This window comes from Equus przewalskii, chromosome 22 (genome assembly GCF_037783145.1).
Source record: "Equus przewalskii isolate Varuska chromosome 22, EquPr2, whole genome shotgun sequence".
NCBI lineage: Eukaryota > Metazoa > Chordata > Mammalia > Perissodactyla > Equidae > Equus > Equus przewalskii.
The window spans coordinates 9,089,902-9,234,080 of NC_091852.1; the positions used below are offsets into that span (position 1 = coordinate 9,089,902).

The 144,179-nt window shown below is 43.3% G+C and overlaps 1 protein-coding gene across 5 annotated transcripts; it reads left to right on the top strand.

Annotated features, from left to right (window-relative positions):
* The first annotated feature begins 5,958 nt into the window (after positions 1–5,958).
* On the top strand, positions 5,959–89,414 carry LOC103555370 (transducin-like enhancer protein 1). Of its 5 annotated transcripts, none has more exons than XM_070590872.1 (20): positions 5,959–7,432; positions 8,216–8,316; positions 9,774–9,837; positions 9,949–9,993; positions 33,635–33,697; positions 35,282–35,356; positions 47,547–47,751; positions 48,486–48,502; positions 60,509–60,625; positions 64,202–64,255; positions 64,696–64,848; positions 66,208–66,352; positions 67,391–67,581; positions 68,918–68,994; positions 80,802–81,051; positions 82,747–82,994; positions 86,054–86,201; positions 87,560–87,710; positions 88,590–88,666; positions 88,808–89,414. In XM_070590872.1, exons 1-20 carry the CDS (start codon positions 7,409–7,411, stop codon positions 88,913–88,915), a joined length of 2,313 nt encoding a protein of 770 aa, XP_070446973.1. In that variant the 5' UTR covers positions 5,959–7,408; the 3' UTR covers positions 88,916–89,414. The 5 variants fall into 5 exon arrangements, with proteins under 5 accessions (XP_070446973.1, XP_070446971.1, XP_070446972.1 ...); XM_070590870.1 differs by having other exon boundaries at positions 6,028–7,432; positions 35,282–35,386; XM_070590871.1 differs by having other exon boundaries at positions 6,061–7,432; positions 35,282–35,386; positions 47,550–47,751.
* Positions 89,415–144,179: the final 54,765 nt, after the last annotated feature.

Sequence of the window (144,179 nt, forward strand, 5' to 3'; positions counted from 1 at the left end):
ACTATGAAGGGAATTTCCATTTAACATCTGAAGAAAAAGATGTAGAAATGAACCTAAAATTGTTGTCCCAGATTTATCATGGAAAATTTCAAACATCCAGAAAAGTTGTAAGTAAACTTTATAATAAAATGCATAGCTGCAAACTCTACCCCTAAATTCTATAACTGTAGACTTTTTTGCCAAATTTGCTTTCTCTTTCTCCACACACGCTCTTTATTCTCAGCTGCGGACATCATTTGAAGGTGCATGCTTCACCACACCTCTTCTCAGAAGAACATCCTCCTAGACAACCACAATATTCTTACAGCAAAAACATTAACCATAATTCCCTATTACCTAACATCCAGTCCCCATTAAAACGGCCCAGGAGTGTCTTTCATAGTGCTTGGTTTTTCTGAACGAGGAGCTCATAAAGATTCACATGGTTCTTTGTTTTCAGGGAATGGCCCTCGTCATGTTTTGTCCCCCTCTCATGACACTGACTTTTTAAAGAGCCTAGGCCAGTCAGCTGCAGAAGTTCCCAACATTCTGTATCTGCGTCATTGAACGTGTTCATCTAGGCCTAGACTTCCAATCCAGAGCCCCTGAAGGTACCTAGAATATACTCTTCCCTTCTTGCCCCTTTCCCATCCCCAGCTCACCTGTCTTCAACCATGTAGAACACCCAGAGATCACAGATAAGCTCAACTCAAGCTTTAGCCCTTCAAAGAAATTGCCAGCTTCAGGAAGAAAAGTTATTTAAATGATACTGTCGAAGCAAAAGCTGTTAAGGTCAAAGGAAAGGTGTCTCGGTTTCATGTTGATTTCCTAGCAAGCCCAGGGCCTGCAGCAAGGTGGGTGTGCTCTTGTTATTCCAATATGTACCAAGAGCATCAAAGGGGCTTCCTTTAACCGCTTTTTTCTTTTGTCTACCAAATGTCCTTCAGCTTCTGTTGAGCTAAATGCTAAACTGAAAGAATCTGAAAAAGCATATTATCCCAACTTTTATCAGACTTTAGAATGGGTTAAAAAGCGGGGGAAGTGGCTAACTTCATTGAGACCCATTCTTGTGGTGTGAGCTCGGGGCAGTATTATCTGATCTTGCCCGAAAACACTGTCCTTGCTTTTCAAGGGCATCTCCCTAGTGGACTTGGAAAGTTCTGACAGAAGGCCCCATTCTTGAACTATTTCAAGGAAAACTAATCATGAATCTATTCTATTGGCATGAAAATCTCAAATTAATCAGTCTCCAAGAACACATGGGAGTGTGCCATACGTGTGCACAAGATGGACACAGCCCTAGAAGGGGCACTAATGTGCAGAAGAACATGCTACCATGGCATTTATGTCTGCCCTTCTATGATGGCTTATAAACACAGGCTATTTTGGACTGATACTTCTCTAGAAATACAGACTTAAATAAACACAAGTTCGCCCCAGCTGAGGCAGTGTTCTTCTGCAGGCCGAGTGTTTTTAAAAACGTGATTGGCCAGCTAAGAAGTTTATCCGCCTGGTGCCTCAAATTCTCAAACAGTTTATTTGAATACCGTGTGAATGGCTAATCTCCTACAAGTTTTGGGGCTTTAACAAGGTAAACAAATGGGTAGGCTGTGAAAGTAAACACTGCATTTCCTCCCAGGCTCATCCTCCTCTCCAAAATTCCGCTCCTGGCTCCTCTCACTAGTCCCAGCCTTTCCCTTCCCAAGCATGGTCTCCTGTATCCTGCAAAAGTACTGAAATTGCAAAGGAGACATTTTTAATTATAAGTACTACAGTAATGAATTCAAGTACACTCGTTTATCATAAAGGGCTTTCCCATCTGTCTCTAAAGTATACTTAAAAAGGCTGTGTATTTGATAACATTAGCACCAAGCATCTTCCCACATGTTAATGTTCAGTGTTTTAGATGTTCACTCCCCCTACCCCCAAGGACAGCACGGTGGTGGTTCCAGAAAAAGCACATTTATCTCTGTGTTTGGGAGTGCCTGTGTGGTCTCTTCCTCATTTATTTGCACTCCAGTCCTCAGGGACAGCATCGCAATCCCCGTAGGCAAAGGGAGATTAAGGAACGGGGCTGTCTGCTTCTCCCCACCCCGATGGAGAAGGGAAAACAACTTCTCTGAGTCCCACAAGTTCTTCTGGCCACTGTACAAATTGTTCTTGAGCATGGAGGGTTTCCAAAAGCCCTAATTAGCAACTCACAGCAAACATTTCTTTGCATTAGCTAATGATCCGGCTACACGTGTAAGCAAACAGAACCAACATATCTAATCAATGCTGAAAAACCAACCAAATGCCTATTAAACATCTGGATGTAATTTTCTAGTTAGAACAAAATGAAAACATATGCAGGTTCCTTTGATCTGCATCTTAACAAAGAAATTGTTGATAAAAAAGCATACTGGTCAGTCAATGTGTCATTTTCATAAAGTCTGCTCGTTTCTCTTCAAATGCTCCCAGTTTAATTTAGTTGGTTTCCTGCAATCTCTAATTTTACCATGTTGTGTGAAACCGCAAGAGATTCTTTGGATGTGATTTTATTTGAGGTTTTACTGCTGCATGGATCTGCTACTGACTTTTTTTTCCTTTTCTGCTTTCTCCCTCCCACCCCCTACACCCATCCTGCCCTTTTCTTTGGTAAAGGGATGGAGAAAAAAGGTTATAAAGCAATGCTAGGAAAATTTCTCCTGGAGTCTACATTCTTAGGTTGAAGAAAACTCCCAGGTTAAAAAAAAAAAAAGTCAAGTGAGGAAATGTATAAGCAAGATCTCACAGCTAAAAGGAAAAGAAAATGACAAAAGTGATCTTCTAAAAATTAACCTTATTATTTCAAATAAAAAGTAACAGATTTGAAAGAAGATGCATAACTTCCATGACCAACATCCATAATTTTTCCTATTGTGTCTTGTACCTATATTACTTAAGATCTAGTTTTTGTAATTACTTTTGCTACTGCTGATTGAAAATCTGATAGTCAGCAAGAAAGGAATGGAAATATACCCACATACGCATCAATGATAAAATAAACAATCTGGCAATCTTTTTCGTCTCTTTTGCAGAAGATAAAAAGGGAACTTTTTTTCAGAGACAATTTCCTATGGAAGCAGAGTACTTAATATTATTTCATGTAAAAACATCATCAACATATGAATATGTTAAAGGTAAAGAAGATTATGGTTAACAGACTTTAAATAGAAGACCAAAATTATAGATTTCATGAGTAGGACTATTTTCTTTTAAACAGGCTGTAGGCAATCTGCACATATATTATTTATTTAAAACATAAGATTAAAGCTACTTGATTGTTTAAACACCATCATTTGTAATGCAGTTTGATGAGAGTTTTGTAGTATAATTATTACAGCATGACAATCACAGAGAAAATATGACCTTGAAAAGGGGCCCAGCCTTCTCCCTGTCTCAAGGAGGATGCACTGCACGAGAAAGGAGCCGTCGAAAACCAACTTGTCTTTATACACACAATTAAAGGGCTTCCAATTTTAAAGTCATTACTCTTTCTTTTCTCCAGATACTTCGCTATACGGAAATCGGAAGGCCTGGTGTTTCAAACTCTACTGGTAAGAAAGCACTAGTTAAAAGAGGATTTCCAATTTTTATCCATGGCAAATTGGGAAATACAGTGAGCAGACATGTTAGCTGTGAAAAGCTGGGTTAGACAATTTTTAAAGACAATGTATTAGAACTGATTTTGAAGAGGACGAGGAGGGAAGAGAAGAAGGGAAGCAGCAATACTTTTGCTCCTGTCTCAGAATACACCAGTTTAATTTCTCCGTTTAAACCTAATTACCAGTGTGTGCCCGTAAATCAAAGCAAAGCCTGGGTAATCCAGGGAGAAGTCTCAGTTGCCCTAGCCGTCCTGGCACACACAGGCATTATTTGTGGCATGCAAGCACTTTCTACACAGTCCTGGAGCTGATTATGGGATGAAATGACCACGGACTGGCATACGAGGCCCAACCACTAGATGAAGATTTCAAGGAACAAAGCCCACCAAAGGACAAAGCTGAGCTGCCCATGGATCACACGGATTTCAAAAAAGTCCTGTATGTGGAGGAGCAAGCCTGCTCTTGTCACAAACAGATTTAACCAAGGACAGAGGGGCAGTGCCTCGTTCCTTTTCATTCTCCATGTCAGCAAAAGGAGTAACAAAACCCCTTCCCCAACCCCACTTAATGAGCACAGTGCAAAGCCACAACACCAAACTTGTTTAAGAATTTACTACGGCCTTATACAGACTGGCTAAAATTGCCCCTTTAACTTTTCATTTATAAATTGATATTTGGGATTGATGCAATTATAGACAAATCAATATCATACATATTTAAAAATGACTCCAACAGTAAAATATATGATCTAAAATGATTATTTTAATATTTCAAGAAAAAGATCTCTGTAAAAACAAATCTTTGAATAGAATGTATTTCTATTTAAATAAGTGCCTTTCCGTTAGTCTCTTGAAAGCAAAATAACGGGATAAGCGGAGGTTAATACCAAAATCTTAAGTAGGTTCCAACACAAGATGAAAGCTTGTCAAAGATGTGTCCTCTCATGGAAGAATTCACCACCATTTGGCTAAAATAGCATTATTCACTCACCAATCATGTGGAAATAGCTCAACCGAACTGTTCTTTAAACAAAAGTATGAGTGCGGCAATATTAAAGTTTTTCTGCTGTGTAGTGTATTTAAAGAAACATGCAAAAACTGGAGACTTACACAGTATGCCCTGTTTGTTTAAAATCTCAAAATCCCTTTTAAGTCAAGGTCTGCCTCCTAAGAATGTTAGCCATGTCATTCACCCATCGCTTCCCATTTAGCTCTTTACGCAGCTCAGCCTGGGGTACCACCCCAGCTATGGGGGTGGGGTGGGCAGGACAGGTTTTTCAGGTCTTGATAATGGCTTATCCCATTGTCTCCCTTTGTTTCCAGGAACTGGAAACAGACTCTTGGTCATGTTGCTGAGAGGCCCCTAAGACTCTCAGTTGCCCCCTACCCCCTAATACAGCGAAATCCGGACTTTTAAGACAAGAACCTGAAATTTCGCGCCACGGGCGAAGCATCGCATCTGCTATTGGGACACGCGTGCTTGACCCTGGCAGCACTTTGGGTATCCTTCCCGCCAAACGAAGGCGGGCCGACTTTTTTGCAAAGTGGTTTGAAATCCTCCAATAAAACCCCAATCCTATTTCCTTGGGTGCAAAGCGGGTGAGAGCCTTAAAAGCCTAGTCTGACGCGACTGGTATACGTACACCAGTCAATGCGCTGCCCCTTTATGCATTTTCCACCAAGTGCACAGTCCACTCCTTCTTGTGCATACGCGAAAAGGTAGCTCAAGGAAAAACAAACCTCTGAGAAATTTTAGAATGTGACCTCACTTTCAGAATAGTAGCATCAAACAAGGGGCCAGCACCAAAAGACGCGTTTGGCTTGAACTACCAAAAAGCTCCCCCCTCAAGAAACTCCTCGGTTAGTCTATGCGTTACTTTCACTGAGATCTGAGGATTTTCACTAAAGGGAAAAGTGAACGAGTAGCAGGATTTTTGCAAACTCGAACCCCCAGCTGCCGCGGCTCCACGCTCGCCGGTCCCTCCCGCTCGCGCGCACCCGCGCGCTCCCTCGCCAGCCCACGTTACTTTGATTGACAGCCCGGCCCCGCCGCTCTCCTTCCCACCGACCTTCCCATCCACGGTGCCAATCTCCGCGCCTCGCCGCTTCCCATTGGCTGGTTTCGGCGTCCCGCGGCTCCTCCAGGAACAGTTCCTCACCGAGCCCGGGAGGACGCGGCTTGCGGAGGAGGGGTGGGGGTGGGGTGGGAGGGGAGACGAGGGAGACGGCGGAGATGGAAGCGAGTGGGGCGCGAGAGGCGGTGGGAGGGAGAACGGCCCGTCCGGTGCTGCGCTGCCATAGGCTCCAGGGATGCGTTACGTCACCACCCCACGTTGGGCGCGGCGCCCTCGATTGGCTGACGCGGGCCGCCCCTGGCCCCCTCCCAGCGGCTGGCTCACGTCCCCTGCCGGCTCCGCTCGCGCCCCCGCCCGCGCCGGGCTGGGCGGGGCCCGCGCTGGTTAGCTCTGGAGTGTGAAACCGCGTGTTAATGTAACCGGCGCGAGAGGCGCGGGCGGCGGCGGCGGGAGCGGCGGCTGCAGGCGCAGCAGCGGCGGCGGATACCCTGTGCTCCGCGTCCCCGAGGCAGCCGATTGCGCCACCCCCACCCTCTCACGGCCGGGCGGGACCCGCGCCACCAGCCGGGACCTCTGTCGGCCCGCGGCGACTTAACCCCCCCCGGTTGCCGCCGCCGCGACTACTCTGGACTCGCCCGCCGAGTTTGCCCGCCGGGGAGGGAGGCCGAGCGGCGGAGCGCACTCCTGCTCCTCTCCCCACCGTCTCGTGGATGTCGTCCCCCGGGTCGTGAGAGAACTTTGCAGCGGGCTGGAGCGCCCTTCGCGGAGAGGCAGACGAAGGGGAGGAAAGAAAGGACCGAGGAAGGGGCTCGCAGAAAGGGGCCGGGCCGGTCGTGCGGGGCGAGTGCGCGCGGGCGCGGCGCCCTGATGCGCCCCTGGCTGGCGGAGCAGCGGGCGGCTGCGGGACTGCCCTCCGCCGATTAGCCCCGTCGGGCCGGGCGGGTTTGTGCGAGCGCGGAGAACAGCGAGTGCCGGCGGCGCGGGGCGTGCCGAGCCGCCTCCCGGCGCGCCCTCCGCACTTTCCCCGCCTCGGCGTCATCCCGCGCTCCTCGGCTCGGGCTGAGGCTGCGGAGCGCCGGGCGCGGAGCCTCCACCGCGGCCCGGCCCCCGCTCCCCGCCGCCTCCCGGGGGCCCACGAGCGCCCTGCCAAAGGCGCTGCCCGGCCCCGCGGGGGTCGGCCTCGAACGGCCTCAGGTTTGTTTGTGTGGGGTTAGCCGGGGGCCTCGCGCCACCTGCACCTCGCCCGCCGCCGGCGCCGCGGGAAAAACTCGGAGAGGAGGCGGACCGGAGCAGAGCGGAGGAAGGCGGCCCGCCTGGATCTGTTTGCCCGGGACGGTGCCGCGCGCGCGGATCTCCGAGGGGAGAGCGGCCGGAGTCACCTCACCCCACCTCCCCGCCCGGGCGGCCGAGGCCCGCGGTTTGGAGCGCAGCCCCCGCGCCGTCTTCCTGGGCGCCGGCGTCGCCGCGCCGGTCCTTGGTGCAGCCGGGCCCGGGCTGCCCCGCGATGTGGCCCTGAGCGCGGGAGCCCGCAGCGGCGGGAGCAGCGGCAGCCGGGCGCCGAGTGGCCGGTGCGCCCCGCCGAGCGCGCCTGCGTGCGTGGCCAGCGCGCCCCCCGCGCTCCCCGTTTCTGCCTGGCTTCTCGGCTTAATTTTCCTCGGCGGGATTAAAGTTGGAAATTGAGCGGAGAATTGAGTTGCCCGGGAACAGAGCCGCGGCCGCCGCCAGAGCGATGTTCCCGCAGAGCCGGCACCCGGTGAGGCGCGGCCCGGTGGCTGATGGGGGCAGGGTAGTGATGTGGGGGGGGGCACGCTCCCTTTGACGTAGGGGGACGGGTGGCTACTACATTCTGGAGGACCCTCTTGCCCCCAGGGGTGCAAGGGTGGGGAGGCCCCGGGCCCTCTCCTCGTGGGGTGGGGAGTGGGCTGAAACTCAATTTCCATCCTTTCCTCCGGGCTCCCTCCTACTTGACGTCTAGACAGGGCGGGCGGGCGCGCCCGGGGAGGCTGGGGTTTCTCTCCCGCAGCCACATTCTCCCCCTTCCTCGAGGCGGGTAGGGCGCCCCCCCCCTTTGCCTTTCGTCTCGCCGATTTGCATGTCAATGCGGCCCCCGTTCCGGCGCGCCTGGAGGTGGCCCCGGCGACTCTGGGAACGGGGATCGTAAGGGAGTTGTTTTTCTCCTCCGGTCTCCGGGGTCATTATCGCCCCCATGGGGGGAGGGAGCGGCGACAGCGATGATAGTCTGACCTGGTCCTCCCGGGCTGCCCGGGAGCCCTTTTACCTCCAGCCAGGTGACCGGGGCGCACTTACCGCGACCTGCCCAGGATGCCAGAAGAGGCTCCAAGCCCCTTTAGGGGTCGGGGCAGGATCCAGTTTACCTCTCCCCAAAGTGAAGCGCAAACTCGAGTTCCGGGCTGCGTTTTCCTCCATTTCTAACTTTATTTTTTGTTTGTCCCACCCACTCTTGCGTCCTCGGACTTATTGCTTTATCCATCCGCCCGCATCCCCGTCCCTTGTGCCCCTCGCCGGTCACCCCCAGACGCCGCACCAGGCTGCAGGCCAGCCCTTCAAGTTTACTATCCCGGAGTCCCTGGACCGGATTAAAGAGGAATTCCAGTTCCTGCAGGCGCAGTATCACAGGTGCGTGTCCGGCCGCGCCGGGCCAGTGGTCGCCCGGGCAGCCTCGTGGCCCTCTTCGCCCAGCCTGGTGGCGGCGGCGGTGGCTGTACTTAGTGCTTGCGTCCAGGCGGTGGCGTGTGGAGTCGCAGTTAAGACCTGTCATTCACGTTACCCCCTCTCCTGGCTCTTCCCGGGCCGCCTCTTCTCTTGTCTCCTCCTTCTCCCATTGTTTCCTTTTGCGCGTTTGCTGCTGTCCCAGGGAGTCTATTTTCGTGTATTTGGAGTTGCATGAGAACCGTCAATATTTGCACTTCATTTATTTATTTTGCAACAGGCTGAGCTGAAACCTTGGTTCAATCGATGCCCCAGCCCTGGAGTGCGGGTTCAGGGAGGCAAAGCCAGTGTTGAAATCGCTGTTTGCCATACTAGAGAATTGGGTTGTCTGAGGCAAAGTCCATTATGGAAGGCTCCATGCTTTTAGCGGTGCCCTTCATTGGTGGTGATGAGGGGAGTGGATAGTGTGTAGGGGAAAGCTACCTGCTTTGGCGTCATTCTGGATTGGTTTGGGTAGAACAAGAGACTTAAGTCACATTTACATTCATCTCAGCTTTAGTTTTTTCATCTAATGACACCTACTTAAAAAGATTTATAAATGAAAACTATGTGAAAAGTACCCACTGCAGTGGACTTTCCAGAAACGTTAGTTTTTTCCTTTGCTCTTTTGAAATCTTAGCTGATTAGAGCTAAGAAATAACTGTGTAATGACGGTTTTTATTTTTGTCATGCTTGAGAAAAAGCACGGATATTTGAGTGTGAATGTTCTTATTTTGGCAGAGGCTTTCTGATTGTTGACTTTTTGTCTACTTGAGGATGATACGCTCTAAGCTTGAGGCGTACCTGCCCACACCCCATTTACCAGGCAGGGAGGACTTCAGCCCACTTAATTGCAGTAGCTACTTGCCATGTTTTGGCAGGAATTTAAAAACCAACAATTTAAAATGTCCTAAGAGGGACCAAGAACTGTGGAAGTAACTTTACAGGTACAATTTTCAAACCCACAGACTTGAGTTGGCAAAGATAGAATAGCGTATGTCTGCGACTGCAGATTGTGCAAAGGCCAGATTTTGGTGGAGTCCAGAGAAGTGAACTTCTGTGCAGGGAAGTAGGAGTGAGCAGATCACCAGGAGGAGGAATCAGTCTTCTGGGGACATCAGAGGGTTTGACACATTTCTCATTCTTGGCATCTGACCAGGTGTGCACCAAGAAGAAAGAGAACAGGAGCTGAATGGATACCCAGTAGTGTCCACCTTATTCCTTTTTCCTCTTAAATCCAAGGACAAAGCTTTTGGGTGTTTACCTCGATAGTTTATGACTTTTCCAAATTGGTCTGTGTTTTTACTTGAAGTGCAAATATGTGAGGCAGATGTTAAAACAAGTGACATAATGTTTACATTAAGTTGCCTGTTTTGTTTTCGTAGCCTTAAATTGGAATGTGAGAAACTGGCAAGTGAAAAGACAGAAATGCAGAGGCACTATGTGATGGTAGGTATCAAAGATTAGACTTTTTCCCTTTTCATGTAACATTAGCAAATATGTGTTGTTAGCATTACAAAATGTGAGCTAATGAAATGCCTGATTCTCTTCTTTTTACAGTATTATGAAATGTCATATGGATTAAACATAGAAATGCATAAACAGGTAAGCTTTAGTTAAATCTTAAGCTAAAATGAGAAATCAGTCATTAAAATTGTGTAATACTGGCTTTGTCCTCAGTAGTGGGGGGAACGTATGCCATTTTCCTGCCTCGGTTTCTCTTTCTCTGTGTTGGTGGTAGTGTTCTGCAGCAAAAGTCGCTTCTTGACAATTACAGAATGTTTCAGTGACTAGGTGAGAGGTGCTTTGGAAATGTAAACCAGCCTGTTTACAGGCAGATAGGAATTGAGACTCTGAGTTTACTTTTCCACCTGGATGGGTTTATTCTCCTCTTGAAAGATCTGGGTGTCCTGTAGAGTTGCTGAAGTTCTGAAGAGCTAATGTTTTGTTCTGGTTTGAAAAGAAGTGGGGACCTGTAGGGGAAAGAAAGGTATTTGGGTGTGTCTTTAAATCAGGTTAAACAAGGTATATAACTACAGAGTTTTCTTTATGCTTTGGGGCTGCATAAAATGACACTCAGGATTAGTGGCCTATTAGCAAACACGTTTTAAAAAAAATTTCTCAGTTGATGCAGGTTTGGAGGTGAAAAAAGCATTCTTTTATGGCCACAGCATATGTCAGGAGTTGCTTCAGTCCTAGTGGTTTTAAAAGCATGAAAAGATTAGTGACTGGAAACCTCTAGCTATGACTATGAGTTTGCAAGTTCCCATAAAATTCACACTTATGGCTACTATAATGGTGTATAAAAAGAGTATTGAGCTGGAACAAGGCACTAAGGACCTCATAAGAGAAGAAAAGCTAAATGATTGCTCAGCCCAAAGGACCCTCAATTGAGTAGTCATTGTCTGCCAAAGAAAGCATTAATGGCAGGGTGTAAGTATGCTGGAGATATGCTGACATTCACTTTTTCATCAAGACGCTGGTACAATAAGTCTTTTAGAAATCGATTGCCTCTTAAAAAATTATCATCAGATGAGGTTGCACAGTTGGACACATTTCAAAGTGCAACAATACAATTCTTACTTGATGTATATGTGCTATTTCATCTCAAACTCTTGTTTCATTAAATTAAAGAGCATGGCTGACCGGCTGGGGCACAGTGGAGAAATTGATTAGTTCAGCCTTCAGATCTTCCTTATATTCAAAGACTTTCATTAAGCAAGTGTGTTTCAGAGTTGAATTCTGCTTTTGTAACTCTGCACTCTTTGATTTTTAATTCATCATAGATTTCATAATGTTAAGTTATCATCGTGTACATTAGATCTGTCCTCAGATTTGTGTTTGGAAAGAGAGAGTGAAGTTCAAGGCCTTTCATTAATAATATAATCGGGCCTTTAAAAATACTGATTTTATTCAGATCTGCAAAGCTGGTAGCCTAGTTTATGTTGAGTTTGTGCCTTTGTTTTTGTGTGTTTAAATGGCTAGTGCCTGATTGAGGCAGTTGTAACTTGTTGATAGTAATTGGGCCAGAAGATCTATGGTCATGTGAATGAATTATGCAAATAAACTTTTCAAGGAGTTCTAACCTGCCACTTTTTTTTTTTAAGTTAACCCTAAAGGCACATACTTTTTGCTAACAAGTATTCTGGAAGAGTAAGAGAAGACTGAGCTTTTTCTTAAACTCGTAAACTCAAAGGATTTGCTAACCTCACCGACTCTTTTTTTTACAAGGGAACTCCACCTCTGTGTGATGTTGGATGCTGGTGCTGGATTTACTGGGGGGCCTAAGGAGGTGTGTAATTCTTCTGGGTTCCTGTAGGTTACATGGCAGAGTGACCTCTTCTTTATTGTTTAGGAAGAAAGGGCAAAAATGGTCAGGAACCCCCACGGTGTGAAAATAGTTTTCAGATGAGTTTCTGTACTCCATCGGGTGTTTGTGGGTATATGTTGTCTGGCCATGAGGCAGTATGCATTAATAATATGCTGTGTATAATTGGCTCAGTAATTTAAAAAATGCAAAAAGCTGGGAGATGCCATGTTTTTCATAGGAGCGTATTAAGCCCCCTGAAATTTAGTTTATATTGTAAATGCTGACAGACCCTTAACTAGAGTGGTGTGGAAAGCAGTGCTATAATTCAGTTTAAAGTGGCCTTACATTTGAAAAACATCCTTCTGAATGTCACACATTAATAATAAGTTCTGAGGAGGCTTTTGGTTCAGCAAGTAATCATAATTCTTATTAAAACTGGTGACGTCTGGCCCCCAGGGTGTAGCCAGGCTCAAATTGATGCTTTTTGCCGCCTGATCACCAGCATGGCCTAAGTGCTCATTATATTGTAGAGAGGGCCTTTGGAGCTCTCATTAGATTTGACAGGAATTCTCTCTAGGGGGAACCTGGGCATTAGCAAGACTCCTGACAGGCTGAAATTAGTCCTGCTTTATGGCGTATAACCAAATGCTAGCAAGGCATCATCAGGGGACACAAAAAATTGTCATTTCTGACAACATCTTTGTTACTGAAAAAATGCCGTGATGGGGAAACTTTCTGCGGAGAGAGCTTTAATGTTGTTAAGGTTTGTCTCCAGTGTGACGACCGCTCTCCCTTCCACCTTTCAGCGGCTTTGTCGGTGGAGTGAGTTTGAGAGCTTTCTTGTCATATCTCACCGCTGACTTTTCCGTCTGGAAGTCTTAAAGTGGAAGTACATCCAAATCGAGAATGGTATAATTGTGGTTTCCTTACTTGGTGTGGTGCCTGCAGTCCGTGTTTATGTTGTGTCAACACTTCCTGATAAGCCTTCCTCTGACTTGCTCTGCTCCCAGTTGTGGCTGGTTACCGAAAAGTCCGCGGAACAGGAATGTCATGGATACTTACATCTTTTATTCTAGCATTAACACACTTTTTTTTTTCTTTCCCCTTTGAGCCTTTTATAGATCTCTGCCTGTCCATCTCTCTGGGTAGATCTTAAATTCTAGATGTCTCTATGGAAGAGAGGTGGAGATTTCTCGTGAAAAATGGAGGCAATTCTGATACCACTGAAGTGTTAGGATGCAGTAAAAATAGCAGGTTAATGTGAATCTGGTTTGAGGTCTGTGCCTAGCATGTTTGGCAGTGTGATCTTGAAATTTTTTTTTCGTCATGTGGCAAGGTTTGACCTCATTTGATATTTTTGGGAACAAGATGCACTGTAAATACATACCTAAGCCTTATTCATTCCACTTGTGTGTCTTTTCAACATGCTGATGAAGCCATGCCATAAGTTGTCATTAGTGGCTTGAATTTGTACAGCACTTAACAGTTTTCAAAAGTGATTTGCCTCATCCTCTGAAGTAGACTGGGGAGGTGTTTTGTCTGCCTACAGCTGTGGGCATGTGTCACAGAGTCTGGGACTTACCAAGCTGAGCATCTCTTGAAGCTTGAGTTTGGGTCACCTGGTCCCCAATTCATTGTTTCTTCCCTGTACCCACCTTGCTGCCATCGGATGGTGAGGCCAGTAGTGGAATCACCCTTGGGCTTCTGTGTAGTGACCCGAGTCTGCCGAGCTCCCTGTCTCTCCTGTTCTTTTTTTCCGTCTGTGCTGACCAACTTCACGATTTACAAGACATGTCAGGGCTAGGTGCACGTTCTAGAAGTTAGGAAAATCAGCAGAACTGAGTGGTCTGTAGGGGCCACAGCCATGGGTAGGTAGAAAGTTGTAAACAACCGAGCAACACTCCTGCAGGTTAAAATAGATCTAAGAACATAAGACAATTTAAAACATGTTGTCAGGATTCCTGGTTGAGACCCAGAGATGCAGTGGGTTTGATCAGTCGCTTTATCCCTCTGCGCCTCTGTTCTGAAGAATTTAAAAATAAATGAAAGGACTAGCTCTGGCAGGAAAGACAGTCTGCAGTCCTGGTTGTGGGATAGAGGAGGAGAGGAGAAAGAGAAAAAAGCAGATGAGAGTTCCACCTTCCCAAGTTCCATGCACTGTTTCAGCGAACACAGTGTCTCTCAGACCATGTAAATTTTAGAGTGAAACTGCGTTCACAATTTTGATGTATGCTTTCTCTTAAAGTCTCTCTTAAAAAACTAAATTGTTCCTTAGTAGTGTTTAGGTAGAACTGTTAGGGATTCATTTGTGGGTTGATTGCTTAGATGTGACTCTTTCACTATTTGTCTGCAAGTTTTACCTTTCTTCCTATTTTTCAACCGTGTGTGTTTTCTGTCTGCAGTTTCTGACTTTGAGATGTTTTTTTCAAAGTCGATGTCTCAGGATGGGAAATAACCAACTGGAGTATAGGCACTTAGAGTTAAGCTCCACCAGGTGTTAATAACCCTGTACTACAAAGAGGGTAGCTGTCATCAGGATTGGAGTGGTCCCTGACTTCATTTTGATCAGCCAGGCCTGTTCTTCACAAGCCAAAGTTACAAGAGATAAAGCTCCTTGTGTTTTGAGAGCCCAGATTCCGAGGTGCAAGATTAGCCTTTGTTTTTATCGGCAAGCAGGGCGGATTCCTCACTACTTAACTGGCATTTCCCCGACCCCTTCTGACAGTTGAGCTAGTTGCTGGTTTCTGTCCAGGACCTGGACTAGGGTGAGGCTGGTAAGGCACTTGCCTCAGGCGCAGAATTTAAGGGAGATGTCAAAAAGCTTAGTCCTCAAGATAAATAATATTTTTAACATTGAAAATGAATGCCAAAAAACTCCACAAAGAACAAAATACCAAAATTTTATATGAAGTCAGGATTCAGCGGGGTGGGGAATAGAGTGAGGTGAGGGAGGCAAGTGTAGGGTCAGAGAGCAGACAAGAGGTGGAATGTCCCATTGGGAGCTGCTGTGGTCTGTAGGATCTGCCTTGGTGTAAGATGAGGTCCCTTCGTTACTAGGGACTTTGATTAGTGACTGGGCTGCACTTTTCCTCTCTAACATGAGGGGGGTGGGACTGGACAGGTTGTAAAGTCTGGTGCATCTCATGGTATGGGAGTCACCCCTCACACCATAGCCCTGAGGTGTTCCGAATGCAGCACCTCGCGTGTGTCAGATGAGCAGCATCTTTGGCCAGAGGGCTTAGGATGTTCCTCCAAATAGTGTTTATTAAGAAACACAGAAAGAAAATCTATTCTTTTAGCAGATATTTACATAAATAATCTTGTGTTAAACTAAAGATGTATTTGGTTACTGGCTCATGAACCATTTGATGGTTCTACAGATCTGAGTATCTGCTCTTACATGATTTAAACTTTTGTGGTCTCCAAAAGTGGATTAAATTGGAGGAAACTCAGAAACTGACCAGGCTCTCTTTAAGACTTTGATGGACTCAGTCAACTCCACTCCCCTCCCCGCAACTAGTACCTTTAATGCAGTGTGCTTGGTATGGTTGGTTTCAGTTAAATTTTAAACAGCCATTTTGTTGTGTGGCTTATTTGACAAGATTAGGCATTTATATCTTTAAAGTAGTCCTCACTGATGGGATTGGTGAGTTCTGTAGTAAGAAATGTGTCCTAGGATTGTTGCAAGAATATGGTCTGTGTTTCAAGTAGAGTGTGTGTGTGTGTGTGTAGGTGGGTGTGAGCACACAGGTGTGAGAGAAATTTCCTGATTATTTTCTGAAGCATGGTTTGATCTGAGAAATGGGAAAGATTTACACTGAAAATTTAACATAAATGAAGATATTCATGTATCCCCTGTCACTTGGTTAATGACTACAGAATCGCTCTGTTTGGAGACCACCCAGTCGCCATAATGCTTTTTATGAAACTCCAAGAAATATTGGCACAAAGTTTTGTCAAATATTTTTGTGGTTTTATACAAATCTTTATTTTATTTTACATTTCATTTTTTTTTTTTAAAGATTTTATTTTTTCTTTTTCTCCCCAAAGCCCCCCGGTACATAGTTGTATATTCTTTGTTGTGGGTCCTTCTAGTTGTGGCATGTGGGACGCTGCCTCAGTGTGGTTTGATGAGCAGTGCCATGTGCGCACCCAGCATTCGAACCAAGGAAACACTGAGCCTCCTGGAGCGGAGCGCGCGAACTTAACCACTCAGCGACGGGGCCAGCCCTTTACATTTCAATTTTTAATAATTACTAATAAACTCAGTAGTTCTGTTCGCCTGCTTTGAATTAACATGAAATCCTAACCATGAGCACGTTGTTTAGCCTCTTTCCCCACACGTTCTCCCACTAGGTATAACAAACACAGTTTTTAGGCTTTTTTGTACTATTATTTGCTACTTAGTCATTCTTTCACCACTAATACGTTAGCTGAAAGAGGGTGGGGTAAGGGTCATTTTGGGTATAAGGAAAAAACTGGGAGGAAAAAAGGAAATGGAGAATTCTGTCCATTGAATTAGTTTCTTTATCTGCCAAGTAGAGAAAAACTCCTGTTAAGGGTGATGGATGTACGTCACTGTGCACACCGGGAGGGGTAGAGTTGTATATGCAGCCGTTCCCAGTGTACTGGTACATATTCATTGGGTATTCATGTTTCACTTGATGAAGTGGAATCAGTTATTTTTGAGAATGGAGGTGCATTTGAACTTGCGTGTCCTAATCATGCAACTTGTTAAACTGCGGAAATAAGTGCAGTACTAGACTGGGTTCGATATTAGTGGCATTGCTGATCTAACTGGATTATTAGTCTGTGGTGTTTTGTGCAGCCTGTCAGTAAAAAGTTTGAAAATATATTACCAGACTTGTTTACTTATAAATTTATAAGTTATATAAATATATTATGGCACTAATGTATTGTTTACTTTTATAATAAGTGGAAATTTTAATCAGAGGGATTAGAATAAAAGTTCTCATGTTCTCAGTGCACCCGATTGGCTTGCCCTCTGTGGCCCCTAGGGTAGGCCCACTCACTCTTACTTTGGAGACCACTACCCTGCGTTTCAAACGCCCTTGGAACTCGAGGGCTGGAAAGGGAGCATCTTTAAGATGGTGAGTGTAAAACACTTTTAGGGACTTGGGTCTTTGGCCTCCTCGGTATGTCTGTTCTTCCTAATTTTGACTACCCACTCCGTAATTGCTTCTTTGCTGTCACTTGCAGGCTTCAGCATCGACTCCTGGTTACTGTCCCCTCCAGTCTTACTTGGCCACCTCCTCCCTCTTCCCTCCAGCCAAATGGACCTCCTCTTCGTCCCTAAAATATGTTTTGTGTTTTTCTGTTTTCTTTACAAAAGGTCTGGACCTTCTTGTCAAACTTCACAAGGCCTTCCTCAGTTTCCTTCAAGGTCCCGTTCAAATAACAGCGCTGCCTGTTTACTTCAAGCCCTTCTGGGACTGCTCCAGCAGGAGCTGTCACTCCACTTACTCCTGCTGTTTTCTGTAATAGTGTTTTTTCCTGTGACTCTTGTTGCTCCGGCTAGGTTGCAGTGTGCTTGAAGCTTGAGTTTGAGTCTTACACCTGCCCTTCTCAGTGAGTAGTACAGAGTGGGCACTTGTTAAGTAGCATGTTTAATATGCTGCTTATGTAGAGTGGGGGCTGTAGCCATTTGGGATCCTGAAGCCCTTTGAAAATCAGGTGAAAGCTACTTAGCAAAAACTCATTGTACGCATTTTTATACACAAGATAGCCTTGCCAACCAACTTTGGCTGTGCATGTTAGGATTCTTCAGTAAGTCCACAAAACCCAGATTAAGAACTTGAATTGAGAGTAGCAGGGTGGGTCCTTCTGCTGAAACTAAGAATGAAAGCTGTTTGATTTCACTAGGTGTTTTCTAGGACCTGAGTTCTGATAATCTCACCTAACCACTTTTGCCCATTTGTTTTGCTTTTGGAAAAGTGATTTATAGTCAGAATACCCATTGAGGCTTCCTAATGGGGAGTTTAATTATAGTAATATGTTTGAGTTTGTACTAAAAAAAAAGAGAGAGAGAAAACAGAAGTAGTGTGTTGCTGAGGCCTGGGTTTCAGCGTGCATTGAGTGTGTGCATGCACCCCCGCCCCTGGAATCACTGCTGATCCTAAGGACGACCATCTAGCCAGTAATAGAGTTGTGGATAAGTTGCATTACAAGCTTCTCCCACGGCATTAAACTTGACTTACTCATGCACTCATTGGTTATTTACTTATAGTCTTTACATGGCTTCTTTGTTCTCCAAACATTTTTTTTTTTTAAGATTTTATTTTTCCTTTTTCTCTCAAAGCCCCCTGGTACATAGTTGTGTATTTTTAGTTGTGGGTCCTTCTAGTTGTGGCATGTGGGATGCTGCCTCAGCATGGCTTGACGAGCAGTTCCATGTCCGCACCCAGGATTCGAACTGGTGAAACCCTGGGCCGCCAAAGCAGAGCATGTGAACCCAACCACTCTGCCACGGGGCCAGCCCCTCTCCAAACATTTTGTTATGAATAATTTCAAATATATGGAAAAGGAGAAAGAAATATATGGTGAACACCCATTTTATATCCACCTATATGATACAAGGAGTCTACGAATTAACATTTTGTAGTAACTGCCTGTCACCTGCCTTACATTGAGCTTTTGCAGCCCTCCCCCCCCCATTAGCTAAATAAGTAAATAATTCTGGAAAACTTGAAAAGGTTTGCTGTAGGGCCAGGCCTTCCTTGAGCTACCTTCCCCGTTTTAGACTGACACATGAAGGAGGGATTTTCCCCAAGTATGTTTTAAGAATTCCATCTTAGCAGGTGCTTATAACATAACGTTTTCCTGCTGGTCTTGCCCTTTGTGTTTTTGGCATGGCTCGGTTAGGTGGTCCAGCAATATGTGGTGTCAGGGTGCTTTCTTCATCACCTGTCGCCTGAAAGCCAGGAGTTGTACTTCCCACATGCCACAGCAGAAAAGCCAGACTCCCCTTCCCAGGCCTCCTACCTTTTGGCCCTTTAGAATGCCCCTTTAAGACGCCAGCAGCGTATTCACTGGGGGAAATAGTTTTAGTGTTGATAGGCAGGAACCCAGGAAATAATTGTGCAAAAGGACTTTGATTTTGAACTTTATGTGGATGGAAGCTGTCCTCATGAAGAATTTAAGTAGGCCTCAGAGGCTGTGGGTGGTACAGGGGAGTGAAGTGCCAGAAACAAAACCTCTTTGAGGACCCCAGCATGTGGAGGAGGCTCTCCAGGGCTGGGGCCTCCAGGAGCACAGCCTTTGTCCCTCCTCTGCGCTCTCTTGATGCCTTGAGCAAACAGCTGGTCAGAGCCTCTTACAAGTAAGGTGACCAGCCAGTGTATTGACACGCACAGACACAATAGAAAACTGCATTAGGGGGCGAGCCATTGGGATTTGCAGTAAATATATTACAGAACACAAGTGACTTGCCGATACTGCTTGTTTAGCAGTTTGCAAGGGCAATGGCAGTATGGATTTTTGAATTAGAAGGGAAGGGCTGTTCTTTCTCTGTGCGGGAACATCTAGTTGATGGCTGGGGAGAAAATTGATTTAGAGAACAAAATGCAGCCGCCTTTATTTGTGCCCTTTGAAAGGCTTCTGTGGATTAGTGAGTGAAAATACAAAGGTCGCTTTTGGTTTAGGGAAGGGGGTCTTAACATTGGTCTGCATCTTGGTCTGGTCTGGAGAGAATAAAGGATGGGCCACCCAGATGAAGGAAGGGTGTCGGGTCCCTGTGCAGCATGTGGCAACAGGTGCCACTCGGTTGTCTTCTTCAGCTCTTTGGCTTTCAGAAGTCCGTGTCTTGGGTTTATTATTGTAGAGGAAGCTTATTTGAGACGTTGGAGTGAACAGTCATGGCCCCCATCCATGGAGCTCCCACGTGCCCTAGGAATTGTGCTGTAGGAGCTCTCTGTAAGTCTTTCCAGCCTCCCTTTGTGTGGATATTAATTATTCCTTCTTAAAAAAGAGAAACAGGATAGTAGGTTGGGGATGACAGTAGCACCTACCTCATGGGGTAGTCTTCTGGATTAAGTGAGTTTCCACGTGAGGAAGAGTTACATTGGTGCCTGGCACTTGGGCACTCTGAAGGATAACTATTCTCAAAATCTATTATCTAAATCTGTTATTGATCCTTTAAAACTGTACCCTGCTGTTGGAATTCTAGGCCATGCTCCCCCATCTTGTTTTTCTAAGCCCAGCTTCCTTATTTCCCGCATCTGAGTTACTCACTTTTCATTGTTCCTCCTCAATTACAAAACTTTTTATTGGTTTCCTTCTGAGCTCAGAAACATGTATCTTCAGGCTCAAAAGGAAACATTTTTTTTTCTTTTTTTAAATAAAGCGCCTATTGGCAGCCTCTGTTGTCTAAGGAATCTAGAGGAATTAAAATGCCTTATTTAAGCCAAACAGCAAAAATGTGCCCTTGGAAGGCAGCAGTAGCCTTAAGTAGTTAATACAACTACCAGTGAGAATAAAGTTGTGTTGAGTTTTTTTTATTTAAGAGGATGGATGAGCAACAAAGAGGATTTGGTTCATTTTACTGAAATGAGTTTTGGCAAAATAAAGGATGGGAGGTGCGTTTTCAATTTTTTTCTTTTTAACGTAACATGGAAAATCCAACTCTTAGTTTGAAGAGAGGATTTGTCGTCCTGGAAAAAAAGGCAGGGGTGCAGAATTACAAGGTCAAGTTGTTGTTTGGTTAAGAGGAAGAAAGAATCATCAGTCTTGATGAGGTATATACGAATACATAGTTCTTTATTTTTGCTATGGAAACTTGTGCAATGCAGAAGCTTGAGTAAATAGTTGTGTTGTTATATTCTCTAAGCACTCCATGGGCTTCAGATTTTTGTAGATGGTCACATTCACAGCTCCTACTTATGTGCTAATATTTGGGGAAGCAGAAAAAAATCACACACACAAAGGAGAAAAGGGCCTTTGGGATTGGACCTATGGGAAGTTGAGGCTGTCGATTCTTATTGCCATGCACAATGCAATAGAAACTTTTTGGGTGTCCCTCTAAGTGTTTGAGATAAAGGAGGGCACAACTCAGAGAAGTTGTGTTAAAATTGTGCCAATACCTGCTCTCACACTTGCTTAAAAGCTCGGTGGCCTGCCGACATCAGTGTGCTGAGATGCTCCACGTTGCTGACTCCTTGTGTTTAGCTTGAGAAGTGGTCCTCAATTCCTGAGTGTTGAGGGAAGAAGGAGGTTCTTGACAACCCCGTCAGCCTGCCAGTTGGCCTGGGTTCTGGAGCCTTTTCCATTTGTAAGCCGGCTGGCTCTTTTACAGTGCCTGGGCCTTGAGCTCCTGCCGAGCGAATCTCCTTGCACAGCTACTGAGAAGATTGGAATTGGACCATTGAAATGTATCCAACTTCTGTACTTTTGAGCTGACCAAAGGCCAAAATCATACCACTAACTCAAGAGGGGAACTGCTGACTTTGGAATCTTATAAGAAAGCTGTATTTCATAATTGACTACTCTGGATGCTGTGATATTCATGGATTAAATGAAGTAGAAGGAGCTGTCGCATTTTGACTACATGGATTTCTCTAACGATACAGAGATTTTTGAACTGGTTGTTAAATCTATATTCATTCTTATTTCTTGACTAATGTATCAAATATGGGTTACCCATCTAAAGAGCCCCAGACAAATCAATGTCAGTGCACTACGATAATAATCTTGGGCAGCCATTGTTTTGGGATTTATTTTATCACGAGGTCAAATACTCCAAAAAAGCTGTGATTTTTATTTTATTTTTCTGATCAGCTTGTGGAATTATTGGTCAGTTTCCTTCAAAGTACTGGAATTGTTCAAGATTTATATGGAATGAGTACCAATTGTTGCTTCTCAAATTAAAACAATATAAAAGGGAAGGGGCTTTTGACTAGACTTTGCACTGTGAGGGTATTGGTATTGACACCATTTACAATTTGGAGTATAGTTTGAAGACCAGATTCTACTGTTTGTCGCATCCTGGTTAATATGGCTGTAAAGAGGAGATGAATGTGGCTACTTTTCCAAGTCTATTACTCAGGAGGACTGTAAATTTGATTGGCTGTTACAATTCTAGCAGAATCATTCGATTTGAGAGCAATAGAAAGATAAGATATCCAATTACCCAAATGATTTGCAGGGTTAGCCAACGTTGTCATGGAGACACGAGTTGGAACAAATTAAATTTTAAGCAATAAAATAATCTTAAAGCCCGTCTGGGAACAAGAAAATTTGGCAGTGGCACTTACCTGAATTGAATCTTAGCTTGACACGATGTTGTTTGACATTGATATACTGTGGGGGCCTAAACTTATATATGGCACAACATTACCTTACAAAAGTGGCTCTGCCAAACCCGTGGAGGGAGTGTTAGGATAAAGTTGGGATATTAACATTTATTCCATGGCTTAAATGATAATTAGGCTTTGGGTTCCCAGAAATATTTTGTATTTAAGGATTGAAATGCCTTAATAATGATTAAGCAGCATTAATTGGACACACAAAAAAACAGATTTATTTCACATCAGCGTGCAATTTTGGGAGCTGCTCTTCTTTGTGTGTGTGTGTGTGTGTGTTAGCAGACGTAATAGAAATTGTGTGGATGTCTTTTGGTGGGGGTGGAGGTGTAAGTATGCATATATTTGCATGTACAAATAAGGAGGTTTTGGCACATGGCCCTGCACTGCAGATAATTTTACGTATTTGTTAAAATTTCTACTTTGCAGTACTGCTTGCAGACAGGAAAATTACATTCCAAACTTTAGCTGATGACCTAAACCTGAGGAAGCGTCAGGCTGGAGCTCAGGAGGTTATTTCCCCTTATTAATGTGTTGTTTAACTGGCTCCTGGCTTGTGCTGTGGATTTGAAAACAGCCGAGTGGCCCAGGAGGAGGGAGGGCTTTTTATCCACATGTCTATTAGACAGATGGAGATGAAAATTGGTCCGAGGTCAAGCCATTTGCCGCGTTCTCGCAGCCTTCGATTTTCCTCTCATCCTCACCACAGATCATCTCAAATGATTCAGTAATGACCAAAAGTGCAACATTGACCTTTATTCCCTGGTGGATTACTGTGTTTCACAGTCCAAATGGCAGGAAGTCTATTCTGTTCTTCCAGAAGGAGCTCAGCATTATTGAACCAGCCCAGCCCTGTGGGAACCATGCGAGTGCAGACCCGTGTAACAGACTGTGTGGGTTAAATTTGGTTTCTGGTGCTCTGGGAAACAAGAATTGACATGTCCCGAACCCACATAATTAATGGAAGAATATCTAGGATGCTTTCTAAAAACACACACGAGCACATAAATTGATTTGTCCACTTGTAAAATGACTGGTGAGTTAGAGGAGTGGTAGCTTGTGGTGGCCCCTGGTTTATCAATTGTTCTCACTTCCGTGACCCTCAGTTGTTCTCCTTGTCTTGCTTAATGCTTCCCCCTGGTATATCTTGCACAACACACTCATGTCATAACACTGCATCATTTTAAAATTATCAGTTGACATGAGTGGGCAAAGGGGACTTGGGACTTTTCTTTGAGATACTTTTAGTTATATGTATTTTTGGTCAATCCATGTAACCTTGGATAGATTCTCATGCAGCACTCTCTTTTTTTCTGAAAGTAGCTTGATTGTTATCTTGGAGAAATGGCTATTATTTGTCCCTTGCTTAGATTTCTCGGTGGATTGTATTGTGATGCAATGGTCAGGGGTTTTTTTGAGGCTTTTTAAAAAAATTTTCTTTTTCTTTTCCCCAAAGCCCAAGTGCATGGTTGTATATCTTCGTTATAAGTTCTTCTAGTTCTTCTACGTGAGCTGCCACCACAGCATGGCAGCTGAGAGACGGGTGGTGTGGTTCCATGACTGGAAAGTGAACCCCAGCTGCCGAGGTGGAGAGTGTGGAACTTTACCCACTAGACAGACCATCAGGGCTGGCCCGGTTTTGTTTTTTTTTTTTTAAATTAATTCGTATTTGAAATAATAATCTTGTTCTTGTTTGCCTCTGCCTGCATAGCTGAGTTAACATTATGTGAATCCTTAACACACCAGTGAAGTCTGTCATCTAACATCCTTGTACTTACCATCTTGTGAATACTTGAAAGCTTTTACAAAAGGTTGTGCTTTGAAAATTTTGCCAGCATCTCAGGATTTCATTTTAATCATGATCTAAAATGCTTTGAGGAAATAATTTTTTTCTCAACTGATGACTTCACTGTGTGTGTGCAAGTTCCTTTTCTGTCTCAGCGGCTCCACACCCTTGATGCCCCAGCACTTGGTGGGTACGGCAGGGCACCATCCCTAAGGCAGAGGTAGGCCTCCACACCAATTTGCCACAGAGCCCCCTCCCTTCCTACAAATCCATCTTCTGGCTGCGCTGAGGGTAAATTGCTTTCTGGAGCTTTGCAAGTTTCTTGGCTACGTGATGCTGATTGAAAAGAGAATCCCATGGGGCTGGCCTGGTGGCACAGCGGCTAAGTTTGCATGTTCCGCTTTGGCAGCCTGGAGTTCGCCGGGTCAGATCCTGGGTGCGGACATGGCGCCACTTGGCAAGCCATGCTGTAGTAGGCATCCCACATGTAAAGTGGAGGAAGATGGGCATGGATGTTAGCTCAGGGCCAGTCTTCCTCAGCAAAAAGAGGAGGATTGGCAGCAGTTAGCTCAGGGCTCATCTTCCTCAAAAAAAATGAAAAGAGAATCCCAGGTTCCAACTGGGAAGGGCGGGAACCTTGTCTTCCTTCCTGAAGGACCACTCTCCAGCAGCTCAGCCTGGGGGGAGTAAGTAAGGCCCAGGGGAGAGACTGAGTTTGGGACTTGGCTGGCTTTGCCCTGAGGCCTTACCAACGCATTTTATAGGTAACTTGCAGCCGTTCTGCTGCCATGCCACATAGTTCTTCTGGTGAAATGGCTGCTTTCCCTAGGAAGTTGCTCTGGAAGAAGAGTGGCAACCGTCACTCTTATGTGGAGGTCATTCCTGTGTAGAGGTCACTCCTATGTGTGGGTCATTCCGTTGTGGCATTCTTTTAAAGTTAGAAAACCACTATTCTGTGTTCTCCTCCGGCAGTAAATTGCTCTCCAGTTATCTGGATTGGCTAAAGATTCCAACCTCTTAGGGAAACATTGACACCAAACTGCTTATGCAGCCATCTCCAAACAAGAAGAGGGGAGGGGGCTGATGGCAAATGGGAAAGCTGATGATAGACAGTGCTTCATAGTCGTGTGCCCTGGGTGTTTGCCTTGTCCTGATGGAAGGCTTGGAGATAGTGATGGGGGACTGTTGGCAGTCAGTACTAACCAAAGACAGGTTACACAGGCCCAAAAGTTAGCAATAACTAAAAAGAAGTGTTTAAAATTTTATTACAAGGAAAACAATGTTACTCATTTTGGAAAAAGAACAGTCTCATAAACCCAGTTTTCAGAGGTAACTTGACTTTTGCACATTCCCATGCAGTCTTTGTCTTTACAGAGGTATATTTTGTTTTCGTAATCGTAATTTTAGCCTTCATGCCACGATGATGTGGTGGGCTTTTCCTTCCACGAATCCCGCTATTGTGTCATATTGCATAAGTTCTCATGAGCCCCCTGGTGACTAAGACCTGGGAAGAGGGCGAAAGGTGTAGGCTTGCTGTCTTTCCGTGCCCTGGACAAAGTGGTGTGCTTGGGATTCACCCTACAGAGTTTGGCTTGAAAACCTTCTGTGGCTTAACAGAGTGCATTTTCCTTGAGGGCCACCAAAAGCTGTCTTTTTTCCATCATGGGACAAGTCAGTACAATTTCATGTGAACAGCACTTTCTGAACTCCAGAACAAGGGTTTCTGAATAATGGAAATGTGTTCTTTAGGCACCCAGACAGCTGTGATGCTTTTGTCGAGGATGCATCTTTACCAAAATGACAAATTAAAGCCCAAATGCTCTGCTTGGCAACAGTTGGGTCAAAACATTTAAGTCATTAATTAGAAGGAACTGAAGGGGGAAAAATTTACACACATACACAGCATTGCAGACTCAATTTCATCTTGGAAAATGCAACTGAATTCTTAAAAAAAGAAACCCCACGCAACAACAGCGAGGGCAGCCCTCAAGTAGGGCCTGCCAAGCTCATCATTTGCAAATAAATCAAAAGACCATCATTGCAGGACGGAGAACCAATGAATAGAGTTGCTTTGTCATTCTTTGATGGGCCCCACACTCAAGCCTGCTATTAAAAATGAATGCATTCAAGAGGCTCTGCATTAAGAACATAAACAATTAAGGGCACTTGAGTTGCTCTGCTGAGAGCTGCTGCGAAGACACGAGAGCTTTCTCCGGAGATGCAGGCCCCTGCAATCTGCCTCGTGAGGAGCCAGAGAATGGGAGCAATTAGTGTTGCTCTCTCCGCCCCGGCAGCCTTCAGCAGGTTTTTCTCCCCCTTTCTTTGAACTCCTCCATGTTTTCAGAGAAGCTGCAAGTGTGAAAGATGAGCAGTGAAAGGATAGAGTCTGTGCTGGTTGGAAAGGGCTCAGATTTAGAATGCTGTAGGAGCTGCCAAATGAGGGGGAGATGGAACACCAAAGTTATTATTTGCCAGTAATTGGTGACTTATGTTCTGATTAATTGAGCCACTAAAGGGTTCTGTCATCTGGTACTCTTTGTTTTGTTTTAATCATAAGGTTTAAGAAGGGGCGAGATTATATTGCCGTGGGTGCAATCAGTTAAATGAATATTGTTGAGGTTTTCCACAGGAGGCAGTGTGTTCCTACACCCCCAGATTGTGTTCTTACTTTGTAAAAATGAGTGGAGAATGGGGCCATTGCATTGTGGCAAGGCTTGGAGAGAGGCAGGCCTGATCTGGCCTGCTTGTTTCTGACCCTGGGCAAGTTAGTGTAACCTTTTAGCCCATTCTCACAGGGGACCTGCGCAGATTGAAGATTAGAGACTAGATGTAAGAGACGTGTGCTAAGCGTAGATGCTGCCACTGAATCAGTGGTAGTGGTTCGCAAAGTGTGGGCCCAACAGCCACAGATCACCTGGGAACCTGTTAGAAAGGCAGATGCTCAGGCCCTGCACCTGCTAACTCAGAAGCTTTGGGTGGGGGGCCCAGCCGTCTTTTCTCGCAAGCCTTCCACGTGATCCTGATGCACTCTTGAGTTTGACAACCACTGATAACCTCATTAACCATTAACAACCTCAACTTAGAGATCCCAAGTCCTTTGGATTTCCCCAAAATGTGGCCAGTTGTTTATGGATTTAATTATATTTTAAGCAGAAAGTTACTCTGATGCGTTAGAATTGAATATAAAATTTCCTTTTTGTGAGTGTACTGGTGAAGCCAGGTGCTGTGATGGGAGATAGTCGAGTGATAGCCAGTGTTCTGAAGGAGGTCCTTAGGCCGAGGAACCTTTCTCCTGCTATTAAAGGGAAGGGGAGCATCGGAAGATTATTTGCAGGGTTTTGCATATATTATTTTGGGTATGCAATTTTTATTTGATCTTGAATTTTCTTTAAGTATATCAGATGTCATCTTCAGGAAATAGAGATGTATTTGTGGATGTGTTTTTGTGGATTTTGCTCTATTAGTGGGCCAGATCATCTGATAGTAGGGCTGATGCATTAATTCTCTGCAATGACTGTCGCTGACAGACTGGGGGCCACTTCTTGTGGTGCCATATTTGGCTGAGGGATGACATGGCCATGGCCTTGTGCTGCTGTGGTCCTGTTTGGGCTGTATTGCTTTGCAAACAAGGCTGGCTTTATCAGCTTTGTTTCTGGTCTTGAGTATGTTCTAGTTTCCCACTTCTTCCTGGAGAAAGGACTGGGCAGAGAATGGGGCTTCTAATCTTCCCTTATGATCCTGGGCAGATCATTTCTTTTAGGCATTGATTTCTCCACGTGCGATATGAGGATTGTACGGGGGCCGGGCACCCAAAGGGTTTCAGGGTTTTCCAGCAGTGTTGTGACTCAGTGCTGCTGTCGATCACAGGCGTGGTGGGCCTAACGGCCCTTTTCTCTCTTCCCAGTTTAATCATACATTTAAACAGTAAATGACGGGCTGTATTCACAGGTCTCTGGAGGGGAAAAAAAAGTTACTGATAACCCTGCCACCCCAGCATAATCACTGTTTTTATTTTGGGTATCAAATTACAGCACTTGGCCACATGCATATGTTTTAAAAAACAGAGGCACACTGACACCACATCTTTATTCTTCCCCTCCTGCTTCGTCTAGTAAATGTGTTGCCCATTTAAGCGTCATTATCATAAATATGACTTTAATGATGACTTGCCGTGCCTTTGGGTTGATGGAGTGTATTTAACTGTTCTGCTAGTATTAGACAACTGATTTATCAGGAGGGCAAATGTTAAGTTTTTCAAACACTCTGGACAGTTGTGGTGGGTTGAACTGCCGTTCTGTCTTTACTTGGCCTTTTCTCTTTTGCTTTGAAACTCGTGCTACAGTGAACAGCTTCATGCATGGCATGCTTTTCATCTGAACTATTTCCTTAGGATAAATTCTTAGCCGTAGGAAGCCTTACCAAAGGGTTTGAATAATTTCATGCTCTTGAAACACATTGCCCAGTTGCCTTCCAAGATGACTGCACCAATTTACTCTGTCATCAGTAACGTACGATTGTTCCAGTTTCCCAGAGGACTCGTCATCGTTAGATTTTATTAATTTTTTTTTATAAACTAAACTGGTGCAGAATGACCCATCTTACTTAGAACAAAATTTGCATTTTATTTGGTTGCTGGTGAGGTTGAACATTTTTTTCTGTATTTAAGGCTGTCATTTCACAGACTCAGAAACTTCAAGTCAGAAGGGATTTAGAGATTACCTATTTATTTCCTTTTGTGTGCTTTGTTTTCATGTTCTTGCCCGTTTATCTGTTGCCAGACACTTCTTACCAGCACTCCACTGTGTTTTTCTCTTGGCTTCCGGCTTGGTTCACGGAAACCAAAAGATTAGTTTGCCAGCCCTCAGCATAAGTAGCGCTTTTTATGATCCATCAATTTGCAATTTAATGGTGGTGGAGTTTCCCCTCCCTAAGCCGACTTTGGGCAAGGTGCCATTGGATTGCTTTGAGACGGTGGGCAATTACTCGTAAGCCGTCCTCGCCCTGTTTTGAGCTTCAAACAACACTCATTATATATTACTCTGTGTGTAGTGGAAAAGTGGGCAGACACTGGGGAGTGGGCTGTTCAGTCTAGTAATTAGACAAGGTGTAAGGAGTATGAAAAGATGGGGAGTCGTGCTTTTCAGAATCATGAAATTCTGAAACTTAAGTTCTGATGCCTAGAGGAACGTCTTCAGTTTAAGAGCCCTGCAGAATACAGCGGGGTTTGGCTCGTTGCTGGCCTTTGAGGTATTTGACCATATTTTACTTGGTTAAAATATACCTGTACATGAATCTTAAACCTACTAAGATATGATTTCTCACTAAACAGAGCCGTATTCTAACACTTTTAGTAGCCATGTGTCTGGCTGCGTCTTGGTCATCGAGTTAAGGGTGTGCAGGGTTACCATTTTAGTTCAGTGAAGCATTCCTTTGCAAGTGTGACGACTGTGTCCCCTGTGGTCACTTTCATTGGGGGAAGTCAGTTTCTTTGGCAAGGAGCTGTGTGCAAGGGGTTAGCGAGAGTCTGGCTCTCATGCTTCCTGTCTTGTTTTGTTGAAGACTCCTGTGCTGGAAGCTGTTAGGAAACTGTGCAGCAGCTTCATGTAAGATGTGATTTTAAACGTATAGGTTTAGTTTACCAAATGACAGGAGATGCTTTGGAGGATCTTGGAGGGCCTAGAGGAGCGTTTGTCTATTGGAGTTACAGGGAAGGGCAGCTTCTAAGTGGATTTGAGGCAGGCCTCGAAGCACTGGGAGGAGAGTATGGCACTTTGCAATACTATAGCTGTAGTTGACATGTTGGCTTACTTGAATGTGATGAACACTGAAGTTGATTGGTGATAGCAGACTTGGGCCCCAGCAGTTGAAGTGACTTAACTAAGAACCCCTAGTACCACTTTGCTGAGATGCAAACCTATGTTTTTGGATTATGAGTGCCAACTCTGTTATCATAAGCAGATCAGTGAGAGGAGTTGGCATTGACAAGGAGAATGAAAAGATGGTCTGGACAGTTAATTTGGACTCCTGCTTCCTGTTGCCTCAGTCAGTGGTGGCTATCCGTGAAGTCAGGCCTGATACTGGGGCTTTTACCCAGCTAGTTAAGTTTCTGGGCACGAATGTTCCGTGCTCATCTGGTTTGGGGAGCGCTGACTGTTGTTGCCTTCTCTGGTGTCAGAAATAAGGGCACAGGAAAAGTTTATTTATAAATATTAAGGCTATTAGCAGGTACCAAATATGTCTTTATTTGGGGAAGTAAAATGATTTCTAAGCAGAAAATACAGTGAGCCTGAAGTTTTTTTTTTTTTTGGAGTTGTCTAGCCTTCGGAAGAGGAAGAAGGTAGTCTGAAAAGGTTCCAGAACTTTCTTAATAGCTACTTAAGCAGGGTAAAATATCCAGTGTAACCTGCTTGTAAACTCTGGTCTGTAACAGAAGGACAGTGGAAAACATTGCGATTTGTTAATTTGTGCTCGATTAAAGGTCTTATCACAATTTTGAAAGAGAGACGTGATACTAAAGAATGATTGTAGGTTTTTATGCTGCCATCTAGACGACTTTCAAGGCTGAGGACAACTGTTTAGGAAGTCTTCCTGGGGGGTGGCGATGTTTTGGAATTCACACAGCGCTCCCGGGGAAACCAGTTGCATGCCCACACTGCCAGGAGGTACTTGTCATTGAGAAGCCAGAGCAACGTGGAGACTTTCATGGTAAACCAGAGGTGAGACTTGAATTTAGGCTTCCTGGCTCAAAGCCAAGCTCACTTGTCAGAGGATAGCTTAAGATTAGGGTTTAGAGACCTGGCTGAGGTAGGAGACAGCGGGAACAAGATCCTCCTCTGTTTTCTTACTTCCGTTTCTTCAGACCAGTGACTTAGAATTCCCAGGACAAATGGGAGGGCTTTTGATGCTCCTTCTTCAGCTTGAGCTTTGATCTTTAACTTTCTTCCTGTTCCAGTGTTACCTACTCTAACCTGATTTATGTTGTCTGTACTTCTTTTATTTTGTTTTTAATAATTTTAATGTTATTAAAGGTTTACGAGTTCATTCCATTCACACTGGGTCTTAACTGTCCCCTGACAGCTAAGTTCAGTTCTGCCTTGAAGTCGTTCTATGTACTAACACATACAATTATTATTAATAATTAAAGAGGAGATCATCTTGTCTTCTTAAACCAAAATAAATTCCCTCCAGGTCAAGTAATTAAGTATAGAAAGTACAGCCATAGCAGCACTAGAAGAAAATTAAGAACGGCTTCTGTAGTTTTGGGGTGTTCTAATCCTGACCCAAAGGCCAGGAACATAAGAAGAATGTTCTTTAGTTTGACCACATAAAAGTTACTCACAGCAAAAAATCCATAGTAAGCAAAGTTGAAAGGCAGGTGGCAAGCTGGAAAAACTATGGGGAAAAAAATCAATGTTTGTCATGGAAAGAACTGCTACAAAAAGACAATGATGAATAAATACTCAAAGAAAAATAAAAGAAAAAATACGGTGGGCCAATAAATATATGAAAAGATGTTTAACTTCAGGAAGAATCCAAGCAATGCAAATAAAAGGTCATTTTTTAATCTGTTAGATGGATAAAGATTACAAAAAAGGTCAAGAAAACCTAATATTGACACTGGGTGGGAGAGCAGCCACCCTCATAGACTGGGGCTCGAGTAAAGTGGTGAGCTTCTCTGCTGGGCAGTTAATGGCATGCGTTACAATATAGAATATGCATATATTTTGACCTGGCCATTTCACTCTAGGGATTGCTTTTAGAGATCTATGAAGAGGGCTATTCGACACAGTTTGTTATTGTGGAAAATTAGATGAAAAGTATCCACAGGTATGGGGAGTGCTTAAACACCAGTATGCCTGGGTAGTGGAATATATTGATGATGTTCTTATTCATATCTATTTCTTGAGTGGGAGGGTGCCCATGACACATTTTTTGAGTGGAAATAACAAATTATAGGAAAAGCGGTATATGTAATGGGACCCCTTGGTATTAAAAGTGTCTTTCTCCACTCTGGGTTTCTGCATACATACGTTAGGAGAGCCTAGAATGATGTTTCCCAGAATCACCAAAATGTTACTCATGGTTATCCCTGGATGATGGACTTAGGGTTATTTTAACTTGCTTTTATATTTTTATATATACATCTCTGTGTCTGCTTGTGGTGTGCTGAAAATAAGCAGATATTTTCAAAAGTGGAAAACCTTAAGTGTGAATTTTGGAGAAAGAGAAAGGTCAGAATGCTGTTGGAATGTATCGTGTGTAGAGAGTGGGAAACAAGGACCAAAAGAGTCCATAAAGGGCATCCCTGCTCCTGTACCCAAATGTATAATGCAGAATCCTGTTGCAAAGGAGAGGGAAGCCTGCTTTCGAGGAGAGCCATGACCTTGAGTTAGCTTGAGTGGGTGGCTGTGATCAAATGAACTGGGTGGGGCTGACCCAGTTCTGGTTTTGCACCTGGTACAGCTGCACCCTTTTTGCATGTATCTTCTTGCCCCACTGGTTAAAGCAAGGTCATGGGTTTGCTCTCTTATACCAGTCATTTCCTTCTACTCTACTACATTTCTTCCAGGTCATGACTGTAACCCATTGGTGGTCAGGGAGAATCGAGTTGGGTTGGCCTAAATCCAATCCCATAAAACCAAAGGCCTTGTTTCTCAGTTAACTGGAGTCATCTCAGAGGACAAAAGGCAGCTTTTTAAATGCACGTGATTATACACTTCCTGAAGTTTCTGCTTTATCTTACTTATATTCTCTATTTCTCAAGGCTGTGGGCTGTGCACTTCATAATTTTCTTCTCATGATCCCTTTCATTGCCTAATTCAGTAATAGAGGTGGCATTAGTAAGCATTGACAGAAAATGATGAAATAAATAAGGTCAATGCTGGGACTCTTTTCAGATGACTTCCTTTTTTCTTTTAAAGCAGAACTGGTTCTTCGGAGTTAGAGGAATGCAGAGCTGTTTTGCATTGCTGTAGGGTGTTGGAAGTGGGGCGGGTGGTGGGGAGGGCCGGCAGGTGGCTCCTACTCAGGCTGGAGGCAGAGCAGCCTTTATTCCCTCCTTACCAGTTTGCCCCTTGTAGCAGAGGGACTGCTGTGGATCTGGAGCTGAGCAGGGACTTCGCTTCCTTTCTTTAGAGCAGCGTGTGCCGCACACACTCAGCACATGTCTTGTGTTCAACTGAACCTTCAGTGAGGTCTTCCCGTTTGATGCTGAATTGTGGTGAAACTTTACAAATACCCAGCACATCTCGACTTGACCGTCGCTCTGGACCTGGGTTCTGTTTCCTCAGTGTTTTCTTGGTGTGTGTGAAATTTTGAAGCTTACTGAAGGCTACTAACATTAAAGTCCTGTTTGAATTTTGTAAGGGGACACATGGGAAGGAGGTCCATGGGCTCCTTTCTTCTGCTCTCACTGTAGACCTTATCTTGAAAGTTAGACTGCTCCACTGGTTTCTGACACCAGTTTGAATGAACTTGCTGTAACTACGTAAATGTGCCGTGGTACACCATAATTGAATAACTATATGAAAGGGTTTGCAATCACCAGGTTAGATGGTCATATAGCCTTAAACCACGTAGATTTTCCAACTCAGTTAAATTACCCATTATCTCTTAATTTAAGTGACCAATAAAGAATGTGATTATGTCTTACTTTGCAAGTGGGATTAATATCTACTGTTTATCTCAAGATAAATATTAGTAACATAGCCTGGGAAAGCGATTTTATGCTCTCCAGATTGAAGTAGTGGAAGGCTGAAGTGTCGGGCATGAAGTTTTATCTTTCTGAACTGATTATGAAGTATGCTAAACATTTATATGGCTTTGTCTTTATAGACTGAAATCGCCAAGAGATTGAATACAATTTGTGCACAAGTCATCCCATTTCTGTCTCAGGAAGTAAGTAAAACTGTTCAGCTGTTAAAGTGCAATTATGTTGCTTCTCTGTTTGCAAATTAGCTAGTTTTAAGATGTTAATTTTATCACAAGGAACAAGTGTGAAGAACATCTGTTACAGCTGAAGTGTGTAAACCCCCTGTGATTCCATCTAACAGATCCGAGGGCACGCTGTAGAAGTGGTGACAGGAGCTCAACCTCAAATTAATTTTTTTCTGAGGAAACCTGCAAAATGACTATCAAGCATAAAGCTTTTCTTTTCTTTGAGGAATAGTATAGGCTTAATAGTTGCTGGTGATTCCAGTGTCCTTTCTCTAGAGAGCTTTTCTTATACTGCATTTTAAAAATGGTTCCATCAGGGTTTTGACTTGACCATGGCAGCAGCTGTTCATTTGTTCATGCACGTCTAGTCAGGTTGACTTGACACTGTCCATGGACGGAGTGGATGCTACTAATTCTTAAGGATGAAAAAAGTGTTCGTTACCCTAACTTATGGAGTCATTTACATCTATAATTTATTAAGTTACAAAATCATAGAGGTTTAACCTTCATATTTTGAGAGGGAAAAGCTCTTTATATGAGTAATCTATGAAATTGACTCAAATCCAATGTACTTTAGTTTTCACTTAAAGTTTATCTTGCTTTTGGATACAAGCGAATGGATGCTCAGCTGTGTTTTAAGTGTGTACAGGAAGCATATATCTTGAGGCAGAGTGAAAAGCTCATTGCCCTGGGAGCTGGAGTACTGAGTGTCTGTTCTAGTTGGCACCGACTGGTCCATGCTGGATAGCACCATCTCTACCTTTATTACCAACCATATCTGGCATAACATTTGTTTGATGTCCCAATTTAGAGTTGTTGGCCTTTTGAAATTGTGGTGTTTGTTAAACTTCAGTAATCCTGGTCTCTGCTATAGACTCACGCCTCCCAAAGCAAAGGTGTGGTTTAGTTTTTATTGTGAGTGGAATTGGGAGCTGTGCAGTCAGTTTACAGCCTTTGAACTCAGTGTGTGTATGTGTCTCTTGGGGGGGCTCCTTCCTTTCTTTCCCCTGTGAAGGGTGAAAAATCTAAAGGCCAAAGGAGAGGAATTCCTAGAGTTTCCAAAAACTACTGGTGCATGGAGATTTGTTGACCAGAGAAGTCATCACAGATTTAATATTTACATTTTAAGTATCAAAATGGGGGTTTTAAAATGGCTGTCAACTTTTACCTGCCCTCAGACTTACCACAGCGAACCCCTCCTGCGAACCAGAGTGACTTTCCAGATTCCGTACTATTTATTTTCTAAGGCCTCAGCTTACCATTTTTAGTGTCCTTTTTGACATTTGACATTTGACAAGCCAAGCATCCCCATCAGAGTTCAGTGTCGGCTGGGCTTGGTTAGAAACGAGGGGAGCACCGCGGTGTTTTCCTTTTCCCGTCGTGCATGTGTTCTATGAAATAACGTGTGCTCCAGAAACTTCGCGTTTAAATCCATGTTATACTTCAGTCTGCACTGCATGTGGCATTTGTCTTTTTGTTGTTGTTGGAAGGTACAGTGAGGTTCTTAGCCATCTTGCTAACACTTTTTTCTTCTTGTTTTCAAAGCATCAACAACAGGTGGCCCAGGCTGTCGAACGTGCCAAACAGGTGACCATGGCAGAGTTGAATGCCATCATCGGGGTACGTGGCCTACCAGGTCTACCTCCTACAGTGTGTATAACCAGCTTTCATTTCTTATTAATGTGATGGCTAATCTCTATTCTCTATAATGTTGTGTAGTTTCACACTGACTTTTTTGATAAGGGTGGGCGGAGGGGGTGTCGGGTATGCTGAGGTGTTTAGGGGAAGAGAAATTAGCATAAAGAAGATGATAGGAAACATTTTTAGGAGGGGAAGAAAAATCTACTTTTTAATGGGAAAATAAATGTCATTTGTCTGGTGAGACTTAAACGTCCCTTGCTCCATTAGTCAGGTAAAAGCTTTGGGTTAGAGTTTTAAATACTTTCCTTACTCCTGCCTTGTAACTTTAGATCACAGTGAGGTCAAGGCAGGTCTCCGAATGTTCATTGCATTTAGTTATCTTTGCTTTTGCCTTTTGCTTTCTAGAGTTTTAGAACCGATATAACTGCTCTTTCTCTTTCTTGGGCCTCTTGCTTGAATTTTTAAATGGCACACCAGTGAAAAGCATGCTCTCTTGCTGTGGAAGGAGTGATGGTTGTCTGCCCTGCTGCCCCCTCCAGCCTTTCACCAGGTTTCTGCCCTCTTGTGTCAAATTCAGTTAGTGCTCTTTGCTAGCAACTGGTTGTCAATCACAAGTCATTTGCTTTGCATTAATGAGGCTGGTGAACCGTGCGGTCCCTCCGCTGTGTGAGTTCATCCCCCCGCTGCAGGTTCCGGGACGTTTCTCATGTTTTCTGTCCTTCCACACTGAGCAAAAGAAGTAGCTGAAACAAGGGACCGTCCTTTCTGATTTTATTCATATGTGAGTGCCTTGAGCGGATTCAAATCACTCATTTATCAATTTATGTTAATTGCTTGTGAGAAGATGCCCTGCTGGTCTTTATAGTTCCCTCAGACACTTTGTAATGATAATTAGACATGCTGCTGTACGGATTAAGAGTGCCATAGTCCAATGACGGCCACAGACAATGGAACCAGTTAATCCATCAGGGTTTAAAATTACATCCCAACTGGAGATGGAGAAAAAACATAAGAGCCAAGGAGGATTAAAGAATGAGCCTCAGCTTGAAAACTCTCCTTTCATCAGTTTCTCAATTGCAGTATCCTCAGTTGGGTTGCCTGTGGTAAGCTATTGGCAGTCAATTAGGTGAAATAAACTGGGAGGGTGACCTTCATTTCCTTTTAATAGCTTTTTCCTCCCTGAAATGGGGAGCTTCAGTGGATTTTCAGCTTAAATTTTATTCAAGCTGCTTTATTACACTTGACAGCTTAGCTCTGCATAAACAATTCTCTCCTCCTCCCCCTTTCCCCGGATCCAGGCTCTGCATCTCTCCCCCTTTAGTATCACATTTTTGACTGTTACTTAGTGGGCTCTCTAATCACATTCAACAAAAAACACAATTACATCTGCATTTGTCGGCTGCTTTCTGTACCCTTTTCTTGTGTAATGAATTGCTTTATTTCAGAGATCAAATCAAATATTCACTGGTGCTTTTGCATGTACCGTGTTTGATTAGCAAAGACTAATAGCAAATTGTACTTGTAGCTCGAGCGCAGAATTTTTTAACCCAAATGAATGAGGATGGAAAAGCCTGTTTTGATTAAAAGGAAACATATGCAAAGCAGTTCTCAAGGACCCAGTTCAACTTGGTGGAACATGTTTGTTTTCTGCTAGGCTCTAAATTTTTACATATCATTTCTTGATGGTGAAACTCTGGTACTTTTAGATTCTCAAAGGCACTGCCCAGTCCTACACATTAGAAAGGAAATTGTGTTAACTCGATGTTTATAGGTAATACTTATCTTGAGTTGAATCGGAAAATAAAAATAGCAGGTCGTTTTAGAAGGGCCGATGAATCACTACTTTTATGAATGGCTTGCGTCCAGGAAACATGTTGTTGAGATTATAAAGGCAGATTAGCTCTGATAGCTAGCAACAATAACCCACATCCGTGAATCGGGCCCAGCACCAGACTTACCGCCAGTTGCATGTCTTCAGCATCCTGGCATGTGCGGTTTTTGTAATTGTAGTTTTTGGATCGGTATATTAATTTATGTCAGAGGGCTCTTTTAAAGTTTGTGGTGATCAATAATTATCCCGCACCATAAGTTTCATGCTCTGGCATATGCCTGATTTTTGCCTGAAAGCAATTGTGCGCGTCCTGGAAAATCGAAGTAGCATAAAATTGGGTTGACAATTCAGTGGACCTTTGCACCCCTTCATTGAACATGCAGTGTGTCAACCTGTCTCCCCAGAGGGGAGGAGGCTCCGGGAGGCTGTCTGTTCCTACAAACAGCAGCTGCGCACAGAGAAATGCCGCCCGGTTTGATAGCAGCTGTCAGTATTGTTCAGGGACCGACTTAGGGTAAAGAACAATGGAAGAGGCCACGCTCTTCGTCTGCATCGACTTTCAGGCTAAGAAAAGAAATAGTAATTTAACGGTTTAGACATCTATTACAAGTGTGAAAGATCATGAAAGAGCATCCTTTAAAATGCAAATGAGCCGAAACATTCTCATTCCCTTTAAGGTACAATCAAGGAGCTTACTGCTTGCTTGACAGGGCTAAAGATATTTTTCTTTAGCCAACCAGGAAAAAGTTAAATCTTCTCAAGGACACCAAGCTTCTAGGTAAGCTCAGCTTGTGTCCTGGGATCGTGGGTGCTTTTTTAGGATGAAGAGAGAGGTTGTTTTTTTTCTTCCTTGTTGAGTGAGTTAATGGTGCCCATTTCTCACCAGCACAAAAAACTTAGTTCTCATATTGGACAGAAAATACTGAATTTTAAATCTTTTTCGCCACAGCAGCTGCCTCCAACTTAGATAGGCTATTGGTAAATAGGAAAATGAGTTTAAGTATTTCATATTTGGAGAAACTGTTGAAATATTTTCGTTAGACTATTTTTTAAATAGCTTTGACTGATGGCAAATTTGGTAATTGGCAGAATAATAGCTACAACCTCACTTTTTGAATTTTGCTTTTCATAAGCTCTTTTGCTATTAAACATGTTCTTGAAACAATAGAAAGAATTTAATAATGCAGATATCTTAATAGGCACACGGATATTTGGGCTGACACAGCTCTCGTGCTTTAGGGAACAAGTTCAGTGAGTGAAGGCAACTTACTCATTTGAGACCTTGATTTTCTTTTCATTTACATCAGGATGCTCTTCACAATTTAAGTGGTATTTCCTAAAGATTTTTTTAAAATTTGGAATTCTATTAAAATTGTCAAAACAAAATAGATTATTCAATGATGTGACACTCTATTTGTGGGACAGCTAATAGCTGAAGGCAGGGAACAGTGACTGAAGGACTCTTACTTGGGGAGTTTGGAACTAAGAACTCTCTTCTGTCTGCTCTCATACTAAATAATTGATTTTAGTTGAAATTGGGATTCTAAATAACTAGTGTTATCTTTTAATCAGGTTTATATCACATATAATTAATGTATATCATATAGATGTCAATTTAGATACATACATATCTGTACACACAGATTTTTTAAATTGGGGTATAGCTTATATGTAGTGAAGCGCACAGATCTTAAAGGAACAGTTTGATCACTTTGGGCACATGCACACATCCTGTAACCCACTCTCCTCTCAGGGTACAGAGTGTTTTTGTCACCGTTTTTGGGCGGGGGGGAGATTAGCCCTGAGCTAACATCCCTACCCAGAAAGATGGTTGTTTGTTGATTTAAAAGTAAAAAATACTTACCTGAGTGCAGTTTTCTTTTTTAAAGAAAACAGTTGCGTAGTTGTACATCTGGTTCTCACCACATGTCTGCGGCTCAGCTTCATGGTATTTTGTGCTCTTCTTTCTGAGAGCGTCGTGTTGTGTAACCTCGGGCAGAGCGTGGGCCTAGGGTCAGATGGACTTGAGTGGGAACACTTGGTGCTGCCGCTTTGTAGCTTTGCGACCTTGTACAATCAGTGTCCCCCTCTGTAGATGGATAATACCATCCACCTTGCGCCAGCTTTTGTAGGGATAAGACCTTGGCTGGCAGCTTCCCCCTAGCACATGGTCCTGGCTCTGTGAACTGCAGTGTTGTCCGCCTGCTTTCTCCAAGTGCCTGTAGCAGGTCTGGGGGCCCCGTTGGCCAATTGCCTGTGAGAGGTGATTGCTGCTAGCAGTGGATCATCTCCTCCTTGGTCTTCTCTGGTGGTTACATGGATGTCAGTGTTTGAGACAAGGCCTAGCCAGATGCTCTGCTCCCACCATTAAGTTGTCGTGCATGAGTGACTTTGAATAGGGACACAGCAGTGCAAAAGCACTGCCATTTAACTTTTGATGAAAAAAACTGAGAGTTAAAACCAAGGGGATAAAGTTAAGTTTTGGGAACAGATGGAGAGAGAATTGAGAAGCAAAAATGGGAGGACAAGGCATCATTGGCTTCCTTACTCAATATAAAGGGGAAGGGGAACGAGGCCTTTGCTGGTATGGAGAGGTGGCAAGGGCCATTGTGATAGCACTGGAAGGAGAGAGCAGAGTTAGAAGAGATGCCAGATGCCCAGTGGGGGTTGTCCTTCCCATACCACAAAATTCCAGATTTCCCAGAGGATGTAAGAAAATTTGAGCTGTTCCCCATAGCAATGCTGTGAACTTGAGGAACTCAAGAAATTTGAGGTTAATATAGGCAACCTTATTTTTCCTTTCTTATTTATATTGGCATAATCTGAATTATTTTTCGTGAATATAATTTCTGTTAAGGTTTGTGGGGCTGAGTTTTAGAGTTCCAGTTATTGGTCGGGTTTGTATATTCCTGCTTCATAGGCAGATTTATAATTCCCTGTGCTTTAAAACAATTTAATGTGAAATAAAAGAAGCCTGGGGTCTTTTGTGATGTCTGGCTGTGTATGTTTGTGTAGGGCATAGCTGTGAATACAAACTCCTGGTGTGTCTCTAGAAGGAGCCTTTCTGTCTTTAAGAGATTGAGTTGTAGACCTAAAAGGCTCTGCATTGTTGTGTGAGATGATTGGTTTAAGGATTAGCAAAATGTTGGATTATTTTTCACCTCCCGGCTGTAGCTGTCAGCCATCTATGGGATTGTAGTGTGTGAAGTTTAAGAGGATGAGGTTAGCCTCTTATTCTTATGAGTATGCAGTTAATCCCTGGAAAGCCCATCAATAACCCAGCTGTAAGTTTCTTTATAAAACAAATTTGCCCTGGGAGAATAATGCATAGCCTGCTACTAAGAGGAGAAAACCAAATGGCTACAACAAACATGGGCCTTCTAGCTCCGCTAGCTTTTATTTAGTGACATACCCTCCACTTAAATTCAGTAGTCCACCCTTTTATTAATTTTCCAAAGGAATGGGGCAGTGCTGCAGAGAAGCCTATCATGCATCCTACTTCTCCTTTGGTTTGAGTTAGTTTTTTACTGAGAGGACAGCTAGGCATCTCTGACAAACTCAGAGCTTGGCTTCCTTCAATGTCTGTGTTTTTCTGAATAGTCAGTGTGCTTTTGAGTTATTAGAAAACTTGCTGAAGCATCGTACACTTTTAAATTTCCCCATGTATTTTCATATGAGCTTTACTTGATTCCTAGAAGGAGGGCATGATAATAATGTTCTCTTTTTAGAGGGAGAAGAAAAATCTTCAGAGGAGACAGTAGAGTACCTTGTTTTAGGAGTTACATCTATGTGTTTTTTCTTTTTTTTAATTGATATATAATTTATATACCATAAAATTCACTCTTACAGCACACAACTCATTGGGTTTTTGTTTGTTTGTTGAGGAAGGTTGGCCCTAAGCTAATGTCTCTTGCTAATCTTCCTCTTTTTGCTTGAGGAAGATTCACCCTGAGCTAACATCTGTGCCCATCTTCTCTTTTTGATGTGGGCCACCGCCACAGCATGGCCACCAATGAGTGGTATAGGTCTGTGCGTTGGAACCGAACCCCTAGAGCACACCAAACTTAACCACTAGGCCACAGGGCTGGCCCCCTCAATGGTGTTTTATATTCACAAACTTGTGCAGCCATCACCACTATCTAGTTATAGAACATTTTTATCACTCCACAAGGAAACCCAGAGCCATTAGCAGTCAGTCCTCTTTCTTCATCCCTGCAACCCCTGGCAACCGCCAATCTTTCTGTGTCTGGATTTGCCTATTCTGAACATTTTATAAATGAAATCATGTTATATGTGGCCTTTTGTGTCTAGTTTATTTCACTCAGTGTAACATCTTCAAGGTTTATTCATCTTGTAGCATTTACTCCAGTCCTTTCTATTGATGAATAATATTCCGCGGCATTAATATACCACACTTGTTTATGCAGTTGCTGGGTCATATGGTAACTCTCTGTTTAACTTTTTGAGCAATTGCCAGACTGTTTTCCAAAGCGGCTGCACCATTTTATATTCCCACTAGCAGTCAATGAGAATTCCAATCTCCACTTCTTCTCCAGTACTTGTTATTATCCCATCTTTTTGATTGTAGCCATCCTAGTGAGTGTGCAGTGGTATCTCGTTGTGGTTTTGATTTGCATTTCCCTTATGGCTAATGATGTTGAGCATCTTTTCATCAAAACCTTCTGTGGTTTTAGAGTGAATCTACCTAAATAAACATAGCTTTTAAAAATGTACTCTAATTCAGGCCGTTAAGTCCCGGGGCTGTGATTGTTGTCACAACTGAAATTGTCATCCAAGGCAGGTGGAACGAGCAAGTCAGAGTGATGATAAAGAATGAGTTGGCCTGTGTGGATTAGCTGAAATGCAGAAAGAGTAAAGATGAGTTCAGATCCTTGTCAAAATGTTAGGCCTTCATCCTGGTGCTTGCCTACATACAGGCCATCACTTTGGCCTCTGTGTGTCATTTTCTGTGCACTTCTGCATTGAGATGGGGCCTTTCAATGGATTTTTTTTTTTTAATTGTCTTCAAGTAGCTTGAGAATTCTTGGCCCCAGGAAGTGTTTTCTGCCTCTTTATCCCCCTTGCCCCTCTTCACAGGAGAGGCCATTCACTTAATGGGTGGTTTCAGACAACTCCCAGAGTAGCGTCCCTGATGTTTCTGCTGCCACACAGCGCTTTCCAGCTTTTCCCGATTGTTTATCGTAGCATAACAATTTTCTTTTTCTGCACCCTCTGAAGATAAGAATTGAGTGTTTGGAAGAACAGAGAAATAACAGAAATCAAGGAAGAGTGATTTGGAGAGAACTGTCAGCAAACTTTTCATAGACTTTTTTCCCTTAAAAGTGTTTAAATACCAGGTGCTATAAATGTCACTTACTGTCATGCTTTTAGCTTTAGAGAGACTATTTTGGGGCATGGTTTTAGTTCTGGTTGAGTTCAGTTTGTGGTCTGTGTGTCATAGGTTATGAAGTGGATTAAATTCAGAAATTCAGGTCGATTCAGTGGTTGGTGATAAAGACCTCAGCACTCTAGGATAAGGTGGGCATCAGTCTTCGTTTTTATTCTGGGTGTCCTTTCCAGTTGCATGGGCAGCGCCGGGCTGATAAACCATGTGCTTTGCCTGTTTTAGAAACAAAAATGTAGAAACCGGTACATTCTTATATTAAAGCTCTGAATGTTACCAGCAAAGTCAGTTTCATTATAGTAACGTCATTGACCCAGGCAGTGCCAGGTGAAATGTGAATTAAAATTCTAAATGCGTGGCTGCTGTTTGACACGGATGAGGTGACGTTATTCCTTGTGGGTTTTCGGTATCATTAACTCAGGGTTTGGTGTTTCTCTGACTGGTCTCACTCCCAGCCTGTTCACATCGTCTGCGTTAGAGCAAGCACATTAATCTCCTCCCCAGCCTCGACCCTTCCGGGTCACCTTTGAGGCGCCACAGCACCACTATGTAAAAGTTCCCTGTGTCACCCTTTCCCAAATTGTTTTGTAAAATAGGAAGTTTCTCTTTGTTTGATTTTGACATTGTCAGTGGAGTCAGCTCTAGGAAGCAGATGCTCATTTTTTGGGTCGTGACAAAATAGTCGATGGTGATGAAGGGACAGTGAACAGTTGAATGTTGAAAAGTGTTTCTATTTTTTAAGTAACAATTTGGCAAGTCACTTGGTGTATAATAACATGAATCCTAATATAATGGGACGGAATTCCAGCTTCGATCCGGACTGAAATTTCTCAACCTCAGTGCTATTGACATTTTGGGCTCATTAATTTTCTGTGGTGGGGTACTGTCCTGTGCATTGTATGGTGCTTAACAGTACCTCCCCCTCAACCCCCAGGTGTGACAACCGTAAATGTATAGACATTGCCAGATGTCTCAGGGGTGGGGAAAGGGGAATGTCAGAATTGCTCTATATGAGAACTACTGATCTAGATTGATAGCTTGAGACACCAGCTATATTGCTTTAAACCACCATTGCTCATCAAAAATGCCTTTTCCGATAGCTTTATAAGCTGTTTTGCTTGTGCGTTCTGTGCTGTATCAATCTACAAGGATTAACTTAATAAAACAAAAGTTTGCTAATTAGTGTAAGCTCATGGATGGGTGGATGGTTGAATTTTCCCACCCTTGGCTGTCATGTTGAGAAACGTTTTATGGTTTCCCTGATGATAACAGAGGACAGATGCATGGGAAGTCACGTAACTGGCAGAGCCATGGGGTTTTTTGAGGTTTTGCTGGCTGTATAGTAATGTCAGTATCTCTTTTATCCTAAGATATGTTTTAAAGGAGAATTCTTGTTTTTTCTTTTGGTGAAGGTGGTGAGTACTAGATTGTCTTAGATAAGCCTTGTTGAGAAAAAAATACTCTTCACACATGGGCAGGCGGGCTGCCTTTGGAGTCAGTTGTTCGACTCCCCTGGATGTGGGTCCTCTATTCATTTCAATAAATGTTTTGTCTTAGAAATGACTGTTCTTATTGTTAAGCATCTTCTCAGAGAAGCCAGAGCTACCTCTTTTTAGGCTTGATTCTTCTTTATGAGCTTCCTTGGAAGAGAGATGAAGCTAAAGATATCCTCCTTTTTCAGATGTAGGCACAGGGTATCGGGAAGTGGGGATGTGGAGATGGCAACCATCAGTTGTAAATTTAAGAAGAGATTCCCATCTGTCACTGCTGCTAAGGTTGCGTGGTAAAGGTGGGTTGTCTCTGGGAAAACGTCCCAATGTGAAGGTGGATTGTCTAGATATGTGGTATTGCATGCCCTTCAGAGCAACTCATAGCCTGAGAAGGGAGAGAGACGTGAGGTCTTGGGTGGAGAAGGAGATTGCCCTCTTCCTTCCCCAGACGTGGGAGCACTCAGTCTGTAACTCCTTGGGAAGATGACTGGGCTGCTGGGGTCTCAGGAGAAATGCTGTTCTAGCTAGCAAAAGATTTGCAGTCATCCTTCTAGCTGTGAGTCCCATGGCAAGCTACTCTCTCGTCTGTGAAATGAGGGCTCTGATGCCCACCCTCCCTGCCTCTGGTGTGTTCTGAGCTGAGGCCAGATAATGGACATGAAAATATTTTGTAGGAGCTCTGCGTGGCAAGATAAAGAAGTAGAATAGGAGGCAGCGAAATCCACGTTTCCTGGATCCACAGCATCTTCAATAGTTGTGATCCATCCTGCTACCTACTGCTCCTTCCATTTTGATAGGATTTTGCTTTAAAAAGAGAAGCCGCTTTCAAGATGGCCAAGCTAAGGATGGAGGAACCCAGTTTCCTCTAATAATCTTCAGGGGGCCTGGAAAGCTAGAGCAGGGTAGAGGTGGGAGTTACCCGTGACCAGTTAGGCTGTTGGATATCCCTGTTGATCGTTATTAGCGTAAATGTTGGGTTTAACTGCAGGTCCACTTCACAGCTGTGGCAAAGCCCTTTTATTATATAAACTAGCCTTTCTTTTCAGTAATATATCAGAAAAAGCATTCCAGTTCATCTTTCTAAAAATTAACTCGGGTTTGGCAGAAAATCTACTTCCTTATTCTGTATTGAAATGTCACCTGAGTATGCCTTTGCTCTGACACACAGTCCCACCTCTGAAGTCATCTTTTGGTGACCCCATTCTTGATTTTTTGGTGAGTGGGGGGGGGGTTCAGGGAGGGGTGAAAGGGTGGTGTCCTCCACCCTGTAGTTAAATTCCTTCCCCTCTGCTTAGCCTCTCTCATCTTCTTTTAATCAGTGCCGTGCATAATTACCCGCTGCGCTTGCTTGTGTATGCATCATTGCATTCCCCCCCAGAAGCCGGACATAGCTCTTACTCTCCAAGTAATGATAGTAATTGCTGGTAGGGCAGACCTGTTCCTCATCCTTCTCCCTGCACATTTCTTATGGCAGGTGTCTAGTTCCTAATTAAGTGCTAATGAGCATGCCTAGTGGACCGTGATGGCGCTGCCAGCTTCTTCAGTTTTATGTCTTGCTATTGCCGAGCTCTTAAAAGGTGACAGAGCAAGAATTAGTGTCTTTGGGATGACAGGAAGGTGATTTTATGCATAAAGAAATGGTTATTATGATCTCCAGTGGTGAATGAGTAGTTGATAAATACTTTCCAAGAATACTATTAATGCTGCCCCCTCTGACCTTGCCCCCTTTTCCAGTTTCTCTCTAATTAGAACTGTGCTCTGTTTGGAAGGAATGGAAGTTTAAAGGGAAAGTTGGCTCCTAAAGATTTTTTAAAAGATGCTGGGAGTAGTGGAAAATTTACTGTAAAATGACTGTGGACACCGATTTCTGCTTTTAAGATGCTGTTTTCTCTTGCTGGTGAGGGCAGGAAGCATGTTGAGGATTCAGTTAAAGATCATGGGTCTGGGTGGAAAATACTGAAGATCTGGCGTGAACATTTAATATATTCAGTACACGCAAGGGGGTAATAAATAAAAAGAGTAATTGAGTCCCAGGGAAGTGAGCACAAATCAGAATCTTAAGAATTTTCTAACATTACACCTTAGAAATTGAGCTTTAATCGTTTTTACTGTCTCATCAAAAATGAGTTTTATGTTGGACAGCTGAAATGTGGCCAGATTTATGGTGCAGGAGCCATTTCTTGGATACTTTTTCATTTCCTACAACATTCTCTTAAATATAATATATGAGAGCAACGATCCTTCTTCATGTGAACAGATTTATAACTTCTGGCTTGGGTTAAGTGATTAGAGGAAAAGCACCTGGGAACAAGGACTTGGGTCACCGTGGTAGAGTCCCACATGACTGGTGGGTGTTTTCGTCATCAAGGTTCTTGGTCTCTCTGGTCTCAGGGCATTCCTCTGTGACAGTGAAGAGGTGGGTTTCGAGCGTGCGGCTCAGGAGAAAGGCAGGGATAAACAAAGCTTCGTCTCTGAGGTTTCTTCCAGCTCTTGCCCACAGGGTTCCCTGTGGCCTCCCTCTGCCTGAGGCGGGACAGTGACTGGAGCACAGCCATAAGGGTCTTTCCTACGTTGCCTCCTCTCCCCTCCCGCCTCGTGGAAGAACCTTGGCAATATACTCCACGCTGCAAGCCTTGATTTCTTCTGTGAAATGGGAAAATCAGTACTTCCTCACAGTTCTCTGAGGGTTTGATGAAACAAGGACAGAAGTGCCTGGGCGGGGGGGAGGTGGGGTGCATAAGAGAGGCTAGTTCTTCCGGCTTTCTGAATTCTGTTAATGAAAGATAATATTTTGGTTTTGTCTCATCATACCTTTGTGGTAAATTAATGTAAGAATGTTGGGGCGAACTGGAGTCACCTGATGACCGGTGACTCGTTGAGAATATAGTTACTGTCTGTAGGGTGCATGTCTGCGCCTACCCTCTTTTAACCTTTCTGAAATCAGGATAAGTCTTAAATCTGTGGCACCTGTGGTTCAATAACTTACTGGATTTCATCCCTGGAGGCACTTAGAGATGGAACTAACTAACATGTGAGTTGCTTACTAACTTAGCCTGGCTTGCTAATAATAAACAGCTACACTCTCAGGGGGTGAGTTATGCCAGAAAGTGACATTGTAGATCTGAGGATTATATTTTAGGAAGATTATATCAGGTAACTGAGTAGGTGAAAGCTTTTGATGAACTGAAAGTGCTAATCACATTTTCTCCCCTCTTTCCTCCCTCTGTCTGTCTCTTCACTGTCTTCGTGTGTATGTCGAACCTCCTGTTCTGTTTCCTCCATCCTTTCATGTCATGTCTGCTTTTCCCTGGATGCTGCCACCGCCACTACCACCATCACCATCACCACCACCACCACCACCACCACCACCATCATCATCATCTCCTCCTCTTCCTCCTCCTCCTTCTCTTCCTCCTCCTCTCTCACCACCACCACCACCAACAGCAGCAGCAGTTGCAAGCTCAGCATCTTTCTCATGGCCACGGACCTCCAGTCCCCCTAACGCCTCACCCGTCGGGACTGCAGCCTCCTGGAATCCCGCCCCTCGGCGGCAGCGCCGGCCTTCTGGCGCTGTCTAGTGCTCTGAGTGGGCAGTCTCACTTGGCAATAAAAGATGACAAGAAGCACCATGATGCAGAGCACCACAGAGGTGAGAGGCCGGGCAAGCCAGATTAGGACTTTGTCCTAACACTCATACAGTGCTGCAAAGTTGTGTGCACCGCTAAGGAAAGCCCCAACCTATACAGAGAGCAGACACTGAGCTAAGAGGAACTGTCGCAAAGCTGGGCCACTGAAACACAGTTCACCCTGGAAGCCTCCAGGGTTTAACGTGGGCATCTGTAGATTTCTCGATCTCTTTAGATTCCAGGCATCTTGACATCTTGGCAACTGCCTAGTTAATGCCAGTGGCCTGTACTATATTATGGAAAACTGTTAACTGCTTAATTGGGTAATTTTCAAAGAAAGTAATGTTGTTAAATGGGGCGAAATAAGAAGTTAAATTTGAAAGTGAATGTGTTCAAATGAAAGGTTTGATAATTGCATCTGTTACTACGTAGTTCCATAGGCTTTAATTCTAGTATGCATTAAATATTGGGCAAAATTGCACTTGACTAATTTTTTGAAGAAAAGTAATTTATTCTGTCAAGAAATAAAAAAATAGGCTTTGTGTATGGTTAAACTGTAAATCTTTATGTTTACAAAATACTGTAATTTTCAGGAAATCACTGTATTAGGAATGTGCAATGACTTATATAAATAAAAGCCATTTTTAAAACTTGTTTGGGGCTTGTGTTCTAATTATTCCCCCCTTTTTTTTATTTCTGTTCTTGCCTCTGTGTCTGAACGGGCATGTCTGTGCGTTTCTTGGTAACTTCGGAGCAGACAGAGAACCGGGCACAGTAAGTACTCGAACGCCTGCTGTCCATGAACACACCCCCTCCTGCCCTGCCCCAACTGCCGCCTTCAAACACAGCCTCAGTCGTGCAGATCCTTCCCTCTCTCTGTCACCTCACTTTTTCTTTTTTTCTAAAATATGACCATTTACCCCCCTCTTGTCTTTTTTTTTAAACTTTCGTTAGATGATTTCATGAAACTTTCATTTTATGAGAGGGACATGATTTGGGGGCAGACCTGTCTACTGTGATTATACACTTTGGAAATACACCTTGATCTGAATGTGCCCCAGACCCACTTTAAAAACGTTTATTAAAAGAATATGTTTATCATTGCATTTTGAGTCCAGGTTGCCTGTAGTTTAAGAGGTATTCATTTTTATCTTAAGTGAGTTTTATAGGCAAGAGGTCACGATCCACATGTGAAATTGGTTAGTAATGTGTTACTTCTACCTAAACCATTCATTATCCTCTGGGAAGGCATCTTAGTTGCTAGGTTTCCATATCTAATTTTCTTTTCATAATTGTCCTTGGAGTGTGAACTTGAACTTAAATTTATTTTAGACCAAAGAACTGAGCGTCTGAGTAAGCTCTTAAGAATGAGGACTTTGAGTGGATCGGGGTTCTGTGCTTATAGAGCTCATCTTTTCACCAGCCTGTAGCTTGCCCATTTTACAGACTGCACGTCTGGTCAGTCCATGTGTCTGCCGGTTAGCTGTGGGAGATCTGTATCTAGAATGCGTCTCTCAGATGAGGCGGAGCAGTAGAGGGAGAAACTGGCCCCTTTTCGGCCAGGATAACCTACTGCCTCCTTCCCTCCTCTCATTTTTCCTTTCTCTCTGAACATGGCAGTGTTTTGACCATCTTAAATCTAAATATGGTAAAAAAAAAAAAAAAATGGGACACAACTTTTAAATGAGTCTGATACTCTTTAGTTCTGAGTTTGAGGGGTTGACCCGGAAATCTTTTCTGTTTGAAAAGTTGAGTGCACCCTCCTCCCCCTTCTGTAGAATAGTGGCTACATTTTAAATTCTCTTTGAGACAGATCTTGGAGTACTTTGTATCAGGCTGTGTTGGGTGGAATGGGTAATGGTGAAAGGATAGGGTAGCTAGTTTTAAAATTCTTGCACTCTTAAGTTTTCCCTGGAAAAGGTTGGTAGGAGAAGGAAGGGGAGGAGAGATTATAGCTAGGGAATGAAAGATCCTACTCCCGAAGCACGAACCTAAGAAAACCGATTTTCATTATGGAGGTGATCTTTATGTTTTGCTGTTTCAGCGTCCTTGTGGATTGTCATCTTTCCTCCCATGTTCATTCAGTAGAGTGTCAAGTTAAAAACCCTAATCTTGGACCAGAGAACAGAGACAGCAGAAGAAGGTGTTGGGAAGCCCATGTCTGTTAGTCAGCTGCACATTTTAGTTTATTGAATTTGCTCTAGGTTTGGGACTTGAACTTTTTGTTCTCAGTACTACCTTAAGTCACTCTGTATTTATTGAATACTTACTACATGTAAGGCAACATAGGAAATATACCTACAGTTAGGGAGAGGCAGGCACACATAGCACAGAACCTTTCTCCAAGAACCGAGGAAAGACGACAAACGTTCTAGACAGTTGTGGGAGTGGGGCCATGGCGTGTATCTCTGAAATGCCAATGGCTGGAGTGAGTAGAGGTTTACAGCTTAAGCTCATACCTCTCTGTGTGTATTTCTGAGAGTCTAATACCCTCCTATTTGTGTTTTTAGTGAAAAATGTAAGCAAGAACTTAATTCCTTGGGCAAGTGAGGGTGGGCTGGAGGAAGGACCATGAGTTGTACCTTAAAGAAGTACAAAGTAGTTCTTGAATCTTAGGCCGCTGTGGATTGTATTTAAGTCCATGTGTTGAGTTAGCAGTTGATGAATTTTCAAGTCAGAATGCAGTGGATACATTTCATAAACCAGTCTATAAAATCATGTAAACTGAATGGTTACTCGGTGTGTTATTTGCATGTCTCCTTTTTCACATCAAATTTTGACAAGCCTTAAGGAAAATTTCAGTAGATATTTTCAGAATAAGTATATATATTGTGTTTCCTGCCTGCTTATTACAGAAAACTCTCTGTGATGATGATATAAAATGGGAAAACTACACTAATTTGTGACCTAAACATTTAATTCAGTCTGTAGAGAGGAATTAAATTGTTCGCTGTCCATATAACTGGGATTTTGCTGCAGCCGTACAGAATTAAGCAGCTCTTCAAACTTTGGGTAAAACTGAATATGAGAAGCAGTAGGTAATGAGATGATGTGTACTGTCAGTGCCTAAAATATTATATTGCGTATCCATTTAGTAAAGTGGTTTGAACTATGAAGTCAAATTCTACTTGGCAGATAAAGTCAGTTGATGGCTCTGTGCTGCTCCTTTTTCACCCACTAAGTGGTTGGGGCATTTGCTACAGGCTGGTGGTTTTCAAGCCTAATGGTCTCAGGATCTTTTAAAATTGTTGATGACCCCAAAGAACTTGGTTGTGTGGGTTATATGTTTTGAAATTTTCCTGGATTAGAAGTAAAACAGATTTTAAAATCACTTAAACAGATAAAGAGCTCCTTAATTTGTGTTAACATAAATAATATTGTTAATGGAAAATAACTATTTTCCAAAAGAAAAAATTGCGGTGGGAAGAGTGACTTTGTTTTGCACGTTTGCAAATAACTTAATACGTGGCTTAAAAGTGGGTAGCTGGATTCTCATCAGCTTCTGCATTCTGTCCTTTGCAATGCATTCTTTTGGTTGAAGTGTAGAAAGAAAATTTGCCCACATAGAGTTTTGTAAGGGTCTCTGGGAACCTAATGGGTCCTTGTACCAGACTCTTCCATGTATAAGACTTAAGGAGTTCTGAAAAATTCCAGGCTGGTACAGTCTTATTTTCTCCTGCTCTTTCTATATTGATCAAACATATTATTTATATCAAGTGCAAAAATATCAAGTAGATGCAGAGGGAATGCAGGTGTGTATGAATTTTTAATCTGTGAGTCTAATTAAATCTGGTTGATAGGTAGTTGGTGTTTATTTGTATTTAGTGTCAAAATTATTCCATTTGCTAGTTGAAGGTTTTATGGCAGGAAAATACATAAGCCTTAATGTGACCTGTTTAATGTAAACCCCAGGAAATGAAAGTACTAAGAACAGAGTGAAAATACGGACACTAGTTTCAAGTTTCTTGTTTCTGCAGGAGATGAATGATAAAGCTAGTAACTTTTAGGAGGTTTATTTTGTTGTTTGGATGTTGATTTTAAATTGAGAATTGACTACTTTTTTTCTAATTCACAAAAGCTGCTTGTTTTACTATAAGCCTCCTTATCAGAGTGATACCATTGAGCAGAGATATATGAAATGACCTAACAAGGGCCTTTATTTCTTTCATGGTAATAAAAACTTTAGATATTTTGATTAATTTAAAGGTGAAATTGCATTACATTTTGGCTGAAGGGAATGTAATTTAAATACAGTCTGCTTGAAAGACCTGGGGTTAGAGAATTGACAAACCTAGTTGTATGGCTTTTAAGAAAATATGGTAGAAAGTGTGTTTAAATTCTCTTTATTTAACAAATATTTATTGGGCACTTACTGTGTGCCATCCGCTGTCTGAGGCACTGCATAGACTGTTCCCGTTTTGCAGTGAAGTCTTTCAGTGTCACAGTCAGATATTTCTTGAATGGACATCACCGGAATGCGTAACCCATGTGATTACTATTTGGAACATTCGGAAAAGGGAGGAGACCTGGGGGCGGGGGTGTCTGGGAGAGACCTCAGAGCAGAGGGTGTGAGAGTGTTGTGGGTCGATGATCTTTTGCATAATTCTGGGGAGAGATCATGACTTTGATCAAATTCTCAAAAGGGGTTCCTGGTCCGGCAAAGTCTAAGCGCTGTTCATCTGTTTTAGAGATCATAATGGTGCAACACCATCATCTTATCAACAAGATCCCAGGCTCAAGGAGGTTGGGTGCCCCTGGTCATATCGTTACTTGGTTAATGGCAGTCAAGACTTAGATCATGTCTTTCTGAGGGACCATGTTGTTACTCGTAACTTCTAAAATTACCAGAGGTTTGTGTTTGGAACTTATTTAAAGTTTGTTGACAACTTTCACTTTATTTGATGTAAAGTGGTGTCTGTCTTTTGTTTTTCTTCTCTGGCTGTTCTCCTTGACTAGTTAATTGGCAGAGGTAGGACCAGATCCTAGTTAAGGACCACCCATCATTTTGTCTCAAAATGATCCGGTACTATAGAGCACAAGAACGATATCAGACATGCGTCTTGCTATGGAGAATGCTTCACTGTTGACCTTTTTCTGAAATTTAATTTTTTTGAATATCACATTTTCAGTGGCTCTAGGACATGGCAGCATGGGGGTGATAGAAAGAACACCACTTTTGGACAACGACAGACCTCGTGAATTCTGGCTGCACAGGCCAGGTTTCTCATCCTTCTGAACCTTCCCTGACTCTCATCTGTAAAATGGGGAGAGTGGCTGCCTCACAGGTGAGGGTTGAGGGACCCCAACCAGGAAGTCATCTGTCATAGCAGAGCAAGCCTCAGGAATGTCCTCCCCATCTCCACCTGCAGAGACTACAAGAAGTGCATTCCTAGTCACATTCCAGGGGTTACGAGTGGTTTCCTAGCCTCTTTAAAATGTGAGGCAGTTGTGGAGGCCAGGGCCCGTGTGACAGGGTGGCAGCTACAGATGTTTCTCAGTAGGTTGGGACCATGACACTGATTGCAGCTGGTTAGGAACTTGGTCAGTCTCATAGTCATCAAATCTGGCCAAGATAAACCAGGACCAGGAGGAGGTATTTTCACCTGTTTGTGACTTTATCTTGATTTGGTGTATGACAAAGAATTGCCTGGTAATAAAGGACAAAGCTGAGATGAGTCACCTAAAATTTCAATATTTAGGCATAGTGGAAAAACACTAAGTTTCTTAGGTAGTTGCCTCAGCAGATTTCCCTCTTGGCACAATTTAAAACTGTGCTTAAAAAAGCAGATCCTCTGGGAAAATGGGTGTCCCTGCTGTGAGGGGTGAGCCCCCGAAGGAGGGACAGCCTCGGCAGTTCTCAGTGTCCTGGGTGGAGGGGTCTGTTGTGGACGCCCTAACTCAGCAGGTGGATGTCAGGAGTTGTGTGTAACTAGAAAAATGGTCAGGTTTTGTCTCCCTGTGATTACAGTGAAAATAGGGTACTTTTACCCTAAAAAACACAAAAAGCATGTAGAGAATATTTTCTCCCACTAAAACCGTTTTCAGATTTCAGTTTGTGTTCTGTAATTAGAAAACTCAATGCTTATCATTTAGAACAGGTTTTTAAAAATTTTATTTTCCTTTTGGCCCCAGAATTAATTATTTATTTATTTTTTCTGAGGAAGATTAGTCCTCAGCTAACATCTGCTGCCATTCGTCCTCTTTTTGCTGAGAAAGCCTGGCCCTGAGCTAACATCCGTGCCCGTCTTCCTCTACTTTATGTGTGGGATGCCTGCCACAGCATGGCCTTCCAAGCGGTGTCATGTCTGCACCCGGGATCTGACCCGGCGAACCCTAGGCCTCCAAAGCGAAACGTGCTCACTTAACGACTGCGCCGCCGGGCCTGCCCCACCAGAACTATGTTTATTATTCCCTCTGAAACGTGGTAAGCATGCGTCTCCGTCATTCTGGGGACAAGGAGATGTAAGTGCTATCTGGTACTGAACACCTCACAGCCGAGGCCTGGCCCAGCATTTCTCGTTTCGGGGCCTTTCTTGTGCTAGAAAGTATCTGGTTCATCAGGCTGGTGAACGAAGAGAGACAGCAACAGCTAAGGAGCCCGTCGAAAACATGCTTTTAAAAACTATTTGAAATGTAGATTTGATTTTTGCTGTGACCAGGGTCCTGACTGGAGGAATAAAGCTGTCAGTGTGCGTTTGTTTTATTTTGCTTTACCTGGAAAAGGTGAGTGGAAGGGCAAGCCAGGGACTTAGCGAGTGACTCTGAAGGCATCCTGGTGGTTTAATGCTTCTTCCAGCCCAAATGCTCACTGCCTTTGTACGTCTCCTACAAGGCTACGTTCTTTCCGGGAGTTCTGACTGAGTCCCCCGTCTGTATCTGAGAGTGCTGAGTTCCTGGATCGAGGTGCAAACCCATGCTGGTTCTTTCCCATATTTTGCATTGAAACTGTGTGAAAAATAGACATGTTCCCTTCAGACCCGCTTCCCAGCCAGGGCTATGAGATGTGATATTTGCCGAGTGGACACATTTCCACGCATCTCCACTCTCATCCACTTTTCACCATGGACAAGTGGGGATCCTGCTAGTTTTATGGGTTAAAAAATGCATTTGTCAAAATGTCAGGCAGAATGTGTGAATGACCAATTGGACTGCAGCAAAAAGTACAACGCAGGGTGATGGCTTAATTGGTACCAGGTGTAGATGGAGCAGGCACGCAGATGTGATGGGGTGCGTCGTTACCTAATTGTTTTAATGTTCACCGAGAAGTTAATTGTCAGTGTAGAGTGTGCTAGCAAATTAGGTTCCCACTGCCTTAGTGTAACTGAGGATAAATGAGGTGTCATGAGTTTCCAATCTGTACCTCTGACACAAACACTTCTCCTGCGGGGAGGAGGAAGTTCCCGAGGGGAATCAGCTTGGCAGCTAAAGAAATCCATTTGAATAATGTGCATTATTTTCGCATTAGGGAAACCTATCTGGCTTTTGCTGTCTCCATGGGCAGGTTTTCCTTTCACATTTGCTGCTGGTGGCTTCAAGGTTTAAACGTGGTTGGCAGAAGAGTTGCTTTGAGGTCTCAGAATAGATGAAGGATCCATGAAGGCTCTGTAACGAGAATTCTGGTAGCACTGACGGGAACATTTCATTAAACTTGCTTTCTGTTGTATCTTCTGGAGTTTACCTTCCAAAATATCTCAGTGTACACGAACAGCCGTTACTGTTAAATTGCTAAAGAAGAGTAAAATGCTTGGAACAAGGGTGTGAGGACTGTTTTTATCTGTATTGAAGCTGCTGGGTCTCTGTATCAATCCTGAGTGGGTATTCAGAGCATGAAAAGAAACATGATTGTCCAGAATGGCTGGAAGAAAGGTAATACAGAGTCCAAATCTGGACGTTTTCTTTTGATTTGACTGAGTACTCTCTGAGCTTCAACAGGCTCTTTCACTTGCATGGTAAGCTCTTACATGAAGGTATGGTTTAATAATTGCATTGGGAAGTTTATTTCTACTTATAGAGAATATAGGTTCAAACACTGCCAACTTGCCAGTTAACTTGCACCCATCAAACTACAGCAGGGAATGGTTTTATAAAACGTGGTTCAGCCACATAGGAAACTGCTCTGGATTTGACAGCTCACGGAGCACATGCTGGTTATGATATTGGAAGATCTACCTTTTCTTTTCTCTTCTGACCAGCTCCTTGGCTCCCTCTCGTAAGGGTGTTAACCATGACATCACTGATAGTGCAAGGAGAAGTGACCTTCAAGAAGCATATATTAATCATGGCGAACAATTCACTTGTTGTCAGTGCAGATGCCCACTGAGATTTTATGTTCTCAAAGGAACCTGGATTTTCTGAAGAGGAAAAGGCCCCTTCTTGTGGAGCATGTTCTCACACCGCATCCGGACATTCCATGTGTTGTCTCTACGTATAAATGGAGAGGAAGGCGTGTTGGTTGGGTTAACAGGTCTTTCAGACACTCTGTCTTTCACACTGAATGTTCCGGGGCATCTTCTTTTCCTTAGAGACTGGTTAGGTATGTCTTTCCCTTTATTGTTTTACTTGGTTCTGTATCTATAAGCATGTGCAACACCTAAGTGTGGAAAATCATTGTGGTTTTAGAATTTTAGTCTTGTTTTGAAAACGTAGTGTGTTTTGATTTGCTCAGGTTTATAATATCTGCTGTGGGCTATATAAAGCTCCTGTTTTGAGTTCTTGTAGAAGACACAAATAAGAGGATTTTGTTTAGGTTTTGTATGTGTGGGTGTGTGTGTGAGGAAGATTGGCCCTAAGCTGATATCTGTGCCATTCTTCCTCTATTTTGTATATGGCACACCGCTACAGCATGGCTTGACGAGCAGTGCAGCGCGTAAGTCCACGCCTGACATCTGAACCTGCAAACCTTGGGCCACCAAAGTGGAGTGCACAAACTTAACCACTATGCCACCGGGCGGGCCCCTGTTTAGTTCTTAAGAAAACTTTGAAACAAAGGAAAACTTATGTACGGTCTGGAAATCCCAGTCCTCAGGACACTTGTAATAGAAGTCTGCATAATAATTATGGTTTGAAAAATTCTGGCGGATAGTTAAATTTTACCAGCTGCAAGGTGAAATAAAACATCACTTTTCTTGGGTAGACTTAGAGTGTATCAGTCAGTGGGCTAACACTCGTTCTCTGGCTGATCAAAGAACTCTGATTCACGATTGAATATTTATTTGGCAAATAAATATTTGAAAAATGAATTTTATTTGATGAATGCTGTTTGGTAGATTAAGATCTTTCAGAATATGGACTAGGGGAAGAGAAGTCTGGTGGCTTCTGTCCACGGTGATTGACATCACAGGAAACCAATGCTGTAGGCAGCTGGTCTGCTTTGTTTTTCTCTGCTGAGCTCTTTTTTAGTGTGACTCTTGGAGGATGAATGGCAGAATTCATGACTGGAAAGGTAGGAATTTGGGACTGTTTTCAGGTCATTTTAAGGTAGGCTGTAAAAATTTTTTTTTTTTTAATGTTCATGATTTTGGAATGATGGGCATAGAGCCAAGTAAATCAAGGTGTGTGTGTGACTGTGGTTGGGGGGATCAGAGAAAACATCAGGCATTATGATGTCACATTAGAATGTCAAGCTCAGTAGGGGCCAGTATGACTTTTAAGTGACAAGTATTTGGGGGCCAAGTATTTGGGGACAAGTCTTCAGTGTACATGGACTGAGTTTAAAAACCACTCTTCTGGGAGTGGAGGCACTTTGACTTAATCGGAAGAGCTTCTTGACTCTGGGCACATCGCCTCCCCTCTCTGGACATCCTCCAGATAAAATGAGGGGGATGAGGAGGATGAACAGTGGCTTTTAGAGTCACTTTGGCCTCTTCAGAGATTTGGTTCTAATTATCTTCTGTGTTTAGAATGCATGACTTTTTTCAATAACTTAAAGCCAAGCAACCTCAGTTTCATTCTTTTGCCAATGGCACCTTCTTAAATGTTAATGTTAGATGTGATTCTATCTTATCCTGGTCCAAATCTAACAAATCAAGATAGAATCCTAAATTTTCAAGGATCCAAAGGATATTCAGTCAGTACCTCTCTTCATTCTTAAAATATGTATAAAATGGCTCATAATGACCATCAAAATGAATGTATTCCACCCCTGCGCCATGAGGGATATAAATTGGTTGTGAGGAAAACACACAGCACGAAGGGAAAGACTTCTGGGACCGTCAGATATCCAGTACTACCTGTGAAGTCACTTCTGGGTTTCTGGGGAGCACATGAGGGAACCACAAAGATTAGGGTCACCTGGGCAGTAATTAACCAAAATGGTGGTTGTTGCCAATGGTGAAGTTCATTAGGTTGCGACTCTGCTTAAGAACAACAAGGAAAGCAGTGTCTGGGCTGGAAGATGTTGGAGGCCACTGAACACAGAAAACTGGGTCCATGGGAAGAGGGTAAGACGAAGCAGTCCATTTTAGGTGGGGCAGGCTGCAGCTTGAGCCAGCAACCACCTGGCTCCTGGTGGAGACTCTCCGAGGCCCTTCCAGCCCCACACTCTTTGCTGCCTTGTTTTGAATTCGTTTCACAGCATCAAAGGTACGATGAGACGTTTTGTTCATAACATGTCTTAAGCCTGCCATTTGAATGGGGCCAGTTTTCAGATAGGCAGAGGTGCTGATTACTAGCCCTGTCCAATTTAGAGGGACTTTCCAAGCTTTTCAAAACCCATGCAGATTACAGGCGTCATTTAAGCTGCTTGGGTGGGAATCACAGTGGTGACTCCTGTCACCTCGGTGCGGAGGCCTGAAAGCTTGACAGGCTTACAGGTCCAGCCGTGGAAATATTATTGTTTCTAATAGAAATGGCTTGGTTTACTTTTATGTTCATAGTATTACTTGACATAATTAGCAAAGTAAGATCATTGGGAAGCTGTCTTTGATGGCTGAGTGGTCTGGATGTCCAGGAGGTGCGAAGATGACTATGTGGAGACAGACTTTAACTTTACAATTGCCAGTGGACCCTGACTGTTCGCCACATTCCTTCTGCTGGGCACATGGGCGGATGTCAAGCTGAGTCCCATACAGCCCACCTTGGCCCTGCCCTTAAGGCATCTGCTCCGAGTCTGGAGGAGGAGACGTGGAGCTGATAGAATCTGTAACACAGACCAGTGTGCATGGACACTTTTTACACTTGAGCACAGCTGCTCTCCCCTCCGGCTCAGCTTTTCCGAGGGGCTGTTAGCACTTTGCAGGAGTTTTGTTAAGTCTCCTGCGTCCTGTCTCGCAGTGTGTCTGGGTCAGAGGGGTTAGTTTTTAGCAGACATTTACCGAGGTAATTAGTTCAGGGATCCAGCCAGCTCACCTTTCAGCCCCACACGCTGCGCTAAAGACATCACTCTGAGCGTCTCTATTGGATTGCGTTGGTCCTCTGCCCTGCCTTTGTGGAGGCCTCCTGGCATTTGTGTAGCTCGAATGGTCATGAATGAAAAGCTCAGCTCGCTTCGGTCAGTCCCTGAAGTGGGCAAAGAGGCTTCGGATTACCCTTTGGTCCCCAGTTTTGATTTCCTCCTGCGTGTGCTTGAGCTGGGAACGCTCCCATGGTGGGGTCCCTGGTTTTCACGGGGCAGCTTCGAGAGCCGGCCACCTGGCTGATGACCTTAGGCTGGTTGGGAAGGGAGACCCAACGCGTTTCAAAATGTGCCATAAAAGATTGGCTCCTGATACATACCGTTGCATTAGAGGTGGTCTAACTTGAACGTTTCCCCCAGCCCTTTCCTTTTTAAATTGTGGCAGGGAAAGGTAACATTGTCTCCTGGCTCTGGATGCTCCCCTCTCAGTTCTCCAGCATCATTCAGAAATTGGGGTTATCTGGGCTTTGTGAAAGGTCCATGCACGGCTCATTCAGCATTGTTCAAGGCAGTAACACATCACTGAACAAATTGCCCCCTTGCATATGCTAATCCCGCACTTAAAAGAACTCACTGTAACACGGGCTGAACAGCCCGAGGGGAGATGGGAAAGAAGGGATGTCAGATCATGTCATGTGACCCTCACATATCTAAAATGCCTGTTTTCTTTGGGTCAACAGTTCGTACTCAGCACAGGCAAATGAAAGTATCCTGTGTGGTTTGGAGAAGATTAGTCCTTGTTCCTGCTTTTGTGTGTGGGAACTGGCCTGGCTGTTGAAGATTCACTGGCTGAAATTCCCACTTTGGGTCTTAAATTTCAGTGCTGTTGGCGAGGAACCCCAAATCTTATTTTCAACAATAAATTAAAAGAATTCAAAAGAGTTCCTTCATTGTCGGGGTGGAAAATGTGATTTTCCTTTTCGGAAAAGTTAATCCCACCTGCTGACTTCGTGTCTTTTTAGAGTGGCACACGCTGACTCTTACAGTCACAGACTACGTCCAATAGAGTGCTCTCGGGTTTGCTCATAGGCCGTTCCATTCCTGACCAGGAAGGCGCAGTGGGAAAGGATGAAAACACATCCCCATATAAACAGCAAGCTACCATTTCTCTAACAGTAAATAGAACAGCTGAATGATTGAAAGTGAGTAGAGCCTGAAGGATCCACCAGGCTTTGGACGGTTTGATTGCATAGTGAGGGTCTCCCTTTTAAGTGCTTAAACCTCTCTAAATGTTTGCCATCAAAGTCTTCAGACGGGGCGAATTAAATGGAATGAAAGGCTGTGTAGGTATCACCTTACTAAAACAGCTATCACACCCAGGTTTGGTTTTCATGTGTACAGAGAGACTTGGGAAGAAATCTTTGATTAATCTTTTTTTTGTCTTGCAGAGTAATTCCCTCTTGGTCCCAGACAGTCTAAGAGGCACAGATAAACGCAGAAATGGGCCTGAATTTTCCAACGACATCAAAAAAAGAAAGGTGGATGATAAGGACTCCAGCCACTATGTAAGTAAATAAAGGACTTGAAATAGTATTTGCTTGCTTACTTCTCACCTTCTGAGTGAGTATACAAGTGTACTCTGAGATCTTAGTGATAATTCCACATCCTTTAAAAGAATACTATAAAAAGGATACATTCTTACATTGTAGGATATTATTTCCCTCTAGCTGTAAATTATGCTTTTGCCAGGCTCGGTATTAAATTTTTGGCTTTCTGGCTTACTTATTCATAAGAGGGGTACAAAAATGCAGGGTTGGCTTTGTGGGTGCACACCTTGTACATTTGCACAGGTCCTGCTCTTAAAAAGACCCCCCTCACCCTTGATTTAATGGTTTGCTCTCAGCCATGTTCACATTCTCAATTTTTGAACAAGGGCCTACATTTTCATTTTGTCCCAGGCCTTGCCAGTGTGGTAGCCTGTCTTGCTAAAATAATCAGGATAAGAATAAGGTGTCACAAAATATCTTTTTGGATGCTATTGTGATAATATATTCAAATTCATGTTAGGTCCCCCCCTGTTTTATTTTTCCCTGAGGAAGATTGGTCCTGGGGTAACATCTGTGCCAATCTTCCTCTATTTTGTATGTGGGTCGCCGCCACAGCATGACCACCAACGAGCAGTATATATCTGCACCCGGGAACCCAACCCGGGCTGCTGAAGTGGAGAGCACCAAACTTAACCACTAGGCCAAGGGGCCAGCCCCTTGTATTAGCTCTTAAAGCAGAGTACATCCTCTTCCATAGAGAGCAATTTAGTGTTGTGAGTCTGTGGTAAAAATGGAAGAAACGCTGGAGGCATCTGGTTTAAACCCTGCAGATGAGATCACACGACTGGTGGATGGAGTGAGGACTCTTGACTCAGCTCTAGCTAAAACCACATTCACGAGGAGTGCAAACCAAGCCAAGTGGCCATTGGCTGTGGTCTCAGGGTCGTAAACATTGCAGCTGACAGATGACTTGGGGTTTCCTTGTGTGTCCCCGAGTGTCTATTTCAGGATAGATGCCTTCTGAGGAACAGTATGAGAGTAGAATGCTGAGTTAGGCCACTTCCTGTTGCTCCTGGAAGAAGTGTCTGCCTCTGGCTGGCTGGTGTACAGGCTGTGTGGAGGTTTAAACACAGGCCTCTGTGCCTCCTGCTGGCTGGCTTAGGCCTGCAGCTAACAGTGGTGACACTTGTTGAGCAGCCACTCAGATTAGTCCCGGGTACTGTGTGCTTTTACATGGATTATTTCATGTAACTCTTAAAACAACCCTGTGAGTTTGGTACCATCACCTCCGATTTATACATAAAGAAACTGAAGCACAGAGCTTCTAAGTGATGCACCCACAGTCAGAGTCCATGGCAGAGCCTGGTGTCACTCTAACTGCAGAATCCACGCTCTTAATCACCATGCTCGGATTCCCCAGCCAAGGGCCCAGGACTGGATATTTTGCCAGAGGTCCTCAAATTGATCCACGCTTTGCACTGTAATAACATCCTGAGAACCCCACTTGTTGGTTCTCCCCACCCCTGCCCAAGCCTTTTTAGCACATGACATTTGCCTCTTATCTTTTGCCCAGAGCCAACTTCCCATGTAGGTACAGTTATGTGTGGATGGTGTCAGCTGTTAATAAGCTGGTCAGAAGGTCATGACATGCAGAAATTTGGACATTTGCCGATAATACAATCCCGAGTTGTTCTGCATGAGGCTCGTGGGCATACGTTACTTACTGGTGAGAGATGATACTCCATAGCTCTGCGTGACTGTTTTGTAACCCGCTTGTACGAGGTACGTCTAGTGGTAAAGGTGGTTGAAAGTTCCCGGGTGCAGATATATACTGCTCGTTGGTGGTCATGCTGTGGTGGTGACCCACATACAAAATAGAGGAAGACTGGCACAGATGTTACCCCAGGACCAATCTTCCTCGGGGAAAAGCAAAAAAGGGGGGGACCTAATATGAGACGATGTTGGAGAATCTGGGACAAAGGTCTCAGACCTTAGATCTTTGACGACAGGTGTCTACTCTGAGGGTTTGTATTTGCAGGAGAGTCCATTACTAAGCTAAGATTTAAATTGCAGAATACTTAAGGACTCACTTCATAGTTCCATTGTAATAAACAAATTTGCTACATTTTGCCAGTTTGGTTAATACACTACATTAACCATTAAATTTTTTTTTTTTTTCTGACAGAGAAACCCTTTTAGCTTATATTTATTTCACCAACACCACCCTTGAGTTCCTAACACCTGGAGGAAACATTTATGCTTTTCTATGGGCTTTACTAAGAGAAAACAAATTTTCTTTAGTATTAATTTTTTTTATTGCATGAAAATATTTCTTTGAATAGAGTATTTTAAATTACCCAGGCTTCCTCATTGGTTGTAATTTTATGCTGTTACTAGTGAATTACATGGTGCCTTTATAACAGTGACAAAAGTACATGTAGTAACACATTACTGAAGAAAGAAATTTGTGTCTCCGACGTGTAATGCTCTCGTATGGTTAGAAAACACGTTCATGACATGAATTTAAAGTTGAGAGTAGCTTTCTAGCTGGACTTGGGGACCACGGAAAGCCAAGCAGGAATATTTGCATTTGTGCTAATATTTCTCAAACATCACATGTATATTCGTAATTTGACAACAACATCAGGAAAAGGATTGTTTAGATCATAAACTAGGGGCCTGCTTGTTTTGGAGAATTCGGGCCCATCGGGTTGTCCTGCTTTTTCCACCTGCCCATTGTATTACTCTGCACTGAAAGACACTAGGCCTTTTGGCTGAGAAATTAGACATTTTCAGTCTGCCCTGAACCGGATGCAGGCTGATGACATTATTAAATTGAACAGCTTTTCTGAACCTTTTTCAAACTCAATGCAACTTTAGAGAGTCTCTGATTAGCAAATTTTATGGCTTTATGAAGCGACAGTAAAAGCCGTGATGCAGGATGCTGGAGCCCTCCAGAGGTTCCATCCTGTCTTCCGTTTCTCTGTCCCAAAGATTCCGAGCTGATCGCCGAAGATCTTTATGCCTAACGTGAGGGTAGACCTTGGTACCTTATTCCAGCCAATAGCTAGTTTTGTTGTTTAGTTTTTTGTTTGTTCTGTTTTATTTTTTGCAGTAATTAGCAGCCCCCTGGGAACATGGTTTAAGTTTGTCTCTATAATTACGAATTATCTATGAACACTAGATTTGTTGTCTGTCTTCAGGGTGATACACATAAGAGCAGTGACATGAAATTATGTACTTGGTTTGAAATCCAGCGGGAAAAGAGCTCTGCTCGAAGTACTTATGGACTTCAGATTGTAAGAGAGATAGCGCTGTTGCCGACTTGTCCTTACTACGTGCCAAGGGTTTTGCAACTTGACGTCACCTGTACGCAAGTTGGGGTTGTATAGCTGATATGTTACTGCAGCAGCATTCCTGCCCCAGGCTTTGCATGGCCCCAAGGCAGATGAGAAGGGGCCAGGCAGTCTGGAAGGGAGCCCACAGGCCATCCCAGGTCATATTTTTGCCCTGTCTGCTACCAAGAACTAGAGAAAAAGATTGAACTGGGCCTCAAACCCTTTAATAAACGGCGTTAAAATTTTTTTTCTCTAGGACAGCGATGGTGACAAAAGCGATGACAACTTAGTTGTGGATGTGTCTAATGAGGTAACCATCAAACTTTATTTTTAGAGTAGTTTGTGCGAGAAAGGAAGTGGAGCCATGGTGTTGTGGGTTCTTACGACTTCGTATGTTTAGAGCCTAATGGTTGTTCATGGACGGAGCAATAATGGCCTGACTCGAACTTCTATTTCGTTTAAAACCAATCTGTTCCCCTAGTCCTGTCCTCTCCAGTGTGCCCTCTAAGCAAAGTATTTGAGCATGAGAAGGGATCTGATTACTTGTAGGTTTTTTCTTTATGGTGTCTTCGTGGGTGTGTTTGCAAACACCATCCTGTTCATTCTAACAGTGTTGTGAGGGTGTATACCCCAAGCCCCCCAAATCTAAAAGGCTTTCAGCATGCTCCTTTAATTTAGAGAATGAGTGTGGAAGTAGAGTGTCTATGCACTGTAAGCGGAATCCTGAAAACTTTGCTTATGCTTGTTAAGGACCCTTCTTCTCCGCGAGCAAGCCCCGCCCACTCACCCCGGGAAAACGGAATCGACAAAAACCGCCTGCTAAAGAAGGATGCTTCCAGCAGCCCGGCGTCCACGGCCTCCTCGGGGAGCTCCACTTCCTTGAAATCCAAAGAAATGAGCTTGGTAGGTGGTAAGAACTGTCACTTGCCTATTGAGCAGTATTTCTTTTCCTTTGTGGACCACAGGACCCTAACATATCTGCGACGTGGGGGTTTTACTGATTGAGAGTTGTATTTTTAAATATTTCAAAGTGAAACTCATCCTTCTGCTCTTTGTCCCCACGCTGTGTTTACTTTTCCCCCTCCGTCGTCTGTTTGAGGCTGTGATTAGAGAACAAGCCTCTGTGTCTGTTGCCTCTCACTTGGGGGATGTGTTCCTGGCTCAGGCTCTCTGAACTTCCCATTTGGCACACAGTTCAAACCTCTTAAGTCCTGAGAAGTCCTCATTGTCTTAAGCGTCCATTTCACCTGGCTTTAGGCAGACCCCTCCTGTCGGGGCTGATTGTGATTGGGTTGCTGGTCAGAATGGTGACCTACTGGAGGCAGCACCCAGGAAACCTGGAACTGGTAGAGGGAGGGGGGGTGACTCAGAACCTGTTCATCCTTTCAGTCATTCAGCAAACACTGTAGAATGTGTCAGCTCTTAACTCCAATAAGTTAGTCCTTACACAGTCCCCAGGCATTATCCCATTTCACTGATGGCGAGGAAAGCTTAAGGTTCTTGCCATGTTTCCATGGCCTGTCAGATCCAAGGCCAGAGGAGCTGGGGTCTCTCCAGCCCATGCTCTCTGCTACACCGCAGCGCTTCTGACTGTGATTCTAGGCCAGGCAAGGTCGAGAGGCAGAAGAAGGTGCCCCGTAAGCCTGTCCTTGTCTCGACCCCTGAAGGCCCCTGCACTAGTGGGTCCTCACTGGTTATGGAGGCAGGTGGGTGGTGACACTTAACTCCAAAGGGTTCTTTTTTCAGGCACATCTCACAAAATGATAGGACTAGTTTAGGCTTTGGCCTCTGAGCTGCTGGTTTGCTTCTCATCAGATCGATGGCCCAGCTGTCTCACCGTGCATCTCAGTCCCACTGCCACTAAAAGGCAAGATGAGAAAAGGCAGCCTCCCTCTGGCATTCTTGGTACCCGGGACATTTGTTTCTGATGACCAGGAACTTTTCTCCGGGTGGTCATCATCCTAACTTGGCCTGGATCCAAAGTCCACAAGCCTGATGGAAAAATACTTTTTAAAATAAAATCTGCGGAGGAAGAAGTGTGATCATGTTCTGTGTCTCTAGCTCGAGTTTTAATTCTGGCAGGAAGAGGAAAGGTCAACATTTCTCGCTCGCAAGTTAATGCTGTCAACATTGTGTGGATTTATGGAAATTGGCTGAGGGAGTAGCTAGAAGGTGCCCAGTGTCCCAGCTGCTGTTGTGATAAATTGTGTAATATGGCTTGGATTAAAAATAATACTCATTTAATTTGTTTAATGATACCAGCATGAAAAAGCCAGCACGCCTGTTCTGAAATCCAGCACACCGACGCCTCGGAGCGACATGCCAACGCCGGGCACCAGCGCCACTCCAGGACTCCGTCCAGGCCTCGGCAAGCCTCCAGCCATGGACCCCCTCGTTAACCAAGCGGGTAGAGCATCGCCTCTTGCTGTGCTTTTTGTTTTTCCCTTTCCCAGCCTGATTCGTCGCCTGTTCATCTCGTGGTGCAGTTTCCCCGTGAATACGAAATGCACTTACTGCCTGTCTCCCTCCTTCCTGTCTCCGAGCAGCCATGATAAGAAACAGATGTTTGTCCTTGGGTTTCGGCAGCTGCACCCTGTTTGGTCTCCAACTATTTACATTTGGCTTTTCTTTTATTTCCAAATAATCCAAATCCTAGGGACTTCAATAAAGTTTCTGATAATTATTCCGCATGTAAGCTCCTTACCAAACTATTGTTGTGTGCCTGGGTTCACTAATGTTGGCTGACCTGGCTGGTCTGGCCGGACGAGTGAGCCTTTTGCCTCCTTGAGTTGGCCGGGTTTCTGCCAGCGCATCCCTCAGGAACTGCGGGTCTCTCCTTCAGGAGAAACTGGGAGGGTTTCCCTGAGACTCCAGCCCGTGAATAAACTCGCACCGTTTCACTTAACCTTCCTCCCTGGGAAAGGAAAAAAGTAACTCCCTGGGCCCGGAGGAAAATCGGCCCCAGCATATTCCTCCTAAACCCGAGCTTTAGTTTTAGTAAACCCACACTCGGGTTTTCATTTGGAATTGGTACCAGGGAATGGAACGTCCAGACTGAGGGAGGAATCTTGGATTTTATCAAGAAAACTTGCTTATGAAGTTGTCAAAGTAAGCAGGTGGTGTCTATGCCTTGGTTTGCCTTCTGTGAGTCGCTCACAGTGATGCTCCTGCGTCTGCCTGCTTTCCCTGGCCGCCAAGTGTACAAGGAGAAAGCGTGTGGGCAGTGCTCCCCTGGGGTCTGTTCTTTCCCCAATGGAGGTGAATTCTGCTATGAGGAAGAAGCGACCCTCTGTGTGAATTGGAGGTGATCCCACCCCCATCCCCCAAGCCCTCCCCTCTTTCTCCTTCCCCCCTAAAGAAGGGCACTAAAGATGACCCTGGAACCGCCGGTCAGAGTGGACCTGAGCGGCCAGTCGAGTCACGTGCGGCTTGTGCTTCCTTGCAGCGGCCGGCCTGAGGACGCCCCTGGCGGTGCCCGGCCCGTACCCCGCGCCCTTCGGGATGGTGCCCCACGCCGGCATGAACGGCGAGCTGACCAGCCCCGGCGCCGCCTACGCCAGCCTCCACAACATGTCCCCGCAGATGAGCGCGGCCGCTGCCGCCGCCGCCGTGGTGGCCTATGGGCGCTCCCCGATGGTAGGGATGCGGGCTGGGGATGCGGGGCGCGGGTGGGGGGCAGCCCCCACGCCTTGGAGCAACGACCCGGTGTCCCTGGCCGCTGCCTTCATCCACATGCCGCCGCATTAAGTCGGGGCCAGTCGCTTTTTGTTTTACTGTTTGTGTGGATGAAAAAAGGCAGTGTTTGGGAGCTACCTCAGCGGGTCGGGGGACATCTGGTTTTCTCCCACCAAAGCAGATTTTTTTTGGTGCGGGGAGGCGATGGAATGACTCAAGGAGCTCACAGGAGCTTTTTCATTCGTTTCCTTTTATTCTGCTTAATTCTTAGGAAAACATATTCGAGGAGCTGTAGTTTTCTTTCCGTGCCTGTAGCATTCCTTAAACCCAGCAGCATGGCTTAGGTGTGAGAAGTGGTCTCTGTGCAGGAGGCAGGAACACAGAGGAGCTGAAACCTTGGGGCAGGGGCTCCTTTTCTCACCTTGCCTTCCGTCACTGTGGAAATGGCCTCATTTTTGACGGGGAAGATATGAAACTGCACGGGAAGGGTAAAATTGACAGGACTCATAACCCATAGCAAAGGAGAGTCCCCCAGTCATTTCTCTCCGCTGTTTGCAGTATTTCACGTGCATTTCTGTCCTCTCCCAGTTTCAAATAGCATTACCTCCAATCACTTGGGGGGATACTACAGTTCGTTGTTTTCCCTTATGTTGCACTGGTTAGAAAGGCTGTGCAGTGGAGGGCAAGACTGTTGACAGCAAAGTGGGCAGCTGAGGGCCTGGATGCCGTCAGCAGGGTGCTCAAACTCAGTGTGAAGCCTTGAGCATTCACTTAGACCAGTGGGATGAAACTGGGGGCAAATTTGCTCCCTAGGGACATTTGGGGATAGCTGGAGACACTTTTTCACAACTAGGGGATGCTATTAAGGGTGGAGGCCAGGAATGCTGCTAAACACCCCACCAGGCCCAGGACAGCCCCTCCCGCAAAGACCTGTCCGCCCGAAGCATGGATGGTGCCAGGGTTGAGAAATCCTGAGTCCGACAGTGTACGCCCTGTACCTGTTCGGGCGAGGCAGAACATGCTGAGTGCAGGGGACTATTCGCGTGGGCAGCGGGTCCTCAGTGCCAGAGCTCACACTCCATCCCTCCGCCCATGGCAAGAAGTATGTTTAGAGGTGGTTCTGTTGCTTCTTGTATTATAAGTTTTCAGTCTGAAAAATGCCAGCACATGTTACTGTTTCTGTTTCTGTTTCTGTTGCTTTGGGGATCTGTGAGTTTCCAGGGAAAAGTCTTTAGAGATGTTCACAAGGGGCCTGCTCTGCGTCCCTGGAGTCTGCGATGCCTTCTTTTGTTCCCAGGTCGGGTTTGATCCTCCTCCTCACATGAGAGTACCTACGATCCCTCCAAACCTGGCAGGAATCCCTGGGGGGAAACCGTAAGTACCTCTAACCCTTCGGTTTTGTTTTAAAGGCAGTTTCTTAGTCATGGGTGTTAGCAGACTTGAATTCCACAGGGAGCACAGGCTCGGGGTTTCCAAGGAGATTTCTGGTGTCTTTTCCTGAGGAGTGTTAACACTCTCTATAAATAGGCACCCTGTAGGTGTCACGCCTCTGTCTTCTCCCTGTGGGTGATTTCATGCGTTTAGTTATTTCCGGAGAGAAGCTGTTGGAGACAGGGATGAGGAGGGCGGCAAGAACCGGGGGTGGTTGGCCCTCCTTGCCTGACCCTTCTTCAGAAGGCTGCTCTGCTCTGCCATTTGGCTAGAGGGTGGCCGCTGGAGATTTTCACCAGGACTGTGTGGTGGGCAGTAAGCTGTCACAGACTCTGGAAATCTCAGAAATTGGAAATGTGTTGTCTCTTTACCCAGCTCAGTGCCACCTTTGCCTTCTTTCGGTGGGAATGAGACCTGTGTGAAGGGCAGGCCCTGTTCGATGCCAGCAGCTGAGGTTCATCCTCAAGTCAAGTTTTGATGAGTGCCTTACTCCGAGAGGTCCAGAATTACAAAATGCAAAACGGCTGTGTGGGGAAGCAAGAAGATATGTTCTAGGGCAAAAGAGCATCCAGAATTTGAAAAACCTTGTCAGTTAATCTTCCAGGGTTGCTTAAAATCACTTGCTTTCCATAATGGTAGTAATTAGAAACGTACTTTCAAAGAATTCGTAAATTTCTTAATTTTTGTATAAAGCGAAATTGAAATACGAGGGTCTGTCTTCCCAGCAAAGATGGCAGAAAGCCTTTTCCAACGGTGATTTTTCTAAATAGAGGTGTATGTCATAGGCCTTCCGTTTATTTTGTTATATCCTCTTCCTTTGTGTGGTTGCTTTCAGCTTTTATTTGTATATCTGTGGCATATTGCATTATTGCATTTTTTTGAGTGTCCACCCAACTGCTCGGTCATCCTCATGTGGTTTCTGATTGGAGGCTTGTTTCAAATAAGCCAGTAGCATGAGGAAAAATGGAATTCTTTACCCCATCATCTGCTTTTAGGAAAGCAGACGCCCATCGCTCCACTTTTCATGCATTATAATGTCTATTTTACCATAATTTGATTCATGATGAAATGAGGCATCTGTCTACGCTAGAAAGGATTTAAGGTGACACATAGGCCCAGGGAAGAGCAGGATTGGGGAGTGTCGCAAAGCTTACTTACCCAGTGGATCTCTTCTGATTAAATTCCCATGAACTGTTGTCTCGTGTGTTTTCCTGGGCGTGCCCCCCACGTCCAGTCCGGGATGTCCCAGGGCACTTCGGGGTTTGTCTTATATGTGGTTGCTGGCAGTGTAGCTGTTGTGTGTTCCACTGACTGGTGAGTGGATACAGGGCAAACAAGAAATGTTGTGACAGGAGGCAATAATTAATAGTAACTGATGAATCTTCGGGGGAAATAATAGGCAAGTCAGGCCAAGTTCAACTGACCATTAGGGAAAGCCAGTCTCTAGCGTCAGGTGTGGGGCGTGTCCAGCCTGCAAGACTCCACCTTGAATGTGGGATGTGGGCAGATGTGGGGAGACGGGCGGAGGGATGAGCTGCAGTGCTGGTCTCGAGGGACAGTGACCGCAGACCCAGTTCCTTATGTTTTCATTTGTCCGTGTGTTTGTATATGTTGTGTATGTTAACAACGCGATTAGCCACAAACTTGAAACCAGTGAATGACAGTGCTGGTGTCATGCTTATTAGAGCTAAGATATTCATGTCCTTGGCTTGTGAGCCCCTTGGATTTGCGTTCACAGCTGCATAAACCAGGATACGATGTGCCAAGGGACGAGGACAGTGGGCACAGAGGCAGAGTTGTGAGACTCCCCTATGAGGTGCTTTTCTCCCCTTGGGGGAGAAGTTCTCTTTCTGGATTTCTCTTTTTAGGATTCTCTTTCAAAGTTGAGGTGAGCCCCATTATGTGAGGAATTAATTAACATCAGAGGGTAAAATGAACTTCCCCACTGTCGCCAGGGTCTGGGCTACACAGTCTCAGGCCGCGTGTTAATCTGTTAATCAGTTTGAGAGGACTCGCGGTTCTCACCCGTTAGTGAAGTGATGCTGCCTGAGGCAGGGCTTCTCAAGTGTCTATGATGACAGACTAGTTTTTTCCCAATATGGCAAAGATTGATACTCTTGTTACATACAACACAGATGAATAGGGGAAGACAGATACAAAATGCAAGTCCCAATTTTTTGTTTTTTACAAGAGTCAGCCTTCGTGGACTGACTCCGTTAAGCTGCTGTGTCAAGTTTCTTGACACTGACTCTTGAGGAGTGAGCTCCCCTCACCGCGGACAGCAGCAAGGGTCTGCAGACCACACTTGAACAGCATCAGGCTGAGGCACTTAAAGAAATGGTGACAAGCCAGTATGTCCGGGGGGGGCAGACAAGGTGGTAAAGGTTTTGCAAGTGTCATTCTCTGAGAAATACCAATCGAAATAATATTTGGGTAGGGCGGTCGGATGGCTATTCCTGGCTGTTTTTGAGCAAGAAGTGTGTCAGGCTTTGTGCTGGATGCTGGGCATGCTCCGAGAATGAGAATGCTCATCTTCCCCGCTTTGGGAGGCCTACTGATATGTTGGAAATGTGAAAGGAACAGTAAACACTGGAGTTAAGTTTGTGCTAAGTCCTCAGTACTGTGAAGGCAGAGCAGTGCGTCCTAGGCAGCTGTGTGGAGTGACCAGAATCAGGAAGGAGAGGCTTCCTTTGGGCGAGGCAGATACACTGACAGCTGGAGCATGTGCAGGAAGGAATAAGCCCACAGGGTGGAGCGGGCAGTGAGAGTGGGCTGTTGCAGGTAGAGGGGATGAGGGGGACAGCATGCTCCCGGCGCAAAGAGGGAGCTGGAGGGATTCGCATGCAAACTGGAAGAGTGCCTCCTAAGAGTTTGACAGCCAGCAGAGTTCAGTAGGGGCTCAAGGGACCTCAAAGCACCTCTAGTATATAAATGCTCACCTGTGGCTCAAGTCTCCTACGACAGCCTCACCACGAGGCTCTCTGCCTCTGACCCAGCCTGTCTTAGTGACAGGGACTTGCTGCCTCCCTGAGCAGTCTGTTTTCCCTGGCTGCGTGAAAGCTCTTCCAGCCCTTGAGCAGAGATCTGTCTCCCTGGAACTTTCACCCATCAATCCTGGTTCTTTCCTACCCCTGGAGACCACACAGGGAGCTGCGAATCCATCATCCTCATGACAGCTCTGCAGATACTGGGGACCACCATCTCTCCACGAGGCATCTCTTCTGACTGCGTAGGTCCATTGCTTCAGCCCTGTCTTGTGGGATGTGCTTTCAGATCTCCCCCAGACCCCCATCTGCTCAGTACAGTCTAGATAGTCACCTCCCTCCTGTCCTCTCTTCCACAGATTTCATCCAGACCTGCTGCATAGGCAGAAGGGGGACCTTTTAGGAGCTCACAGCTTAGTGATGGAGAGACAACATTAATCAAGTAATCACAAAAATAAATGTATAGTTATAGCTGAGATAAAAGCTATGGCAGAGAGGAACACTGTTCAGTGAAAGCGTATGATGGGCTGATCCCATCTCGGAGGGTCAAGGAAGGATTCTCTGAAGTGTTTTCTGAGCTGCATTAACCCTGTAGGGGCAGAGCATAAACCTCTAGGTGGGGGAACCAGCATATGCAAAAGCCCTGTGGCCTTACATGTTTTTATCCAAGTGGACTAGAGCAAGATGACTCATTGTCACTATTCTCTACTTGTTTTTGGTGTTAAAATGATCTAAGATCCCAATAGGATTTCCCAACCAGCCTGGTCATTTTCCCTCTCTCCCACACCAGTCTCTCCTAACTTCTCCATCTTTGTTAAGGGCATTATCCCCATTCTCTCTGACATCTGGACGCAAACTTTAGCCTTTGATTCTTCCTCGTTTAACTCCCATTTTTACCCAGTCTTCTTATTTGTTAGAATCCTCACTTGTTTTATATCCACTTTTGTCAATAAGATACTAGATGAGTTTTCCCCCTTTTAAAGTATTTCTCTGATCTGGTCCATTTCTTGCTCAGAGATCTTCAAAAGTTACCTATCAGCTCCTGATGTGGCCTTCAGGGCCCCTCTGGGAATATCACCCCAGCCTGCTTTTCCAGCCTCATGTCCTATGTTCTTTGCATGTTTGCTCTGGCCAATGGGATAATGCCCCACTCCCTGAAGATTCCTCCTCCTCCTCCTCCCCCTCCTCCCTCCTCCTTCCTCCCTCCTCCTTCCTCTTTCTTCTTCTTCCTACCTGGAGCAACTTCCCTTCTCACCAGTCTTCACCTCTTCCGGTGGAAGTATTTTCGGTCCTTCAAAGACCACTTCGGTAGCTGCCTTTTTCGTGAAACCTTCGCTGGTGCCTTCCCATTTGTCATCTCTCTCCAGTAGCACCTAGTAACATCTTGTGACACTTTTCACACTTTGGCCTTGAGTTACAATTGTGTGTCCATGTCATATTGCTATCTGCTTCTTCCCACTAGAATTGGAGCTTCTGAAGTCCCCTTGTCCCCTGGAGCACAGATACCCAGTAAACAAACGTTAGCTGTGTTGACTGGGTGGGCGCGACCCCAGGATTGCGTAAGACCCCGTGATTCATCCTTTCCAAAGGAGAGTCAGATTTGCCTTTGCGAGTTAAGGAGTGCTGATTTATAAGTGGTAACCCTGACTGTGTTTCCAAACCCTCGAGGCCAGATTTAATTGGTATTGTTTCGTCAGCTTAACTTGAATTCATTTTTAGTTTTAGGAACTTTACTGCCCTGAGCTTTTTGGTGATCACTGGTGAAAAAAATGCCAAAGTTTAGCCAGGCTGACATCTCCTTGTCGTACTTTACGCCCTCTTCCCCTCGAGCTGTTTTTCTGGCCCTGTAGCACGCTTTTCTTCCCGTAAATACTTGGGGGCTGCGCTCTCCCTGCCTCCTATAGTCGCACCTAGAGGTCAGTAATAACTCAGACTAATAATAGTTTGGCATAAGATTCCAGCTTAGTTCCAGGTGCCTTCACCCTGTGTTTTAATGCTAGACATGTAATTGAGAAATCTCCCACCCACTTGTTTAGTGTTTAAATAAATCTTTAAAGTACCTTTTAGGAGTTGAAGCCTAAAGGGAAAAGAAAGTCTTAACTACATTTGGGGTAAAATTGCCTCTTAGGAAAACACATTTTGCAGCAGTAAATAGGGGCCATCCCGGCTTCCAGCCAAAAGACCTTTCAGTGGCCAGAGCTCCCGCCCACTTTCCCCGGTGCTGATCTTGCCTCTGATTCCTCCCGACCATGTCTAGATTCCACGACTGGTTTACATAGTGGAATTAATTTTGAAAATTTTACTTGCTCTTTTTACTTGCTATGTCATTTGGGTGTTTTTTAATCTATTAAATGCTAAAAGTAACATGCTGGTTTTGTGCCTTATTATCACCATGTGGGTTTTAGTTTAACTTCTGTTTTTCTACCCTTTAATGATCTGTAGCGGATTTCTTGAGATTCTATTGAGGTGCAAGGCCCTTTCTTGTGATGTGAATTATATGCAGCTGCTGGACAGTTGTCCCTCCCTAGTCACCTCTTCAGAAATGACTTTCAGCGTGTCAGATCCAAGTGCAGTTCATATATTTCTTGCATCTGTCCTGCATAGGAGCCTTGGTGCTGCCCCAGCACATTTGCAAATTTGGAAACGTTTAATTGATGGAGCGGGTAGGGTCGAGAACTCAGAATCATAAATGCTGACTTTGGCCAGAGGACCACCTAGTTTGTCAACTAGGCCGTCTCTTCTTGTTTTCTTTGTCTAGTCATTTTCTTTTTCATATCGATTTTAAGAAGTCTGCGTTTGCCTTTTAAAAAACATAAGGGTAGTAATGTATTCAACTAAATAAGGAAACACATCTCCCACCTTAATGCTTGGAAGTCCGCAGCTGTGCAATTTACTTGTTACTGAAGCCCTCCGTTGATGTGGAAGTGCTGTCTTCGAACAGGGTAGGGATTGCACCTTGATCTGCTTATTTGCTGTTTGGGAGGATGCCAAGAGGGCAGACTGTACAAATCCTGAGAAAGAAGTAAAGGACTTTATAGATGTCAGGGGTTAGATGTCCAGACCCTAAAAAATAGTGAAGGTAAAGCTTGTTATATGGCAAAGAAGGAGATTTTACCCTAAGTAGATGTTACATACTTGAGGACCTATTTTTTCCTTGAAATCTTAGAGTGATATGGCTCTGATTTTCTGATGACCCCACATCACATACTGCCCCGCCCCTCCAGCCACCACCTTGACTATACTAGTTTCTGAGGCTCAGAGTATCCTCCAGAATGACAGTGTATATTCTTCTCCTCTATCTTAGAATGAGCCACATGCCCCAGCCCTCAAAGCCTCCTGTGTCCAGGGCTCCATAATGAAGCACACAGAGGATATGGACATGTCCAGTGTTCTCTTTTGTGTAGGGCAGCTTTCTCCATCCTGATGGGCCCGTCATCCCTCTTGGGGTGAGAATGTCAAAGGCAGTGCCGATGAGGAAGCTAAGGTAAAGGTTAGAGCCCCGCTCTGGTAGTTGGCCTGACCTGGACTTGAATCCTGAAGGGGCCAGTTCCCTCTCCTGTATGGCTCCCCTCTCCCTAACTGCAAAGTCAGGGCATGTGAGCTTCCCCTGTGACCTGGGAACCAAAGGTTGAATCTATACTGTGCTTCCGACTTTTCTGGAAGTATTTTCCCATGTCTCTTCATTTACTTCAATAGTCACGTCTATAGGGCATCTTGTAAAAGTAGGGAAATGAGAACAAATAAGTTAGAAATGGTCCCCACATCTTAGTAGTGACCAATGAAACTCTAACCTGTGTCTCCTTGTCTTTTACTTTATTGTGTGCTTTTCGGTGGCCACATGCAGGGTCGGGCTTGTTGCCTTTGACCTGCGGCCACTTCTGCCGCAGCTTGCTCTGGAAGGTTCCCGTGTCCCCTGGGCCCTGCAGCCTTGGGGAAGGGCCGTGGGTTTCACTCCTTTACTGTAGTTGCTTTCCTTGCCTTCTGTTTTGGTCCACATCAGCTCTGTAGCTCCTGCTGCTCCCCTTTGGGAAAGTTGCTTCCATCTTTTAGGGACATTCGGTACTACTGGGAGTTCCTTGGGAAATGTCGGCTGGCCTAACCCTGGAGTCAGAGGACTGTCCACCTTCTTGTAGCTGACTTTCCTCACCAGGGCAGCCTTTCATGCCTCAATTTATATGTGATTAAGTAGCAATAAACAACTTGGGTTGTGTTCAGAATCATTTCCTGAGTGCCAGCTGTGTGCTAGCTGGAGAAGTCATCCCCCTGGCCCTGAAGAACTCTGGAGTGAGAAAAACAGAAACATGCAAGCGAGCAGTAGTCACGGTGTGATGTGTGCCATGGTGGAGATGCATAGGATGAACCAGGACCCCAGGGAGGAGTCATCCTGCCTGGGGAGGTTGTGGCAGGCCCAGGGAGGGAGACGGTGCTATGCTAGGTGGGAGGAAGTAGTTTGTGTGCAGCTTGGAGATGTGGCAGCCTGAGATATTTTAGGGGACTGGCCCATTGTTCCCCGTGTCTGGGAGTTTAAGAAACAGGAAGGTCTCGTGAACCAAGGTTCATCCACACTAAATTGTGAAGCCCTTGGGAGCCCCAAAGAGCTTGAAGAGCAAATGAAGGTTTTGACAAGATCGGATTTTTTTTGATACCTGTTAATACAGCAAGAAATTCCATATCGAGAGTGCCAGGCCCTCCCGTAGCCGGGTCTTGACCACAGCCCTTGTCTTCAGGGTCCGTGGTTCATTACTGTTTACTGGATCCTGCCATGGCCGTTCTGGTCTATTTCCAGCAAATCAACAACTGTGTAAGTGCCTGTTTTCCTTCGGCCACAGAACACAGCATAGTTTTATTAACAGGAGCCAGTCTGCTAGGGAAGACGACCTGCTTCCCCGGAACGCAGTCTTGTTTTCCAGCTCGTAGTCCCAATGGGGACTCTCCTTCGAGTTCCTTTGCCTCTGCTGTGTGCCCAATATATGAAGAGTCCCCTGCACAGATGTTTGATTCCCTTCAGTTTTTACATCTGTGATGTCTAGTGGACTTGATTCTTTTCAGTTCTACAACAAGATTTCAGAATTAGACCCTGCTCTGCAGCTGCCTGATGCAGAAAGCTGGCTGCGGCAGGGCTCAGTTCTCTGAGGCATCCTTGGATGTGGGTGGGGGGCCCCAGCAGTGTGGCCCCAGGCACTGCTACTTTCTGCCCCATGGGTGCCATGGTCCTATCCAGACATCCTCTTCTGCTCTTTGCTGAGTGTGGTCTTCCCCATCTCCTGTTAGGATTTGCAAATTTTCCTGATTTTCCTTGCCTGCTCCTTGCCCTGGGGTTTCCTGACTTCCACCCCACACCTTTGTCTCTTTCCACATTCCTAGCCCTCATCCTTGTCCCCTGGTTGAGATAAGTGCCCTTGATTCAACTGATCCTCACTTTCCTCTTTTGAAGTCAGGGTGTTTAATGTTGATGCTGTCATTTCCTGAAGGCCCCTGCAGGTGTCGAGCATGGTATCTCTTCTAATTCTTACAACACGCCCTATGATGCTAATATTTTATTATTATTTCTATCCTGTGGCTCAGAAAACGGACACACCATAGGCTGCAGGTAGTTAGGCCAGTGAGGAAGACCAGTTAGTGAGCCCGGCCAGGGGGACCTCTGCATCTCAGGTCCATTAACACCAGAGTCTGCGCTCTCAGCCTGGCTGTGGCCCTAGTCTGCTGTGTTCTTTGGTCAGGAGCTCTCCTCTCCATTTTTTCTTGAATAAATAAATTTAAGCTTTTAAAATTGATATGCACATATGGAAAAGTACACGAATTGTGTGTATAGCTCAGTGACTTTCACCAAGAGCACCCACGAAGCCCACTTGTGTCCCTTCTAGTTGTTGAGGGTCCCCCCACTCCCACTTCTGATGCTGTAGATGAATTCTGCAATATGCTTGAACTTCTCTAAATCCATTCCTTCCGTTTGCATTCTTTTGTGGCTGGCCTCTCTCTGAATACAGACTTGAGAGAGATTTGTTAGTGCTCAGCTGTCTGTTTATGAACTCACCTTCCTGGTTGAGATAAACTCACCTGTCCAGGTTCCTCAATCACTAGAGAAGGCACGTTTCCTTCTGAGATCTCTGTAACGTCCGTCCGATGCGCCATCTCTGTGGCCTCTTCTCAGAGACATTTCCTGCTCTTCCTGTAGGTGAATGACTGCTTCCAGACTCTCGTTCGTTCCCCGGGTTTTCCCTCCGGTTGATGCCTCTTTGAGACCCGTCGGCCCTTTGTGCCACCCTGGTTTGTTCGTTTCATCAGGCTCTCCAGCACAGCGGGCAGCCCTGGCCTCCTTCAGGCCCCCTGTGACTGATGTATTAACATCCATATGGGTTTCCCCCGGGACAGACGAATGTTCACAGCTTCTGGCAGCAGTTTGCTGCACAGTGAATCAATTTTAAATTGCCTCAGTATGATGATCACAGACCTCCTGTGTGGTTTAAAGAAGAGGACACCTGGGAGAGAGGTGGGTGTCTTCCAGAGACGTGCATACAGCTCTCTGTCTGTACTTTGTGCATCTATTTTAATCTGGAACATTTAACTCTAGAATAAGCTGGGTTCCAACTGAAGCAAGATGAAATTTTCTTCCCCTAAAAATCCAGAACTGCTAAGAGGGTGCCTGATGGAAACTTTGCCCACCTCGATTTATGGCAGCCTGAGAGAAACCAATGTTCCCATGTGCCGTTATTCTCACGGCACAGAAGGCTTTGAGAGGCAGGTTCTTTCCCCGCGTCAGCCACCGTTCTTACAAAATATAGTCAATTCGATTGTTTTATTTTATAAAAGCTCACTGGTCATTTCTCCAGCTTCACCTGGCTGTTCGTTTGTTATTGTCAGACCCAGGTCATAGTGCCCGATACGTGGGTCACATAACTTGCTACTGGACCTTGAAGAATTCTCCCAGAATGTGAATAGACCAGTTCTTGTGGTCTTAATCTTCAAGGGCAATAAAAGGGCTATTTGATTCCAACTCCAGATTTCCTATAATCGATGGCATAGGTTCAGTTAACTGTCATGTGCGTATACTGAAGTATCATGTAGGCTGATGCATTACTACTGTTGGATAAAAAAATAGGAGGTTTAGTGGTTTAGTGACTGAAGGGCTTTGAGCTGTAGTTGTTTTATATGCATATTAATTTCCCAGGACATTCTGTGTGGCTCCCATTATGTGTGCTCAATTATTCAAATTAAGAGTAACATTAAGGATTTGGGCCAAATAGCCATTTAATATTAGTTATTGGAACCAATTTGCCAGGAGATAACAGATATCTAAGATTGTGTCCTTTGGTAGGGAAAGGGGAAGTTCTATTAAAAGTCTTCATGTATTTGATATTTTGCTTTTATAGAGGGAAGATTGTAGCATATATTTTGTTTTGAAGTTTAAGGAAGTAAGTGGGTTTTATATGCAGGCTAGTAAAAACCTGATATCTTGTATTAGTTTTCAATTTTGTGCTTGCTGTTGTTTTGTAAAATTTTAGTTAGGATTAAAATGAAAATGTAAGTTCTGTATTAATACCCATGGTTTTTAGATCTGTAAAGGGACTAATTAATCATTAGAGAAAAACCATGCTTTATGATTTTGGTGTAGAAAGAGAGGTATACATGAGGATTAGGTTTGTTTGTATTCAACGGGGGAGGAAAACAATAGCTTAAGTAACATAGAAGTTTATTTCTCTTGCCCATCGCGTTGCCAGGGCCTCTGCATCCTGTCTTTCTCTTCTACTTCCCTCAGCAATTGATTTCTATCTTTAAAGTCACCTCGTGGCCCAGAAGTGCTGCTGGAGCTCCAGTCATCTGCTCATAGTTCAGGAAAGAGCAAGAGAAGAGGGCAGACATGTCCTCCCTCCCCCTTTTTAATTCTTTTTTTTTTTTAATTGATAAACTTATTTTTTAGGGCAGTTTTAGGTTCACAGCAAAATTGAGTAGAAAGTACAGGGAATTTCTGTATCTCCTAGAGTCCCCTTTCTTTTAAGTTAAGAACTTCCTCTAAGTGCCGCTCAGCGGCTTCTGCTTACATCTCACTAGTCAGAATGTGGGCACACCTGGCTAACGGGGGCTGCAGAGCGTCTTTTAGCTGGAGCTTTGCCGCCTTAGATTGAACTCGGGTTCATGGCCAAGGTAGATGGGAGGTTGTTGAGGAGGAACTTGAAATCTCCTTTATAAAGCTGTTTGACGTAAGAGAATCACTTCTATTATTTTTCTCTTGGTTATGCAAAACAGAGTTGAAGTCCAAGCCTTAGTTGGTACATTTAGAAATCTGATTTGTTTGTTAGTGTTGAAATATACTCTTTACTGTATGTAATTATTATGAGTTCTTAAGGGCCTCATCTTAAAGCATGGAAAATAATCATTTTAAATTATACTAAGAAGTCATACAATTATATAAGGTACATGGAAGGAGGTATTTTATGTTCATTTAGTGTTTTATAATGGGATTTGAAAGAATGCTGTATGAAATGGATAAGCACAATTTAAAAATCCTTAAAAACTTAGAGAATACAGTTCAATATAGTATCTTTTGGTATACCCTAGACTTCTGCTATTATTTACTTTAAATTTGTTCCATCAGTAAGTACTTGATATTATATTGATTTCAAAAGGAAATTCTAACAAGAGGTTTCCCTTTTCTTTGTCTTTCTCGTAGCAGAGTGCTGAAGTAAGGACTAACTGCCTTATGATAAATGTTTTTCTGTCTTCTCTCCTGTCCCTCTCTGTTCTGTCTAATCCTCCCCTCTCCAAAAGTGCATACTCCTTCCACGTGACTGCAGACGGTCAGATGCAGCCCGTCCCTTTCCCCCCCGACGCCCTCATTGGACCTGGAATCCCCCGACACGCTCGCCAAATCAACACCCTGAACCACGGGGAGGTGGTGTGTGCAGTGACCATCAGCAACCCCACGAGACACGTGTACACGGGTGGGAAGGGCTGCGTCAAGGTCTGGGACATCAGCCACCCCGGCAACAAGAGCCCCGTCTCTCAGCTCGACTGTCTGGTGAGTGAACAGGAACCAGAGCACAAGGGTAATTTCTCCCTGGAGACTCAATAAGGAAATAGCTGTCCAGGCCTGGGTTTTATTCGCATTAGGAGGAAATGGAAGCCCATTCTGTTTCCTGTGTTAGCTATTCAGCTCTCCCGACCCCTCTGCCTTCAGTGTGAAGGTTGCGTTTATTGCTGTTTCAGTGGTTAAATCCCAGAGTTGATGGAGTTCTTTTAAAAACTGTTTTACAGTAGTTTACAGAAGCTGTCCTTGTTTGAATGTGTATTCAACAGGGTGTTCCCATTTAATGGATGGAAGCGCAACCAGCCCTGGACTCTGAGCCCTGGCACCCACTCAACTTTTAATTTCCCTACAGCCTTTGGATAAATATTGAAGAGTAAACATTTGATAAGGTGGCATTAAAACCCTTCTGAACAGGGTCTGTGTTTTCAGGGAGACCTGGGAGGGCTGGCTGGGCTTTATTACCTTGACGTCACGAAAGGGTTACTAGATTGCAGGGCAGGGACCCAGGGCAGCCGTAGCCACGCAGGAGCCCTGAGAGGCACCGCATCTGCCCTCACCCGTGGGGTGAGAATGCCATTGCGCATGTCTCGGGACCGGGGAACACGTCGAGACATGTTCCGACCTCTGAGCTGTCACCCCAGGACTTACAGACCACATACCGGTGGTTTAAGCAGACTCAGGGCTCCTCGGCCCCCAGTATGGTGTCCGCCTGCACTCTCCTGTCACAGGTGGTGCAGTTCACATGCCTGGCACATGGTGAGGGTTCGGGAGGGAGTGTTTCCAAAAAGAAGGGTGGCAGTATTTTTGAGGCACAGAGGCTTTCTTGCAGGGTAGTTGTTGGTTTATTTCTTTACTCACATAATTTTAAAATATCTCCATGAATGAAAACTTAAACATAGTTAAACATACTTAAACAGGTCAGCGTTCTGTAGTAATAGGAGTATTTTGTCACACTCATTACAGGCTTAAAGTTTCTCTATTGTTTGAAAAATAGGCTGTGGTTAAAGCATCGTAAAGCTTCGGCTGTATCTGTTTGGGTTGAAGGATAGCAGTTCTTTCTTTCGAAGAGGAGAGTCATTTTAGGTCCTCCCATTTCAGATCCCACCTCCCTTTTTAATACATGTTGATTGATGGAGAGATGCCTTCTGTTATCAGTTTCTTTGCCCTTTGGATTGAGAGGCTTGAGTATGACAGCCGTGTTGTTATAACTTGAGAAAGCAGCTCTGTTAAGTTTTTGGACAAGGATCCATCTGGCGAATGAAAACAAGCTTTACATAGAGAGTTAAGAGTAACGAAAACTTAGGCAGCAGGTCTGCAGTTTCCAAATTGTAAATAATGGAGGGTGATGAGGTCAAAGATTCATAAAGTAGCTTTCCAAAGTGGTTTCTTCATAGAGAAGTACGTGTGCCTCTACCTCACATCTCCTGATTGTTTCACTTGTCTACTCAGCAAGAGATGGGACATCAGGAACAGTTCTATCAAAGCGTTAGTGCGTGCCTGAGCAACCCTATGAGTTTGTTTTGTTTACAAAACAATCAGATCCCAATCTTCACTACTGAACTCTTGCTTTGCTAGTGTCTGTGAAATGCCACTTTTCAAGTCAAAAACCAAGATAGCAGTTAGAGAACACGGCATCCTTACTGCTCAGTAATACATTATAGCAATTGAATTATGTTTATTTCACAGAATAGAGATAACTACATCCGTTCCTGCAAATTGCTCCCTGATGGCTGCACTCTCATAGTGGGAGGCGAAGCCAGTACCCTGTCCATTTGGGACCTGGCGGCTCCGACCCCGCGCATCAAGGCAGAGCTGACGTCCTCGGCCCCCGCCTGCTACGCCCTGGCCATCAGCCCCGACTCCAAGGTCTGCTTCTCGTGCTGCAGCGACGGCAACATCGCTGTGTGGGACCTGCACAACCAGACGCTGGTGAGGTGAGCACAGATGGTTTCCTTAGGGGGGGTTCCCTCCTTGATTACCTGTGCCAGAAGGCCTCATCTCACCCCTGCTTTTCTGGCTGCCCCCAGTCCCTCAGTGCACCCATTAAGAGCCTGTTGTATGCCAGGCATGGAGCTTGGTGTTGGGAGTGCAAAGACAAAACGGGGTCGCTGCCCTTGGGGGTCTTGTAGTCATGCTGCTGTGCTTGGATGTCACCAGGCTTTATATTTACCTCCCTACTGTTCCTATCACCACCTAGAGAAACCACACTTACTTAAAAAATATTCCTGGGGTGGTGTACGATGGACTACGTGACGGTATGAAGGGTCCTCAATACTACATGGTTTTGGCTTTGGCTAGACCCTTGTTTGTGCAAACAGGAGCCAACTGATAAAGGGTAACAGAAAATCAACAAAAGGACATTTGAAGAGGGGATTCCACGAATCTCACACACAGAATGGTTTTGAAGTATCTGTGTTTCCCAATAACTAAATAAGTCCTGTTGACGGGACGTTCCATCCAGGACAAACCCAGCTTCCTGGAATCTGCCCTCCGAACCGTAGCGACAGCTGTCATTCTGCCCTCTTTGTGTCTCTCTTTGGCTCCAGCCAGCTCGTTCCCTTGCTGAAGTCAGTGCTCACACCAGAGACGCTACAGAAAAGTCTTTTAAAAAAAGGAAGCACTAATTAAACATCCAGGGTAAAACTGGCATGCGACTTGCCCTTTCGTTTCACAGTTCATCTTTGCTCAGAAACACTGTTTATGGGGCGATTTAGGCTGAGGATTATTTAGCAGGCTCGTCTGATGCTTTTTGGGCCCGTGTGTCAGAAGGGATGAAGTCCTTACTGCAGCTCGCTCTCCCTTCAAACCTCCCTGCTAGGAATCCAGTCAGTGTCACGGAGCCAGGCTCTGTCCCTGCTTTTTGATTTTTGATCAAAAGATTTTTGATGTGATGGTTCCTGTCTTGTCTCAGAATTCAGGGCAACAGTGGTGCTTCCCCCCCACTTCCATGCTCTTTAGGGTGACGGTGCAGCAGTTATTTTTCTCTTGTCACTCACTGGGCAGCTCAGAACGAGCAAAATGGACAAATGGACCCAGAGTCATCAGTCCCTTCCTTCAGGCTTTTAGCCTAGCAAGCGTTCATTGTTTTTTCTCTTTTTCTTTTTTAAATTTAATAAATGGCACTTTCAAAATACTTCTAAGCACTTTTCAAATATTAATCCATTTAATTGTCATAATGTGTGGACTGCTGTTACCCTGATTTTATAGATGAGGAGCCTGAGGCACAGAGAGGTTAAGTTCACTTGCCTTGAGTCACACAGTCGGGTGCGAGGAAGCTGTGATGGGGCCCAGGCATTCTGCTCTCGTCTGCTCTCCATCCCTGCTCTGTGCCGGCCCCCGGGGAGTCGGTACCTGTTGGATATATATCTATATAATGGGTAGTGCTTTACACATCTCTCTCTCTGTGGACTGGCCACATGAGACAGGGCAGTATGGAGCCTACTGAGTCTTGTATCTACTGTGACCCAGCACGTCCTGAGCAGTCCCGGGCTGTGCGTTCTGGAAGCCTGAGAGCAGGGCTGAGGCATGTGGATGAGGGAGGAGGAACACCCACCGAGCACTGTGAGCCAGCAGAGAGAGACATTTGTGGTCAAGGAGCACGAGTGTTCCCTGAGTTCTAGAGGGAAGAAGTCGAGGATGGAGTGAAGGGAGGCCACTGGGTTTCAGAAGCTGTTTGAAGGAGAGCAAAGCAGCACTTTGAAAAGCTGGCGCAGGGACAGCTCTGGGTGACGCATGGGGATGTCTTGGAGGCAGGCTGCGATGACTGAGGCACCCATGCATGGCGACAGTCGGTGTGAGCGTTGGGGTGCTTGTGGGGAGAAGACGAAGACAGAAGTTCAGAACAGCTTGTGCAGAAAGATTTTTGATGTGATGGTTCCTGTCTTGTCTCAGAATTCAGGGCAACAGTGGTGCTTTCTCCCCCTCTTCCATGCTCTTTAGATAAAGGTTTGGTGTTCTTGGGAATGATAAGGTGAGGGGCCCTAGAGAAGAACAGGCGTGGAAGCTTTCCCTCTTGGTATCGAAATTCCCAAGCAGTTCTCTGATAGGTCCTGCCCGGTTCACCATAGTGGCTGAGCCTCTGAACGGCTCTCACCTCTTCTGGTCACTCCCCTGCCAGCTCCCTCTTGGCCTGCAGAACCAAGTCCGGGACCCACAACCCACCAGCATTGTCACGGCTTACACTGACCTCCTACCCAGCGAGCCCCACCTGGTGCCTGGCAGAGCGTCTGTGCTCGGCAAATTGCTGTTGATCGATTGTTCCTGATGGTAGTTTGTGACTCAAGCACGAGGGTCCCCTTTAAGAAAACAGCCTTGTGCTCAGCTTCAAGGCCGGGTTTTGCTGAGGTCCCCGGGGGTCGGCCTCGGCAATTCTCTTTGTCTCTGCTCTGCGCCTCTGCGTCAGGAGGCTGGCATGACCCTTTGTCTCTGGGAGTCCAGATTTCCTAACACAGGGCTCTTTCTAATACAGAAAGCAAGGTTGAGTAAATACGCGAGCTCATGCGCAGTTGGCACGAAGGGCGTCGCTGCGTGGATTCACTCATGAAGACCGGAGTGCTCCTGGCCCCCCAGCTGGTCATGTAGTGATGCAGACCCCAGGAGGAAAGGGCAGGCCTTCATCTTTCATTAAGGAATACACTGGGGATTCTGTATGTTGGTCCTTTTTTTATTTTCTTTTAATGCTTAAACACTTTTCCAGACCTGGGAGGAATTTTACCTTCCAGACGGATTTGTAAGAACAGCTATAGCAGCGTATTTGACTTCTCCTGTGTAGTGACCTAAAATGGCATTGCATTTCTTTAACGCTTGGATCATGAAGAAAGAAAATCTGCAGGTGCTGTTTCCTCCCCTCCTCGGGGGAAGGTTAGTTTGATCTTGCACATCAGCAGACACTGAAGAGATGACACACACACCCCGAGTCCAAAACTAACAACACAACAGTGTTTACCTTGAGCTCTGGCAGGAAATCATTATTCAATCTGGTTTGTTTTATCAGGCAATTCCAGGGCCACACAGACGGGGCCAGCTGTATTGACATTTCTAATGATGGCACCAAGCTCTGGACGGGCGGCCTGGACAACACGGTCAGATCCTGGGACCTGCGCGAGGGGCGGCAGCTGCAGCAGCACGATTTCACCTCCCAGGTGACAGGCTCTCCCGAGGTGGCTTCTGTGAGGTGGTGTCTGTGTGGTGTCCTCCTTCTACCCTCCTACCTCCAGGAGACAGACAGACCAGGCTTAAATTTGAGACACTGATTTAAAAAAGAAAATACAGACAAGCAACAAAACCACTGTGAAACGCGTAGAGTGGTTGCTGTAATGCTGTAGGTTCAGACACGTTGTTTTATGTATGTATGAGCTCGTTTAAGGGATTCGTGCTGTGAAGAATATGCAGTGTGTGATCTGCTGTACGTGTTCTCACCGTCCAAGGCAGGGGTGAGAGACGATTATATGATTCACAAATAAATAGAGCTTGAAAAATATGCCAGGATATCACAAGGAGTAAAGTCACAATAACTCTGAAAGTTCATTCATTTCCCTTCTATCAGGGAGCTTAAAAAGATGGAGTGGCATCTCAGTGGATTATTTTTATTACTTTATTACTCATCCCTTAGGAAATAGACTCATCGCTGACTAGATTTACAGAGTTTTGAAATGATACAAAGATGGCGATTTTGTGGATTGCGAAGATTATTTAGCTGTTGACTATCTGAATCTAGATCTGTTGTGGGGAAAACTGTGCCTGCCATTTTAAGTGCTTTCTGGTGGTAGAATTGTTCTTTTCATCATTACTTGTTTCCTTTCTTTTTTCTTAATGATGGAAATAATTCCCCTCAGAAAAATAGGATAAAAATGGAAAACTATGCATCCTACTAAATTTCATGTCCCTGTTAAAATTTTGTTGAGTTTCTTATAGTCTTCCCTGTTCCAGCCCTTTTCCCAGTATGAGTAGGCTACTATTTTTGGTCTGCCTTTTTTTTTTAAACTTCTTATGGAAATTTTCAAGTACGTCTCATAGTACAGAGAATGTTCCAGCATATATGAAAGTACAGAGAATTGTACAATAAACCCCATATGCCCATCAGCCGGTTTTAACAGTTCTTAACACATGACCAGTCTTGTCTCATCTGTCATCCTTGACCCCAAACACTGGATTATTTTAAAGTAAATCCCGGACATCATACATAACTATTTCAATTAGTATCTGTAAAAAACAAGGACCCATTTAGAACACACACATACAAAAATACCATTATTAATAAGAATAATTTCTTAATTTCATCACATGGGACGTAGGTGTTTCAGTTTTTCCAATTGTTTCATAAAAGTTTTTGGCACTTGGTTCATCTGGCTGGTGTCGCCTATCCTGTAGACTTGACCACAGTCTGGAGTTTGCTAATTACATCTCCATTTTCTTGCTATTTTCCCCTCTTCCTTGTCATCCTGTCACTTCCTAAGTTTATTGGGCAGAATAACCAGTGAGCCTGTCCTGCCTCTTATAGATCTTCTCCCTGGGGTACTGCCCCACTGGAGAGTGGCTGGCCGTGGGCATGGAGAGCAGCAACGTGGAAGTTCTCCACGTGAACAAGCCCGACAAGTACCAGCTGCATCTCCACGAGAGCTGTGTGCTGTCCCTGAAATTTGCTTATTGTGGTGAGTTCAACTAAATGGAAACCAGAGGACATTAATGGTTTAAATGGAAAATACTTCTAAAGAAAAATAGAGTAGAGATCATATCTGGAAAAAATGTTGTTCTCTGAGCAGCTGGATGCAATAATTCTATTGTCTTAATATGTCCCATAGAGCATAGTGATGTCTGTTTCAGTCTGTTTCCCTAATTTGAGAAAAGTCAGCAGGCAGTGAATTACCTAATACAAGATTTTGACACCTATTTCTTTTTAGTGGAGAATCTCTGGGCTGGAGGACAGTTAGTTACCACTCTGAAGAGAGGTGGAGGGGAATTTATAGAAGAATGGGGCAGGAGCAGAGGAAGTCGGTCTGGACTGACCAGGATGAGGAGCCCACAGTCACAGAAGGGGCTCTTTGGCTGTGCCCAGACTGACACACTCTGCAGGGAAGATAAGAGGGAAGAAGTTCTTGTGGAGTCGGATATTTGTGCACGAGACTGATGGATGGGTGAGGAGCCGTCAGTCACTGAGCACGTGCTCTGCGCTATCTATCGTGTCTGGCGTTTATTTAGGTTTGTCGTTGAATCCTGCCTAGTCCCATTCAACAACTTCATTGATTCACTGTTGGAGGACCCAGTGTGTGCTGGCTGTGACGCTGTCTGTAGTGTAGCTGGTGGCTAATGGGGCTGACACGGCCCCTGCCACCGCTTTGATTACCAGATCACAGATGGTTCACAGTGGAACCCAGATTTAAAACCTGCTCTTTCCACTCATGTCATAGAACAACCCCTTGGGAATGATAGCTTGTGATTTAAAATGCCCTAAGTTTGATTAGTTCCAAGTGGCTAATAGTACAGTAGGAATTCAAATCTTGTTAAACTACATGTTCCTTTGCTAATTCTAGGCAAGTGGTTTGTCAGTACTGGAAAGGATAACCTCCTCAATGCTTGGCGGACCCCCTACGGAGCTAGTATATTCCAGGTAGGTCCGTGCTTCTTAACCTAGAATGACATTGTGTCCATGGCGTCCCTGGGGACACCAGAAGTGAGGGTGCCTGGGAGGGAGAAGGGCCCCTGAAGATCTGTTTCACATTAAACACATGCCCATTGTTTTCTCTTCCAGTCCAAAGAGTCCTCGTCCGTGCTCAGCTGTGACATCTCTGTGGATGATAAGTATATAGTCACTGGCTCAGGGGACAAGAAGGCTACAGTCTACGAAGTCATCTACTGAAAACATTATGTGGTTTAACGTTTATAGTTGAATTGGGCCAAAACGTTTTGAATTTGTAGAAATAGAAAAGTTGTAACTTTAAAAGAAAAAAAAAACCAAACATGAAAACCTGTTTCCAAACCTTGACACAAAACTACTTTCAGTCTAGAAAGAGGAGGCGACGAGTCCATCAACAGGTGGTCACCTATCTACCTAGACCAAACGGAGCACCGAGGCGAGGTGGACCGAGGGGCGGGGGGCGGTAGGCCTGAGCAACCGAGGGAGCCTGCTACCCCGGCAGAGCCCACGCTTTTCTTTCTGTCTGATCCGCTGAGATTCCTTTCTGTTCCTCGCGGTTCCCCTCACGCCCGTCTTTGCTAGAGCAATGGTGTCTCCACTGAACTTGTTTCCTGGTTTTGCATCTTGTGAAATGTTTTTTTGTATTTTTGTTGAAGGTTAAACATTTGTATAAATTGTAAATATATTTGGTTTATTACAGTAAAGGCTTTAGTACCAATAAGTGGTTTTCCTTTTCCTTCTTTATTGTTTTTGTCAACACTTTGGGATCATTGATGTGGGCTTTATAAGCAAATTCCAAACATTTGTAGAGGAAATTTCAAAATGCACTTCTTATTTTATAAATATATTTGGTCATGGCCTCCTGCTGCACCAGAACGTGATCAACACGTCTGAGTTACCAGGAAGTCAAGACTAGGAGGAGTGAGTAATTGAAGGTTTATTAATGACGGTTTTATTTGAGAAGCTAAAATAATTTCCAGATTCATTCTTCTGTTAGAATACTCTTGTGATTGGAGTTACAAATTAAAGCTCTGCTTTTTCTCGGGGAGTCATTGGGAGATAGAATATTCCTTTCTCTTGGAACGTCCAGCGTTTTCAAATCTATCTTCTCTCCCCTCACAAGCTTCATCTTTCAGAAAACGCAGGTGACTTGGGTTCAGTGTTAATTAAGACTGATGATATTCACCAAGCTGTGGAGTTCACTAACCTGTGAAAGAAAGGGGGGATGTCAGCTGGCTTTGTCTCATTAAGACTTATTTGATCTATTATATTCATTGACGGAAGCCAACCACACCCAGCACCAACCCCCTTCTCCCTGCAGCTCCAGCCATTGCTTTATCATTATCTTTGTGGATAAGCTTTTGCTAATTTAATTAGGTGAAACCTATAACCCTGGCCTTTAGTAAGTTACCATGTGTATTTCCTCCCAAAAAGGCCACATGGCTCATTCTTTATATACATATTATTTACTGGTATGTTTTAGAAAATAATGGCCAATAATTTTAAGCCAAGTTTCCTAGCTGTTTAAAAATAGCACCTACGGGATTTTTAGTGTTCTTGTTTTCTTATGATCTAGCGAGTTGTTGGCAGTTTGTCTTAATATTTTTCATTTGTTATCCAGACCTTCTTGTTTTTATACATTCAACAACATTATTTTGTTCGCTTTTTTGCCAAAATAATATTTGTTTATGTGTAGAGTTGGTTAAATATTTTCTCTTCTCATTAAGCGAATGGCAGAGCCCTAATTACTGAAGCTGATTTCTCTCTCCTCCCTTCCGTGTATAATGAAGTAGTTTCTGTCCTACCGGCTCTGATGGCTTATTAACGCCCTGTGTACCTTTACCGTTCTCTCTCCTCCCCGCCTTGCTTCCCTGTTTCCTGTGATAGTAGGGTAGAGGCAAAGTTGCTAGGACAGCACTCAACAACACAGTGGCTTAGACATTACAGGGTTTGTTTCTCACCTTCCTGAGGCCCAGTGACCCAGGCCAGCAGCACAGCCCTGCACTTTCAGGGTTACTCCAGTGTCCCCGGCAGTGGGGAAAGAGTGGAATTTCAGTAAAGGGATGTGCTTTCCAGCAGCTGACTAGGAATTTGTTCATCACTGCCATTCCCAGTCCATTGGCAGGGACTTAGTCCTGTGGGAGATGGGCGACATGGTCTCTTGCTGTGCAGCCTTGTGCCCATGGGGAGGAGGGATACCTTTGAAAGGATTCTGGGTTAAAGAAATCATCCTGTTTTCTGCTGGTGCATTTTCTCCCTTCATGCTGTATGGTTTCCCAAGCTGGTGATACTCTTTCTCTAATGGGATTTCCTTCCGAGTGTCTAGACGTTAGCAACTCATCGATGACGTGGAGTCTGATGAAGCTACTTCCGTTTGCTTTGGGATGAGATGCTAGTTTGGTCCTGGAAGAGGCTTTCAAGAGCCAGTCCCACTGCTCAGGGGTTTGGAACTTGGGGGAATTGCCTAGACAGTTGAGCATTTCCCCATTTGTAAAATGGGAATGTTAAGATTGTTGTGCCGACCTCTCAGGGTCTGAGGATCAGAAGCAATATGTGAAGCAGGACTGTGAGTGGCAGCCATTCTACAAACACAGGGCTTGAGTGGAAGAAGGGTTTCTTCCCAAATTCTGTAGTTAGGGGCCACCACTCCTCTTCCTCTCTCCCAGGAGACTGGGAAGCATGGGATGGTTGAAAGCTGGGTAAGCCAAATGTTTGTATACCTCTCCCCTTGAATATGGACTACAAATGTGGGTTCAGTAAATTCAGATTCAACTAGACATTGATCACCAGGGTGTGCCAAGAGCCGTGCAAGGCAGATTCACATATAAAATGTCAGGAGATGATTGTCATTATCCTTAATTAGGTAACCAGGGCTTGGGGAAGCTGTGTCCCCATGGCCTCACAGGAGGTAGAACCAAGTTAAGGTTTTACACAAGTCCTGTCTGTGTTCTTTCAAATCTCATGGAGTGGGCTCTGGTTCTTCCTGGCTATCCATATTTCCTCTTCATTTCATTTGAAATACTTACCAATTGCACAGCTCCCTTAGGTACTCCGGGCAGCATTAATAGATGTGCAAATAGGTTTGTGTTCACTAGTTTATGCTTAATGTATGCAAGTAATTGTTTTCCCCATTTTTGAAAATAGGTTTTGAAATAGGTCTTATCTATATTTAATCTTGTTATTTTTCTGTTTGTTTATTGTGGTAACATTGGTTTATAACATATAAATTTCCGGTATACATCGTAATATATTTCTAATTCTGTGTAGATTACATCATATTCACCACCCAAAGACTAATTACAATCCATCATCACACACATGTACCTAATCCCCCCTTTTGCCCTCCTGCCTCCCCCCTTTCCCTCTGATAACCACCAATTCAATCTCTGTCTCTATGAGATTGTTTGTCATTGTTTTTATCTTCTACTTAGGAGAGAGATCATACGGTATTTGACTTTGTCCTTCTGACTTATTTCACTTACCATAATACCGTCATGGTCCATCCATGTTGTTACACATGACCGGATTTCATCATTTCTTATGGCTGAATAGTATTCCATTGTGTGTAAGTACCACATCATTATCCATTCGTCCTTGATGGGCACCTAGGTTGCCTCCAAGTCTTGGCTGTTGTGAATAATGCTGCAATGAACATAGGGGTGCATGTATCTTTATGCATTCGTATTTTCATGTTCTTTGGATAAATACCCAGCATTGGAATAGCTGGATCATAATCTTGGCTTTGTATCACTCACAGTCTTTACTTAGACCTTGGATGTAGGTTTCTACCATGTAGCTCTTCCATGGAATTGAAGTTCACTGGGTAAAAATTGAAGTCCTAGTGAGATTGGCTTTGTAATACCTTTTTCATAACTAGATGTTTCTAGCACTTGTTTTCTAATAAGGACAAAATATTTCATCAGTATGGTAATTAACATTTTTAAAGTTTCTGTTATTTGCCCGGTGATAGGGAAGTGTTTCACACAAATTAAAATCATCCTCACAGTGGCTGAAAGATGGGAGTTTTAATGGGTTAATTCTTTTAAGATTTCACAATGGGTAAGTAGCAGCTGGCTCCAAAGCTGTAGAGCATGCAAACAGGGATTTAAAAAACTGCACTTTTGCTAATGGTGCATCCAGGTTGTGACTTTCCCAGAAGTTTTCCAACAGATCGGAGAGGAATCAAATTCTTAATTTCAGTGCACTATTTAATTCTGTCGAGAGACTGCTGGCTCGGTTGTCAGCTTGAGCTGGAGTGATGGCATGTCGAACTCTCCACTCTGCTGTGGATCCATGGATTGATTGCTTCTCAAGGACATCTTCTCTTCACTTGGCAATGAAATCCTCAGATCACCGCAGTTTCAGGCTTCCCGCAACAAGACGAAGCTTGTGTGAGGGTCAGTTCTGACCCAGTGAGTTTACTCCCCAGCCTTTTGAAGCTTTTTGGCTACGTGTTTTATCCTAGCACTTAAACAGTTACATGATTTGGTCTCCATTGGGTTCAGATTACTAGGGAAGTTGTTCTCAAACTTTAGTCTGCATCAGGGGCCGGCCCGGTGGCACAGCGGTTAAGTGCACACGTTCCGCTTCGGCGGCCCGGGGTTCACTGGTTCAGATCCTGGGTGCGGACATGGCACCTCTTGGCAGGCCGTGCTGTGGTAGGCGTCCTACATATAAAGTAGAGGAAGATGGGCACGGATGTTATCTCAGGGCCAGTCTTCCTCAGCAAGAAGACGAGGATTGGTGGCAGATGTTAGCTCAGAGCTAATCTTCCTCACACACAAAAACAACCGTTAGTCTGCATCCGAATCACCAGGAAGACCAGTTAAAAATTCAGATTTCTGGGCCCCAGTCTCGAGTTTTTGATGCAGGAGGTCAGGGTGGGACCCAAGAATTTGCATTTCTTTACCAAGTTCCCCGTGGATCCTGAGCCTGCTGATCTGAAGACCACACTTGAAAACAGCTAATCAAGAGCGATCACCTCTACAGTAGGGCTGCCAATGTGTTCAGAAACTTGTAGAGTATGTTTGTATTCTCTTAAAAAGGGAACAGTCCCACATTTTAGGCTTTGGGGCTGAGGATTAAAAATAAAGTGACAATGAAGTGCAAGAGGCAAACTGTTTTGAAGTTGTTCTTCTTTCGTTAGTTTCTGTTTGCAAAACTAACTCGGAGTTTAATATTATAGTAGGTCTAAACCAAATTTGAGTTCTTAAAGTTGCTTTTTTCTGTAGCCATACTAAAGTGAATTACGTGAGTCTTCTAAGGCTTTGAAAACGTAGCATAGTGACCTAATGTAGAAGCCTCAAGAATGTACACAGTGTTTAATTGGAGTAGTGATGCATAATTAAAAGCTAGAAATCATTCTTTGAAAATTGGAATCCTTACTGTGTGTAGAATAATAAGATGCTCACTTTATAGAATGTTTTGATTCCTCAGATTAGCACATTCGGTCAATCAGCCAGCATTTATTGAGGATGTGACCTCAGCACGTGGCAAGGTGGTCACTGGGCTGGTGACTAAGGTGAAATTATTCCGGTGAGATGGGACTGAGGAAGAACCTGCTGATGGTGATGAGGCGGCTGTGAGTGGGGCACTGCCCTAAGGAAACGGGCAGTGAGGGATGGGCAGGCAGCTCTCAGCAATCTTGGGTGCGAATTACTAAATTGACATTAGGTGGCTAAGACGACCGATGGTGCCGTCCCAGCAGGCCTTCAGAAGAACTTCTGTGTGCCAGGCACTGGGCCAAAGGCTTCCAGATGTTCTCCCATGATAATTTGTTTTAATTCATAAAAGCATCATGCACCTCTGATTTTCCATTTGGAAAATATGGCAAAGTACAAAGAAGAAAATAAAAACCAATCATTGTACCACCTCGAAATAATACATTATCACTTTATGCCAATTATGTCAAATAGAATACAGGTGATTAATAATAGTGAGCAATTGTTCACTGTTTACTATGTGCCGAGGACAGTTGAGCATTTGTGTTACCTCACTGAATCTTCACAACAGCCCAGTGAGCTGGTCACTGGTTTCACACACATTTAACAGATGAGAAAACTGAGGCACAGAGGTTCAATAACTAGCTTGAGATCACACAGGTAATTGGTGGAGTCAGATTTAACCCAGGATGTCAGGCTCCAACACCCGTTGTCTCAATTCTACCATTCTACCTCCTTGTCCATGTAGTTTGAGAAGCTGCTTTTCTCTTTTTTGTTTTCAGCTTGAGGTACAATTGACAAATATAATTGTAAGATGTTTAAAGTGTCCAGCATGATGATTTGATACACGTATACATTGTGAAAGAATTCCGCCCCTGGGATTAATTAGCACGTGCATCACCTCACATGTTTACATTTTTTCTTTTTTTGGTGAGAACACAGTTCTGCTCTCTTAGAGAACTTCAGTTATACAGTAAAGTATTATTCTCAGACCTTATTCATCTTATAGCCGTAAGCTTGTACCCTTTTATCAGCCTCTCCCTGTTTCCCCGACCCCCCCAAGCCCTGGCAATCACTATTCTACTCTGTTTCTATGAGTTTAACTTTTTTTTAAAAACCACATATTAGTGATACAATGTAGTATTTGTCTTTCTCTTTCTGGCTTATTTCATTTAGCATAATGCCCTCCAGGTTACTCCATGTTGTTGTAAATGGCAGGATTTCCTTCGTTTTAAAGGCTGAATAATATTCCATTATATATATACTCCATTGTATTATATATATATATATATATACGCACACACACTCATGTGCTGCATAACAACATTTTGGTCAAAATGGCCCACCTGCACTACATGGTCCCATAAGATTACTACCACATAGGCTGAGTGTGTAGTTGGCTATAGCATTTAGGTTTGTGTAAGTACACTCTATAATGTTCGCGCAACAACAAAATCACCTAACTGCATTTCTCAGAACATATCCCCATCATTAAGAGAGGCATGACTGTATATATAAATATATATATAGACACATATATATATCACATTTCCTTTATTCATTCGTTTGTTGATGGACACTTTGGCTGTTTGCATACCTTGGCTATTGTGAATAATACTGCCGTGAACGTGGGAGCGGAAACATTTGACATAATGATTTTGTTTCCTTTGGATACACACCCAGGAGTGGTATTGCTGGATCATATGGTAGTTCTATTTTTAATTTCTTGAGAAATGTGCATAGTGTTCTCCATAGTGGCTGCGCCAGTTTACCTTCTCACCAACAAGGCACAAGTGTTTCCTTTTCTCCACATCCTCGCGAGCATTTGTTATCTCTTGTCTTTTCGGTAATAGACATCCTAACAGGTGAGAGGCGATATCTTCTTGTGTTTTCATTTACATTTCCATGACGGTTAGTGATGTTGAGCACCTTTTCATGTACCTGTTGGCCATTTGTATGTCTTCTTTGGAAAAATGTCTATTCAGATCCTTTGCCCATTTTAAAATTGGGTTATTTGGTGTTTTTGCTATTGAGTTGACTTTATTTTTCTTTATTATTAAAATTTATTCATAAACAATTTACAGTGAGTTTATTATAATTTCCCGTTTCTCATTTGTTAAGTATGTAGGCTATTTCGAACATTGAGATATTATAATCCTTGTAAACAAAATGCTCATATATCATTTTTTCTCCTTATTTCTGCTCCTTTCCTTAGAATTAATCCCAAGAAATGGAATTACTGCATCAAAAGATAGAGTGGTGTTTCAGATCTTTGATACATACTGCCAAATTGCTTTCCAGAAATATTCGGTTCATTTATACTACCCTCAGCAAAGCACAGCAATGCCAGCTCAATGCTAGCATGTCTCAGGTCAACCACACTGTTGTTTCTCTAAAAATATTTGCTAATGATAGGCAAGAAATGATATCTCATTTTCCCACTTAGTTTTGCTCTAGCTTAGATTCAGTCTTTGACAGGACCCTGAGGAGCTCAGTTCATTGATCATCCTATCTCCATGCTTAAGATGTCTGTCCTGTTCACAATTCTTAGAAAATCTTTCATGGACCCTTGATGGACCCTTTTAGATACTTAAACTGGATGTCTAATTTTTTCAAGATAGGTTTCTGTTGCATAAACTTGTGGGTTTTATTTTCAGTATTAAGAATCTATAGTTTTCAGAAATTGTGTGTTAATTATTTTGCATCCTTATACATTGCTTGCCTCAGAGAGGTAATTTAGAAACCCCAGTGATGGTAAACCTTAGTAATGAGTTAAAAGTAGGCTGTAACAGACTTCTATATTATTTTTGTTGTTTAAAATAAAAGGTTCTTCTGTAGTTGCATGAGTAATATCCTACTTGAAATGAGAATACAGACTGGAAGGAGCCCACGGGGCACTGCGGTGCCCTGGAAGGATGCTGCGTGGAATCAACTCCAGATCAGGCACAGACCCTGGGTGAGGTACATACTTATCAATTGTGTATGCCCTGGGCAAGTTCCTTAGCCCCTCTCAGGATCATTTTTCAACTGCAAAATTGGAATAAAAATACCTACCTCACAGGCCTCACAGGCCTGAGGGATTAAACGAGATGCCATTTTTTGAGAATTTAACAAATTTGAGAATTCTTAAACAAATTTTAAGAGTTTTTATCAATTTCTTGAGACTTTAATAATTTTGGGAAGTTAACACGGTGCTGCTCACACTTTTCTTTGAGAAGTTGCTACTTTAGGCCCATTTGGCTGACCACTGAACTTCCCAGCTGCTTGTTACTTGTGAATGCCTTGGGCAAGGAGTAGATGGTCTCAGGGTGGGCTTTCATGAAAGCTTGCACATCAGTAACTGGCACTGTCAGCGACTCCAGTTTAGTCTGTTCAAGCGTGGATCTTGTGAAGTCAGGCCTCTGTGTCCAGGACCCTCTGAACTGACATCTTTTCCTCGAAATAACCAAACTCAAGTGTCACCTTCTCAAAAGGCAGTTTCTAAAGAAACTGGGAATTGCTTGCAGCATGCCCAGATTGTAGGGGTGCTGCAGACTTGCTTCAGTCCTGACACCATCCGCTGACAACTGGTGTTTGTCCACTTTGCATAGCAACTCTCAGGATCTGGAAAAAGATGTGGGCGGCGTCGGTAAATGGATTTTAACTTAATAGGTTAGGTTGGGAGGGTACCCTTCATTTCTTAGAACACTGCTCATTCAGACCATTCTCTCTAGGAGGAAAATGTGTGTTTCAATATCCCTTAGAGTTTGGGTGGCATATATCTTTTGCAATTTTAAAGGCTATACTACGCGTTTCACTCAAAAGGCGTGAGCTATGAAGCTTGCACAGTTTCTGCCTGTTCTATTAACTGTCAAGGTGCTAGCAATTCTTTGACGCACATGTCCATTGCCCTTGCTGTGAGCACAGCATGGTATTTCTTGATTTTCCTCACTCTACATCTAGTTAGAGAAGAAACTGGTGTAATGACCAACTTTACTGTATGCTACCAAAATAGATGCAGTAAGCAACAGCCAACATGCAAAGTCACTTGCAAAAGTGAGGCAGGAAGGGTCCAAAAATCAAATTACTGTCTTATTTTTTATATATATCATTGAAGGAAGGGCCTACAAAGCAAAAAAAAAAAAACCCCAAATCTCCATCCTAATATTTCTATTTTTGGAGTATTTCCATTGTCTCTTTCTCCATGTATTCATATGTAAGCACAGCACGCATTCCATTTTGCATTCTGCCTTTCTCCTTAAGCTCTCACAAGTCCTTTTTGTCCCCATATTTCTGCATAGTCTTCAGTTCTTTCTATTGCCTCCATCAAAGGATAGACCATCATTTATTAGACTACTTCTGCAATGTTGCATTGTTTTTACCATATTTTAACTAATGACTACTATTACATTAAGCATCTTTATATAGAGAACTTTTTTCTTCTTCTAAACTATTTCCTTGGAATAATCTCACAAATGGGATTGCTAGATCACAGTGTGTGAATGTATTACAAGCCTATTTTTCATTTCTGTAGTTGGCTTTGTTTGCATAAAAGTAAAATCTGTTACCTCCACCCAACACAGGCATCTCAGTCAAGAGTTCTATTTTTACCAAGCATTTCGGGTGTAATGTTTCCTGGGAATGTTTTATATGGCAAAATTAAAGAAAGGAACACAGTGTTTCCTTTTCCATAATACAAACCATCAGCACTCAAGCAAGGTCTATGTGCCAAAACCTATGCCCTTGTGGTTTTCTTTCTGATATTGTATGAAGTGACCCATATTCTGCTTCTGCATAGATGACAGTTGATGAGAAAGACAAAGCTCTTGTTCTTTGGGCGAGTGATTCATTGGTTGATTGCCGAGAGTTTTCCACATGGGAGCAAATTCCCTCTGTGGTTTCCAGAGTTTGAAGAGACGTTAGTTTGCTTTTCAATTTACATGGCCATTCTACTGCATCCACTGCACGGCACTCTGCAGTTGTCACAGACCCAATACATAACTCCACATCTGGAGTGTAAAGTGCAACCATTCTTAATAGTTTAGTTTAATGGCCACTCTTTTCTTTCCTCTATGGTTTCTTGTCTATTATTATTTTTTTAAGTAGACAGCCATTTTAGAGCCACCACCTTCTCCATTTAACATACACTCTGCAGTGAAAATCCTTTTAAAAACAACTATACTCCCTTAGAAAGCAAATCACTCAGTATGAGAAAACATTGATCTATGGGAAAAAATGACCCAATGAGCCCTTGTCTGGAATGTTCCCTTCTCCTTTTTTCCCCTCTAAGAAAAGTGAGTGTGATGTATAAGGAAATGAATGAGCAGGTGGTCTGAGCCACAGCAAGAGGAACTGTGTAGACCAGCAGATTAGGTTTTCACCTCATGTGATGGCAGTTTTTAAGGTGCCTGGCAGACCATCACCACCTCTATATTTGTTTTACTTGAACGACTAGATTTTGGATTAAAGAAAACCTTGTATTTTTTTTAAAAAAACCTTATGAAGTTTCAGGTCACTTCCAATTCCTTTTCTTCCTTACACTCCTTCAGTGGATCCCAGGAATTGTAGTCTTGCTGACTCTCCCCTTCGGTGCTGTCTTCTGGGATCAGCAAAGTAAGAGTTTCTGCGTTCAGCTCTTGGGGGGCGGCATCCCTGATTCCGTTACCAGGGAAACCAGTTTCAGATGGGTGCAAAGAAGGTAAAAGTTTCAAACATCTTATTTGAAATAATGAAATAAGAATGCAACCCATAAACCCTCTCCCCCCACCTATCTAATGTCAATTTCCATGGAAACAGGATCAGAAAGGCCGCTGACAGTCAGCAACTGACAGTAAACTCACGTGTCTCTCTAGGTGGCGGGCATCCTTTTGATATCCGCAAATGCCAATTTGGACAATCCAGTGACATGTCATCAGGCTGGAAAAACTCCTTTATTTGAAGAGTGAATAAAATAGAATCCACCCAGCCAAGATGTCTGTCCTTCTAACGTTTTATCAAACAAATAATTCAGGAATATGGTCCAGGTGATTACTATTGCTTTCCATGATAGCCACTTTGTCAATGAGCAAACCTCCTTGTCAACCATGTTTGTCTGATTTCTAGACTAATACTTAGCAGCAAGAGGACCATCTCCTCTGGGCTGTGACTTATTGTATCAGATATTGTGACATGTGGAATATGTGGACTTTCTGTACCTTCAGTATATAGAATATAAATGTCAGTCTTGTTTTTAATCTCTGCAGTAGTGGCCTAAACATTTGGTCACATTGTCTACTAATTTAAACCCATTTTAGATGTTTTGCCTTCCAGATGTGGACTCTCAGGATGAAATAGTTGGGAATCTTAATGTACACATCTAAAAAAAAAAAAACTCTAGATAGTCCTTAGCATCTTTGGAGCTGAATCCCTCACAATTAAGTGAGATACTGTTAAAAAATGTGTCATCATGGCCATAATTCTATTGGACATTTCCACACGGGATGGTTATTCCTCAGTAACATGAAAAAATTAGTAGCAGAAGGGACTCTAAAAGGAACAGAGTTCTTCAAAGGGGTTTTAACTCTTACCATTGCTGCATAGAGATGCTGGATCACTCACATTATGAATTTTTGCCTTTCCAGTTGGCGTTTGTTAAAATAAAAATACAATTCAGGGCCAGCCCCAGTGGGCTAGTGGTTACGTTCAGCACACTCTGCTTTGGCAGCCTGGGTTCAGATCCTGGCCGTGGACCTATACCACTCACCTGTTAGTGGCCATGCTATGGTGGTGGCTCACATAAAAAAGAGAAAAAAAAGAGTAAGATTGGCAACGGATGTTAGCTCAGGGTGAATCTTCTTTAGCAATAAATAAATAAAACCACAATTCAGCATGCCATCTACTTTGGGCTCCTTTACTAACATTAGACTTCAATGATTTAGATTAAATCGACTATAGATGTCCACTGTTTGAGTTTTAAACCTCAATGGATTCTTTACACTTAGTAAATATCAACTGCTACCTATGAATGGTGGTACGAAATATATAAATTCTTAAATTTTTTCAGCACAAACGTGCCTATCTGATAAAACACAGCTGTAGAGCAAAACCCATGTCTGAGGAGCTCAGCCCCACGTCCTCACTGCCCTTGTCAGCCACGTTCCTCTTAGCATCCACAGCCAAGGGAAGCTTTCCCGTTAGCCACAACTCAACACATTTTCTGAGGGCGAGGTGATGAAGAGTTGGTTGGTTGAATGACTCACACAAGAAAAGTGTTGAAATGGATTTTGGTGCTGGCCTTTCTCCCCATTCCTGGAGGCAGAGAAACATTAAGATAAATCACTACTTGGCTAATATTTCCACAAGCCAAAAAACATTAAACCTACCACTTTCCCTGCTCCTCCTTCTCTTCTCTGTCCTTAAGTTGTGCAATGGACAAGGCTGACATCCCACCTGGGCTTGACTAAAGTCCTTGATGTGCATATTATTTCTTTGATTTAGGTCGGGAGATGCAGAAATGTGTATAAAAAAGCTTTGATTTGATTTGAACAGAAATTTAATTGTATGTAGTGTTTGCTTCCTTATGTTGGCAATTGACAGCTGTTCGAAAGCAGGTTATTAAATGGCTTGCCTTGCATAATTGTGAGAACTTTTGGAATAGCTTCTTGGCACAGTCACAAAAATATCAGTGACCATCCTGTTAGAATGGGAAATTTTTCTGCCAGCATTTCCCTAGACTATTTCACAAGATTCTCTTGTCATCATTGTCTATATTCTGAGCTACTCTTGTTTATGGTTATTTCAATTTTAGGAATTACAATTCTATGGTTTGCCAGTAATTGAAATCTTGTAAGTCATTCAAATCAACATTTCAATGATTCTAGAATGTGATGAAAGTCATAGAAAAAATAAATGCCAGTCAAATAAAACTGGAGTTGACAAAAAACATTGGAGAAACCCTAAAGTCAGGGCTGAATTACACTTATTTTTTAAACTTTAAATAGAAAGCAACCACAGGGACATGTAGTCATGGCTAAGCGACACTGACTGGTGCACTTTTTATTGAATCATAATGTTGTTTTAATCACCAGTAGAATCCCAGAGCAAATGCATATCCACATCACACTCCATAACGAGGAAGGCACTCGAGCCTGAATAGACAGTCTTGTCTGTTTTCCATCCAGCACTCAGTGGAATGAATCATGTTCTACCTAAAAGCACTAGACTTGACTTTTTAAAATGCAGAGTATCAGAAGTGAATATAAAGATATGGACAGGCCCCAAACACCAAATTTGCTCAGCCTGACGAAACAGACAATAACGTGCTTTTAAAATGTGTGGAAGGTACGAGGACACTTCAGTTGTATAAAAAGCTATTACTTCATTCAACAGACATTTACTATGTGCAGGTAACTGTGGTAGACGCTATTTGAAGGACATAATAGTAATACTATGTTAACATTTATTGAGTACTTACTGTATGTCACGTACTTTACTAAGTACTCCACTTGCCCACTTGCCATATTTTGTTTAAAAATAATAATTAGACTAGGTTTCTGCCCTGAAGGAGCTGAGTCCAGGACTGAGACTAGGGTGCGATAAGGAAGCTACAGTTCTTGGGCTCAAAGTTTAAGGCAATGCCAAAAACTCAGTGATCAAGATAAATAATGTTTTACTGCAATATTTCAAATATAAAAATTAGTGCAAAAATCTGTGAGGATATGGAGCAACAGGGACTCTTATTTATTGCTGCTGGGAATGCAAAATGGTGCAGCTACTTTGGAAGAGAGTTAGGCAGCTTCTTACAAAACTAATCATACTCTTTTACCATTCGATCCAGTAATTGCGCTCCTCGATATTCACCCAAAGGAGTTGAAGATTTACGTCCACACAAAAACCTGCACATGGATGTTTGTAGAAGCTTTATTCATAATTGTCAACACTTGGAAGCAACCAATTGTCCTTCAGGAGGTGAATGGATGTGGTGGTTAATTTTATGTCAACTTGACTGGGCCCAAGGTACCCAGATATTTGGTCAAACGTTATACTGATGTGTTTGTGAGGGTGTTTCTGGATGAGATTAATTTTAAATTGGTGGACTGAGTAAAGCAGATTGTCCTTCCCAATGTGGGTGGGCCTCATTCAATAGCTGAAGGCCTGAATAAAACGAAAAGACTGAGTAAGAGAGAACTTGCTCTCTCCGCGCGACTGTCTTCCAGCTAGGACAGTGTTCTTCTGTCCAGACTCTGACTTGTTCTGGAACTACATCACTGGTTCTCCTGGGTCTCCAGCCTGCTGACTGCAGCTCTTGGGGCTTCTCAGTCTCCATAACCACATGAGCCAATTCCATATAATAAATCTCTTTCTCTGTCTCTATAAATACTGTGTAATATGTATATGTATATTGGTTCTGTTGCCTTGGAGAATCCAGACCAGTATAGTGGATAAATAAACTATGCTGCATCTAGACAAAGGAATACTCAGCACTAAAAAAAAATGAGCTGTCAAGCCATGAAAAGTCATGGAGGAACCTTAAATGCATATTACTAAGTGAAAGAAGCCAGTCTAAAAAGACTACACACTGTATGATCCCAACCATATGATATTTGGAACAGGCAAAACTATGGAGATAGTAAAAAGGTCAGTGGTTCCTGGGGGCGGGGGGATGGAGGGGTGAATATACACAGCGCAGAGGATTTTTCAGGCAGGGAAAGAAACTATTCTATCTGAAACTGAAATGGTGGATATGTGTCATTATACACTTGTTAAAATTCATGGAATGTGCATCACTAAGAATGAACCCTAATGTAAGCTATAGACTTTGGGTGATAACGATGTGTCAGTGTAGGTTCATCAATTGCAACCAATGTACCACTCGGGTGCAGGATGTCACAATGGGGAGACTGCTTGTGTTGGGGCAGGCAGCGCATGGGAACTCTCTGTACCTTCCATTCAACTTTGCTGTGAACTGAAAACTGTCCTAAAAAATAAAATCTATTTTAAAAAAACTTATGATGAACACAATATGAATATTTTAAATAAAGGCATAGCCAACCCTGCACTTGCATAACGCTGTCTCCCTCGTCTCGCCCCGATCTTGGTCCTGTTGGATCCTGCCTTTACTTAAAATTTTGATGCTGTGTTCATCGTGGATTTTTGTATCAATTTGTTTTCTTTTTAAATATTGCTTTAAAATATTATTTATGTTGATTACAGAGTTTTCTGGCACCCCCTTAAAGTTGGTGCTCACGGTGAGTGCCTCTCTCACCTCACCCTAGTTCCAGCCCTGAGTATGGCACATGCCACATGCACAGCTAATTATAAAATAAGGTAACAAACTATGCATTCCATTAAGGTAATTGTTAGTGTCTCCAAAGAGAGGTATGAAAGATGTTCCACTGGAGGCATGGGAAGAAAATATTAACACTTCAATTTATTTATGTAAGTTTATTTGTAATCTAAAGTAATAAAATAAAGCTTATTGATATTTAAAAGCAGATTTAATGATAGAACCCCTACTCGGGCCACATGTCAGCAGGCCACCTGTCCCATTCACTTCACCAGGGGCCTCAAGGAATGGCCGGGGCAGTGGACAGGGAGGACAGTGCTGTCCTAATATCAGACTGTGATGTGTTGCAGATGCCATGTGCAGGTGAAGTCGATTTCTGTATTAACGTATCTAATTGTAAGCAACTAACACTCATCAATTGTACAGATGATCTGAAAACTTTCCAGCAGTGGAGGTGGAGGTTGAAAATAATTCTAATGATGCAAACATCAGCAACCGAAAATGCCAGCCCTGACCCTTTTCCTGCTTGGAATATTTGGAACTCTTCATCAGATAAATTACGAGGTGAAAAACAAAAAAAAAGGGGGGGGGGTGGTTTTCATTAGCTCTACCAAGAAATTTATCCAGAAGGAAAATTCAAGATGATCAAGAAGACTATTTGAAAAAGGGGGTTTCTATCTGCTCTGGTTAAAGATGCATGTCGACCTAATGTGTAGGATTCTTTGTTAAATGATTAGCAGTGGGGGGATTTCTTTGTCTCCTCTCCCCACTCACTACCAGATGGGGGGTAGATCAGTATAATAATGGCCCCTGGGGATTACTCCTCCCTGTGGCCATGCGCCTTTGCAATGTGCTGTTGCTGCTAGTCGCATCAAGAGTCACAGTCTATTTTCCTGCCTCCTTGAACTTGAGCTGGCCCTGTGACTCCCTTTGACCAATAGCACATGGCAGAAGTGACATTAAGCTAGTTTCTCTAGAGGCCTTTTAGCATGCACTCGTACACTCTCTGAAGCCCGAGATCATCGCCTGTGAGGTCCAGTCTAGCCTCCTGGGGAGTCAGTGCTCACATGGAGGATAAGGAGGTGCACCCGTGAGAGCCAGCACCAACAGCCAGACGTGTGATTGAAGACATGCCTGGTCAACCCTTCAGGCAACTGTACCTGCAGGAGACCAGCAGAACAATGACTTAGGCCACCAACCAACATGATGAAAATTAATAAACCCTTGCTTCAAGCCAGTAAGTTTGGGTGGGTCATCACACAGCTACTGAACAGGTGGTCTGTTAAATATGGAAGCTGATCTCAGACAGAATATACCTACTTTTGCAAAAAAAAAAAAAAAGGGTTCAAAAACATCATACAACCTTTCCTCTCAGCTTCATGCAGCCCCTGTTCTCCAGCCTTGTGGGCGTTCTGAAGGGAACCCTGTGTGGAAGGATCAAGTCTTCTAGTCGGATCAGCCAATAGGTGCAATCAGGGCCATGTGGTATTCTGGAGCTGGGGAATGCTCTGAAGTTGCTGGGCTGCAGGCCTCCCGGGAGTTTATTGTTTTTTCCTGCAGGATGGTGGTACATGCATAATCATTCTAGCCTACCGGATAGCTTGAAAACACGTATTTTCCCAATGAAAAATGTAACGCTAACATGCCTATGCTAATTAAGAGACCCTTGGTGCTGATTTAAATAATATTGGAAGCATTTGCAGAATCTGGAATATGGACACCTGATTAGGGTCCTTTGCTTCCTAATTAACTGCCCTGGAGTAGGGATGCCTGAGCAGGGTTCCTGCTAACCCATAGCATCCAGAGATTGACGTTAACCTACATGCACGTGTGGATCCCTGATTCTGTTGAAGCCTCTTCCCTCGCCCCTTCTCTAGGCAGCAACCTCTAACCTAAGTATATCACTTAGCTAGACATGGCTGCTGAGCTCAAAGAGGATGGAACTCTCCAAGGGAGAAGGGCAGGGCTGACGATGGAGGCGGGAGGATGCCCAGAGGCCTATCTAGGAGGCATCAGGAAGAAAGCAAGAAGGCCTGCTCTGACTTTTGACTCCCACTCAGTGTTTTAAATCAGCATTTCCCAGCCTTCTTCGTGTCATGGCACATATGGAAAAGGAAAATATTCATAGGAGAAAATGCTGAGTATCCAACCACTGAGGAGACTAGTCGGTTCCCCAGTGTGCCCCGAGGTAACTACGGGAGGTTCTGGCTATTTGTTAAAAAAAAAAAAAGTGCTCTTCTTATGGCGTATATATGTAATTAAAGTACATAAAAGTTGACTACTTCAATATTCTGTAGGAAAATTTTCTCTACCCCACCAGACCCCTGGAGACACCCTAGGCCGGGCACAGCCAGGGCTGAGTGTCTGCAGCCAGCCACATTTAGTCACAAAAACTCAGTAGGAATATACAGAAGAGTGTGAGAAAAGAGACAAGCTAAATCAGTGCGAATTTGAAATTGCTTATTGTAAACAAAGATGGCTCTATTACTTCCGTAAGCTCTACAAATTAGACACTGAAATCGAAATAGCTACTCATAGGTTAAACAAGAGCTAACAGAAGAACAATTCCCAATTAAGTCAGGAGCAAAAATGTCCCATTTGCCAAATTAGCTGTCTTAAATTCATTGGGTCTAAATAAAATTTAGCCGCAGGGTAAGAATGGGAACTGCATGTATTGACTGACTTCCATGTTCCAGAGACTTCTATATCTTGCCTCATTCCCTTCAGCATACTTCAGTCCACATAGGCTGTCCTATCTCCCATCTTGAAACCAAAACCCTAAACCCCAAATCCAAAGCCCAAAATCAAAACAAAAGATTTCTGTAACTCCATGCCCCTGAGCTACTGCCCTATTTGTCTTCTCCTTGTCACATCACTGCTTTCCAGAATAATTTCTATACCAGTTGCCTCCATTTCTTCACCTCTGCCTCAGTTCAACACACTCATCAGGCTTTTAATCTCAACCATGCCACGGAAACTGCTTTTGACGAGGTCTCCAACACTCTCCTTGCCAAGTCCACTGGCCAATTCTTTACGTTTTTCTTGTTCAACATCTCAGCAGCTTTTTAAAATAGTTGATTACTCTGTCCTTCTAGAAACACTGTCTTTACTTGGCCTTGGAGACACCAGGCTCTTCCAAGTTGCCTCCTGCCTCTCTGGATGCTGGCCTCTCCTCACCGTCCCTCCTTGTCTCTTTACTACACTCCAGCCACGCTTGCCTTCTTTCTGTTTCTGAAACATGCCAAGCTTGTTCAAGTTGGCCCAGTGCCTTTGCACAAACCATTCCTGCCTGCCCTTGCAACATGCAGGTTCCTCCTCATCATTCAGCTCTAATATCATTACCTCAGAAAGTCCTTGACCTCATGTCCTAAAGTCACCCTTCTGTTATTATTTTATTTTTTTCATGCATGTATTTCTATCTTAAATCCTTATTTGTGAACTTATTTACTATTTTTTTTCCTCCTAAGACTGTGAACTCATCGAGAGCAAACTGGATGTCTGAGGCAACATGAACAGCACTCTGTGTTAGCCAGCCTTCAAGATGGCCTCCAAGTAGCCTTGCCTCCTGGTATTCAGAGCCGTGTGTAGTCTCTTCTTACACTGAATTAGGGCTAACCTGTGTGACCAATAGAATACTGAGAAAGTGACAACATGGGATTTCCTGCCCTGGGGGAACCCAGCTGCCATGTTGTGGGGTCACTCAAGGAGCTCTGTGGAGAACCAGAACCGAGGCCTCTGCTAGCAACCAGCACCAATTCGTGAGCCATATGAGTGAGCCATCTCAGAGGGAGATCCTTCAGGACCATTAAGCCTTTGGTTGACTTTAGCCTGGCAATATCTGCCTGCGACCTCATCAGACACCCCAAGACAAGCCAGAACTGCCCCCCAAGCCAGCCCCAAATTCCTGATCCACAGAAACCATCAGAGATAATAAATGAATATTGTTGTTTTCAGCCATTTAGTTTTTTGGTGTTATGTAGCATTAGAGAATTAATGCAAATACCCATATTTTATTCAATGCAAGGGAATTCTCAAACTAGCAACTGAATTTCTGCCCCTCACTTAACCGTATTTGGCTTCACTGGGAATCCATATAATATCATCAATCTGTCAGCAAGTGTTTATTGATCACATGCTGTACGGCATACGCTGTTAAGCCGAGGATGGAGAGCTGAGCAAGGTACAGCCTGCTCTCATGGAGCTCTCGATATAATTTAGGAGAGAAATAAGAGCATGTGAAAAGTTAACAACATGAAATAGAAATTTAAGGGATGGTGATTTCAGAGGAAGGCAAGTATCTTAGTTTGCTTTCCATGAGAAGTTTTTGTGGGAGAAAAGGTCATGGACCTACATGAAAACATGGCCCAGATCTAGAATATTTCTGGTTCTCAAACTTTAGAGTGCATCAGAATCACCCCTAAAGCTTGTTAAAACTCAGATTTCTAGACCTACCCCCAGAATTTCTGATTCAGTCGGTCTGGAGTGGAGTTCAAGAATTTTGCATTTCTAACAAGTTCCCAGATGATGCTGGCCCAGGGACCAGAAACTTTGAGAAGGCATACTCTTCTAGATGCCTGCTACTGCAAGTGTGGTTCACACATCAGCAGTATCAGTATCTTCTGGAAGCTTGTTAGAAATGTAGATTCTCAGGGCCCACCCCATACCTACTGAACCAGACTCTCCATGTTAACAAGATCCCCGGGAACTCATGGCTACCTTAGAGTTTAAGGAGCAGTGCCGTAGAGGACAGACAGGCCATGTTCTCTTCAGCAAGCTGGGCAGGTGCTGGACTTGCTGAGCATATCTGAGGTCAGGCCTGGCCTGTGCGTATGAGAGAATTCTTCTCTATGGTCAGCCCATTTTGGTTTCATTGATTTTCTCGGGCAGACTATTTTCTTTCAGTCATTGATTTTTGCTGCAGCCTGATTCCTCCTCAACAGTTCTCTGCAGGTAATCTTAATTCATTTTGATTCATTTCCTCCCCAGCTTGATTTTGCTCCCTTGCTACTAGGCAGTGCAACTAATTGTGCTTGCCTGCAAGTGACTAGATATGACACAACTGTGGAAAATGGCAAACGGTCAAGGGGATACTACCCTGAGCAAAAGCGGAGAGGCCTGGATGCCTTCTGGAAAGCCAGAGAATTTGAACCTGGGCCAGGGTTGGGGGCCCAGTGATGTTTGTGCTGTTTGCTAAGTGAGAAGCAGGTGACAAAATGAGCGTGTCCGTGGCAATGCTTTGAACACAACTGAAAAATCCCATGCCAGCTCGAGGAGGAATGGGCTGTTTTCCACTGCTGATTATGAGATAGATGTGGAGACATCAGCTGCTCTCATGTTCAGCCCGAGGAATTTTATCTGGGCCTTTTGTGCTTGAACTAAGGCCAAGCCACTCCTGCGAAGAGAGGAGGCCACTGTGCCTGTGTTGTCATGTCAAGACACAGCGAAAGAAAACCCTGTTCCTCAGATCTTCTGATCCCAAATTTTCCTTCCTGCTTTTCCTCTCCATTTTGTGGGTTTTCACATTTGATTTTCTTGACTGAAATCACCTTAGCTACCTTCTTCTAGGAGTAGTGAGTTCCCTCTTTTTTTTTTTTTTTTTTTCCTTTTTCTCCCCAAAGCCCCCCAGTACATAGTTGTATATTCTTCGTTGTGGGTCCTTCTAGTTGTGGCATGTGGGACGCTGCCTCAGCGTGGTCTGACGAGCAGTGCCATGTCCGCGCCCAGGATTCGAACCAACGAAACACTGGGCTGCCTGCAGCGGAGAGCGCGAACTTAACCACTCCGCCACGGGGCCAGCCCCAGTGAGTTCCCTCTTTTAAGAAGGCATATTTCTTTGGTCGGGATCGTTTCAAGGGTGTATCCTTATCTCTAAACACATCTGTCTCTCTATATTAAATATATACAGCTTTAAGTACTTTAAAAAATAAATAAATGAAAAGGTATTCCCCGCTTTCATATCATAGTCATTTAGCAAAACTTCCTTGTCTTTAGGCCAAAAAAGATGAATAAGACAATCCTTTTCCTTAAGGAGGAGAGAAACAATTATTTTCAAAAACTGCAAAACAGCGTGATATACGTTATACAAATACTGCTGAACTTGCACAATCATTCAGTTCTTTTAGGCAGATGTTCCCGAACTTTCCCTGTTTACGGGAACTCAGGCTGAAGGAAATATCTAACAGTTCTACTTGTTAAGTAGTTAGGCTCAAACAACTTACTAATACTTGTGTCCTACAAACTTAGTAGCCATTTAAACAAATACACGTAAATCGAAAGAAAAATTTTTTTAGATGACCACACTTACTCATGGATTGTGCACCAGTTGGGGTCTTCACAACTTCTCAAATTTTGGAAGTAGATTGAACACCACCACCCCTCGTTTTCTGTTCTCTATTGACTTTTGTGATCTAATGTTAAAACTGGAAACTAGCTCAAGCTAGTAGTTAGTACAACGTCTGGCAGTTGTTGACTACTACTATGTTTCCTTCAAAAATTTAACAATCGTTTTTTCCCCTGATGTTGTTGAAATGAAGTATCCCACTTAATTAAAGTTTCTACTCATTTTAAGGTGTTTATTGCCGAGTAAATAATTTTATTGATTCAGAGTTATTTTTTCCCATGAACTTATTTATTGATATGCCTACAATAAGAACATATCAGCAAATGTCAGCTGCTGAATTTTTATATAGACGTACTCCATTGACACTACTTGCGCTAGATAATTTTTGTTGTGGGGACAGTTCTGTGCAATGTAGGATGTTTAGCAGCGTCCCTGGCCTCTACCCTCTAGGTGCCAGTCACATGCCGACCCGCAACATCACAACCAAAAATGTTTCCCAACACTGCAAATGTCTGCTGGGGCAAAATCACCCCCAGCTGAGAAGCACTGGCCTACACCCATGTAACTACCACCCTGGGGTTGCCACGTTAGCAAATCCAAATACAACACATCCAGTGAAATCTGAATTTCAGATAAACAATAGATAAATATTTTGTATTAGTTTGTCTTGCGTTTTACCTGGCAAACCTACACCACCCAGATCAAGATATGGAATGCTTCCAAAACCACAGAAGGCCCCTTTGTGCCCCTTCTCAGTCAATACCCACACCCCAAGGCAAGCACCATTTTAAATGAAGTCCATCTTTACATTCTCGCAAGATCCACAGCAACACCTCTCAACAGCGCCTTCCTCTGTTGCCCAATTTTTCTCTCTCATGAATGGTCTCAAAGCCTCTCACTTGCTCAACCTGAAGAATCTCCTGGACTCAACTCACATACCTTTTCAGTTCCTCTCCCCCTCCTTGCGCTCACCTGTCACTCCTTGTTCCGCTTTCTTTCCTCCCGACACGTTCCCTCCGTGTGGAAACAAGTCCCTGAGAACTGGTGGCAGGCCCAGAGCGTCTCGCATCCCTGTGGCCTCTCGTGCTGTTTCCTGCCGCACATCTTCTGGATTCTGTATCACCACAAAACCGAGAACTAGGCTGAGAAAGACAGACTTCTCTGTAGGTAAGAGGGGTTTGGAGGGCATGTTTGGGAGAAGTGGAAGACAGGCGGTCCTCACCAGTTCACACAGCGGCTATCGGGGCTGACATCATCTCTGGAACCTTGGCGGCTTCCCCCTCCCTCAGCCCAGTAGGCGTTCGCCTTGCATCTAACTATGGGATGAGAGCAAAGGGCACAGCCTTGGTGTCCCTCATTCTGGGAATGGGACCAAGCTACAAGCCTCCTCCTTGGGTTGGCTCTTCTCTGCCACACTTATTTTTTGACGTTGGTTCACACACTGGATTATTTTGTTTTTCTGTACTTAATACACAAGTGTCATATTAGTCATATTTTATAGTTGATTAATGGAACAATTTTGGTAGGGTTGGATTTGCAGAAATCAAGTGAATGTTGTTGAGATTAGCTGTCATGAACTAGGGAAGATTTTGACACCAAGGAGTAAACCATGACGTTTGCTGGGTGGCTGTGAGTCAGGGAAGTTCCAGAGGAGATGATGCTTGAACGAAGATTTTGAACTCAGATTTTGTTAAAAGCTTGTGATTGAGGAAGATTAAGTTGAATTAAGAAAGTTCAGAGGAAAGACAAATATTTCAGTATGGTTCTGAGGCAGGAAGAGGGAGGGGCAGAGTTTTAGTCCCGGGCAGAAATACTGAGTATTTGGGTGGGGAGGGGATGCAGATGGAGTGAGGGTGGGGGATTCAACATTTTCTGTGGATCACAGGGAACCATCAGAACCTGGTCAGGTTTTCATTTTAGGCACATCACCCTGGTAGCTCTATGAAGGTGGACTGGAGGAAAAGGTCAATTAGGAGACTTGCGATTTAGGTCAACGGGGCCAGTCATTCACCTTTCAGTATGAATTTTTACACTCATTGCTTCCCTCCAAAGCTCTAGTTGACACCTTCGATAAGGAGATGGGGGTGTTACTGAGGCAGAAAGAAGACAGTGGGACATTTTGAGGTGACGGATACTACTAGGGAGTTCAGGGTTAGAGGAGAAGTGTTCCTTCACCTCTGGCAGCTTTTAGCCACTGAACACACGAAGTTGGGGCAGGGAAGCAGGAGTAGGATTAAAGAAAGAGTGGAAGGGACAAAGATGACCCATGTCATGAGCGTGCCTGGGGTTGGCATCAGCCACATCGATGGGTATGCCAATATGGGATTGTTGACTCTCAGAATCGAGAGTTAAAAAGGTGTGTCATCTCCTTAACGTTTGTTCTTGTATTTATCAACGTGTCCAGGAAGAGTCCCAGATTAAGAGAACAGATAGTTTGGAGGTTAAGTAATCAAGCGTTCGTTGTGGCCGTCCCTGTGGTGCCTCGTTTCGTCAGTTTAGTAGAAGCAAGGGACAGTAGTTTACAATTGCAAGGCACAAAAGCTGCTCTTTCAGAAAGGGCTGGTTCCTGGTAGGGGAAATTGAGCTAGCAGGCTGGAAAGGTCACGAAAGGAAGTTAACCCATAGCATAGAAAACTGAAAAATGACTTGTTACATCCCTTGTCATGGGTCTAATTTGTTTAAAATCAAATCCATCTGTTCATTTCACACCCTTTGTTCCACTTCCTTGCTGCAATCCACAGTGGATTACTCCATTACTTTAAAAACTGGCTGCACTTGCAATAAGCTAATAACTTATTTTGTGGTTAACTGCGTCAAGATATTCTGGAACACGACCAATATTTATTCTCTGTCTGTCTTTCTGTCAAGAAGGAACTTCTTAGTGTGGCGCATTGACCGCGAAAATCCTTTAAGTTTCCTTCACAAAACATACTGTTTACAGGCTCTGAAGTGAGGCAAGCAGGGAAAAAGGTTTTTGTTACTCCGCTAGGCCTTCCTCTCATTCCCCATATAACCTGCAAACACTTATTTGCCTCCCATGCACCATACATTACAAAAGACTTCTTGGCTCAGTTGATTCCGTTTATGATCTCCAAATCTTAATTTCAAATGAAGCTTGCTCCTTTTCAGGAAAGAATTATCTTCTATGCAATAAACCAGAGTCCCCTGAGGCATTCATTTGAGATGCAGCAATTCCGTTAAGGTCTCCTAACCCATTAAAATATGTACAGTATTTCTGGTTAACTAATGGATCATTGGAAAAATGGGATTGCATGCAAGATATAATTCAGAAAAATGCATTTGGGCTTGTTGGCCGATCCATTCATAGGAACATTTGCTGATTGGGAAAATATTTTAATTTTTTTGCTTAATCTTTTGCCAGACCACACAAACTAGAGAAGGTCATTATTTTTGATTTGTTGGACCTAATTCTGAAGACAGAGCAGCAATGGAATTTGTGATTTTTGTCACTGCTCCTGATTAAGAAATGACTGGCTGGCATTTAAACTCAGTTGGATCCGTGCAATCTGCGGATTTTGCCATTTTTTTCCTCCTTGTTGAGTGCAAGTTATTCCTAGATGTAATCTTGCATTCACTCCTGTTTTTTGAAGGGCCAAACATTTTGGAAATATAATATTTCTGAAATTGGATATTAAAATGGCAAGTGGTTTAAAGCTGAGGAATGGATGTTGAATGATCCCAGCACATTCACTCACAGTAATTTTAGATTTTTCATTACTGAGGTAATTAAAAAATTCCTTAGGGCTGAATTATAGTAAAATTTTATGCATCCTTCTACTAAGTATAAACTAATTTTCTTTCCCACTGGACAGTGTTAATTTAAGTAGGAAATATTTTTAATTCTATCTCATTTATTCATATTATGAAAAATGGCAAGCCTTACTAATTTTATTCACCATCATTTCTTTCTAAATAGTCTAAGATTCAGTAGCTGATATGCATTTAGTATTAAAGGTTAAGCATAAATGAAAGATGGAATTTTTTGTCTCATCAGTGACTTTTGTTAGTTCTTTCCTAATCCTTAGGTGCCCCCAGATAAGTCATAGGGTCTGAACCCTTTGTATCAAAGTCCACAAAAGTCATGAAAATGCGTCTATAAGTTTTTCTTTTAATTTTGAGATTGAAGGATCTTGGACAGGTCCTTAACTTGTCTTTATCTATGAAAGATATCTAATGAGCTATATTCTCTCCCTTAGCTAATTCTTCAAGTAGCGAGTGAGATACTCGGTGAAGCCCTTTGACTTTCCCAAGCCATAGGTGCCATTTTCTGTCTTTATGGTTCCAGTGCCATTAACTTCAGAGTATCCCTTTTCTGATACTTAAGGAAAAAGAGAAGTGAATGTAGCATGCAGGAAGTGGTACAGAATCTGATTAAAAACCATTACGTCTAAAAATGACGAGAAGAAACTAAGGACATCCACTCATGGAGCAATGACATTCTATAATGGCTCACCCATTTGGAAGTTATGCCCAAGAGAAATGCAATGACACAGAAGGAGGAGAGGGAGGGCAGAGAGAGAGCACTATGACCCAGTGCTCGCGCTGAATCGTGTGGGACCTTGAGACCTGGGATAGGCTTTGTACTTCGTGTGTCAGGGATGGCTCTGGCTGGGGGGTTAGAACATCCGTTGCCAACCTGGGAGAAGGAGGAGGAGGAGGGAAGGGAGGGAGGAGGAAGACAAAGAGCTGCCATTTCCTGTAAGCCTCCCCTGTGCAGGGTGCCCTGCCAGTGCTGGCCATACTAGGGTGAGTTTCACAAGCGTGATCTCCTGGGACCCCTACCACCACTGCACTGTAACAGATAAGGAATAAGGAGTTCTGACCGGGTCACTCGGCTAGGCTCCCATAGCTCATAAGATTTAAAGTACGGCTTTGGGTTGAGGGCCCATTCCCATGCTTTCCCACAGTGCGTGGTGGCTGTCCTTACAGACTCTTTATGGGTACACAATTGGTGTCCATTCCATTCGAAACTAGCTCTGCAGGAGAATCAAAGATGCATCTGCGGGGCCTTTGCCCAGACCTGGTCAATGGAGCCTCCCGGATGGGGGTGCTTGGATAAGGACTGCTTTAGACCAGAGAGCATTCGCATTTTACTTAAGGGACTCTTCTTCTGTTCAGTTCAGTCACTCATGTCTATGGAGGATTATTATGGGCCTAGCTCTGGAGACTTTGACATTAACAACGTGCCCTGACTTGAAGGCTCCTGGTCACCTAAATAAGCCTTCAGGATAGAAACAAACACGGATGATGACGTTTCAGATCTTGCGACTCCTCCACAAGTGGGAGAGACCATTTAGAGCAGAGATCTTGTTGGAACCCTTCACATGTCTATTGCTTGGGTGAACCTCCGCTGCCTGTCCTCGAAACCAGCAAGCAAGGGTCAGCTGCTTACATCAACCCCGCAAATCTCAAGGTTTAAAAATCTCCACCCCAAAATTTGTTCCTTTTCCCCCTTTGAGGTGATCCCTTTTGCCTACCTTTACGCATACCTGGTATGATAATGGGCTGACAAGGAGAGCATCCTAACGCTAGGTTTTATGGCGGTATCTGCAAACATGGCAGAGACTACACAGTCCTTCCAGTGGCCACCTAATCAAGCCCAGAGAAATGGAAGGTGTTTCTGCTTCAGTTTTTACTAATCTGTAAAGATCAGGCACATCCTAATCTTTAGGAAGACATTAGTCTTCCCGGAGTCTTATTTTTTTGGCCACCCCAAGCTTCTGTAAGCTTTTGGAGACAGACATCATTTAGGAAGGAGGTTCATAAGCTTGGCTAGGAGTTCTGCTTTTCTCTCTAGTGCACATTCTGCTTGACACCCTTGCCTGTGTGGGCTCCTGTCACCCTAAGGCTGGCTCCAGGCTTCTTACGCCTGGGTGAGGGTGTAATTCCCCTAAGGTTAGTACAGCCATTACGGGCAGAGCATGTTGTCCAAAACATTCCTGTTTCTAGGCTCTCCCAGTGACTGTCTCTAGATGCGAATGATGACAGGCTGCATGGGTTCCTCCTTCCATATTGACCCTCTCAAGTAGAACCAGCTTAGGCAGGTGGAGCTGAATCTGCATCTCTGCTGTTTACTCACCTGCGCTGGTTAACTCCATGAGAGCTGTTCCGCTTCTCACCTCAGTTTAACTCTTGCAGCCAGTCTGTCCCTCTTTTCTTCAAAAGTGGCATTCAGACAGCTGGGCCACAGTGTCTTACTGTTTATCGGTCTGCACGCCTGTCTCCTCCACTAGACTGTGTAATCCCCAGCAGCAGGAGGCCGTCTGATTCACTTTCGTGCCATGCCTGGCACAGAGTAGGTGTTTTTAAACTTAAGTCAACTAAACAAATGCTTGAGTTGATACAATGACTAGGTGTTTCTTTAATTAGACTTTTTTTCCCTTCTCTTACTTATCCTTTCTAACTCTTTTAGGTGGAACATGTATTACTTACATAATAAGAAAAATATTTAAATCAAAATAAAGGTGTTTCTATTTAATTCTAGGAAAGCATTTTCACTGTTATATTAAAATGTTAACTTTTTAAAAACAATCTAGGCAAAGCATAAATCAGTGTTGCGAGCATGTTTTGCAAATGTTTATACAATTTTTTGAAATGCGTTTGACGGCGCGTCAGCACATGGACCTACCAGGTAGAAGAAATAGTCTCGCTGTTCTGGCCAAGGGCTGCAAGCCGCTGCACAGTCCCTTCTTCACCCCTTTCTGCCTCTTCTTTCCAGCCTTCCCACTTCATCACTTAAAAATTACCAGCTCAGCCCTAACTGCGTAAACAGAAATTATGGAATGCTAATAATTTCTGGTAAGCAATTTGGGAGACGTTTAAGTCACTAATATATATGTGATCCCCTTTTTACTGCAATTTCCAGGGAAAGTGCTACAAAGTGATATGTGGCAATAACAAATTCAGAAGGAAGGGAATATGAAATTCAGCGAGCAGCGTGAATGATTTGCTGTTAGCATGGGGCCCAATAACACTACAAAGCTATAAACTCTGTCGATCTAGATTGCCCAGTTAGGTGGCAGAGATGCAATTTGTCTTTTCTGAAGCCGCCTGCTGCTTGCTAGCTCCATCTCCTGTCACAGCCTATTAGCTCCCCAAGAAAATTGGTGGGAAATTGCCTGCAGATTGTAGGAAATTGCATCTCCAGGCCCTGGAAAAAATGTGGATAGCACAACACTGACCCTCCCAGAGCAGCTATTAATACAGCAAAAAGTGACCTTTGACTTGCCGGGAAACGACTTTGCTATTTGCTGAATAAAGACTGTATTATGTGTGGCTGAAGGAGGGTGCAAATGATTATCCTAGCAAGGCTCGCAGCCAACCTGCTTTTGAAAGCCTAAATATTAGAAGATTTCTTTTGGGGGGGGGCGGAGTTATTTGTTTGTTTTAGGTGCAGAGGGCTTGAGTGTTGTGCTCTGCAGGGAGAAAATGGTCCAGTTGGCTTGTTTTTGAAAGCACTGTTTCCCCGAGTTAAAAAGAGAAAGTAAATTGTTTCAAGGAAATGCTCACAGATCTCTCAGGCAAAAATCCAGGAAGTAAATCTTTCAAAGATGAGATTAAAAAACAAGGATGAGCACATCGGAGGGTTATTTTGTTCCCCCCCTCGGTTCTGCTGCACGCACATCTGGGGCTTCCCCACCCCCCTCCCTAATTGCGCTTTACGATTCCGTCTATTTCTACTCACTTTGGAATTATTTTCTTTATAGACCATCCCCAGAAGTTCAGACATCAAGATAATTCAGAGTTCCACAGGGGTACATATTGTGCATATTTTAAGCATCATTAACTTTATGTTACAAAAAAATCAAGATCCTGACATGGTATTTACAGGCTTGCATTTATTTCTACCTAGAAGGATCTGAGCTCTCATTTACAAGCGATGTTTTTCGAGAGGGAGAAGAGCAGTTTAGCTGCTCCTGAGTGAGTCAGATGCCCTCACTGCCTTTGAATCTTCAGCATTGTCCTCTAACACACCCTCTCTCCTACTCCTGGGTCATTCACTGTCAGTGCCCTTGGGAGCAAATCTGAAATGAGAAGGTTGGACGCAGATCGTCATTGCTATAAAACAGTAAGACATAAGCTATGTTGACAAAGAGAAACCCCCCTCGGGAAAATAACTCCAGTGGTAGCTCCAAATTTACCCATGATAGTAAGCATTGCCCATCCATTCATATGCTCATAATTTAAGATCAGAATTGCTCTCAGTTTTGATACACCAGCTTCTATTCCCTCATGAATGGCATTGTTGTCCCCTTTATTATTTGCACAGATTAAAAAATAGCTGGACGTGACTCCTCCCAGCTTTTCCAGAGTTGACAGGTTTTCTTTAGACCCATTGCCTTCTTACGTTGGGTTCCTGCTTCTAGAGGAAATGTACTGGACACGATGTCATATGAGAGAGCACTGAATTCAGCTTGACAATTTCTGAGCTTTTATATAGGCTCTCCTGGTCTACATGTGTGATCTTGAGTAATTTTTTTAACCTTCTAGAGCCTCAGGTTCATTATCTAAAAAATCGGTGTTCTCTAAGAACCCTTCCAGATTTTAAATTCTGCAGTAAGAAGCTGGGGGTAGTATTGAAGGCTGAGCTGGTGACCCAGAGGCACGCTCTGTGACTCTGCTTCCTGCTTTCCTCCTGGGCTTCCCTTGACTGACTGTCCTTGGAGGAGTGGTTCTGTTTGGCTAAAGATTGTATTTTGGAGTCTGCAAGCACCCCAAGTGCAACTGGCTAGCTTACCAATCATTGTCCATTGAGCGAACCCTTCCTTATGACTCAGGCATGACCCCTGGGGACATACCCACTAGCAGGGTGAGAGGACATTGGGTGTGGCAGCAGGCCTGTCACAGGAGTGCTGCTAGGCTGCGGAATTCAGGTAGAGAGTTAACATAGAGATCTCCACATTTGAGAATGTGGACAGACTTATCAAAGTAGGTCCAGTTACCCTTGAAAACATCATGTTAAGTAAAAAAAGCCAGACACAAAAAGCCACATATTGTATGACTCCATTTATATGAAATGTCCAGAATTGGCAAATCCGTAGAGACAGAAAGCAGGTTAGTGGTTGGGGCTTGGGGATGAGGAGGATAGGGTAATGAGGAATGACAGCTTAATGGGCATGGGTCTTCCTTCTGGGGAGATGAGGATGTCTTGGAACTAGAAAGAGATGGTGATTGAACAATGTTGTGAAGTACTAAATGCCACTGAATTGTACGCTTGAAAATGGTTGATTTTATGTTATGTGAATTTTACCCAAATAAAAGAAAGAGAGCTCATTAAGTTGATGAATAAAGGAGCAAGTGCAGGAAGATGTAATCACTTAAAATTTAAAAGGGAGATTTTAGCTCAGGCAATGTAACTCTTGCCACAATATAAACCAACCTCTACCCTTTCTTATCTGTCTTTGTTTCCACTCTAATCTTTGACCATGATGACGATTTGAGAAACGACTGAAAATTCTGAGGTACCAGAACTCTAAATAATTTCATAGCTCTAAAGCCAATGCTAAGGCTGCTTTTGAGAGATTTCAATTTTCAGATGATTTACGAACACCATTTTTCCTACAAGCTGCTTCAAAATCCAGTGTAGGTGCCATGTCTTTTCTGAAAAAGTTCCCACTCCTTCCAGCTGAAAGAGATCTCTCTGCTTCCTCTGAACAAATGGCATTTATGGACCCTTTTAGGGCTTTACTCAACCTCCTATCTTGGGTTATACTTGCTTATTTTTCAGACACGCCTTACCCCCCTGCTTGAGGGAGAAGTCCATCCTCCTCACCTTTGTATCCTCCTAGACTCAGGGCAGTATACACTCAGTAAACATTTGAGCTTTTGCTCTTGTTTTCTTCTCTACCTGAAATGTGCTTTGTAGAATTGCACTGCCGTCCTTTCCTTCCTACTTAGCTGCTGGTCCTTTTTTTTTTTTTTTTTGAGGAAGATTAGCCCTGAACTAACTACTGCCAATCCTCCTCTTTTTGCTGAGGAAGACTGGCCCTGAGCTAACATCCATGCCCATCTTCCTCTACTTTATACATGGGACGCCTACAACAGCATGGCTTTTGCCAAGCAGTGCCATGTCCGCACCTGGGATCTGAATGGGCAAACTCTGGGCCGCTGAGAAGCGGAACGTGCACACTTAACTGCTGTGCCACCGGGCTGGCCCCTTAGCTGCTGGTCTTTTAAGGGTCAACCCATTCCCTATTCTCAGTCCCTGAAATGCAGGTTGGGTGAACGCCTCCCCAACGTATGCCACCGCTCCAACCATCTTCACGGGTGGGATCATCAGCATTTTCCAAATCTGAGACTCTTTCTATGGAGATTGCAGATTTGGGCCCACATCAACCTGGAGCTGGAGGTGACCATTTGCCATGGAGTGGAAGAGCTTGCCTTGAAATAAAGCCAACCCAAAGAAAGGCAAAACAACAGTGGAGACAGAATAGTTCTGGGACTATCATTTGGATACCAGGGTTCTGCCAGCCTGGAGCCAAATTTGCCCCTGGACTTCTCAGTTTCATGAGCCAACTGTTCCTCTTTTTTGCTGAAGCCCGTTTGAGGTGGGTTTCTGCTGCTTGTCCTTGAAAGACTCCTGTCTGATCCATTCTTGTTATGTCTTCACTGTGTTCAAAACATCCTTCAAGGCTTGGGTAAGATCAAATGTTCTCTGGGAAACCCTCGCTTCTCTTCTTATATTTTTATTTAATTTATCCTGTTATTTATTATTCTACTTCCAACAGAGATTTATTGAGCATTAGAACCGAAGCAGATATATAAAAGAATAAGATATTTTTTACTTCTAGGGAGTGATATTTACAGAAAGCCTTATATTTAGGCAGTTTTGTACAATTTTATCTCTTCTAATCCTTACATTAGTCTTGTGACATGAGTATTACTACCTGCATGTTATAGATGCAGAAACAGGATTAGAGTGGGTCAGAGGTTATAAAATTATTCAGATGAAGCAGCCCACAGTTTGACCATTCGGGCTCTAACTTGGACATTGCCTCCTTTGTTCTTCCAATGCAGTCTACCTTGTTTTATGTATTGTTTTTGTCTTCTCCACTAGACTCTGAGTCCTCTAAAGGCAGGGACTGTGGCTTAGTTATTTTTCAATCAGCCACAACTTTTAGCATCGTCTCTTAATGATGGTAGAATTCAATAAGTATTTTTTGGGTTACTTCATAGATAGTTGAGTGAAGCACAGCTGAGTGAATAATTTGTGTCCTCTGAAATCCAAGCCAGAATTCTCATCTCCAGATTCAGACGAGCTGGAAATGCCAAAATGCTATTTTTGCAGCTCAGAATATTGTACACCTGTGTGTCTCTTTCCTCTGAGACATCATCTGCACCACGGGAGCATGTGTGTGGAGCCATCAGGACTCAGAATCAGTGAAAACTTACCTTTGAATGAATGATGCTTAAATTTCAAGGCCACTCACTTGAAAGGTCATATGTATAAAATTTGCAAAAGTAAAACATTTTAAACGTACTGTTTAAGATCATTGTCTCTTTCTGTTCTAACTTCCCTTCCACTATTCTTTCTTGGGTAGAAATGGCATTGGAATGGCCTTGAGTGTTGGGGAACCACCTAAGAGGAAGTCGAGTTGAGGATCCATATAGTCTGAGTTTAGTGAGATTGTTTATGTGGCTCAGTCACTTCTAGAAGTACATGTGTATGTTTATTTAGAATGAGAATTAGAGAATGGGAATGGCTGTGGGAGTGGCTTCCAGAATGCTCCTATTGCCCATTGTGCTAACTGACTCAGTGTTGTGCCATAAAGTGTGGGAAAGGAGTTATTCTGCACTATGAACATGCCTCATAGAGCCCAGCACTGTAAGGATATAAGTAACAGAGGAAAAATAAAATTTGAAATGCATAGTGTCAGAAGTTAGTATGGGAAATGTGTCCAGTCATTAGCTCTTAGTAGAAAATTTGGTTCTCATCGATGCCTAGTAAATGGCAGTTCTTTCCTCTCAGGAATTTAACCTGATAATGCAACACACACAGTTATAGAAACACCATAATTTTTTTCTTTTGTGCTGGAAATTGAGGAAAATATAAAATTGGTATAGGGCCTGGCAAGGGACCCATGGCAATGAGGGGCCCTGAAGCTGAAGCTTCATCCACTTCGTGGTAAATCTGCCTCTGAAAATGCTTTTCACAACTGTTGTTGTATGAAGAGATGGTCAAGGGTGCAGACAAAAAATGCAGGAAAATATGGAGGTGCGTCAGATTGTTGCAAATGTCACTATTTTTACAGATTTTGTGACTTTTGTGATATTGTCCATTTAAAAAAATTTATAAGGTGCTGTGACTTTTTTTCAGTCTACAGAAACATTCACTAAGTGTTCTTTTTACTTAAGAACACCTCACTCTCCTTGAGAAAAATGTAAAAGCTCCAGGCCTTGTAAAATCTGGATTTGCCCGTGCTGAGAGTAGCTATCAGATGACTTCGGATGGGTCGTTGCCCTAAACACGCGTGGGATTCACCTCACAGTGCCTTGCGTCTTTCTGGAGAAGCGTTCACTCTGGGTTTTCTTCAGGGACAGGACATGCCCTGTTTGTGATTTCTGCATTTGTAAATTTCAAAGCGATCCGATTCCTCTTGCTTTCTAATTGTGCAGCCGTCTCGTCCCTTTGGGCTCTCTCTGTGTGATAACTTGAGCCTCAGGATCTGGGAGGGCATCACTTTTTGCCAATGAGCAGTACACATGGCAAGACTTTTGGCTTAGCATAAAATATTGAAATTGGGTATTTCAGTGGAGTCCTATTAACTACAATTTATGCACAAATAGGCCAAAGCCCAGGGAAAAAAATTGCTTTACCCAGGTTCATGGGATAATGAATATCAGAGCTGCAGTTACAATTTTCCTACTCCCCAACTGTACGTGCAATTTGCAGGTTTACAATCCTGTGCAAAAAACCGACAGAGAACACAGATGGGCTTCTAACCCCTGCTAATGAAAGAATCGCTCTTCATTGCTGGGATAATTAAGCAAATATTTAGTGGTCAGAAACCCTCCCAGACTTTAAATAAAATCAATCAAATCCCAGTCCCTTGGGAGATGCTGATTTTGGATTTTTTTTTACACTGAAATGTAACTTCCTGTGTATGTGTGTGTGTGTGTGTGTGGGGGGGGGGGGGTTCTTATTTTTATGGCTTAAAGCCGAGGAGAGTTAATTCATTTGTCCAATGCCCACTGAAAAGCCACATCCTCCAGAAAGGCCATGCTCTGACACTCAAGAGGTACCAGGTTGGGAGAGCATTTCTCTTTGTCAGTTGCTCTTTTTTTGTTCGGGATTTTCCTCTTCCTTATGGAATTAAACCTTTTAAGTAAATTGCAAACAGTTCCCTCTGTGTGAAGCAATGTCTAGCCTACCGCACTACCTGACCCAATCGTTGACATTTCTTGTGTAAATAACAGCAGTTGGATTCAGCACTTTCAAGAATGGGAGTTGAAAAATAAGGAACTCTGTTTTCCAAGATAAAATATCCTGTACATTCCAGAAATTAGAAAGGTCTGAGGTATGAGAGAAGAACAAATCAATACATAATTCTTGTGTTATTTTTGTTACAACCCATACGTTCCACCCGCCACTCCTAATTCTCCTTGCTCGGCTCCACTTTTTCTTTGTTGTGTAGAATATATCATCTTTGAACAAACTATAGACTCTATTTATTTATTGTGACCAGTTTATTATCTGTCTCTGCCTGCTAGAATTTAAGATGTAAGGCAACAAGAATTTTTAAACTGGGTGTATCCCAAACACCTAAAATAGCACCTGGCATACAGTGGGAGCTCACGAAATAGTTGCTGAATGATTTTGCACTGTGCCTTAGCATTTGGAGAGCAAGAAGTGACTATGACATTATACTTTGCTCTGAGAAGCTTAATTACTTTCTCCAAGGATTGAAATTCTAGAATTTTGGCATTATACTACTCTTTCGTATCCTTCCTATTAGAATCTCGATTTGTTTGAGGTGGCAATATGTCCAGTGAAAACAGCCCATTGTCTAGCCTTCCTTGGAGCTTTTCTTTTAATTCTGGTCAACAAGACATCATTTGAATTCTGTTAGAGATATCTGGAAAAGTTTTGCTTTTCTGATACAGACATTTCTCTTTCCTCTTTATCACTTGTTTCTTCTTCCTCTCTGGAATGTGGATGTGATGTCTGGAGGTATAGCTGCCCTATTGAGACCAGGAGGATGAAAGCAAAATGCTAAAGATGGCAGAGTGAAAAGATAGAAATAGTCAGAACAGGATGGCCTATTCCTAGACTTATTACAGGAGAAGAATAAAACCCTATTTGGTTAAGCTTTGTTATGTGGATTTACGTTACACTGAACCAAAAACAATCCTCCAAAATACACCCATGTTAAATGGTGACCTAGCTAAATATCTTTAATATTTTTCATAATCCCAATCTTTCAGAGAGTTAAACCCATTGGGTCAGTTACACATTTCGGTACCTTACTATCATGCACACAGGGAGTCTCAGAAATAGAGGGGAAAGAAAGATGAGTGGCACTCAGAGGATTGCTGCCTGACTGTGACCTGCTACAAGGAATCCACTTACCAAACAACCTAGATTCATTTCAAATGCTAGAGAACAGAACAGCTCTGCCATGTCTGCTCTGCAGAAACCAACAACTGTTCAGCAGAGGCTTTCTGTTTGTTTTCCTCTCCTCTTGTGGCACAGGATTATAGCAGATTTATTGCTATCCACAGGCAGGGACTAAGGAGGGATACTGAAAATTCAGATGATGGGGCTGAATCATTGGGAAATCTTTTGCGCTAATATAGCGGTTGCTGTGACTCACATTGGTATATGCATGTAGGTGTATGTTTGAGCGTGCAAGAGTGTGTGAGAGCATCCTCTTTGCATCCCCAAACTGGCTCATCATCTATTTCTCTCTTTAACTTAGCCAGCATCATCATTCCCACCAGTTCCTGTCATTTTGATCTTTGTACAACAGTCTATTTTATTTTTCTTGTACACTAGCCGAAAACACCACACAAGAAATAAAGTATCTCCCTTATTTCTGGAAAATTGCACAGGCCTCTATTGTGGATTTTCAGATTTGGTGCTGTGATTTTTTTTTTTTAATGTAAAGCTAATCCTATGAAGGGAAACTTACAATTCCCTTCTGCCAAGAACATTTAATAGCGTTAGCTGTGGATTTGCTGTTATTTTTTTTAAAGATGCTATCTTATTACAGAAAATGTTCCTCTTTAAATCTTTTTAAAATTTAAGATGGCAATTTCCTATGTTTTCGTCAGAAAGCTAAAACAAAAAAAAAGCTCTAAGCAAGACATTCCATCTGAAGGAAACCGTTCAGTTATTCCCCTCTTTTCCAGCTCAGCAGGAGAACTACGGCACTAAACTCTTTTGAGGAAATTTGTGTTATGAGGAGCAAAATGAAAGGATACAGAGAAGAAACAATAAGGCCACTTCAGGTGTGATCAGTTTTTTCTATCCTGGGGACTTCAAGTTCCCCTAGAAAAAGAACTTTAATTATAGCTTATATAATTTCTTACTCGTGGATTTTTTTCCCTTTTTTCTTATTATTTAAGAAATTGATTCTCAATTTGAAATATATTTTTTATTAGCTATCTTTTTTAATGAAAATTTGAAGACAGACAAAATTGATTTATTCGACAGCAAAACTCAAAAATCCTATCTATTATTAACCAGAAGGATGTCTAAGGAACAAATATTACCGTAATTCTCTCTTGGGGGTCATCTCAATATTTGAAGATAAAGGCAGAGCTCACGCCCACTCTCCACCAGCAATCTTCGTTCTTCCACTTCTCTTCATCCACGGGGCCCTGGGACCAGAATAAAGGCAGCACACACACCTAGGTATGGACATGTGAGGAAGCTGTGGCCAGAACTGGTTTGTACTACAGGGAAACGGAGGTGGCTTGTCTTTCTCCTTTTTTCTCTTTCATTCATAGCATGTGGATGTGATGGCTGGATCACTTAAAGAATTTTTTTCCATATGTATTTTTGTGGGAGTCGAAAGACACAGACAGAGGGAATTCTGACATCACACCTACATAAATGGGGCTTGTGGTTAGAAATTGTCAAGGCTTATTTTTTTTTCTATTTCACCCAAATCTAAGGCCAAACCCGACAAGTCACAGGTGCCCAAGATCTCCCTCTGTAGTGTGTGTGGAACTTTTCTTTCCCCTCCCCTCTGAGAGCGTGTATATGTGGGGGCGCCGGCTTCGTGCCAGAGCTTTTTGATCTGACCTGTTCCTTTGCTGGGGCCTCCGAGGTACTGGGTGCAGGCCAGTGAAAATAAGCTCTGCGCCTCTTGAGGATTTGTAGATAGAAAGACAGGTGCTTCCCCTGCTGCTGGCTTACCTTTCCAGTTTCACACTTTTCCTCTTTGGCCTCCAGTCCAGCTCTGTATTTTCCTACCAGCCAAGCCGTGCATTCAAATCACATTTTAAATGTTTTATTCAACATTTTAGTTATGCCTGGAGGGGTTGGTCTGCCTTTTTGCTGGAAATAGTATTCTAAGTTCTCTTTTGTTTCATCTTCAAAAAACAGTGCTTACTTGATCACTTTATATTCATCAACATTCCTTCTTCGGTTGGCCCCTCCTTCCTTATGTTAGACACAGAGGCCTGGGTTTCCCTTCGTCGCTTTCTTTCCTTTCTTCTTCCTTCCTTTCCTTCTTTTTGTCTTTTATTTTCTTTCCTCCTCTCTCATTCTTTCCTCGCCTTCTCCCTCCCCTCCTTCTCTTCTCTCTCTCTCTTCCTCTCCTTTTCTTTTCTTTTCTTTTAAAGAAACCCAGGGCGCCAGAGCCCAAAGTGCCAGGGGGTTTTAAGGAAGAAGTGAAAGAATCATTGTCTACTCCTCCAGGCAAGAATGTACTGTCAACTCTCAGTTTGCAGTCATTTGGATTATGAGACATTCTATGTCTCATAACTTTGCAGATTAAAGGATCAGTTTTATTCAATACACTTCTAGTAAGCATCTGCTAAAAATCAGTGACTGAGGACCTAAGATAAACTTGGCATGGCCTCCTCCCTGAAGCCCTTACAATTCAGAGAAGTTTCTACACTTGTTCGGTCACTAAGCACGTGGTACCTCCTAAGCACATCTCTCCTTGGGCTCCTTGAGCTCCTTGGGCTCAGAACGGCAGCTAATGGTCAGGGGAAGGAAGAGCAGACCGAGGACTGCTGATTACGGAGATGAGCTCACTATCACTGTGGACTCTCACCAGACTGAAAAGACCATGATGTGGTGCCCTAGACTTGATCTCATTCATTCATACAGCAACATTTATTGAGTGCCTACTGTGTGTGTAGGTATTGTGAAGGCCCTGGGGCTCTATGGATGAGTAAGATCCTGCCCTCAAATAGCCAGTTGTATGGGGTGATTGTGCAAGGTTGAGTGCTGTGAAAGGGGGTAGTAAAGATGCTAAGTGGACACAGGGGAGGGGCAGATGTGGAAGGTTTTCTAGAAGAGGGCATTCTCAAGGGTAATCTGTATATGGACGTTCCTCTTTAAGAGACCCCACACAAGCTAATACTCTGGGTCAGAAGTGACTGACTGAAGTAGTACCACCCCTGGAATTGAAGTTTTGTCTGGGAAAAAACTGTATTATTATTGCTTAGGTTACACATGTCTGAGACTGTTTTTGGCCTAAAAAAATTCACAAAACATTGTTCTTGTGACAGTGTCCTTAAACTCTCACATTCAGGAAGAACAGGAGGCATCTTCTGCTTTTGAGTGGGTGGGTAAAATGATTGGGGTGGTCCAAAATCAAGAAACAGACCTCAGTAAGTCAGAACACAGACTCAACCTCAGAGAGTAAAAGAACTGCCCGTGATTTCTGTACGATCACAGCTTGGTGACCTCAAAGAATCCTTTGCAAAAGAGTTGGCACAGCCCATTACAAAAAGTATTATGTTGCACTTCAGTATTTGAAAACATCCTAACTGAGATGGGTGAAATAATGACCTGTGGACAGGGTTGTTTCTACAGGCTCATTTTCCAATTACCATAATGTAAAGTGGAAATAATCGTTTAGTTAAAAATCCAGTCTGTTAGGATCATGCTTTACACTAGTATCCCAAGACATGTAAATTTTTCTAAGTACAAAAGTGCAAAGCAAGAAGCAGACAGGTCAGAGAACTGCAGCTTGATGGACATTTCTTGATATATACGTACCGCCTCTTTCCTTGGGTAGACCAGTTGGCTAGAGCAGGGCCCAGCAGATGACATACTGTGTGTGCTGTTGGTTGTAGACCCAGCTGAACAAACTGCTCTGGAGTGTGAAGGGTCAGTGCAGAGTAAACAGAAGTCAGCAGTGACCTACAGAGTCGGCTCGAGACATAATAAATACCGTCTCACGCTTGCTCCTGCCTTCTGCTGATTCAGGTATTCTCCAGCACCCTGGGGCTGATCTCTGGACCAATATTTCAAATCCAGCAGACCATTGTATTTGGAGCAGATTTTCTCACTGAGCTTTTAATTTTGGCAAAATAGCTTTTAGCTCCTTCTGAAAATGTCATCATACACAGGGAGCTTCATTAGGAAAGAATAAAATGCTTTCTAGAGCATTCGATTAGCTTTGGCTACCATTAGTTTTGCTATTCTGGAGGACTTTCTCCTAGGTTTAGGGGATAAAAACAGAGTTCTTTTTTCAATCCAGAATAGAATTTTGTGGCAGAATCATTAACTTTTCCTTTCCTTGAAATCCCCCAGTGACCAGTTAATCCTTCTGGACTCCTTTATTGAGGGGCATCCAGGTCGTATAACCTTTTGCCAAAGTAGAGTTGGGCCCACATTCATCCTGTACCCTCCCCTGGGAGAGCCACAAATCAATCAGGAGAGCCTGTATTAGTCCATGCCCATGTTGAGTGAAGAGACTCTCTCAGATTATGCTTAGCTGTACGCTTGTTCATCCTCACCTACATAGGTTCTTTAAGATGGAGTTGCTCACCTAGACCTGAGGCGATTGGGTCTGGTGAGAGTGGACCATACAGTATGTTCCCTGTGCACTCCAGGACAGAGGGGAAATACGTTTAGGAAGCTGTATGAATATATGTGAGAATGCTTTCCAATTTCCGTCATGTGCAAGATTCACATGGATTTGCTTGTGCAATGGGGTAGACTTGCAGAAGATTTAGAGCTACTCATAGAATAATATTCTCTGACGCTGTGCTGTCAGACACAAGTGTAAAAGGGTGAGAAGAGGGAGAACTTCCCCCTAGCCCAAGCCAAACCAAACAGAATGCTCAATTCATAACCTACAATAACTTTACCCAGATGGTCATATTTTCTTTAGACTGCAAACCATCTCCAGTGAAATTAATTAGTTTCAGTGTCTGTTCCTTTCTATCTTTGTAGTTAACATTTTGGCTGGCTGTCTTCTAGCCAGCCAAGAAGAGGAGAGATCGGATACTTAAGATTAAACAGTTCAAAGTTAACGATACTTGGTTAAAATAAGCAAATGGAATAAAATGGAGTGCAGACTCACTGGTCCAAAAGTTAAAATTTGTTGACCGAGACTTATGCGATTAGATGGTTGGTTTTACTTGGAAGTCAAGTGCTCATGAATGATAAAGCTAATAACAGTGTCACCAAGGAGAAGATGGGGTCCAAAGTAAGAATGGTCCAAACTCACCCGTTGTGTGGCACCATTTTAAATCCCAGCAAAATTTCCCAGTGAAATAAAACAACAAAAACAACAAGAAACTGAAACAGTGGGCTAGAAGATGTTGGTCATTAACCTCTTCATCCTGGAGGCCTGGGATGACTTGGTAAGAAATCTGATGAGAAGGAACACAATTAAAAGGTAAAAAGAATGAGAACTCAAAGATGTGAATTAGAGAACTATGTGTGTACATTTATATTTTAGCAATGCTTCATCATGCACTAAATGCATTTAAAAATGGAAACAAGGGCTCATAAGTAGCTAAAAATACTTTCAAGACCTTTCATCAGTCATTTTTATCTAACACCCTCTTGATTTCCAAACTCATCACTTTGCTTGGCAAATAAAGATGTTCTTAGCCTACTTTGAAGGCTGTTCCTTCTTTAGCCTTCATGTCCACCCTGTGTACGTGAAACTGTCTATGCTCATCTCCCTTTACTTCTTCACAGCACTGCTTAAATCTAGCACCTGTCTGAAATTTTTCTCCATTAGAAGATTCAACTTATTCTTTAATACAAAAGGAAATACACCTCTCCCTGGACATCTAAGCACCATTCTGCACCTGTCTACATGGTCTTTGTTGGCATATGCACTTTGCAAGGGCAAGAGCCAGGTCTTTTGTAAGCTTGTGTGGTTCCTACTCCTGTGTCATGACCCATATGGGCACTCAATAAATGTTGAATCAAAGTGAATTGCTTTCCAGTGCATTTATTGGCACATGTACTTCGGTAGGTCAAGATCCATCTCTTTTTGCCGTGCTCAGTGGTTTTCTTGTTGAATGCATTCCCGACCAGGCCAGAGTTGTTGGATGTCTCTGAAAGTTGTTCACAGCTTGCTAAACAGGGAAGCAGCAGGACTGCATTATTGTATTGTAGCCATGTCCCAGGTTTACAAATCAAGGAAATTCCATTTATGTTGTAGAAATGGTTGTTCTTTCTCTTTTGTTCTTCTTTCCTCTTCCTTCCTTCATTCCTTCTTCCCATCCTCTCTCTCTCCCTTCCTTCTTTCCTTCCTTCCCTCTTTCTCTCTCCCTCTTCCTTCCCGTCTCTTTCTTTTTCTTTCTAACAAAGCTCTCTTGTGAAGCTCAAACACCTATAACAGCATCAACAGCAGTGAAGGGCTATCTTTTTCAGCCCACCCAAGCTGGACAAATGCAATTCCAGAAGCCTGGCCTCCTAGCTAAATTGAGGACGGTGTCAACAAGTAGGCACTGAATTAAGGCTGGCCCCACTCTCTGCCCGGGGATGGCATTGGCCCCACCAGCAGGAACACCGAGTTTCTAGCTTCAGGCTTTCACTTCTCTCTGTAGCTTAATGGCTCACAGCCCTTTTATGAGACAGCTGGATAACAATGTGCCTTTATGACAGCCTGACTCTTTTCTCCCCTTTTAAATCTCAAACTGCACTGTATAAAACATTCTGTCTCCTATCGTTCCATCAGCAAGGCCTGAATAGCCAAGGCAAGTGCTCCTGCAGTACTTGTTTATTTCCACAATAAAAGAATAAGGGGAAAAGAAGGTCCAGGATGTGAAAGATGGCTGGAAAAGGCCTCCGTGTGAGGTCCTTGGCGAGATAATCTCATTCTAAAGATCTGGGTGACTGGAATTTCCCTTCCTCCCGTCCCCTGCAGACATCCCCCTCCCCAACATCCTTCTAATACAAATCCTTAGGCATTAAGTCAGGCGGAAAATGAGTCTACTCTACATTTATCTTCCTGAATGGCAGTCAACTCCCGCTTAATCTTTCAACATATATTTGTTCAATGGATCAACAGATTGTGTAAGCAGCATGACGGCTGGGTTTAGAAATGTGTCTGCTCATGTTTGGTTTGTGCTGAACCATTGACCATTTTGTTTGTGAATCCATCATAAATTACATCTCTGAGTTACCCGGCACTAGGGATAGAGACTGAGGACGGGCCTGGTACAGGTGGAAAGACTTTTTTAGTCACTGTCATTTTCCAGCATTGAGGATGCTGACTTGTTTTATTTTGGAATACTTTTTAATCTTTTCAAACTAGAAAACCTCAAAGTTAATTCCTTCCACTTTTCCCAAAGGCGTCTCTTACGTACTCTTCTGCTATCCTTTCCCCACTAAAACAAATTAGGTTTTGACGCTACAGAGTAAGTAATAAAATAATGTAACATATAAACAAGAAGACTAAGAATTAAAAACCTTGTGACTCTCCTAATGTCCCGTATGGACATATTGGTTCAAATCACTACTCCTTAAAAATGAGAAGAATTTATTTGGGTGTTAGAAGATTGAGGCATTGATCAGTCAATTCATGACACAACTGATTTGACCTTCGCTTTTTAATGAATTGTCAGTTGTTTCACTAACTTTTCAAGTTATCATTCAACCAATCTACCAGTGTTTATTGAGCATATACTACATTAAAGACAATGGAGAGAATGTACAAAGACAAACACCAATTTCCTGACATCAACAGTTTAAATCAAGTTGGAGGAATAAATGCACATGCTATATATATGTTTTAAAGATATTTTGAGGATTCCTAAATAAAAATGACGGGAAGAGAAAATTTGTGTTGTGATAGTATAGTCTGCCCACAAGAAGAAATTATTTTCAGGGAAATTTTATTCATTTATCTCGAACCTGTTCAACAGTACTTTTTGAACACCTAGGACTTTTTGAGCACTGAACGTGTAATGTGAAGTAAGGTAGGTCTACTTGCTATCCTCATAATGCTTAAGATTGAAATGGGAAGGTTGGAAGGAGAGTGTAGATGAGGAAGGAAAACTGATGTCAGCCTTCACATCCAAGTCATGCCCAACTCAGGTCCAAGTCAAGCCTGAGGTTGAGAGCTGCAAGAAGACTTCACTTGCTGGTTCTCATAAGTAGATTTTGCATATCAAAGTGGAGACTTGTTAGATAAAAGGACATTTCCATACATTTTAAAGTCACATCCTTGCATTTCAAAGTGGAAGCATAATCACTGCTTTGAAATAATCAAGGCAGAATTTTACTCATACCAATCAATAATATATTATGTTTTAAAATCTGCTGTTGATGTTGTCTTCTAACTCTTCAGGCACGTCTGTGCATCTATTGCCTTACTGACCTCCAGTAATGACTTGGTCAGCTTGGGAGAGTGTTGTTATCCTCATTAGAAAGATAAGGAAAGGGCAAGTTCCGGTGGACAAGTGCCCAAGGTCATAGAGCTAGTTATCGCGAGATTAGACACCAGCGTCTCGCCCTCTGGGTTTTTTCCTCTTCTACATTTCAGCATCCTTTGATTAAGCTTCGCAATGAAGGATAAGAGCCCTGTTTTTTAAACTCATCTGTTGATCCTTTTTCTCTGCTGGGAAACATTAACCAGTGTTTTTCTTTAGCTCAAGGTATATTTTAATGTTTATAGGTGAATTCATCTGCAGATGCTAACACAAATTCTTTGCAAATAGAGATACCTTGTTATGATGACTCAATACTGACTGATGTCTCCACACACTTTGACTGTGGAGTAACAGTAATTGAATAAGAAACGTAACATCTGATAAACAAAATACCATCAAATAATCCTTTAGGAGCCACTGAATTAAGAGACATTCAGGTTTGGAGTGTTTTCCTAGATTTGGTGGCATTGAAAGGCACAGAAAAGCTGTAGTCCCAGACCCAAAATTGGTAGTGATGGCTCCCTTGACTGCAGGAAGAGAAACTCACTCAAGAGCCCAAGGAAGGAGAAGGTTCTTATGAGATTTCAGTGGGTCTGTCAGGAAATAGAGTTAACAGATCGGCCTTATGGGCCCTGTTGCTGGGAAAATGTGGGAAGCATGACCTTTCCTTGACTAACATAGCATTAGGCAAACTTTGGGTTAGGCATCCACCCTGGGTCTAGTCTCCTGAGGGTCCCAAGTTGTTTCACATCACCATGTCCATTCCGAAGAGGGTATGGGCAGAGCTAGCAATGGTCTGTGTCTTTCATTAAGAGTATTCTATTTATTCTGTTTACCTTACACCACAGCTAACGGACTCAGTAGACATTAAATGTTCCCTTAATTTGATTAGAGTTGATCTGGTTATTTATAATTGCCAAGAAGCATAACATAGTTTTGTTTGCACTGTAGTTTATTACGCAATATTTGATTTCCTCTAAAAATAGAGGGAAATTGTAATATTCAAAATGACCATATTAGTCAATGGCAGGGACAGAAATTATAATTCTGCATATTCTGGCCATATGGACTATGGTTACCCCAATGTTTCCTAATACAAGAAAAGAATAAAATTATCCATTATTTAGTTATCTCTGATAAATATAGAATCTTTGCTAATAAGAGCCAGTGAAAATACACTAGCTAAGTTTCATTCTTCTTCTTCACAAAGGTGTTCCTTGAAACAATGCTTCCTTGATTTAGCCTTCTCTTTCTCCTCTCACACTCTGTACATTTTAGGGCAGGAGTTTCCATAATGGAGGGTGAAAACTTTGGGAGTTTTTGAAATCCTTCAGGGTAGTTGTTATGAGGGACTGAATTGCTTTTTCCCCAAATCCATGTGTTGAAAGCTCTAACCCTCAACATGGCTGTATTTGGAGACAGAGCCTTTAAGAAGGTAATTAAAATCAAATGAGGTCATAAAGGTGTGGACTGATCTGATAGGACTAGTTTCATTATAAGAAGAGGAAGAGACACTGGAGAACTCTCTCTCTCTCTGCACACGCACAAAGGAAAGGTCATGTGAGGACACAGTGAGGAGGTGGCCATCTGTAAGCCAGGTGGAGAGGTCCTGCCAGAAACCAATCCTGCTGGCACATTGACCTTGGTTGTAACCTATCTAGTCTGTGCTATTTTGTTATGGCGCTTTAGGAGACGGATGTAGATATTTTTACGTATGAGGAATCTGAAATGCAGAGAGATGAAGTAACATAAGGTATTAAGTGGAGAAATCAAAATTTGAAAACAGGCCCTCTGATTCCCTTGATGATGGTCTTTCTCCTACCTGCTCTGCCTGTTTAATTCCCCAAAAGCCTCAGTGTTGAAAACTCTTACTGGTGTCAAATTTACAAGCAGGTCAAAATGTTTAGTAAGTAGTGAAATGCTGGGTGAAACTAGAGGCAGAACCTGGACAATCCACTTTAGTAATTGCTGGTTGGCTATGATGAGGGAGCAAAGCGAAAACTCTGGAAGCTGTGTTCCAGGCAGACACAAGGTACTAAGTCACACTGAGGAAGTTAGTTCTTCCAAGGGAAGCAGAGAAATGGGGCCGTTGTAGTTATCAGCTGGAAATGGAATTGGGGAAGATGTGAGGCAGCTAGTGAATCCGAAGGCCAGCTCCTTCTTGTATTTGGGTTGGGTAGAATAGAAACCATTTGGAGCTGTCCAGGAAAGTAGATCTCATGTAGAGGGGGTTAAGACTTGAATAAAATTGGGAGCAACATTCACTGTTAAGGAGATTTTGAAATCTTGCTGGTTAATTTAACAACAGTCTGCCTTAAAAAAATCACATGGGTGTACATAGCCTTCATTTGTATTTGCTAAGCAAAGCTTGTCATCACATTTTCCTCTTAATTTTTTACCTTCCTTGTACAATGTTCAATATTGAATTTCATCAATATTTTCTTTTTATCCTTGGATGATGGAAACCTCCGATTTTTCCCCCTTTCCTCTTTACTTTAGAGAGAGGAGGAACACTTAGAATTTGCCCTGGAGATACAATGCCTTCCAAATATTAGCTCAGGGAATAGAAAGGCTCTGAGTTGCCATGTGGTGTTGTTTGCTGGAATAAATAATCATACAAAGGCCTTGCTCTTTTCGCTCCTCTCTCTGTCAGCAGAGTTCAAACCAGGGTTATTTGCAGGTGTCCTCTTGAATCCAGTTGAAAGACTCTGAATATCTTGGCTTTTCAATCTTGCTTTTGCTTTTTCTTTTTCATCACTGCATTCCTTTTTATTTCTTTCTAAGTTCTTGACTGTATTTCTTTATTTCTCTCAAACAATAGAAGTTCCTTTGTGTGTGTGTGAGTGTACGCATGTATTTTTGTGTGTATGTATGTGTGTCTCTGTGTCTGTGTTTATGTGTGTGCGTGTGTAAGTGTATGTATCTTTGTGTCTGTGTGTGTAGGGTGGGTGTGGTGTTTCTTTCCTTTAAAAGCAATGCTGATTGTACCATTGTTGAATTCTCAAGGCTCTGCCATCCGTAATTATAATTGCTAAGTATTGATAGACTAAAAGTCAAATAAAGGATCAACTACCAGATGCATATTGAATACAAATAAAGATCTTAAATATCCATTCCCCACACCTATTGTCATTTAGAAAGTTAAATGTAGAAAATGCATTTAGACGCCTTGAGGAATAAGAGTTATGACGCTCTGGGCTCAGTTTTCTCCCATGTTCTCTCCTGCACCTGCTTTTAAAAGCAGATCTTTCTTTTCCATTTTGAAAGAGTAAACACCTTACAAGCTGAGAGTCATCAAAATTCTGCCTTTCCCTACTCATCATGCATTACACTTGCCAAGCACAGATTAAGGCAGATTATTAACCTACTCAATTACAATGGAACTCCTATGGAAATGTCTATTACAACCGCATTAATATCTCATTAGTTCATCATGTTAATGTTATTACAATGGTTACCAAAGGAATTGGCACTGATTGGTACCTAATTTTGAAGGGTTGTTGCCCCGAGCATCATTGGAGAGGGAGGCTCAAGAGTGGAGGTGGAAATCTGCTTTCTGTCTTCCCTAAGAAAAAGAACAGATGAATATTCCTGGCAAAAACATGCTGCAGAGTCTGTCTGAGTCTCAAGATATAAATCTATTTTGACAGGTGAAGTCATTATTCTTATCATCCAGGATAGCGTTATTCTTTTGTTTTAATGGGGAGATAGCAGGAAGACAAAATTTGCCTTCATGTGGATGTGTAAAAATCTAATAACGATTAGCTAATATAATTAAATTATTACTAATGATGATAATATCGTGTCTGTGTCTTTACAATGAACATGTAGCTCTACTTATTTACATCTTTCCCCAAAGGAGTTCAAATAGATTTACAGAAGAGTTAAACCACTCCCACTTCCCCATTCATTTGCATACATTAAGAGAAATAAAGCTTAGAAGCTGATTGCACCATTTTATAAGGAAAATAATGTCTCTGCAGTTTCATGCCTTGAATTTAGTGGATAATCCTCCCCATTTGGGCAGGAGGCTTTTGCAGCCATAAGGTTGGTGGAAGCAAGACTGGAGTCCAGGTTTGGTAACTTTAGGCATGTGTTAATCTCCATATGCCCTGGGCCTCTGGCTCGGGGGAGGAGTCCTAGACAGCGAACCAGAGCTGGTGTTTTATTTGGTTTTTTTGTGTGTGTGTGAGGAAGATTGGCCCTGAGCTAACATCTGTTGCCAATCTTCCTTTTTTGTTTAAGGAAGATTGTTGCTGAGCTAACACCTGTGCCAATCTTCCTCCATTTTGTGTGGGATGCCACCACAGCATAGCTTGATGAGTCCTGCTAGGTCCACGCCTGGGATCCGAACCCGCAAACCCTAGGCTGCCGAAGTAGAGTGGGCGAACTTAACTATCACACTACCAGGCCTGGCCCCCAGACCTGATTTTTGAGACGGCTATAAAGAAGATACAGTCTGTTGCTGATGCTGTCTTATTTTCCACGTGTGTTTCTACTTTCCTTTCAGACTCCAGAGCTCTCATGGTCTTTTCAATGAAATTTTGGGGTGGATTGTCATAACAGTTAACCTTTTGGTTTGTTTCTATTTTTGTAGCAAAAAAAAAAAAAATGGCAAGCTGAAAAGGACTAGGGAGGACTCGTTGGAGTTTTGCAGAGAAAGGAGAAGTAGTGAAGTGGGCCTTCTGAAGAGTGGGAGAGCAAGTTGCTTGAGAAACTGTTGACTAAGGCTTGTCTGGCCACTCTGAGACCCCGCTTGAGCTTTGCACACACGTTGAACAGTGAGCCATCAGTGCAGTTGAGGGGTTTTCTCCTGCCGTGTTCAGCTGCTGGGATACAGGCACCTGGTTGGATTGGGATCTTGCTGGGTGTGTAAGACAGAAGGAGAGAGGTATAAGGACGTAGCAGGTGTATGCAAGGGAAACAGTCTAATAATGGATTGTGGAATCTAACCAGGGTGAGGGGGCAATAAGCATGTAACAGACAGGGAAATGTGGTCGGGGCAGTCGATGGAAGGTCCCAGAGAGGTTGAAGAATTATTCGATCAGGATGGTTGGAAGGATGGCAAGAAGAATAGGAGATGGTGATCTAAGTGAGACGCTTGAAATGGAAATTTTGGAGGCAGTACGTTAGTTGGCGATGACAGAGTCTAGGACATTAATATGGGAGCCAGTGGAAGATAGATTGTTGCAACAAGGGTAGGTTAACATGATATTCTAATTTGATAACACATTTCCATGTAACTGGGAGATTTTAGAGATGGGGGAAATAATAGTTTGGAGATAGAGATAAAGAGCAAGAGGGGAACGCTGCTCATCTTCAAGCCTTGTTGAATATTGGGTATGAGAATAAAAACATCCATTGCTTCAAAGGGCTACTTTTCAAGGGTGCCGGCAAGCTCCACTGAGAGCAAGAGGGTGAAGACAGCTTCCTGAGAAGAGGTCACCAGCTCAGGGGGTTTTGAGCTCCAAAGGGCACAGTTCAGGGTGTTAGGGAGTCATGGAGGGCTAGGAGATTGAGTCAGATTAGAGGAGGTACAATCCCACATGGGGATCGAGTCTAAGTGGTGAGAGATGAATCTGAGGACTGGAGAGAGAGAAAAAAATGTTCTAAGCATCTCATATTTTGGAGTTTGTTGCCATAACATAATCTAGCATAAATTAGTCAATGCAGCCCTTTAAAGGAAGGGGCACATTCTTCTGTCCCCCTTATCGCCTTTGTGCTGCTTGAAATGTGGACAAGAAGGTTGGTGCTCTTAACTAGTTTGTACCATGATGTACTTGCTAAAGATTACTGAGCTGTAAGAGAAAAGAAACTCGAGTGCTTGGTGACTATGAAGCTGCCATACCTGTCATGGGCCAGCTACCTCTGAACTTCTTTTTTGGGACAAAGAAACTTTTATCAAATTTAGCACAGGAGAGAAAATAACAATCTTTCCTTAATTAGAATTGTGGTCAAAGGGGAAGAGAGAGCCAAAATGGGCAAAAAGATTGTAAAGGGAGATTGAAGAACTCCCTTGTTGTAAATACATGTTTTTCTTTAAATTATATTTCAACATATGAAAAAAAGAACTTGTAAATGAGATTGTTGACTAATCTTGGCAAACATGAGGTATGCTGGACAATCAGATATGGGCAAATGCCATTTTGCCATTCCAGTTTTCAGAAAGAGGAAGAGAGATTCTGCAAACTATTGAATTATGAGCTTTATTTTATTTCCTGGAGTTCCAAGAAAAGGAAGTGTTTGGGTCATCGTTACAGTAACCTCATTTCCTTCTTTGACAGATATATTGGAGTATGGTGCCAGGGGAAATGTGGCAGAGTGTACTTTGAACTAAAGCAAGGCATCTGAAGGGGCTTTCAAAATGTCTTCATAGATCAATTAGAGGAATATTGGTTGAATAGAAGATGGAAAGTGTGTATGAAGGGTAGTTCCTGTGGGACAACCTGCATGTAGTTTCTACTTTTGCTCCCTGTCATGGGGTCAGCTTCATCACAAGGGTTGGCTCCCCCTCGTGGTTAAAAAAAGATGGCTTCATTGACACTTGCCATGAACAGGGAAAGGGTTCCTTCTGAATCTTCCTTCTGAGGAGTCAGGAAGTTTCTTGCCTGGATTGTGACAACGACCTGTTTCTGCTATGTCGTTGACTCCAATTTGATCAGGAGTCCATCCCCGAACTAATTTCTCTGCCCAGGGAAAGAGATGCTCTGCTGGGTTGGGGCTGACTGGCTACGGATGGAGTCGGTTTCCTCCAGAGCACATTGGTTTCATGGGGCAGGAAGGGATGTGATTATGTCCGGATATGGATATCTAAAGAGAATTGAGTAGTTAACAGAAGAAGAGGGAGTGGATTATTCTGTAGGCAAACAAAATATTCACTATTCTTGGAGGATTTTGAAGGTAATATTCTTTAATTTCTTAATGTAAAAGTTTAAATTTTAATGAGGCAGGTATATTGGTAGATCTATCAGGATTACTTTAGCCACAGAATACACTCCAATTAATCAAATGGGTGAACTCAAGGAGCAGAATTATTTATCATTCGCCATGTTGTGGCAGAGGCATGTTGGCCAAAAATTATGATATTTGGTTTAATTGTAATCAAGGTTAACACTTCTACCTGATTATAATTAAGCAATATGTTTACCTTCTTTGGGATATTAGAGAAGGATGATGTTCTCAGAATGGATAAGAATGACAACCATTCTTTTTTTAATTGCAGGAGAGCATGTATGTAAAGATTTGCATCAAGTTGCTCAGCGTTAAATTAAAAAAGAAGTGGCTGGAATGTAGTCCTTTTTTATGCTGTTTGAAATACTTAAACTTCAGTGTTATTTTTAAAGTGATATTGCAAAAAAAGTCTATAAAGAATCCTTAAGTGTCTTGGATCATTTTATTGAGATAATAGAGACAGATTTTATTAAAAAATGCTTAGAGTTGTCCAATACCTGCTGCTCTTTTTAACCAGTCCCTCTATTACGTCAAGCAAAGTGTACCAATGGTAAAAAGTCCATCATGAAACCAGCTTATTCCTTATGCTGGAGATTTAACTGAGAAATCAACGTGTGCGATGTATTGAAGAAAAAGAGAACACAGAGTTTGGGTAGATATTTGGTGAAATGATAGATCTGTAATCTTGGGAAGTTGAGGGAAGCCCTTTTTGTAGAGAAGTCATCCTTTAAGGATGTTCTGCAAGATACAAATCTGACTTCACAAAAAGGCTAATTTTGTAAGATGAGATCCTGTCATTTAAAACAAGATTTAATGACTTTCATCAGCAGAAGGTTGTCCCTGAAGGGCATCTTCACCTGAAAATAGGTAAATATTCTACAACTCCTTGTTACTCAAACTGTGGTCCATGAACCAGCAAGATCATTATCACGGGGAGCTTTTTGGACCTGCAGAATCTCACCTTCATCTGAGACCTGCTAAATCTGAATCTGCCTTTTAACAAGATCCCCAGGGGACTCATGTGCTTATTAAAGTTTGATCATGGATTCCTAAATCTCAGTTAGGGAGATTTCCACAGTCCATAGAGTATTGGGGGCAGGGGCTCACAAGCCAAAGAATTCAAATTTCTACAGCTTCTCTCATAAAAGCCTCTCATTTATATCACAGAATTTCCATTTCCACTTACTGTGATGACTACACATGATGCTGAGCAATGGAGGTTTGAAATCTGGATCTGCCACTTCCCAACCATATGACTTTGGGCAAGTGACTTCAACAGTTGAAGTCTAGTTTTCTCATCGGTAGAATCTTTAGATTCTAGAATGAATCTCTAGATGATATTGATCTTACACAGTTGCAAGGATGAATTGAGATGGTGTGGGGAAAGCATGTAGTCCAAGGCCTGGTACATATAAGGAGCTTGGCAAATATTAGTTTCCTCCCTCCTTGCTGGAATGTGAAGTCCAGTGAAACGTTAGAGTTATCTACTATAAATGATGCGAAGACTACAGAATGTCTTTCCCTGTGTAGCAAAACTGTAATGTGGTTCCTATAAAACACTAGATTTTAAACAGCTCTACTTGCCAAATAAGTGATTTGCAAAATGATATTTAAATAATTAAATAGAGTTGAGTTGTTTTGTGTGGTCCATCTGGATGCCAAATTGCACTCGCCAAAATGATAATTTGGATTTTAACATAATTGATACTTTACTGTTCTTCCTGAGTCTCATTTATCAACAGGCATTGCTGTTTCTTTGCTACTTGGCTTTCACTCAGTGACTGCTTCTGGATTCCACCAAAAAGTCTTCATCTTGCTAAATTTCCTTGACTTCCCTGCAATCCTTGTTTAATGAGGAGTCAGAGTGGTCCACCCCTGGTGCTCGAAAGGGTGGCTGGATGGGTCCTGATGAGTTGTTGAATGATTGGCCGAGAAGCTGCTCGTGAAAGACTGCCTGGGTTGAGAGCCATAAACAACTTGGACCACCAATAGTTCTCTACAGTTAACCTGTTACTCTGTCATAAACTCCCTGAGCACCTCATCCCAGAATAAGTGAATTGTGAAATGACGGGCTGCATGGCAGTAATTGCGGTGTGGAGGGCAATGTGCAGGCAAATCTGGCGACTGATGATGTGGCCACTCCTGGATCCTCTCTCTACATGGGCTGAGGTTCTCCACAATTCCTTCCTACCCAGAGAACTTCACAATGTAGGTTCTCAGTGTTGTTATTTATTTAAAAACATTCTTTAAAATTAAAAAAATATAGTAAAGTATAAAAGAGAACTTAACAAACACCCATATTCCCACCACCCAGAATTAACTGTTAATTTCCCATTTAGCCATCATTTCCTCCCATTTTCCTTCCCAGCACCTCCAAAGGCAACCGCCATCAGTAGTTTGGTGTGTGTCATTATATACCTCTATAACAACTCTCTCTATATATATCCATAACCAATATATAATATTATTTAGGGATTGCTTTCTGAAATGTGCATAAATGGTATCAAATTATATCATTTTTCACAGGCATCGCCCCTGTCCCTTCAACATTATGCTTTTGAGATCCAGCCATACTGATAGACCCAGTTCATTCCTTTTAATGTAGATATGTTCAATTTCATTTAGTAGTAATAGAGCTTTCAGTCTTAGAAATAGACCACATTACTAATCTCTTTTCAGGATTTGTTGGTTGTGACTAATATCTAGCAGTCATCAGTAGCTCCGTGAATGCACTGGCATTTCTGAACCTACTCTAATGGTTTGCTTGTTTAACTAATGGCTGCTGTCTTCATTAGAGATTAGCACATTAATTGAAACAGTGCTTATCCCGCTTGGTAAAGTGATGAATTGTGTGTTTTATTCTTTTGTTCCCAAGGCTGAAAGGTGATGTGTGTTTCCTTTGGTGAGTTCAGAAACCCTAAATAGGGGACAGCGCATTGAACAACTCATTTGGTAAGAACAGGAGTAGTCCACTTACATGTCGTCCTCTAATTTGTTGGCTGTAGTTAGACATAGACCAATGCATAGATCACTTCTGTGTTTAGGCAGGAGCAGGCTTAGTTTAGCATGCACAGCTTGCCTCTCTTTTGGTGGCTAGAGAAGTTTCTGTGGCTTCTGCTTGGAAAAGAAAATTGTTTACCCTTATTAGCAAAGTCAACAGAGTAATGACACTAAGATCTTTGAGGTCATCTCCATGCCACACTGAATGGAGCAGTTATTTTAGTGGGAACATTATCCTCCATGGAAACTATATTTTCTAGTTGCCTCAAGACTCTTTATCTTCTGACACCATTTATTAAGAACTTATTCCAAATTGTCAAATGAAAATGTAACTGTGTGAAGTTGTAGGTTGATGTGAAATATGGTACAAAGCAGTTAGTGACCCTAGAAATTGAGTTACATTCTAACATCAGGGGGAATGAGCCTGTAGGCAGGACCAGGAATGTGTGTGTGCATGTGCACGCACGCATGCATGCATGCACATACATATGTGTAGGAGCCATACATTTGGTTGGTGGTGTAAACAAACACATAGAGGAATTGTGTTCTGACTATCCTCTTGACCCATTCCAGGCAGATTTTTCTTTTTGTTGTCCCACCATAATCCTTCTGATTAAAGTCACCAGAAAACTCTGCATTGCCAAATTCCATAGTTAATTTTCAATCTTCATCTTACTCTACCCC

Coding starts and splice junctions, on each gene's coding strand:
- LOC103555370 (XM_070590870.1), top strand. CDS start 7,409: ATGTTCCCGCAGAGCCGGCACCCG. Junction 87,711..88,589: donor CCTGAAATTTGCTTATTGTG/GTGAGTTCAACT, acceptor TGCTAATTCTAG/GCAAGTGGTTTGTCAGTACT. Junction 88,667..88,807: donor ACGGAGCTAGTATATTCCAG/GTAGGTCCGTGC, acceptor TTTCTCTTCCAG/TCCAAAGAGTCCTCGTCCGT.